The 137,163-nt window shown below is 32.2% G+C and overlaps 10 protein-coding genes and 1 long non-coding RNA gene across 14 annotated transcripts; 9 read left to right on the forward strand and 2 right to left on the reverse strand.

Moving 5' to 3' along the window:
- The first annotated feature begins 5,417 nt into the window (after window positions 1-5,417).
- Window positions 5,418-5,915, forward strand: LOC123905544. Its single transcript, XM_045955192.1, has one exon. It carries the CDS (start codon window positions 5,418-5,420, stop codon window positions 5,913-5,915), a length of 498 nt encoding a protein of 165 aa, XP_045811148.1.
- A 14,702-nt stretch (window positions 5,916-20,617) lies between these two features.
- On the reverse strand, window positions 20,618-26,841 carry LOC123905545 (calmodulin-binding protein 60 C-like). Its single transcript, XM_045955194.1, has 8 exons — window positions 26,446-26,841; window positions 25,445-25,520; window positions 24,789-24,847; window positions 23,711-24,213; window positions 23,467-23,627; window positions 23,124-23,327; window positions 22,367-22,610; window positions 20,618-21,722 (listed from the first exon to the last, which is right to left on the reverse strand). The coding sequence occupies exons 1-8, from the start codon at window positions 26,556-26,558 to the stop codon at window positions 21,169-21,171; spliced, it is 1,914 nt and encodes a 637-aa protein (XP_045811150.1). The 5' UTR covers window positions 26,559-26,841; the 3' UTR covers window positions 20,618-21,168.
- A 9,939-nt stretch (window positions 26,842-36,780) lies between these two features.
- LOC123905546 (sphingosine kinase 1) lies at window positions 36,781-41,880 on the forward strand. Of its 2 annotated transcripts, none has more exons than XM_045955195.1 (10): window positions 36,781-37,377; window positions 37,468-37,590; window positions 37,674-37,774; window positions 38,307-38,379; window positions 38,983-39,069; window positions 39,175-39,252; window positions 39,450-39,520; window positions 40,341-40,637; window positions 41,154-41,276; window positions 41,405-41,880. In XM_045955195.1, exons 1-10 carry the CDS (start codon window positions 37,053-37,055, stop codon window positions 41,594-41,596), a joined length of 1,470 nt encoding a protein of 489 aa, XP_045811151.1. In that variant the 5' UTR covers window positions 36,781-37,052; the 3' UTR covers window positions 41,597-41,880. The 2 variants fall into 2 exon arrangements, with proteins under 2 accessions (XP_045811151.1, XP_045811152.1); XM_045955196.1 differs by having other exon boundaries at window positions 36,807-37,377; window positions 41,154-41,299; window positions 41,405-41,531.
- A 19,600-nt stretch (window positions 41,881-61,480) lies between these two features.
- On the forward strand, window positions 61,481-71,034 carry LOC123905547 (B3 domain-containing protein Os07g0563300-like). The gene is made up of 14 exons (XM_045955197.1): window positions 61,481-61,850; window positions 62,969-63,050; window positions 63,183-63,281; window positions 64,058-64,385; window positions 64,506-64,845; window positions 64,975-65,071; window positions 65,837-66,011; window positions 67,289-67,371; window positions 67,861-67,905; window positions 67,994-68,257; window positions 68,831-68,880; window positions 69,301-69,414; window positions 69,691-69,761; window positions 69,893-71,034. Exons 1-14 carry the CDS (start codon window positions 61,681-61,683, stop codon window positions 70,669-70,671), a joined length of 2,697 nt encoding a protein of 898 aa, XP_045811153.1. The 5' UTR covers window positions 61,481-61,680; the 3' UTR covers window positions 70,672-71,034.
- Window positions 71,035-71,715: 681 nt separating this feature from the next.
- On the forward strand, window positions 71,716-73,201 carry LOC123905548 (syntaxin-124-like). Its single transcript, XM_045955198.1, has one exon. It carries the CDS (start codon window positions 71,986-71,988, stop codon window positions 72,898-72,900), a length of 915 nt encoding a protein of 304 aa, XP_045811154.1. The 5' UTR covers window positions 71,716-71,985; the 3' UTR covers window positions 72,901-73,201.
- Window positions 73,202-73,566: 365 nt separating this feature from the next.
- LOC123904503 (histone-lysine N-methyltransferase ATX3-like) lies at window positions 73,567-75,803 on the forward strand. Its single transcript, XM_045954162.1, has 3 exons — window positions 73,567-74,452; window positions 75,424-75,531; window positions 75,627-75,803. Exons 1-3 carry the CDS (start codon window positions 74,429-74,431, stop codon window positions 75,801-75,803), a joined length of 309 nt encoding a protein of 102 aa, XP_045810118.1. The 5' UTR covers window positions 73,567-74,428.
- A 3,367-nt stretch (window positions 75,804-79,170) lies between these two features.
- Window positions 79,171-82,736, forward strand: LOC123905549 (ribose-phosphate pyrophosphokinase 4-like). The gene is made up of 8 exons (XM_045955199.1): window positions 79,171-79,311; window positions 79,967-80,173; window positions 80,931-81,246; window positions 81,565-81,660; window positions 81,803-81,871; window positions 81,949-82,077; window positions 82,238-82,334; window positions 82,422-82,736. The coding sequence occupies exons 2-8, from the start codon at window positions 80,040-80,042 to the stop codon at window positions 82,553-82,555; spliced, it is 975 nt and encodes a 324-aa protein (XP_045811155.1). The 5' UTR covers window positions 79,171-79,311; window positions 79,967-80,039; the 3' UTR covers window positions 82,556-82,736.
- An 11,184-nt stretch (window positions 82,737-93,920) lies between these two features.
- LOC123905551 (pre-mRNA-splicing factor SYF1-like) lies at window positions 93,921-98,279 on the forward strand. The gene is made up of 5 exons (XM_045955200.1): window positions 93,921-95,550; window positions 95,668-95,852; window positions 95,955-96,125; window positions 96,963-97,415; window positions 97,507-98,279. The coding sequence occupies exons 1-5, from the start codon at window positions 94,053-94,055 to the stop codon at window positions 97,945-97,947; spliced, it is 2,748 nt and encodes a 915-aa protein (XP_045811156.1). The 5' UTR covers window positions 93,921-94,052; the 3' UTR covers window positions 97,948-98,279.
- A 2,121-nt stretch (window positions 98,280-100,400) lies between these two features.
- On the forward strand, window positions 100,401-102,423 carry LOC123905552. Its single transcript, XR_006808388.1, has 3 exons — window positions 100,401-100,671; window positions 100,776-100,821; window positions 101,829-102,423. It is a non-coding gene; the product is annotated as an uncharacterized LOC123905552 (long non-coding RNA).
- Window positions 102,424-109,089: 6,666 nt separating this feature from the next.
- On the forward strand, window positions 109,090-111,525 carry LOC123904504 (DNA-binding protein HEXBP-like). Its single transcript, XM_045954163.1, has 3 exons — window positions 109,090-109,629; window positions 111,067-111,132; window positions 111,460-111,525. The coding sequence occupies exons 1-3, from the start codon at window positions 109,090-109,092 to the stop codon at window positions 111,523-111,525; spliced, it is 672 nt and encodes a 223-aa protein (XP_045810119.1).
- A 1,730-nt stretch (window positions 111,526-113,255) lies between these two features.
- LOC123905553 lies at window positions 113,256-115,437 on the reverse strand. Of its 3 annotated transcripts, none has more exons than XM_045955205.1 (3): window positions 114,889-115,407; window positions 113,641-113,984; window positions 113,405-113,586 (listed from the first exon to the last, which is right to left on the reverse strand). In XM_045955205.1, exons 1-3 carry the CDS (start codon window positions 115,337-115,339, stop codon window positions 113,578-113,580), a joined length of 804 nt encoding a protein of 267 aa, XP_045811161.1. In that variant the 5' UTR covers window positions 115,340-115,407; the 3' UTR covers window positions 113,405-113,577. The 3 variants fall into 3 exon arrangements, with proteins under 3 accessions (XP_045811157.1, XP_045811161.1, XP_045811158.1); XM_045955202.1 differs by having other exon boundaries at window positions 113,406-113,571; window positions 113,626-113,984; XM_045955201.1 differs by having other exon boundaries at window positions 113,256-113,984; window positions 114,889-115,437.
- Between the last annotated feature and the right edge of the window lie 21,726 nt (window positions 115,438-137,163).

Consider the following 137,163-nt stretch of genomic DNA (forward strand, 5'->3'; position numbering starts at 1 on the left):
AAAATTTTTATAACTTCTTTACTCACTTGTATGATCAGAATGATGCAGGTTATAGGGCAATGACAGCTGTTCATGAGTCCATTTATCAGACGCATACAGGCCAGCCGGTAATGAACCCTGAGGATTTTCAATCCTATGTTCATTGGCCTGAGGTCAGGCCTACTTTCATTGGAGGAGGGATGGCACCAAATGCTGATGCTGGTGAAGAAGCTGGTATGGATGAGGATGATGATGATGAAGAAGATGATGGTGGTGAGGGTGATGCAAGCATGGCGGGAGAAGATGAAGAAGAAGCAGATTCAGATGATGACTGAAAGCTCACCAAAATGAGTGAAAATTTACAAGCTTTCAGTCATTTATTTCTTTTAATAGTTGGTTTATTTAGTTGTTTTTGTTGTGAACAAATTTAAATTGTGTTTTATGTGGTTGTGTTAAGCTTTTGTATTTTGAACATGTGGTGTGGTACCTGACAATGTTTGAGACAATGTCTTTTGGAAGTTTTTAAGTTTAATGTTTAAATATTTGGTGACAAGTTTTTAAGTAGTGTGAATATTGTGAATAGCTTTTTGCAAAACAAGCTCACATGATTAGAAAAAATCTGAAGTTAGGTTTGTGGTAAATCAATGATCAAGCATGTTGAATATGTTTTGTGAAACTTCATGTCAAAACTTCTTGATTAGTCCTTGAAATAAGCTTAGGAACCTAACATGGTTTTGAATTGTGTTGATTGTTCTAAGATGATTTTCTATGTTTTTGTTGAACATGATTGAAGCTTGTGTTATCAACCTAGCCGGGTGAGAATGTGTGAACTTTCCATTGTTTACATAAATTTTTGAGAGCCAGCAATGATGTGTGCTCATTTGATTTTAACTTAATCTTGCTGTCACTAATGTGTTTGATATTGTGGATATGATCAAGGCCCTGTTTCTTTTTTGAGTGATAACTACTTGGCCAAACTTAACCTACCTTGTGAGATAGTGATCTTTTGTGTCCCCTGTTGAGCCTTAAAATTTTGAAAATTGTTTGTTTTATAAACCCTGAAACCAAAAGAATGGAAAAACAACTACTCTACCCTTGTCTTAGGATAGGAGAGCAATTGTATTTCAATTAGGGTCATGTTAAGATTCAAGTTGGGGAGAAGTAGGTTACAAATGTCATAAAAATGATTTGGAAAAGTAGTGGATTGGGTGATTGAAAAGAAAAAAAAAAATGTTGAAAATAAAAGATTGACACAAAAAGAAAGAAAAAGAAAATTTTGTGAAGAAAGTGTCATTGTAAAGAAAGAAAAGAATCACCAATGAAATAGGGGAGAAAGGAAAGAAAGGGAGTAAATGAATGCGAAATTTTAGATAAATTTGAAGTTCTGTAAGTTTTGTTATTGCTCTCTTATCCTTGAGGCCTTTTGAAATCCAAAGAAAAACAATGATTTTTTGTAGCCCAGCCCCGTTACAAGCTTAAATAAAGTCCTTAGTGATCCACGATTGACGACATGTTTTGTGACATTGCTCTGATAAATGTTTGAATTGAATTGTTGCATACACTTTGTTTGGATTGAGTGAAACACTTACCCTTGAGTGATATATGGGTGAGAAATTTTTGATAACACTTGAGTCTTGATTGTTTGATAAAGATGTTGAGAATTTTGCTTAGACATAGCAATCAATTCATGATCATGCTTTGTTCTTTTGAATGTTTTAAGGAATAGTTTTGAGTAGGCATTGTTTTACTCATGCTTAGGAAAAGAAATTTCAAAAACTTTGATTGATTACAAACCTTTCCTGAGATTTAAAAATTTTGAGCTTGTTGAAATATTACCTTTTGTTTGAGGACAAACAAAGTCCTAAGTTGGGGAGATTTGATAAGTGCCCAATTTTAGTTATATTGTATCATGAATTATGAGCACTTACCAATACTTTTATGAAGAAATCTTGATTAAAACCCCTTTTGGTGTAAATATAACATTAAATCAAAGAGGAATTGATCCCAAGGCATTTTTGTTAGGAATGGCTAGAAAAGCAGGTTTTGAAGCCTTCGCTCAGCGAATCCATAGCGAGCTACAGCGAACTAAACCAGTGGGTTAAGGGTCCATGGCGAGCTTCAGCGAGATTCAGCGAGCAGGATAGCAAAATAAACGTTCGCTCAGCGAAAGATAGCGAGAGATGGCGAGCACAACCCGGGAGGAAGGGTCTGTTAGCGAGACATAGCGAGCATCGGCGAACAAAGTGATGAGTCAAGCCTTTTGCTACGTGTCAAGAAACCCCTTGCTTAAGTAACTAGTTCGCTCAGCGAACATCATTTCGCTTAGCGAACTCCACTGTCCTGAAAATCTATAAATAGAGCTCAGAAGCCATTTTCTTAGATATAGTTTTGTAATAACTGATAAACAGAAGTAATATTAGTTTCTAGAGTTCTTGAAGGTGGATTCATCATTTTACTTGAGAAATCAAGAGATGTTCTTCATCCCTTTTTCTTGTAAGTTTACTTTTATCATGTCTAGCTAAATTCCTTTGTTGTTGGGATTAGATGTAGTTATTTTGTGAACATGTAGTCAATTTAATCTTAATATATATGTTTTCTTTATCAATCATTATAAGTGTTATCTTGTTTTAATCGTCTATTTCTAAAAGATTTGAACGACATAGACATATATTGTTTGAATCAAGAGTAAAAGATAATCACTTATTAAACTTCAATGTTTAGACATAGATGTCGAGTTTAATAATCACGTCAAATATCAGATCTTAATGCTATTATGTCGATTAATGATTCGAGACATCGAACGTTGATAGATATAATAGATTTCACGGCGTAATCCGGACACGGATACGTTCGATGTGTGATATGTGATAATAATGATTGGTAAATGAAATATATATAGTGAGGTCGATTGATACATGCTAACGAGATAATGAATCTAGTTCCGACAACTTTTTGTTATCCGAAAGTTTAAAAATCCTTTTTAACCAATCGCACTTTTATGTTCTCAAAACAAATCTTACAAAACCCGCACTTAAAATCATGGAAATTGCAAATCAACTTTTGATATCACACTAGTCTCTGTGGATACGATATAACGAAAATACTTGCTAAAGTACATTTCAACACCTGCCAACCGAGTTAAGTTCACGGGACTATATATATGACAGTTTCTATTCGTAGAGAAACATAATACTCCCCTCGTTTTTTTATAAGTGTCCAGTTCTGTCATATTTAGTGTTTCTAATTAACTGTTTAGTTTGTGTTTTAAGAATTTGATTTGTCAATTATACCGTTTGTCAATTATTGTTATCTTTTTCAATATGTTTATATATATATATATATATATATATATATATATATATATATATATATATATATATATATATATATATATATATATATTTGAAAAACTAAAGTTTTTTTTTTAAAAAAAAAGAATGTTTGTTCCTTTTTTTTTTTCGATAGAAAAGTTTGTTGTTTCCTTTTTATATTCAGATTTAAATAGAATTTGTTACCTATAATAATGATTCATTGAATATTTAAATAAGATGAGTACTAGGTGCAAAAAAATAGGAATTTATTGGTGAATTAAGATGAGTGTATAATAGGAAGATAATGTGCAAAAATCCAATTTCTTAATTTGATGTTATCATTATAACTGGACATTTATAAGAAAACGGAGGGAGTACTAATGTTTATATTTTGTAATAATATATTATATATTAGGTTTAATTAGTCTGTTGGTCACTTAAAGATATTTTTGGTTTCACATTGGTCTCTTAAAGAAGAAAAAAAGTTTCGCTTAAATCCCTTAAAGATGCACCGTTTGCCACATTAGTTCTTTCCGTTAATTTATCAACCTCAAATTAGATAGACCAATTTTGTAGGTGATCCATCATATACGTCAATACCTTTTTTAATCTTAATCATTGGATTTGTTTGAAGAAAAATAAACCATAGTTAACGGTTTATGGAAAAAAAATGGACGGAAATTACTATTATGGGTAACGGTGATATCAATAACGGACAAATCCGGATTTTTTTTCTTTTTTAAGGGACCATTGTAAAACCTAAAATGTCTTTAAGGGACCATTGAACTAATTAAGCCTATATATTATTGTTGTATCTTTTTTGCAGCTGTAAAATTAGGATTTCATAATTTAAATCAAAACAAAAACGGAAATAAAGGAAGATATATTGTTGTATATTTGGTGTAAAATTCGAGACAAAATTATGATAGGGGTATATTCTTTTGCATCATATTATTTTTTTCTCTTGTATCTCAAAAAAAAAAATATTGTCGTATATTTTTGGTGTAAAATTCGAGACAAAATTATGATAGGGTGAAATTCTAACTCTTAGATTTTTATATTTTTTTTTTAAAAATATTTGATTTGACGATAAAAATTAAAAACGTGTCTTATGTTATTGTAAATTTGTTAATAAAAAAATTGTGTTGCCACTAAAAAAATAAGGGTATTATGAAAAGTCGACACCAAAATTTTTGTATAAAAAAATTATATTTTTTAAAAGGAAATTGCCTAATAGTCCGAAATTGATTTTCACAAAAAAAAATGCGAATCAGCTACCTGACCATATATTTTTCCTATTTTCCTCTTATTTGAAAAATAAAATTGTTAACTTTAATGTTAGATTTTCTACTTGGCTTTATAACCTTTCCTTTGTCTCTTCCTCCACCGCTCCATCAAACCAGTGAGTGTGTTAATGTGATCATCCGTACAAAACGCAATTTTACTGCCTGTCGTGAAAAAATATGTCGCACTGAATATAACCACTCTTTTTTAAAAGGACGTTTGATTTGACAATAAAAATTGGCAATATTTAACTCTTAGATTTTTAACTCATAGATTTTTATATTTTTTGAAATGGACATTGACAATTTTTTCTTTTTACACAAAAAAAATAATTTAACTTCTAGATTTTTATAATTTTTAAAAAGAACGTTTGATTTGTCAATAAAAATACATCACATTCAAAGGATAAAGATTTATTTTTTTTAAAAAAAAAAGATAAAAAATATATCAGATTCAAATATAATCTTTTTTTTTTAATAAAAGATTCAAATATAATCTCACAAAATCTTTTAAAATAACTTGGACACCAAGTTTTTAAAAAGAACGTTTGATTTGTCAATAAAAATACATCGCATTCAAAGGATAAAGATTTATTTTTTAAAAAAAAAATAAAGAATACATCATATTTAAATATAATCTTCTTTTTTTTTTAAATAAAAGATTCAAATATAATCTCACAAAATCTTTTAAAATAACTTGGACACCAAGTTTTTGTTCCAATAGAATTGAACGAGGTAATATTATATATATTTAATTAAATTCCCAAAGTAAGATGATCCACATTCACTATACTCTTCATATATACTCTAGTCCTTTTCTTCTTTCCCTTTCAATCTTCCAACAATGTCTTCTTCAACCAACCCCACAATCTTTCCTCAATCAAACTTCAACATCCCAAACAAAAATTATAGCCACACAATGACCACAGAAACCCTAGAAATTTCAACAAACAACATTGAAGAAAAAGTAGCAACAATAGAACTTTATGTTCAAGGATTCTATAAGCTTTTTGTTCAACCTTTTTATGGTTTTAAACCTTTAGCAACAGAAAGGGAATTTATTGTGTCACCAAAATATGAATACAAGTTAAAGTTTCCTCTTTTCTTGGTAAGTAAAAATCCTCACTTGTTTCCTTTTTGCGTGTCTCAAAAATTGGCAACATTACCCATAAGCACTGGTTTGGCTTCTTATATTGAACCATTTATTGTTCGCACTGCCATTCAAATGGGACAAAGGAATGAAGACAAGGAGTTTAAGATTGTTTTTGATGTTAAGGTTGTTGAGATTGATTTGGCAGATTATCATGAATGTGATGGTTACCGTAAACGTGGTCTTATTTAATTAGAAGGATTAAGGATCGAAGATAATATTATAGATTACCTTTTGTTGTCTTTGTGTGGTATTTTATTTTAGTTTATGTTATGAGATGTAAAAAGTTTAGTGTATGCTTGGTATGGTGGTGCTCGAAATTGTTAGGTCGAACGTCGTGATCCGAGTTCGAAACCGGAATCTCATAATTATGCGAGTTTAATTTCAATGGATTACCACTTCATTTATATTATCTCAATTAAATTTTACTGTTGATAATAGTGGTAATGTCCAAATAGACATTGATATTTCATTTGTATGTTTTTCTTTGTCTTTTATTTCTCTTGCTCTGTTGATAATAGTGGTAATGTGCAAATTTGATTGATCCCGTTGGTGGTTTTCGGCATCCATTCTTAAAAAATAAACCTCTCAGCTCATTTATTTCCATTCAAAATAAATTTGATTAATACGATGGGTGGTTTTCACCGTACACTTACCTTTTTCTTTTTTACAAAGTAGACGGTACGGGTCTAATTAGCATAATATGTACTAATATATGAGTTTCATTACACATTTGGTCTCTTACGTTTATTTTATGCTTCAATTTGATCCATTACGTTTAAAAAGTATCAATTTGGTCCGTTACATTTTTACCGGTTGCATTAGTTAGTGTTTTCCGTCAATTTTGTCACATGTGGCATCCAGTTTGCAATGTGGAGAGACACTTGGACACACTGACACGTGTATAGTCCAAGCGGTGTTAGTGACAAAATTAACGGAAATGACTAAATTGAAACTTATTGGTGAAGGAGAAAGAATAGCTTATAAAGACATATATTGTATGACAATGGTTGTTATTCGTTTCAATATATAATAGTATATATTATTTTTTACAGGAAAAAACAAAACCTTGATAATTTTTTAATGAAAATTTGGTTTAAATTAATACAATTTTTTACGATTTTTTTTTTTACTTGATTCGTTTGGTTAAAAAAGTCTAGGGTCTGGCGTATTAAATGACAACCGACGTATTAATTTAAAATACAAATGTGTCAATAATAGAAAGATACTAATTGAAATTAAAAGACAACCGAGGTATTAATTTAAAATACAAATGTGTCAATAATAGAAATATACTAATTGAAACGTGACAATAATTAACGTATTAATTAACTTCTGAAAATAAACGACATTAAATATATTAATTAAATTCCAATGTAGGAAATATGAAAATACAAATGTGTCAATAATAGAAAGATAGTAATTGAAACGTGACAATAATATTTTCGTAGCGAACAATTCAAAAAATAATTGGAATAGTTTAAATTATTTTGAATACAATATTCATTATATATTATACCTTAACGTATTCGTTTCATAATGTTCATTCTAAATTTTTTGCTAATATTTTGAACAATTCTAAATTATTTTGAATTATGTGAACATTGTTGTTGGTGGTTGGTGTTTGTTTTGAGTCTCGTCTTAATATGATAAGATGTGAAAATCAACACTAGACAAATAAATCAAAATAATTTAAAATGGAAAATATCCTAAATAAGTGATGTGAAAATCACTTAATTAAGTAAAAACGTAATTAAAAAAGGATAAGATGAGTGATTTTGGATCAAAATTGGTCATAAACCACCTCTCTCTCTAGTGGATGAACAAGAAAAAGAAACTATAAGAAAATTTTGAAACTGAAATGTTTAGGATATTTTCTTGCAATTTCATGGTTGTTCATTATTAGATCGTATTTCTCATAGTTCGAAAAATTATAGAACGAACCAAAGCCGATGGATTTTGTTAAGATAATAAGTTGTTAGGCTTTATATTATTGGGCCCGTTAGGCTTATAGTCCACTAGGTTTTGCTATATAATCTTTTGTAACTCTATTTTATTAAGCAAATGCAATTCTAATATTATGTAACCCTAGTTATCTCCTTTGTTATTCTCCTAGTTTGTATCTTTGATTCTAACATGGTATCGAGAGCTTGTTTCGATCCTCCTTAGATTGTGTATTGTTATCGGCTGCCGAGTTCCCAATAGTTTGGGAATGTGATTGTTCTATTGAGGTTGTGTTGCTGCGTTTTGAGTTCTCTTGGTTAATTTCTAGGTTGGTCAAAATTGGTTTCTATTGATGGTTTCTATTGAATCAAATGAATTTGGTTCGGCGGAGTGGAGATAATTTTCGTCTGCAAGGAATCAACCTTTTATGGCTTATTGGAGATTTAGAGGTACCGTCACTAATATCAAATTTGGAATTGGCAGTGCAAGGTACTTTGGTTATTGGAATATCTCTATTAGGCACATGATGTTCTACGGGTTGAAAGTGACTTTTTGATGGTGTCATACATTTGTATTTGTCTTCCATTTCCTTGGAATTAGTTGATTTTTGCTTTGATTGTTGAGAAAATTTATTGAGTCGTCATCATCCATAATGTCTAGTGTCCTTTTATGGTACTGTCTATTGGTTCCTATGTGTGATTTATGTTGGGTTTGTTTGTTTTCTTAGAGGAAATGACACCGTGTGGGTGTTTGAGTTAGTAAAAAAAAAAAACAAAAATTGGTTTGTTTGTTTTCTTTCAGTTCCACTTGAATTGGTTTCGTTTCCATATGTTTCAATTTGGTTATTTGGTGAGTCAAGCGCTCCCAATTTGGTTGTTTGGTGAGTCAAAGTGCTCACAATTTGATTATTTGGTGAGTTGAGTGCTCACAATTTGATTTCTTTTGATTGATTGTTGGTCTCTCTTGTTTGATTGTTTCTCTCCCCCTTTTTTGATTCTTCTTTGTTTGATTGTTTCTCTCTTATTAACTTCTTTTGTCTGATTACTTCCCTCTATTGGTTCTGTTTGATTGAGCTTATCTCCCTATTGGTTTCTCCTTATTAGTTCTTTTGTTTGATTGCACTTCTCTCTTCTAATTAATTACATTGCACTTCTCTCTGTCAATTCTTCTGTTTGATTGCTTCTCTCTAATGATTTCTTCCGTCTGATTGTTTCTTTCTAATGATTTCGCTTCTCATTGATGATGGTTTTGTTTGGATTCTGTCTGATTGCTTCTCCCTGCTGATTTTCTTATGTCTGATTGCTTCTGATGAATTCCCTTCTCTTCTGTTGGATTGCTCCCCTTTGTCTGTTCTTCTATTTTGGTTGCTTCTCTTTCTATTGACTGATTCTTCTGTTTGGTGATTTAGTTCACTTTGGATTGGAACAATTTGGTTTGGTAAAGTTTGGATTTGTCGGATTGTTTTGGATTTGGTTAGCTTGGACTGAATTGGATGAAATGGATGTTAGCTTGGTTTGATTTGATTCTCCTCTCTATCTCTGAAGGTTCCTCTTTTGGTACTATTTGTGGCTCTTGGTTATGATATTAGTTGATTTAGTTTAATTTTATGGGTTAATTTTGTAACAAGCTTAAAAGCTTAGTAAACTTTAGCTTGAGGGATAATATTAAGATAAAATGTTGAGTTTATATTATTAAGTATGTTTTGTTTGACAAACTCTCGATGCTTTTTATTGTTGCATCGTGAGTTTGAGGGTAAGTGTTAAGATAATAAGTTGTTAGGCTTTATATTATTGGGCCCGTTAGGCTTATAGTCCACTAGGTTTTGCTATATAATCTCTTGTAACTCTATTTTATTAAGCAAATGCAATTCTAATATTATGTAACCCTAGTTGTCTCTGAAATTCTGGTATCACTAGAATGATGTTACCGAAGATGTCCCAACAACTACTTTATGAATAATGTTTCTATTGTTGGCACATCTTATAACATATAAAAAAACTGACAGAAAATAAATAAATGACACAAGTAATTGTTAACCCAGTTCAGCCAACTGCCTACTCTGGGGGATACCAATCCAGGAAGGAAATCCACTAATAGCTCTAGTTACTAAGACCTCCAGCAAACCTTAGGATTTACGCCTTAAACTAAGACCTCCAGCAAACCCCTAGTTTACGCCTTATAACCTCGACACTACTCATGCAACTTCTGCCTAGGAACTCCTAGACATGAGATCCCATCTCACTTCCACTCACACAACACAACCTGTGTTGTTTAAACAATGTTAGGAATGATGTGGCGACAACTTGCCAAGACAACACTTCACTTTTGCTTAAAAGCTTCAAGTGAATCACACACGGTAAACTCCGTACTTCAAAGCTTAGGAGTCACCTTAAAATAATAAACTTACTTCTTAACTCGTGTTATAGAATCCACAAGCAAGAATTACAATCAAACAATAAAAGACTCAACAAAGACTCAATATGTGTAACTAATACTTTTTCAATGAGATACTTAGTCTTGAGCTTGGTCTTCGTATATATAATGATCTAGCACGCTCCTCTTACTTCATTACTAATAGGACGCTCCTTGTCAATCATAAAAGGTGATCTGATTCTCTTTTGATCTTCATCAAGAGTGTATAGAAACTTTCCAAAAGTGTTTAAGGGACTTTCTAGGATAAGTGTGATCATACCGTTGTACCATTAAGTCTTATCTTATCCTTAAAATTCCTGATCAGATCAAATCTCCATTAAGCGTGCTCTTTAAGTGGATTTCCATAAATAGCAGATGCTCTCATAAATGCGCAAGATTTCCTTGAATCAATATGATGTTGTAACATGTTTTCCAACATCTTGTTAGTATATTTGTTTTAGCAAAATTAAGCCAATTCAAATATCCAACAATCTCCCCCTTTGGCAATTTTTGGCTAAAACAATTTCAGGCCATTACCCTTGAGAGATTAAAAAGCGCAATCCTTCAAATCACCATGGTCACACAAAAGAAGGAATGTTAGAGCATCATTTAAACAAAATTTCACATAGGTGAAAAATATATGCATCAGAGGCAGCAGCAGCGGAGTTATCATCAAATAGCCTCGAGCAAAAATAAAACGTGGTTTTAGAGCAAATGATTACTCATATATCATATGTCATATGTCATCAAAGTTGTTGTGACATATGGGAGCACATCTTCTAGCACATGTTCGTCCAATCAGGGCAGCATCCATTCAGCAGCAAACTCCCCCTGAATTCATCAGCTTGTGCATCATCAGGGTAAAATTTTTACTCCTCCTGAATACTTGCTTACTGCTACTTAAAAACATGTCATCACAAAAGACACAACAACATGTAGCAGAAACAAACAAATCAAAGTACTACTCCCCCTTTTTAGCCACAAAATGTGCCAAAACAGGAAAGTAAAGTATCCAAAGTGCAGAATTTAAACAAAGTACAGACCATGCACTCAGAAGGTGCTAAAATCCAGGGCACAAAACACCCACAAACCAAATAACAAAGTACAGTAAAACATAAAAAAGATTACAAAATCATTCATCATCACTGCTATCAGAAGCTTCATCCTCATCTGTAGCAGTATCATATCCTTCATCCTCATCTGCATTGTTTTGTTCACCTGCAGCAGCCACATTTGCACTAGCTTTGACAGGTACTTCATCAGCTTCCAAGCCTTCAATCATTTTCATGAACACTTTCTTTCTTTCCTCAAGCTCAGCCTGCTGTTTATCAATGTCCTGACATTGATCTTTCAAACCAGCAATAATCTCTCTTTTGGTCATAACACAAGCTCCAGCAGCAGATGTCCCAACATGATCAGTAACATTGTGATTACCAAATAGCTTATGATGAAAAGTAAAACCAGATTCCCTCTTCTTAGGTGTGTCAGTCACAACCTTGATGTCTGGATATTGGGCCAAGATAATTCCACATAGCAAAGATGGAAATGCTATTGGCATCTTCACAGCAGTTGATCTAATATGCTTAATGGTTTGATCAAAAATAAAGGTTCCATAGTCATAATCAACCTTGGTTCCTACAGCATATATAAATCTACCCAGGTTGGTTGCAACATTGGTTGCATGCTTAGTTGGCACCCAATTGGTTGATCCTATCCTATTGAGGATGGCATACTTGACATTCAACTTACTAGTGGGTATCAGCTTCTTCTTGGGCCAGACCTTAACCTTACCAGCCGTTATTTCAGCACTCACAACATCATTTGCAACCTCTAATTCAGCCTTAGGTTCAACAGACCTACCTAAGTAATTATTTATGACAACAGGAGAAAAATTGATACATTTACCTCTGACAAAAACTTTGTGGTAGTCATTGCTCAGTGGGTTATCACATTCTTCAGGTATGTTCACAAGAAATTCTTTCACCAGCAGCTCATAGCAGGGACTGAAATCACAGACTGTCTTCATCAGACCAGCTTCCTTGATGTAGTCAAAGATGTCTTGACATTTCAGAACATCTTTGGTCAATTCCCTTTCAACAGCCAATCTCCTTTGGTAGATATAGTCCCATCTCAGTGCAAAAGCAGCACGATGAAAAGAGATGTTGTCACAGGGGGCTTCTTCAACACCTTGAGAGGCCTTCTTTGCAGTAGACTTCTTAGGGTTGGGAGATGAGATTATGGTGACATCTTCAGCAGCATCATAATCTGAGTCACTGGATGACTCCTTCTTCCTCTTCAGTGTATCCTTTTTCTTGCCAGGAGGGGATAGAACTTTACTCCAACCTTTTACAGGTCCGACACCTTTTGTTTTCACTCTTGGTGCAGGAGTCTTGCTTGCAGTGGCCACAGCCTTCCCTGAACAGCTTCTCAACCTTTTAGTTATACCACCAGTTGATTTTACAGCAGTCTTGGTGGTGACATAATCATCAACATCTACTACATCCTTTTCTTTTTCCTTCTCAGCTTCTGCAGATTTATCAGCTTCAATCTCTGGTTCTTCTGTGGGTATGGACTGGTTGCTTTCTTCAGACTGAGTGTCCCCTTCATTATCAGAAGTACCCTCATCAGCAGTTCCAGTTTCTTCATCTGTGGACTCAGATGTTGTGTCAGTTGTCTCAACATCTTTTTCAACAGCAGCTTCCTTCACAGGTTCTTCCTCAGCAGTTTCAACTTCCTCTTGCTCATTCAGAGATGTTTCAACATCTGTCATGACAACTTCTTCAGTAACAACAGGGGTTGATTTTTCAGCCACCATCTCAGCAATTGTTGGTGATTTATTAGCAGTTTCTGTTTCAACCTCTGTAGGAGTGTCTTCCATCTCAGTTTCAACAGGCATAGAATTAAGATCTCTCTTTTCAGCTTCAGATCCCAAATTTTCTTGACTAGGGTTACCAGCAGTTGAAATAATTGTTTCAACAACTTCAGACACAGGTTTAGGGTTTTGAGGTTCTACTTCAGTTGCTTTCTCAGATGTGTTAACATTTGATTCAAAAACCAAATCAGACATAGAAAGAGAAAACTTAGATTTATAATCCCTTCTATTCCTTTTAGAAGTTCCTTTCTCAGATTTATTACCAGATGGAGAGATAACATCACTTACTTTTGGAGTTTTCTTCTTTTCAACTGATTTTCCCTTCCCTTTCTTCTCAGCAACACTTGATTGAACTTTGGGTTTGGAAGCACGAACAGTTGTAACCGGTACAGCATCCTTGATGATTAGAGCAGATTCGATCTTTGCCTTTGATCGAGTAGAACGTGCAGACTTTGTTGTTTGCGATGATTCAGACATGTTTAGTTGAAGTTTTCTGAGGTTTGAGAAGATGAATAGATGGAGTTTGACGAGAGGAGTGTGAGAATAGGGTTCACGATCAAAAGTTAGAATTTGGAAGAAAAAGCATTGATTGCGTGTAATGACATATTTAAGGGAAGTGTGTAATGAGTTCCCTAAATTAGCGTGCATTGATGGATAGGAGAGAGAGCGGTTTCCTTTTGCACGCCACAACTGCAATAACTAATATGCTTCTTCATGCAGGCAAATTCCTAATTTGCCCCTTAAAAACTCAAACTGATTTGCGTCAAGTGCCTTTGTAAAAATGTCAGCTAGCTGTTCACTTGTACCAATATGCTTAAGTTCCACGCAATTTTCTTCCACAAGGTCTCTAATGAAATGATGCCTAATGTCTATATGTTTGGTTCTTGAGTGTTGAACTGGATTTTTTGATATATTGATTGCACTCAAGTTGTCACAATATAATGTCATGACATCTTGGTCGACATTATATTCTTTCAGCATCTGTTTCATCCACATCAGCTGGGAACACCTGCTTCCTGCAGCTATGTATTCAGCCTCTGCAGTAGATAGAGACACACAATTCTGCTTCTTGCTGAACCATGAGATTAAATTATCACCCAAAAAGAAGCATCCTCCTGAAGTACTCTTTCTGTCATCAGCACTTCCAGCCCAATCTGCATCACAATACCCTACCAAAGTTGAGTTCTTTGTCTGGGAATACAGAATCCCATAATCACTGGTGCCCTTTATATACTTCAGAATCCTTTTGACTTGTACAAGATGGCTCATTTTTGGCTTGGCTTGATATCTTGCACAAACACCAACAGCAAAGGTGATGTCTGGTCTACTAGCTGTAAGATACAAGAGACTGCCAATCATGCTCCTGTATAGGCTTTGGTCAACATCAATGCCATTCTCATCTTTGGTTAGCTTCAGATGAGTAGCAGCTGGAGTTCTCTTGTGTGCTGCAGTGTCCATTCCAAACTTCTTGATCATATTCTTCGCATACTTGCTTTGAGAAACAAATATGGTGTCTTCCATTTGTTTGACTTGCAGACCAAGGAAATATGTTAGCTCACCTACCAAACTCATTTCAAACTCTGATTGCATTTGTTGTACAAAATGTTGCACCATCTTTTCAGACATTCCACCAAATACTATGTCATCAACATAAATCTGGGCTATCATCAGCTTCTCTTCTTGTTCTTTAACAAACAAGGTTTTGTCATGGCCTCCTTTTCTGTATCCTTGACTAACAAGAAAATTTGTCAGCCTTTCATACCAGGCCCTTGGAGCCTGTTTCAGTCCATAAAGGGTCTTCTTCAGCTTGTACACATGATCAGGATTAGCAGGATCTACAAAACCTTTTGGCTGCTCCACATAAACTTCTTCATGTAGGTACCCATTAAGAAAGGCACTCTTGACATCCATTTAGTACAGCTTAAATTTGAAGATGCATGCTATACCAAGAAGTAGCCTAATAGATTCCAGTCTTGCAACTGGCGCAAATGTTTCATCAAAGTCAAGTCCTTCAACCTGAGTGTACCCTTGAGCCACTAACCTTGCCTTGTTTCTTGTTACAACACCATTTTCATCTGACTTGTTCTTGAACACCCATTTTGTGCCTATGACATTAACATCATTGGGTCTAGGAACAAGATCCCACACATCACTTCTTCTAAACTGAGTTAATTCATCTTGCATGGCTTCTATCCAAAACTCATCAGTGAGAGCCTCTTTTACATTTTTAGGCTCAACTTTTGAAACAAAACATGAATTAGTAACCACTTCATTTGTCCTTCTTGTAGCAATTCCCTGGTTAGGATTTCCTATGATGAGATCCTTGGGATGATTCTTCTGTATTCTTATTGAAGGAACTTTACTCACAGGACGAGGTGTAGGAATGGTTGATTCATCATCTGAATCTGATTCCTTTTCTGCTACAGCTTCTTCAGATGTTGGCAAAGTTGTTGCAACATCATCTTCAGTATCAGATGTTTTAGCAGATGTCAAATCATCTATCACAACATTGATAGATTCTACTATTACCTTAGTTCTCTGGTTGTAAACTCTGTAGGCCCTGCTGTTTGTTGAGTATCCAAGAAACAATCCTTCTTCACTTTTAGGATCCATTTTTCTTCTGTGCTCTCTATCAGATAGGATATAGCACTTACTTCCAAACACATGAAAGTGTTTGACAGTTGGTTTTCTGCCTTTCCACATTTCATATAGTGTAGTAGAAGTTCCAGTTCTGAGTGTGACACGATTGTGAATATAACAAGCAGTATGCATGGCCTCAGCCCAGAATTGATATGGAAGATGTTTTGCATGCAACATCACTCTGGCTGACTCTTGTATTGTCCTGTTCTTCCTCTCAACAACACCATTTTGTTGAGGTGTGATTGGAGCTGAGAATTCATGCTTGATTCCTTCAGAGATACAGAATTCAAGAAAGCTTGCATTCTCAAACTCTTTACCATGATCACTTCGTATCCTTACAATAGCAGAGTTCTTTTCTCTTTGGAGTTGAAGACAAAGTTCTTTGAATGCATCAAAACTTTCAGATTTGTCTTTTAGAAATTCAATCCATGTGAACCTTGAAAAATCATCTACCATGACGAACGCGTACCTTTTTCCTCCAAGGCTCTCCACTTGCATTGGCCCCATCAGGTCTATGTGCAGCAATTCTAGTACCCTTGTTGTGGTAAGATATTGTAACTTTGGATGCGACATCTTTGTCTGCTTCCCTATTTGACACTCTCCACATATACTTCCTTCCTCAATTTTGAGTTTTGGAAGACCTCTGATTGCCTCTTTAGCTATTGCCTTTTTCATGCCCTTGAGGTGCAGGTGACCAAGTTTTTGGTGCCACAACTTTACCTCATCTTCTTTGCTAATAAGACATGTGGATAAATCTTCTTCTTTAGGTATCCAAAGATAACAGTTGTCTCTTGACCTTACTCCTTTCATCAACAGCTCTCCTTGCTCATTTGTAACTAGGCATTCAGCTTTTGTGAAGTTAACTTTCATGCCTTGATCACAAAGTTGGCTTATGCTGATTAGATTTGCTTTAAGCCCTTTTACAAGCAGCACATTATCTAGCTTTGGTAAGCCATGGTTTGCAAGTTTACCAACTCCCTTGATCTCTCCTTTGGCTCCATCTCCAAAGGTCACAAAGCTTGTAGCATATGACTTCAAGTCTTCAAGATAGTGTTCAACACCTGTCATGTGTCTAGAACAGCCACTATCAAAGTACCAGGTTTCTCTTGAAGAAGCTCTCAAGGATGTATGAGCTATCAGACCTGTGATCTTCTTCTTTTATCTTCATTCCTGTCTCGTTGCAACATTAGGAAAGACAGGAGTGTAGAATTCTTGATGGATTCTCCTTGGATATCCGTGCAGCCTATAGCAGAAAGGCCTAATATGTCCTTTCCTTCCACAATGATGACATGTCCAGTTATAGAACCTGGGCATAGGATGTCCCATAGGATGTTGCGACAATCCTCCTGACACAAATGTGCTGTTGATTGGAGTATGTATAGTGGCATTGTTGAACTTCATCTGCTGCTTTACTCTTTCATGTTCAAAACCAATGGGCTTAGGTTTCCCGTAGTTTTGTTTTTGTAACATTTCTTCAAAGGCATCAGTACCTTTGGTCATCATTTTAGCCACTTTTGTGACTTGATCCAAGTCAGCTTTTAACTTGGTTACTTCTTCACCTTGTTCAGCAACTTTACACAGGAGGTTAGACTTCTCCATTTCCAACTGTCGAATTTGACTACTCTGATCTTTGACCTTAATGTTGAGATTATCAATGTTCATGAGTAAGTCATTTCTCTCAGCTTGCAGTTTGCCATTTATCTTCTTTTGTTTCTCCAATGCTTTGCAAACTTCTATACTTCTATTATGAAGATCTTTGTAAGTAGCAGCTAGTTCTTCATAGGTTACCTCCTCATCACATGATTCTGAGTCAGATACACAAACTCCTGTTAAAGCATTAACAAATTTGGCAGATTCTTCCTCCTCTGAATCTGTATCAGACCATGAAACCACAAGACTTTTCTTTTGCCTTTTTAGAAAGGTTGGACATTCAGGTCTGATATGGCCAAAACTTTCACATTCATGGCATTTCACTCCTCTTTCATCTTCATTTGTCTTTTTCTGAAAGTTGGACTGTTTGTTGTTGTTGAATCGACCATTTGGCTTGTGCCTTTGATCCACTTTCTTCATCAACTTGTTGAACTGTCTCCCAAGCATAGCCATAGACTCAGCTAAGCTTTCTTCACCTTCAGATTCAATTTGTAAATCATCAGCAGCACTTTTTGAAGCAAAGGCTAGATTCTTATCTTTCTTTTCATTCCTCCTGTTTAGGCCAATTTCATAGGTCTGAAGTGATCCTATGAGTTCATCTAAATTTAGACTTGAAAGATCATGAGCCTCCTCAATAGCTGTCACCTTCATATCAAATCTTTTAGGCAGAGATCTGAGAATTTTTCCAACTAGCTCCTCATCTGAGATAGGTTTTCCAAGTGCATCAAACGAATTTGCAAAGTCAAGCACATTCATTTGAAAGTCATGAATGGTTTCTTCCTCCTTCATTCTGAGATTCTCAAAATTTGTTTTGAGCATCTGAAGCTTAGATAGCTTCACTTTCGATGTTCCTTCATGAGCTTTTCTCAGAATCTCCCAGGCATGCTTAGCAGTAATACATCTTTTGACAAGCCTCAACATGTTAGCATCCACACCATTGAAAATTGCATACAAGGCTTTGGAGTTGCCAAGTGCCAAATCATCCTCATCTTTAGTCCATTCATCATGTGGCTTCTTAACATCAGTTTTATTGCCATCTTTGTCAAGAACCATTGGTGGTTCCCATCCACGTAACACAGCCTTCCATGTCCTGCTGTCAATTGATTTTATGAAAGCCTCCATACGAGATTTCCAATAATCATAGTTCTCAGGACCTGTCAGTAAAGGAGGTTTAGACACTGACCTTCCTTCTTTATCCATTGTACCAGAAAGTACTCTCCCTGGAGCTCACCCAAAATAACAGAACAGGGTGCCTGCTCTGATGCCAATTGAAATTCTGGTATCACTAGAATGATGTTACCGAAGATGTCCCAACAACTACTTTATGAATAATGTTGTTTCTATTGTTGGCACATCTTATAACATATAAAAAAACTGACAGAAAATAAATAAATGACACAAGTAATTGTTAACCCAGTTCAGCCAACTGCCTACTCTGGGGGATACCAATCCAGGAAGGAAATCCACTAATAGCTCTAGTTACTAAGACCTCCAGCAAACCTTAGGATTTACGCCTTAAAATAAGACCTCCAACAAACCCCTAGTTTACGCCTTATAACCTCGACACTACTCATGCAACTTCTGCCTAGGAACTCCTAGACATGAGATCCCATCTCACTTCCACTCACACAACACAACCTGTGTTGTTTAAACAATGTTAGGAATGATGTGGCGACAACTTGCCAAGACAACACTTCACTTTTGCTTAAAAGCTTCAAGTGAATCACACACGGTAAACTCCGTACTTCAAAGCTTAGGAGTCACCTTAAAATAATAAACTTACTTCTTAACTCGTGTTATAGAATCCACAAGCAAGAATTACAATCAAACAATAAAAGACTCAACAAAGACTCAATATGTGTAACTAATACTTTTTCAATGAGATACTTAGTCTTGAGCTTGGTCTTCGTATATATAATGATCTAGCACGCTCCTCTTACTTCATTATTGATAGGACGCTCCTTGTCAATCATAAAAGGTGATCTGATTCTCTTTTGATCTTCATCAAGAGTGTATAGAAACTTTCCAAAAGTGTTTAAGGGACTTTCTAGGATAAGTGTGATCATACCGTTGTACCATTAAGACTTATCTTATCCTTAAAATTCCTGATCAGATCAAATCTCCATTAAGCGTGCTCTTTAAGTGGATTTCCATAAATAGCAGATGCTCTCATAAATGCGCGAGATTTCCTTGAATCAATATGATGTTGTAACATGTTTTCCAACATCTTGTTAGTATATTTGTTTTAGCAAAATTAAGCCAATTCAAATATCCAACAGTCTCCTTTGTTATTCTCCTAGTTTGTATCTTTGATTCTAACAGATTTCAAATGAGAGGACCAATTTTGTAAGCAAGTGAAAGTAAAAGGATTTGTTTCAAAAAAGATGAAAGTTAAAAGACAAAAATTGTAAATAAATATTAAATTTATTTAAATATTCTTCTTCATAAAATAATTGGTTAATATAATTAATATATGATTTTGTGGTCGTAAAGTTGGTTATCCATTTTCTAGTTGGTGTTTAGATCCTTTCTCTTATATTCAAAACTCATGATTTTGTATGTTTTATTGTAAGGGTTTGAGTACCCCTTGTACTCCCTTATAATATATTTTGCTTATAAAAAATATATATAATTAATACATGAAGTCAAAAAGTATATATTTAATATTCCCTCCGGTCCTTTTTATAAGAAACACTTTCAAAAAAATTGGTCATTTTTATAAGAACGCTCTTTAAATTTATTTTTTATTAAATACACAAATTCATTTGTACCCTTATTAAATAAAATCAAATAATTCATTCCCCTGCTAATCCAAGGTTAATTTTTGGTAGATAGACGAAATGAAAAGTTATTGGAATAAAAAGTTATTGGTAACTCAGACATACAAGGTAGAGGGACCGGGGTTCGAGCTTCAATTATAACGTCTCACCTTACAATTTCAACATTTTTTCCAATTGAGTTAGATTTTGTGGACAAGTGTCGCCTTAACAATTGAAAAATGTAATAAATGTATAAATGGTGTATTTTCATTATCATAAACGCAAAGTGAAAAATAATAACTTTGAAGTAATGTTCATAGTATTAAAACTAATTAAAAACCCCAGGCAACTAATTCCTCGTGAGGCCGAACCCTAGGACTGTGTTTTAGTCTTTTAGACAAAAGCATATGCAAATGGTAGAAGGCTAGAAGACAAGCTCTCAGTCAACAGACTCGATATATTTTCACCATTACTGATCAAAGCTACCACCAATAACATTTCAAAGGCTCATACAGGAACATGCGTATCATAAGATTAGTAGCTCCTGACACGGCAACGGCATGCAGACTCACCAGTCTGCTAACAATAAATTCATAACTAAACAAGCAAACAGCACCTCCAAACCAAGCAATTTATTGTTAATCATAAATATTGTACAGCAAAAAAATTACAAAAACACACAAGTTAGGTTCAAGTGTTTAACTTCAACCTATGTAATGTAGCCTATATATAACACAAAATTCAGTACATCCTGCTAAATGTCTACAGCCAACCTAAGTTTTCCGAGTTTCCAGACCGAGACCCTAGGAATTTAAAGCCACTGTAGACTCTTCTGTTTAAACCAGGTGGTAAAAACTGTCAGGTTTTCGTATCAACCAGGATAGACTATAGTGTGGGAAAACATCACAAGTAAAACATATATGAGATGTTGTAGGGTCATATTCCTGTACAGCAGAGGTTGCTGCACAGCTGTTTATGAGGCCCAGTGGGAGCTTTAAGTTAAGGCTGCAAAAAATAATTCAATCAAGATATTTTGTCTACTCATGCTACAAAACTTCAGCATGATAGCAATTCTGAATGTCAGAAAAGGAGCGTTTGCTGTTTGCTGCTATAACCGCAAAATTTGTTGCTCAGATAATCACATATGAGATGGCTCCAATTTCATATTTTATGAGTCATCCAGCTCAACCAGCTGTGCCCGTCTTTCAGCAGCCTTCTTCCGAATAAAAATGCCCCATCTCAAAGCTGCCTTAAGCTTGAGCCATCCCACAACAGCCTTTCCTGAGGAACGGTTTCTCTCATCATCTATGTTGTAGTTCATGGAGGTTGAAGGCATGTAAGCAGATGAATAAGGATATCCATCTTCAGGAGTATTAAAGGAAGTCTGTGGTTGCCCTCCCATATTAAAAATACGGAGCAGATGCTGCATATCTTCATTTTCTAGCATCTCGTGACTTCTAATACGAATATCCTCTTCCGGGAAGAAGTCTTCAAATCCTCTATAAGTAGGATCTGAAAGGCCGACAGTCTGAAAGCCAGGGGTGGCTGATTGTGGGGGACCAAGTGACAACTCATTTTCATTGCTTGGAAGTTGAGATTGGTGTGAAGCACCCATCAACAGGTTTTGTAGAGGGAATGCAGTATTACCAAACTGAAGAGCAGAATTAAGATCAGCATTCTGTGGTTGCATTGAGAATCTGGTACTTGTACCATCGTGATAACCTGCACAAATATTATACATATGTACTCAGATATAAAAATGCTCATAGTCTGAAACCATTCTTTTAGCCACAAACATCAGCTGTGGGAAAAATATTATACACATTGATGCATATTAAATCAACTTAATATATTGGTCATGTGATTCCATCATTCTCTTCTATCAATATTAACCCCAATGAAATAATGCTTTCACAATGCGACACAGAACCAACCTATCATATGAAAGGAGTGATAAGTTGGCTTGGGGGAGAAACATAGGGGTTGGAGTGATAAGGAGGTCATGGGTTCGACTCCCCCCACAAGTAAAATAACAGCTAACATTTTATATTTCAAAAAAAAAAAAAAAAAAACTAAAGAACAAGCATACTAAAATAAATATTATTTGCCAAAATAAACAGCGAGTTGGTTGCTTGGGCAGGGTGTGAGTGTGAGTGTGTGTGAATAACTGCCCACTTAGTCAAGTTGAGAAGAGAAATGATGAGGGTGGTGTGGGTGCATCAACTGAGTAAAAAGGGAAAATAAATACACGAAGAGAAACATCAGGGAAAACAGATGGGAAGTAAAAGAGAAATAATGTTAAGTAAAATTGCAACAGCCTTTTAATTTTGTTGCTGATATAATAATATTTACTCAGAATTATATACCTCCAACTGCTACACCTGGATCCATTGAAGGCTGTCCTGTAGGTACATGGACTGGTAGACTTGGGATAGAGATCTGCTGATCGAGTGAGTTTGAAACAGAATAATCGTGGGAACCCACTGGAACCTGATGCTGGGACGTACCCAATGTCCTATTCTGATTGTAATTTAACAGAGACTTGCCATCATACTCAACAACATGCATCCAATTCTCATATGCCTTCTTCACCAATGTATCCACATAAACCTACAAGAACAGAGACTCGCATTGTTTAGAAATGTCACTTTTTCTTTTGTTGAAGTTTTAAACAACTATTTGTTTCCATTCCTAGAAGGGAAGAATGTACAGCATAACTAATAACACCTGTAAAAATAAATGATATATTCATATTAAGCAAACTGTGCATCTGATCTGTTCACAAAATTTTGAAAATCCACATCATGGATATATCCCTATGCCGATGATTTTAAAACTAGCAAAAAAGTTTTACACTGCAAGAGTTCCAAGAATAAAAACAAAGTAACTTGTACCCGAGCACAGGATCCAATTTAAGTGTGTAATTGTATATATTTCTATAGTTGGATGCCTTCAAGACAAAGAGCTACTTTTACAGTTTTACCCAACCAAAAAGCCAAAAGGATGGTCCACATATTCAGCAAGTGCAAAGAGAAACCAGATTTATCACACTGTGGAAGAAAAACAATGATAAAATCCTAAATTCAAACATAAATGAAAAAATTACTGCACTGGTTGACTTACCTTTTGACTATCAGAGAGAGAATCAGCAGAGTAATATTGGTCATTGGTGATTAAGCCACTCAACTCGTAGATATTATTGAAAACAACGCCAACATTCCTTGCATCATCAGGATAGTATACATAGAGTTTTCCACTGAGGACACAAGTCTTGGCATGTTCAACAAGAACCTCCCACATTTTATTTGACATGCCACTCCCAAGAATCTGCATAAAGATAGTGAACTTAAAAGAAACTTGAACTAATTAAATATTAAATCACTAAGTTAACCCTAAACCAGATAGATTTGAACATTTGATCAAACTTGAAACTCCTTCCCCTGACAAGAAGTGTCTAGATTCTTACATTCCGCAATCTTTGTGGGTCTCTAACCACAAGTTGAAGGACATCTTCAACGGAACATATGCCTGCTTTAGTTAGCCTTTTGTGAAAGGATCCATCCTTGCCAATCTTCTCCAATCTCCAGACCTCATCAGTCAAGGCAGGTGGATAGTGTTTCTTGTATACTACAATCAAGTATAAGTTTCATTATGATATGATCTGGAAAGAGAGATAAGATAGAACCAAAAAAAAAAAGTTATGTACTGACATTCTCCACGGTGATCCTTAACAGTGAAAGCCTCTGTTTTGGCTTCACGAATACGCATTCCCTCACAAAAACCTGAGGAAACTTTTAACCCCAGCCTGAACTTCCGACTTCTTATCCAGCTAGAGTTGTCTGTAAATGAAAGTTCCGCCAGTGTTCCTACACCCTCCTTCAGTGTCACTTGCAGATCACCACCAGTCAGAAGAGGTCGTTTTCCGTCTCGCTCTTTCACAACATGACTCTCAAATTCTTCTTGACTCCAAGTATCATCATCCTCATTATTGAAATCCCCTTCAAGTACAATAACATCTAGTTTGACACATGACGCTGGGCCGGACGTGACAACATGGCCTGTGTTTGCATCAATCAAGACAATATGAATGGCAGTGCCCTGCTCCCCCTCCACTTTCCCACCAGTAAAGAGGGGAAGGGATAACCTGGTCCTAAATTGTAACTGTAAATTTCCTCCACCCGGGCTTTCTATGCGCTTCGGAGAAGATCTAGATCTGTATTAATTTACTTTGAATATTAGAAGGGGGCAAAATTATAGATACAAATACATTATGAAAAGATCTACACAAACAACACAACAAACATATATGAGTGATTATATTTGAATTTTAAGTTACTACAGATCAAACATATATAGGTCATTAAATTTGATTTTAAGTGACAACAAGGTCGCCACTGAGCTTAGACCATCTGTCTTACCCCAATTTTAAGAAAACAAAACAAGTTGGTTGCAAGCGAGATCATGCCATGAAGGCAAAACATAAGAAATGAAAGATTTGAAGAACATATTTGGTGTATGATGACTTTGTAAGTTTAACTTTGATCCATTATCAGTTACGACATAGACCAATTATGTGTTGCCAATTTAATATACGTAGCATTATTTAAAGAATTCAATCTCTCAAATAGTTGTTATCATAGTCAAACTCTTTAATTATGTAGTAGCACTTAATTGGATAATAGTGTGAAGAAGTTTTACACTAATGGAGAATAAAAATAACTCCAGTTATGTTGTAGGGTTAAATCTTGTAAGTAACTATATTAAGGAGCTGGGGTGACAAAAAAATACCTCTCACTAAAATTGGCAGGGCCTAATTTTGCTAAAGCGCGCTCCACTTCTTCGCTAACCTGTTCAACAAGAAATAAAAATCCATGAATAAACATCATTCAAGCCAAGTAGCACACATATATCCATTCACTTAGCAATAGAGTTATTCCAAGGAATTATTTTTTACAACTCAAAGCATGTATACACCATAGGACAGAATGATCAACTTTATCACAACAACAACAACCAAGCTTTATCCCACTAAGTGGGGTCGGCTATATCACAATCTTAAAAATTAGCAGCTAAGTGAGGTAATTAGATATGTCATTTTATTCCAAAAAGCCCTTCTCACAAGGAGTGTAATGTGTGTGTATATATTTTAGCTATTTCAACTTGTTAAGGTTTAGAATGAATGAGATCTCTAATTCTCTACCCAGTTCAGCTTGTTAAGGTTTAGAATGAATGAAATCTCTAATTCTCTACCCAGTTTTGTCTAAGCCTCAGAGTATTGATATCTAGCCGAGGTCTACCAGCCTAAAGAACAATAAAAAAATCTTTTTCTTTCATAATGGGCCAGAAGCACAGGGTTTCTCTTTTACAGACTGATTGTTTGTGTGACACATGCAGGTGATAACTTTGATAATATAGCCCAACAGAAATCAACTTAATTTTCTTACAACTCTTCGTAGAATAGGCTCCAGTGATGAGCAAAGTTTCTGCAGACTGTCCACCTTCAGGGCCTCAACAATTACACTGAAAATTGACATAAATAGATGGAGGGAAACAAAATGAAAATGCATTCATCAGAAAATTAAAATTAATGTTTAGTAAGTGAACACAAAACTACTAATAATATGAGACACAAAAAATAAAAAAATAAACCATCAATTTAGTCCTTAAACTATATAAATATAATAAGTGGTCCCTAAAGTATACGAAAATCCGTTAATTTAGTCCCAACACTTAATAGCAACGAGTAAATGGATAAACTTTATATATTAGAGACTGCTTATTATATTTACATAGTTTAGGGACTAAATTGAAAATAAAGCAATAATTTAAGGACTGGATTGACGATTTATTCCAAAAAAATACATCATTGGTAATTCTAGATGCAGCCAATTTCCATTTTTTAGAAAAGCCTAACTCCAAGTACAGAAGATTTTATTTTCTCCCCCACAAAAGATGGTGCCTATTGATGCAAGCTGCATAGGATCCAATTCCAAACAAATCTATTCGATGAATATAATGGTCTAAAACATGACATAACTCAAATACTCTATGATGCAGGTATATACTTTCAAATACTCTTCATATCCTTGATATATACTTTCAATTAACCTACCAGGTATATCCTTGATGCAGCATAACTCAAATACTCTATGACATCGAATAGATACTCAAAATCAAAACTTTTTCATTTTTAAAACTCAAATAAATAACTATATTACTTTCAATTTCATTTTTCCTTTGAAAGGACAGAGTATAAACAAGAATCAAATCCGATAACTATAAATATTTCATTTTTACACCAACCATCAACTAAAAATAATCTTCTCTTACTCTATCATATTTTCATCCAAAACAGATTCAAGCATAAAATCAAATCAACACAAACTAAAAATTAGCAAAAATAAAACCCTAATCAATAATTGATTGAAATTGAAGTGATTTTTACCTAGCTAAAGCAGGTCGTTTCCTTTCAGGTTGATCTTCTTCATTAGAAGTTGAATCTAAGCTTCGTTTCTCTCTCGCCATACTATTCGATCTCTCCATATACCTAGTTTGCATTCTCAATTTCACACTCTAAAAACCCTGTTTGCTTGCTGAGAAAGTGAAAGAAAGGAAAAATAAATATACGAAAGAAAAAAGTGGGGGATTCGATTCGATTCGATTGAAGACGAGTGGATAAAAAAGCGAAAATCGAAAGAGAAAATGAAGAATCTGTGAGAAATTTCGACGAATTTTCACTTCAATTTCAACGCTTACTTTTCTTCTTCTTCTTCTCACACGAAATAAAAGTAAACCAGTTTTTTTTTTTTTTTTTTATAACGGTGTGAGTGATGGCTTTAACGGTTTACGAATCTAGATGTTGGAGGGGTTGTTAGGTTTGGACGGTTGGATTTTGATGGTGAGATATAGGCCGTTTGATTGAGAATCTTTGTCTATATTTTACATGTGTTTGCCACGTGGGGTGATTCAGCAAGTAGGGTTCAACAACCTCACTCACTCATCATCATCAGTGAAGGTGTCACTTGTTGATTTCTGAGTTTAATTTATTTTTTGGCCAGCATGTTGATGTGAATATAGTATATGAATATTATTTTTTAATTAACATGAAGTATGAAGTTTTTACCGGATATCAGTCATGATTAATCTTCGTTGCAAACATATGAGATATAAAGTGGAATATTTTTTTTTGGTGTGTTTGGTAAGTCCAATAAGCTAACTTATAGCTTATTGAAGTAGCTTATAAACTTGTTTGAAAATAGATTTTTTTAATATATATAAAATATTTTGACCGTCTACTTATTATCTCTAACCGATTTATTATTACGTATGAATATTTTTTTTTACGAAAGAATTATATGGATAGTATTAGTAGTGGCGGAGCCACAAATTATATTGAGTCTGATCCGTATAATATTTTGGTCTAACAAAAATTCTTATTTTTGTCCTAAATTAATTATTAAAATTTTTTGTTTATTTCAATGTTGGAACAAAAAATCTTAATTTTGTTCTAAACTAACCTTTAAAAATCTCAATTTTGCCTCAAGCTAATCTCTAAAAATACGAAAATTTTGGTAATAGCCTGGGCAATTGACAGGGCTTGCCCATGAGAAGAATCGCCCATATAATATGAATAATAATATCTTATGCCACCCCTACTTCTATATAGTCTATCAAATTAAGAATGTTCTTAGACAGATGTCTTCTTGGTCTGTTATCCATGTGCATTGGAAAGCTAATCAAGTGGTCGGCTATTTTGTCAAAAATGGTCTTAATATACATAGTGTTATGATATTCGATTATGTTCATGTATTTGCTTCTTTAGCTTTGACTGCAGATGCTTCATATGTAGCTTTTTCTAGAAGTTTTTAGTTGATTTTGTTTGGGGTTAGCCCCTTTATTTCCAAAAAAAAAAACTATGGATAATTATATTCTTTTATTTTCTAACTTGAAAAAGAGGATAATAAATTAAACTTTTTGTGAACATAAGAGCCAAATGCTGAAAAGAAACTAAAACTTATAGAAAAAAGGATGTCTCTCAAAAGGATGGAAAACTAAAAGATTTGAAACAATGTTAAGAACTTTAAAATGGCTTTTTAACATCTTAGACAAAATGGCAGCTTTTTTTTTAATCAAGAAAATAAAATTAGCAACTATATATTTAATTAATTAGTTTCTCGTAACACATATCTCCGCTCTCCACAGAACCTATATTTCAACAACAATATATAGTTGGGTGAGGCCTTTCTGACCTTCATAATTTGATATTTTTACTCATCAACTAATGAGACAAGTGTTGGGTTTCAAGTATGAGTGATTAAGTCCCACATCGACTATGTATGGGAAGAATGTTGGGTTTATAAGAGAGTTGACTCATTAACCTAATATCTTAAGGTTTTGGGTTGGGATGTGGCGTCTCCCTCTCTTGTGGTCCTGGAGCATTGGCCCATTGTTTCTCCCGAGCTCCACCGGACTCCTCAACAGTGGTATCAGAGCCTAGGTTCGGCTTGGTGGGGGAGCGGGAGGGGATCCTGATTTGGATGAACTATAGTATGTGGGGGAACTCACACTTGGGGGGAGAGTGTTGGGTTTCAAGTGTTAGTGATTAAGTCTCACATCGACTATGTATGGGAAGAATGTTGGATTTATAAGAGAGTTGACTCATTAACCTAATACCTTAAAGTTTTTGGTTGGGATGTGGCGGCGTCTCCCTCTCTTGTGGTCCTGGAGCATTGACCCATTATTTCTCCCGAGCTCCCCCGGACTCTCCAACAACAAGCCACGTAAGTAGATTTGTATGGTATCCACAAGATCACAACTAATTTGTAATCAACTTTTATTTCACATGCATATAATTTGTTCTCATTGGTTGATATAGGTAAAATATCTCTAAATTATGAAGAGATAGTTTAGAAAATCCTTATATATAGACATGTTTCAATGACAAGAGTAACGATGAAAAATACTATTTTATCACGTTAATGGTTGTCAATAAATCACTCTACAGTTAATTTAAAGAAATCTCTCTCTATGTATAGCAAGAAGAAAGTTATGTTCTTTTTCTTTTAAAGGAAAGAGATGTTCTTTTATACATCAACAAAAAAGAAGAAAAAGACACATCCGTGCAATGAAGGTCACGTATCTTTATCAATTTGGTGATAATATTTACTTTTTTAATGGGAATATTTTCCTTTATTCCTTTTTCGACTTTCTTTTGTTTTATTTTTGCTTACTTTTGTATCTTTTTTACTTCAAGGAACAAACTTTTTTTAGAGGATTTTTGAAATAAAAAAAATGGATAAGTTGTGGAGAATCCATTAAAAATATAGATGCATGCGATGCGAGCAATGCTATTTGTTGCAAAACAATTATACAGGAAATAGAAGAATTCATGAAAAAAGTTGAGGTTTTGAGTTTTGACCGCCTTGCAATATAATACACGACCTTAATCTTTTGTCCTTGCATAAAATATCTCATTGTAATATTTGTTTTAGTCCTCAAACTATATTTGATTATCTATTTTATAATGCACCAATATATCACGATTATTTATTTATAAGTCATCTAACAATATATAATGCGAAACGAACGTTAAATATTATACTTTCAATTGTTAAAATCTTTTTTATAACTTTTAATTCTTCAAATGAATTTTATTAACAAGATCATAAGTCTAAGTTTATTTTAAACACTAGTTTAATAATTATTTTATTTATTTATTTTAGCACACGGACGCACTCACGCACACACGATTGTCCACACGCACATAAAATAGTATGTCCCGTTGAGTGTTGATTGTAATCTTCGGTGTTCCTTTTTTTCTTAGAATTGAGTATTGAGTCTTACTCATCCTTACAAGATCGGCTTGTAAGGTGAGGATTGTCCTCACTTATAAATAGACATCCAGGTCATCTCGCAACCGATATCATGGGACTTCTTTAACACACCGATGGGCTTGATCCGTTTTGTCATCCCTAATAAGGCACTAAATTAGAGATTCCTATTTTCTTTTGCAATATGCATAAGAGACTCTCTTTTGGGTTCGTCTCTATAACGTCTAAGTTTGCTCGTTTCATCTCCCTAATGCAACCGAAGACTCTCGTTTCATCTCCCTCAAAGTCTCAAACAACTGTCGTCTCACTAACATCTCTCTTTCGTTTCACCTTCTTCAAATTATCGTTGCCTCCCTCAAACCCTATTCCATCTTCCCTCACTCTCATGACAGAGCTTTCTCTATTTAAGAATCAGTATGACAATTGTTGCTGAAAATGTGTCATTAGAGGGAGAATTCAGAGCAAAGATGATATGTTTTGTTCTTGAAGTCGGGTCTCTATTCCCATTAAACAGTATGTGGACAATGGGAGACTACTACCACCAAGTTTTCCCCGTAAGAATCTCATGATTTAATAATAATAATAATAATAATAATAATAATAATAATAATAATAATAGTAATATTATTATTATTATTATTATTATCATATATTCTTTCTTTTTTGTATATAATAATAATAATAATATATCTCATAAAATCCAACTATTTCTCTATTTAAAAAAACAAAAAAATATTAAAATATCTCATAAAATCCAACTATTTCTCTATTTAAAAAAACAAAAAATTAATAATATATCTCATAAAATCCAACTATTTCTCAGTTTCCTATTTTCATATTTTCCCTAACGGCAGAAGACTCTGTTTCCTATTTTCCCTAACGGCAGAAGACTATGTTCCCTCAAAGTCTCACTCACCTCTCTCTGTTTCGTTTCACCTCTCCCTAACGCGCAATATATATAAGACTCTGTTTCGTTTCATCTCTCCCTAATGCGCAACATAAGACTCTGTTTCATCTCCCTCAAAGTCTCACTCACATCTCTCTTTCCTTTCACCTCCTTCAAATCATCCTCCCTCAAACCCTATTCCCTCTTCCCTCAGTCTCACAACAGAGCTTTCTCTATTTAAGAATCAATATGACAATTGTTGCTGAAAATGTGTCATTAGAGGGAGAATTCAGAGCAAAGATGATATGTTTTGTTCTTGGAGTCGGGTCTATAATCCCATTAAACAGTACGTGGACAATGGGAGACTACTACTACCAAGTTTTTCTTACATATCATCCTATAAGAACATTCACAATAGCTTATCAACTATTTGCGCTTATAACGACATTGATATTGGCTCACTATGAGTCAAAGATCAATATAAGGCGGTGGAACTTAATTGTTTGGCTATGATCACTTTTCTTCGATTTGTCTTTACCAGTTGTTGTTTTGGATCTAGCAACAACTGGTAAAGGGGGAATTTGAACTTTTGTTGGTTTATGCTTACTTTTTGCGAGTTTTGGAATTACGCACGATGTTGTTCAAGGTGGCGTCTGTGGAGAGCTATCCTTTATGTCTCCTAAGTTCATCCAGTCCTTTGTTAGTGGTATAAATGCATGTGGAGTTGTAGCTTGTGGTCTGAGAGGGACAAAGTTTTGATAACTCTCTAAATTTATCGTTAGTCTTGGAAGTTTCATCGAACGGACACACCTTAATGTGAGTAGTGTTGTTTCTGATGAGGCTGGTTCTACTCCTATCATTGTCAGAGCCGTCCCTGAGATTTTGAGTGCCCTATACAAGTTATAATTTTGGTGTCCCATTTATTTATAAGTCATATAAAAATATATAAGAAAAGTTAAAGATTATACTTTCAATTGTTAAAATCTCTTTGATAACTTTTAATTCTTCAAATAAATTTTACTACCAAGATCATAAGAGTTTAAGTTTATTTTAAACTTTAGTTTAATAATTATTTAATTTATTTATTTTAACACGCGGACACACGCACGCACACACGATTGTACGCAGGCATACGATTGTCCACACACACGTAAACACACACTAAGTGGAAAAAAAAATTGTGCTCCTAAAATTGTGGTATATTGTGGGGCCGCTCCTCTCGAACACCCTCTGGAACCCTCCTGGTTATGCGTTTTAAAATTGCACATCGATCTCAAAACTACATTTAGGTCCCGTTTGGATTAACTTATTTTTGAGCTTATGCAAACAGCTTATGCAATAGAAATTAGGTTTTATGCTATTTTATAAGTTTATACTAGTGAAAATTGTATTTTTATTGGCTATTTATCATAAATTACCTTGACAAACTTATAATAATACATAAAATTTGCATAAGCTTCAAACGGTCATTACATGTATATATTATTTTGACTATGAAAGTGGAGAAACTAAAATTTCTAACTTCATGTAGATGCAGCAATGGATTCCTTATCGTGTTTTCAAAGTATAGTTGCCAAAAATCGTTTTTGTTTAATGTTAAAATTGAAGCTGTACAAACTCAATTTATCAAATGAAAAAAATAATTTTTATGATCACATTAACCAAGATTGTCCAACCATGTGAGGCTTAACGTAATTCTTATTTCTTTCTTTTTAAAAATAAAAATAAAATAATAAAAGAACTATCATTGTAACAAAAGAAACGACTCACATTAACTAGCTAGAACGACGAAAGCAAAGGGAGGATATAGACAACAACAACAGAAAGCATAAATGGATTGGAGTGTGTACAAAGGGTTTCCTCTTACTTTTGTCTCTTGCGTGCCCTTGATTTAAGCTCAATTTACTTATTTGCTTAATGAAATTGTGTTAACTTCTGAAAAGAGAAAAAAAGAAAAACACTAAAATTAAAATGTTCCGTGAGCTTAGTACAGCCAGTTGACGAAGATATTGTATTATTTATGCAGGTTTGAAATCCGGTTATCCACATATCCACTTTAAAGTTGAAATTTTTAGCCACTAGATTACTTGACAAAAAAACAAAATATAATAGCTAAGAACAAGAGCAGTCAATCCGATGATAGTATCTATCAGGTGTTACCCTTGAAGTGAAACACATTTAAGTATTTAATAGATATTGCTTCTTAATTATATAAGCACACTCTCTCTCCTAATTGGGACATATTTTTGTAGGATCTATTTATAAAAATGTAGAGTTGTTGATTGAATGTAGAGTTTTGTGTGGTCTATTTAAAAGATATTGGATTCGAGTAATTAATTATTTATTAGGTATTATTATTAAAAAAATATAAATAAATAATATATATATATATATATATATATATATATATATATATATATATATATATATATATATATATATATATATATATATATATATATATATATATATAGGGGGCTGCTAATTTAGACCCAGTTGGGTCTAAATTAGCAAGGTGCACCTTTTGAGTTGGACAAAAATACCCATTTTTTAATTTTTTGGAAGAATAGAGCAACAGGGGCATTTCTGTAATTTTCTGCAATTTTACACGGGCCCCCCACTTCTTTTTCCCCCCCCAGACACGTGGCAGCTTCTCATTTGACAAAAAACGCGCGCGTGCAGCACACGCGCCGACAGGCGCGCGTGGTGGAGAGGAACACGCGGAGAGAGAAAGCCTTTTTAAAAGGCAGGCCACGTGTCACATTTTAATTGGCTGCGTTAATTTTTTTTCATTTTATACTTTAAACTCGATTATTTCATCGTAAATTAATTTTTTATTTTTTAATTTTTATACCAAAATTCATAATTTTTTTTTCTCTACAAATAGAGACTTGGTTTGTTTGATTTGGACACCGAAAAAAAAACGCAATTTTTCACTACTTTAAACTCGATTATTTCGTCGTAAATTAATTTTTTATTTTTTATTTTTTATACCAAAATTCATAATTTTTTTTTCTCTACAAATAGAGACTTGGTTCGTTTGATTTGGACACAGAAAAAAAAACTCAATTTTTCACTACCTTAATCTCATCAAATAACTAATAATCAACTTACTGAAACCATTTTACCAGCAAAATGGTTTCAGTTTACAACTCTCTGAAACCATTCTACCAGATAAATGGTTTCAGAAGCAAACACAATTAATAAATTACTCACTGAAACCATTCTACCAGTAAAATGGTTTCAGAATACAACTATGTGCAACCATTCTACAAGGTAAATGGTTTGAGAAGCAAATAACTAATAATCTACTTACTGAAACCATTCTACCAGCAAAATGGTTTCAGATTACAACTCTCTGAAACCATTGTACCAGATAAATGGTTTCAGAAGCAAACACAATTAATAAATTACTCACTGAAACCATTCTACCAGTAAAATGGTTTCAGAATACAACTATGTGCAACCATTCTACAAGCTAAATGGTTTCAGAAGCAAATAACTAATAATCAACTTACTGAAACCATTCTACCAGCAAAATGGTTTCAGATTACAACTCTCTGAAACCATTGTACCAGATAAATGGTTTCAGAAGCAAACACAATTAATAAATTACTCACTGAAACCATTCTACCAGTAAAATGGTTTCAGAATACAACTATGTGCAACCATTCTACAAGCTAAATGGTTTCAGAAGCAAATAACTAATAATCAACTTACTGAAACCATTCTACCAGCAAAATGGTTTCAGATTACAACTCTCTGAAACCATTGTACCAGATAAATGGTTTCAGAAGCAAACATTAGTTTTTAATTATCGTTTTATCTCATTTAAGGTAGTGAAAAATTGCGTTTTTTTTTCGGTGTCCAAATCGAACGAACCAAATCTCTATTTGTAGGAAAAAAAAAAAATGAATTTTGGTATAAAAAATAAAAAAAAAAAAATTAATTTACGATGAAATAATCGAGTTTAAAGTAGTGAAAAATTGCGTTTTTTTTTTCGGTGTCCAAATCAAACAAACCAAGTCTCTATTTGTAGAGAAAAAAAAATTATGAATTTTGGTATAAAAATTAAAAAATAAAAAATTAATTTACGACGAAATAATCGAGTTTAAAGCATAAAATGGAAAAAATCACGCAGACCCATTCATATGCTGACACGTGGCTGCCTTTTTCAAAAGTAAAATATTCTCTCTCCAGCTTATAATCTAGTGTGGCGCAGACAAGATGGTAGGATGATCTGGGCTGTCTGATCAATCAGACAGCCTTAATGAGATCACATCTTGGCTGTCTGATGGAAATCAACGGTCTGTAACCATGGTCCTTCCGTACGCGCGCGACACTGGATCCACGTCTATTAATTTTTAAGAAGGTGGGGGCGCGTGTCAGTATTTTTTTTTTTATGTAAAATTACAGAAATGCCCCTGTTGCTCTATTCTTTCAAAAATTAAAAGAATGGGTATTTTGGTCCAATTGAAAAGGTGCACCTTGCTAACTTAGACCTAACTAGGGTCTAAGTTAGAAAACCCCATATATATATATATATATATATGAGACTCAATTAAATACTCAAAACTTTTTGTTGTTTCATTTCATATTGTGAATGAATACTAAGCTTTGACTAAAGAACAAAACATAATTGATGTTTGTGCTTACTGTGAGTTTTTTTTTTTTGTGAGGTCTCCACTCCTTAGTAATTTTGGGATATTTGTTAAACAATCAATGAGGATAAGTCACACACATATAACTTGTTTTTATTGATTGATTGATAATTACTCCCAATTATCAAGAAGTAAATTAGAAAAAAAAATGTTTTTTATTATTGATTATGAAAGACAATTTTAAAATTAAATTTTGTTTGGGTAAAGCGGAATTGAGTTGAATTTTTAATTTCAAAACAGATTTCTACTAAAAACTCAAAAAATAATAGTATATAATTATAATTTTTACTTTTGTTTTAAAGCTAATAACACATCGTTATTAATGGTCGTTGATCACTGTTCAACTATTATTTTGATAACTATCAATCGTCATTCCAACCACAATCAACCAACACTCCGACCACTATTCACCACCGATTATGACCACCTCAAACCACTACACTATCAACACATGATCCATGATCTAATCACCACTTATGATAACTGCTGATCACCACTTCAACCATCGCCGACCAAACTCTTATCATTGTTGATCACCACTCACCATCTTTGATCACCTATCTGACCACCACATATCAATCTTCAACTAAATACTAAAATAGAACAACACAAAATTCTAAATTATTAAGCAATTTATCGTCTTGTACTTAAAACAAAAAATCCTCATATAATTTAGACAAAAGATTCACTTCCTGGTCAAATTCTTCCCCTCAATTTTCCCAATCCATAAATAAACAAATAAACGGTTTTTCTATCATGTGCAATTTTGCACATGTTAAGAAGTTTAAAATGGTAAATTTGAATTGGAACTTATGAATTTTGTATTATATATATATTTTTTTAATAAATAATTATTATTTTTCAATAAAAAATTACTAAGTTGCTTTAACCTAAAGAATAAATAAACCCATAAATAAAAGAGAATTAAATCATTCATTTAATTTAAAAGATGAAACACACTTAAAAAATGTAAAACAAGAAAAATAGAAATTGGTACCTCTTGAACACTAGTTAAGGAACTAAATATAATAAATAAATCTAAGCCACTAGATTTGGTCTAGTGGTGAGGGATTTGGGTAGTATGTTATAGGTCCTGAGTTCGATCCCCAACTCATTGTAAACCAAAAAAAAAAATATAATAAATAAATCTTGAAATCAATATATTTTACTTTTTAAAGTATAAATAATAATAATTTTAATATAAAAATTATTTTTTTTAACTTTTTTAGTTAGCGACAGGACACTGGTTAACATGACTCAACGCGAATAAAAACAAAGGACCATAGTGATATAGACAAAGATTGTCCATATACAAAAAATAACATAGGAGTACTACTAGATGCAAATTGCAATTTGATAATGATAAGATGTTGTCATTATACATTTCATTAAACAATTGGCGTCAAAGTCAAGGCAGCTTGACAAATAAATAACTCAAAATTAGTAAACACATTCCAAACTTAACTTTAGATTTCTTCTTCATCTTCGTTTTGCATTTCTCAAATCATATCCTATAGTATTATTATTTACTAGTAATTATTATTAATATTTTCATTTATATTTAATTTGTACTAATTATATCTCCGAGACGTGAAAACCGGATTTCACGGGCGGTTTTGTTACCGAACCGGGTCTCCGGCTGATATTAGTGGGTCCAACTACCTGAACCGGAGAAATGGATCTAACCGCTCACCAGCGTCCTTTATTTTCGGACCGAGTAACTGTCAACGGCACCGTAACGCCACTTGCTCTTCTCGCCGACGGTAGACTCTGGTGGTCGGAAGGTATTCAACGCTGTCTCTCCGTCGAAAAAGATGTTATCGGATTCATCTCTACTGGTTCCAATATCAAAATCAAGACTCTCGTTGAAGCTCGTGACGGTTGTTGCACCACCGGTGCTCCAGCAAAACTTGTTCGTAACGACGTCGTTTTTAAACCTTCATCAGAGGAAACGCATAGGATTTGGTGCCAGAAGCTTCGCGAATTCATCGATTCTCTCGGTAAACCTAGATTGCGATTGTGATTGGTTACTGTGATATTGTGCTATGAATTGATTGAATTGAATTCTGATTTTGATTATGATTATGTAGGTCGACCTAAGAGATTGCTTGTTTTTGTGAATCCATTTGGTGGAAAGAAATCTGCTGTGAAGATTTTTGATGAACAAGTTAAACCTCTTTTTGAAGATGCTCAAATTCAACTCACTGTGCAAGGTGATTTCATTCTTCAACTCACCGTAACGACTTTCATTGCTTTTGCTATTTGTTTTTTTGTTGATTCAGTTTGTGTTGTTCAGAAACTGCACACCAGCTACATGCCAAAGAAGTTGCTCGATCGTTGGATATTACGGAGCACGATGGCATTGTTTGTGTTAGTGGAGATGGAATTTTGGTTGAGGTTAGTTTCATTGTCATTCTTATCATTATCATGTTCGTGACGCTCTTCTTAAGTTAACAAATTTTGATTGTAATTGAGGTTAATGAAGTTTTGGTATACACTTTAAACTCTTCCTTAATAATAAACTTGGTTTATATGGACAATGCATCTCCTTTAAACTCAAAACTACCTTTTATAGATGAATTAATGAAGTTTGTGTTTAGCGGTGTACACTTTTGAGGTATCCTACCAAGAGATACTAATTGAATACTGTTATTATACTGGATCGTGCTCGTGGACTTAATTTGAAAAATGTGAAACTTAATGGTCTTAGATGATGTTGTTTAATACCACTGAAGCTAGTAGAAGGATTGAATAGGAGTTGTAACATTCATGGGAAGTTAAATGACAATGTGGGTCACTTATAAATTTTGAGATGTAATCTAATCTGTGTATTCTATAGGTCACTTTTGTACTGACTGATTTTTGACATTGCTGTCTCTGTTTATTTATTACTTTTTTCCAATCTTACAAGCATCACACATTTTAGTAGGTTGTAAATGGGCTTCTTGAAAGAGAGGATTGGGATACAGCGATAAAGATTCCCCTTGGAGTAGTTCCTGCAGGTTTATTACTTGTTTTGTCTAATTTGACTTGATTACTTTAAACTTTTTATTGGGGATGGGAGGGACATGAAGCTATTGTGCATTGATTGTTTATCAGGAACGGTGAGATGAGTCTGGTGTTATAAAATAGAAATGGATCCGAATCAATAGGAAAAATAGGAATTTTATTCAAGACAAGCCCCAATCCTTAGCCTTGTATCATTTTTATACCAAGAATCGAGATGGTGAATTAAAAAACTGATTGCCCCTCCTGGCTCTCCTACCACTGAAATTGCAACTGAATCAGAATTATCTGACTGATTCTCCCCTCTTCCGTGTCTCTTCCATTCCCTATATCAATTATAATCAACTGTCTAATGGACAGTTACTAACTCTTCTTCTTCCGTATTTATTCTCACTTCCACTGCTACAATTAACTGTTTACTGGACATTGGTGCCTCCTATTTTTCCCACTGTAAACCCTCTTAATGGATTAACTGTCTACTAACGAATTTACTAATGCACTATCTGCTGGATTTTGTTTACATAGGTTCATCATTTGCTATTATCTATATAAATTTTAACATGCCAGCCAAGCTAATAAACTCTTCCATACTTTGTAAGGTACGGGAAATGGCATGGCAAAATCTTTGCTTGATTCAGTTGGTAATCCTTGTACAATAGCCAATGCCGTTCTTGCTATTATCCGAGGTTTCCATCCATTTATGTCATTCAAACATGTCATGACCTAGCTATTTTATTTTCCCCTTTTCCTGTGATGTTATAAAGAATAACACGTGTATTAAATATCAACAGGCCATAAGCGACAGCTTGATGTGGCTACCATCACACAGGGTGAAACCAGATTTTTCAGTATTTTGATGCTTGCATGGGGTAATTACTGTCACCATAAATTGGATTATGCCAGTGAAGTGATGGCAGATGTTCTAATCTAAGCTATTTGTTTCTTATTCTTTCCTTTTTGTTTATCAACCTAGAGTAGAATCTATATATGGCACCGACTCCGAATTTTGACAATGGCATTCACTTTGATGTAATAAAATATCACTGAATATGTTATTCTATTTCAGGTCTAGTTGCTGATATTGACATCGAGTCTGAAAAGTATCGGTGGATGGGAAGTGCTCGTCTAGATTTTTATGTTAGTAAGCCATTTTATAATGTTGATGTCTTGTTTATTTTTCATTTCACCGAATATATGTCCAAAATAGATTGTTGCTGCAACGATCTTCTTTTTTGTTAATGTTAATTAGTTGTTAGAAATGTTAGTTGGGGAATTGAACTCTCAATCCCTTATCTCTCCAAACCTTGTGTTTAAAACCACCTTATCACTCCTTTGTTGCAATTTTCTTCTAACACTTCAGTTTTTGGTGTTTTAAAATCCGATTTTGTTTGTGACTTTAAGTAAAATGCTTTGGATTACTTAGGGCGCAGGAAATGTACATTTGATTTCTTAGACTTGAATCAGATGTAAGTAAGTGGCAACACACAATTGAAAAAAGTGCCATTCTTGTGCAATGATATACTCTTTTACCTCTCCCTCTCTAATTTCAATGCACTTCTGTTCTCTCTCCTGCAGCTACTGTCTGCTGATTTTTTTCTTCGGATAATCTTACTTTTATGTATTCATCTCATAGAAACAGATCCAAAATATAATGGAAAAGAGAAACACGTCAGCGCTTTGTCATATGGACTCTTGCCTTTGATTTTCAGAGATATTTCTTACTGTTAAATCTCTCATTTGTGTAGTTCTATTTTAGTTTGATTTTGACATCTATTTGTCATTGTCTGATAAATGAACCGTTGGTGAGGAACTCAAGTGTAAGATGTAACATAACTATGCTATTCTGACTACACTTGTGACACAGTTTTGAATTCTTATGTTAAATGCGTTTTGCAATTATTTAAGAGATAGGAGTTGCTCATTAATATTTTCCTTATTTCCTGTTTTCCTGCTTTAGGGTCTCTGTCGACTCTTAAATTTGAGGCAATACAGTGGATCTGTTTCTTTTGTGCCTGCACCTGGGTTTGAGTCTTACGGGGAGTCCACTAGTTGCCCTGGCAAATCTACCATCAAAGGGAACAACAGTGATCCAAGTGAAGGGGAACATGTTAATTTGCAAACACTTTGTTATCAAGGACCTGAAGTAAACTTGGAAAATATGAACTGGAGAGTTATAAATGGACCCTTTATTAGTGTCTGGCTTCACAATGTACCTTGGGGTGCTGAAGATACGATGGCAGCACCTGATGCAAAGGTCAGTTTTGTGTGAATAAGAATTTAAGCATATATTTGCCGTTCAAAAAAAAAAAACTGTTTAGTTTGTGTTATACTGGGAAATGTTTCCAATTGCTTCCGTGGCAGTGGTGGCCCCATTATGAGGTCCAATTTTGTATCAATTGATTCCAAATGTGTCTCATGCTATTGCACAAATCGTGATGATTTTATTTTTTGGCGGACATATCGTGATGAATATATTGCTCTTAATTTGCTTGATTTTAATGCCTTCTGCTATTCAAATTATACTTTTATGAATTTGAGTGAACATGATATAACAATCAATATTGTAATTGACGATTAAAACGACCATAATTAAGAATACATGTATGTACTCTTTTAACTGCTGCCAGGTATTTGTAGTTTGTACACCTAATAAAATTCAGCCGAACACTTTTCATATATAAATACCAATGGTCTAAATATTTTAACACTTTTTTCCGTCTTGAGTGGGGCTAAAACTGATCATTATTCTATTATAATTTGGTAAATGCAGTTCTCTGATGGTTATCTTGACCTGATCATTACGAAGAATTGCCCAAAGTTACATTTGCTGTCAATGATGTCAGAGTTGAATAATGGAGGACATGTTAAATCTCCATATGTCACATATCTGAAGGTGTGATTTCCTGAATATATCATGTAATACTTTTTGTAGCAGTTACTTTGAGCATTGAACGAGTCTTAGCATTGGTTTATTTGCATAACAAAATTTTCCTAATTTATGTATCTTGCAATAAATTAAAGGTGAAAGCTTTCAGCTTGCAACCTGGTCCACGCATCAAGGACCGAGAGAAGGAAGGGATCATAGATTCAGATGGCGAGGTTTTGGCAAGAGGGAAAGGAACCTACAAGTGTGACCAGAAGTCTTTGATGGCCTATGATAAATTGCAGATAACAGTGGATAGAGGTTTAGCTACACTTTTTACCCCTATATAATAATCTGGTTTAATTATTTTCGTGTGCAAATTCCACTCCACGTAATATCGTTCACGTGTTGGTATTAACAGAACCTTCCATGAGTTATATATCTTGTACAGCACCAGATGTATTGGATAGAAAGTTTCCTTTGTAACACCAAATTGGTGGGGGTTAAATTTTGAATTATTAATACGGAAATTATATTATCACTCTTTTCTTGAGTTGAGTGAGAGGGTACCCTTCCAAAGATAAAGTGTAATGATAAATATTAATTGAAAAATCAACTAGAGATTGCAATAATATCAATATGTGCAGTTATATACATGTGTATAACAAATCATGAAGTTATTGAAAGTTTAGAAGTTGGTTTTATGATTCTGCACTTTGTGGCTCCTTGAATTTGGTCATGCGCGTGCATGGTATATTGTGACATGACATGCACAATTTGAATTGGTTTTTCTGTATTTGAACTGATTCTACGTGAGTAATCAGTCAATTTAGTCCCTAAACTATCACTCTCTCACCAACTTAGTCCCTAAACTATTAAAACCAACTAAAAGGTCCCTAAACTATATTCACATCCTTCAATTTAGTCCCTAAACTATTAAAACCAACTAAAATGTCCCTAAACTATATTCACATCCTTCAATTTAGTTCCTCGGTTAACTTTTCCGTTAAGTGACTGTTAGTAGTCCCTAAACTATAAAAAATACTTCAATTTAGTCCCTAAACTATCTTAAAAAACAACAAAATAGTAACAACACTGCTAAATCATTACTGCTAAATCAAATAACTATTAAAACAAATAGTCTCTAAACAAATAGTCTTTATTTTCGACATCAACTACAGCATATGCAATGACAAAAATGTGGTTGTTTGCATCTCCGCCGACAGCAGTCAACAATTGTCCTCCAAAATAACCCTTTAAAAAACAACCATCCAATCCAATTATAGGTCTGCAGCCTTCCTTGAACCCTCTTTTACTAGCATCAAAACATATATACAATCGGTGAAATATTGGCGGCCCTTCTTGTTGTGGTATAGTGCTCATTTTCACCGTTGAACCTGGATTCTGGGATAATAACTCATGGCAATAGTCCCATAGCTTAGCATACTGATCAATTTCAGATCCCTCGACATTTTGTTTTGCTTGTTTAAGTGATCTATAAATCATACTATCCCCCAAATGTAGATTATAATCCTCTTTCATCAAGTAATAAGCCTCACTATGGCTAAGAGATGGCTGTTGTCTCAATCTCAATTCCAACTTCTCAATAACCCACTTTCTATCAGCCTGACTATTCGTGAATGTTCCTGGGCATGAGTGAGTTGTATTTTCAAAAGTCTTGATTTGAAAGCTATTTGTTATACTACTACGCGAACAAAGTATCTCCCATTTGCAATGCTAAAACACACATTTTGCTCTTGCTCTTACCTTGTCATTCTTTATCCATTTGATTTGTCTTCCAATATGGATGGTATAGTCTTTCACAACTTTTTTAAATTCAGCCAAAGTTGCAAACTCCATCTCTACAGCCAACCTAACTTCCCCAAATTGAGCTTCAGCATTGAATTGTGGATATATAACTCTCACTGATTCATTCTCTTCATCAGATGAACTAATAGGCCCTCTAAGTTCTTCTGAGTGATAAGAGAACCTTCCTCCATCACTTGTATCATCATCACTTTCAGCCATCTAATATAATATAATGTATAGTATTAACAAGGAGTACAAATTGAGAAAACATTGAGGAGACAAAACAAGGATCAGAATAGGACCACTATAGAGAGGCAATTGCATAAAAAAGAAACAAATTAGGACCACTATAATACTTAAACAAATTAGGACCACAAAGCAACATAAACAATAATATAGATGGTAATAATATAAGAGATACAAAAGCTTCAAAATAGCAGCAACATGAATAAGCCAAAAAGGAAGCAACAACAACATGGTTCACGCTAAAACAAATTTGGTTCAAGCTAAAACAACATGGTTCATTGCACTAAAAAACACAAATTTCATTCCTGAAAATTAACAAGTGAGAATAAACCCTTACAAATTTATAAAAGTTAGAACGAAAAACAGTGAAAAACGTACCTTAAAACAACGACGACAACCGGAATTGGAGCGTATAGGTGGCTCTAGGGTTTTCAGATTGAGATGATTTGAGAGAGTTGGTCGAGAAGAGAGATATAAGAGTAAAAGTAGCTTTTGGATTTTAGGGTTTTAAAGAACAGTTAAAGGAAAATATAACGGAGGACTAAATTGATGGATGGAAAATAGTTTAGGGACTAAATTGAAGGATGTGAATATAGTTTAGGGACCTTTTAGTTGGTTTTAATAGTTTAGGGACTAAGTTGGTGAGAGAGTGATAGTTTAGGGACTAAATTGACTGATTACTCGATTCTACGTTATGATTTTGCAACCACAGGAAAATTAACGGTATCATAAACAACAAACACGTATTTTCCATTAGGTGGAGTTGGCTCGGGTATACTGACCAAATAATACTATACTCCTCCTCCCATAATGAGTGATTCAGATGACTGTTTAATGTATATCAATGCATAATTTTGACAATTAATATTTTTTATTGTATAATACTAAAAATTATAAAAATTTGATATTTTAAAAATATTTATCGAGACGAAATATAATCAAAAGATATATGAATGCCCCGGAGAGAGTAATGATAATGATAGACTACCTATATTTGTCTTATAATTTTCTTTCGTATTTCCTTATCTCTTACTTTGTTGACTATTCTGCATTCAGCCATCACCTTCTTTATTGGCATTTCTACGTGTCTTTTCCACACACACTCAAACAACGTAAGAGATTTTTTACCTTCTTTTCAGGATCAGGTGCTGACCCAACTTTTTACTTGATGACAACTCAAAGTTCAAACCTAATGACCCAACTATTATTTGTTTAATGACCCAGCTTTTTTACCTAATGATATTAGTTTTTCATTTTACAGAATATATAATATGACCAGATTATGTTAATTTTAAATTTTATTTGAAATCATAAAACTTGAGGTTTAGTTTACATTAAAACTTGGAGCAGTGAGGAACCCACTTATATGTGGAGCTGTAAAAAAAAAGGGCCGCATAGCCCACGGGCTTGGGCCAATCGGGCCTTAAAAAATCTAGCCCAAATAAAATCAAGGCTTTTTGGCCCAAGCCCTATAGCCCAAAAGGAAATTGAGTTGGGCCGAGCTAGCCCATCAGGCATCGGGCCGTCCCAGCATAAAAAAAATTATGTCATTTTTAAAAAAATAATAACAATTAAAAACATAAAAAAAATTATCATCTAATTGAGAAGATATTATAAAAAATATGGTTAAATGTGTAAGCATAATAAAAACGGTCATATTTACCTAAAACTTAAAAAAAAAAAAATTAAGTTTTTAATTTATTAATTTGATTTAATTTCTTTTATAAGAATGAAACTTGAGTTTAATTGATATTTAATGCTGATGTAAAAATTATTTACACTTGCATATTATTATATCTCAATAAAATTAATGAGGAATGCTAGTGTCACACTCTCAAACACACTCCTCTAACACACTCCTCTCGTATAAAGCCACGTCCTCCCCACGTTAAAGCACTTTCTCTTCTTTGCTTTGTTGCTTAACCATTCATCTTCTCCACGTTACGCTCTCACTTCAAATTGTCTCTAAAGATTCACCTTAATCTTTTGTCCAACTCCATTGGAACAAATCAACCAGCATACCAGTAAGAAAGATGAAAAACAACAAAACCCAAAATTGTCACATAGTTGTTTTAGAATGTTTAATCAATTTAGATTTTCTTTCCAATACAACATGCACCTTTCAACATAATACAAAAGCCCCAAATAGAGAAACAAGTTGATTGCATATTGCCCAATTTTAAAATTAAAAAAGAACGTGAAAATAGATAACTACTTAGAAAAAACTTGCAAAACAAATTGAATTTGTATCTAATAATAATTAATCCATCACAATACTCAGATCTATCTTCTTTTTTATTTTTAAGAACATAAAGCATAGAGAAGCTTTAAGGAAATTGTTATTTAGAATCCATTGCGACAGACCAGCAAAGACCACAAAATGAGGGAGGTAATGGAGCGACAGAAGAATGAATAAAAAATGAATAAAAAGAAAGGGTCTTTAAACCTGTAGAACCGGTTACCAGGTAAATGAATAAAAAATGAAGGTGACGTGGCTTTATATGATAGGAGTGTGTTAGAGGAATGTGTTTGAGAGTGTGATACTAAGCATTCCTCTAAAATTAATAATTATGAAGAACTAATCCATTTAAGTCGTGTAAAAAAATCAAATAAATAGGAAAAAATAAAATGAAATGGGTCGAGCCGGCCCATTAGTCTACATGGCTCATACAAGTTGGGCCGAACTCATAAATATGTAGCCCAATAATAAATGGGACAGGTCGGGCTAGCCCAAATACATAGTCTGACCCACCCGGACGGATCAGGCTAGATTGGGCAGCCCATTTAACCGCTCTACTTATACTTGGTTTTGAAAAAAGTAATACATTTTTAGTACTTGATTGATACCTAAAAAGCAAATGAGTTGGGTATATGTTTATGGTAGAATTTTTTTTCTATCTTAATATGTGAAGTGTAGTAAACGTAAACATGTCTCTTTTTTTCTTTTTGTCTTTAATTAGTGCGACAACAGTTGAAAGAGACATACGATGTTTAACTAATCAAAAAAGATTGTCAAAAAAAAAAAACTAATCAAATTTTTTTCTTCCATCTCTCTGACTTATAGAACTTATAGAAACCCAATCAATATCAAATAACGCTATTTTTTTTTGGACTTAAAATAACGCTATTTGTCATGTTATTATTATTATTATTATTATTATTATTATTATTATTATTATTATAACATATATAATCTAAATAAACAAAATTGTGAAACTAACATAGATTAGGATGACTCTGTTTATCGCAAAGTTAATATGTGTGTGGATATTCTTGCAAGCATGGAATGGGAAGGTGACAACATAATTTTTTTCAAACATCCTCCTTCAAAGATTATTCAGGTTTTAGTTGATGACCGTAAGATGTTTCTCTCTTCCCATTTAAATTTCACTGTAGTTTTTTTATCCTCTTGAGCTTTGACCCGTTTAATACCAAAAAAAAAAAAATAGAAAGCAAAATTGCCTATTCACATGTGTTTAGCTAATTATTCAAAATCTTAACAACAAAGGACGACGAAGAAAAGTAACACTTGCTTGCAGTTTCCTCAAGAAAATATGATTCTGCTGATATGATCCTTAGGGTCCCTTCGGACTCATGGGCCTCAACTTACCTATGATTTTATTCCATGGTGACGTTTATAATTTATGAACCAATTTTGTCATCTTGAGTCACTTTATTGTTGGAATATTTTACAATATTCCAATAATATTATGTGGGCAAATATCTTTATATAATTATATTAGCTATTTATCAATTAGGAGCCTTAATTGATTAAGTGATCAAATAAAGTTAAAAGGCTAATTAGATTTCTATTTAGAATTAATTAAGTAATTAATTAATTGGATATGGGCTCAATATGAGTGGATGTCAGGATGGCCCATTTCGGAATAATGGGAACCCTAATTGGCCATCACACTATATATAGGCTATGGTCCCCAATATACCGGATGCACCGCATATTGACTCTTCTCCCCATCTGAAGAGTCCTAAAGGCATAAGGAGTCCTGGTTGAGGAAGAACCACAAGCTAACGGATGCTCGTCGTCCGTCTCTCTCTCTTTGTGTTTCAGGATTACAACGGTTAGTTCATCTAATGGATTCGTCATCCAGGTATTCCTAACACTAATCTTTGATAAATCAACATGTCGTAGATCCTGTTTAAAGATACATGCTCATATATTTATTTGGCTTCCGCACTAAAGTAAGATTATGGTTTTAATCTTTGTTATTGAGAGCATGTTTTATGATTAATATTAAGTTAAATTCCAACAAGTGGTATCAGAGCGGGTCTTCGTGTTTGGTTTATTGGGATTGATTACGGTTTGTTTGTGTGTTTGTTCATAGCCAATTCTTAGTTCTTCGCCTTTTGCATGAATATTCTTTTAAATTATTTTAAGGGACTTCGGTTGTTATCCCCAAATCTTGAGAACCATAAATTAGTTTATTTATAAGTTAAAAAGAATATGATTTCATGTATTTAGTGTGTATGGCGTATGAAAAAATCTGAATTGCACTAAATTAGCAAATTATCTTGGTTGCAATTGTCCATTCCAGTATGATCTCAAGTTTTGTCCATTCATGTTTAATCGGGAATTGCAACGCATGCGTTATCTACTTTCATGGTATCCAGTTTTTTATATAATTTATATGTATATCTATAACAATAATAAAGGGAAAACATTTTTTTTGGTGTAGCCTTTTTTTAAAAATCCCAAAATACCCTTGAAAATTTTCATTTTAAATATTCAAAAATCAAATCTTATATCGGTATACCATTTCAAAAAAATTATGTTAACGGCTTATATTATCTTCCAACACTACACATCCTTTCATTCCACTACCATTTGAATACACCCCTTCTTCTCCTTTTGTTTTCTCCTTTTCACTTCATATAGTAGTCTTAATTAAAGGGCTTTTATTTGTCAAAAAAAAATTAAGGGTTTTTAAATCATAAAATGAGATTCAACCTTACAATTTCTAAGTGATGCCATGGTCAAAATCATGGAAATTTAAGTAAGAAAGGTTACACCTATCAACAAAAAATACAAGTAAGAAATATAACTATTTATTGTCATTTCTTCTAATTATTTTAAGGGTAGTCATGTGAGTGAGGCAATTCTACACACTCTCCTTAACTTTTCTTCTAATATTTGATTGATATATGTCTTTAATTTTTATCCAAATTTGTTAATGTTTAATTGCATAAGTCCATTCATTGAAATTGAAACGCAGTGACATCATCAATGCGACAAACAAATGTTTCACTACGATTTTTGTTTCACATCCATCTTTTCTGTTGATCTTTAACATTAAAAATACGCACAATGGAAGACCATGTCAGTGATGGTGCTTCAATTTCAAGACTCTTTCTCTCACTCCCTCCCTTTCTCTTTGGTTCTCCATCTATTGTTATTTTTTCTTTGTTAGTGTTCATCATTTGTGTTGTGCATTAATGTTTGTTCCATTTTTTTTCTCATTTGTGTTGTTCATTAATATTGGTTCGAATTTTTTTCTCTTTCTACAAAAGTGTTCAAATGGCTTCAAGCCTTCAACCATGTATATACTCAGTATTTGAAATATTTTATTATTAGTTAAAGTTTGAGAATGCTGGTAAAATATATATTCATTCTTTGTTTCAATTGTTACTACCATGCGATAATCACATTTCATGTTTGGTTGAGTCTTTGTTACATTGCTTCATTTATAATGTTTTTCTATTACGACGATTGAATGAACATCTCATGGAGTATCTCAATGAAATGGATTCTACTTTTTGATTGAATCTGCAAGTGTTTTAGAACAACCAAATATTTAATTATAAGTTTTATTTTTTACTCATGGTAGTTTTGTATTTAGAGTACAATATTTAAGCAGCAATTGAATACAAAGAAAATGAACATATTTTATCTTTTAATTTTTAGGAATTTAGAGCATCAATTTTTTTTTTTATCGTCATTTATATATTGTAGTACATATATATTTGGAATGTTTTCACTACAAATTCATGGATGTTAGGGACAACCTTCTTTGTTTTTTTTTTCAACTGTGCTTACATCATAGACATTAATATAAGGCTATGCTTTTTTTTCATTCAATTGATTTCATTTCTACTTTTCTATTTAATTTTTTACATCTTATTTCAGACCTAATTTCAAAATCGTTGCAAAAGATAAAAGTAAATGTCAGAGAGAAAAGAAAGATGGGAAATCATATTGACATTTTTTGAAAAGCATAAAAGGTTTGTCATGTATCAGGGGCTTCACACCTACAACGAGTATATGCTATAACATTGAAGGAAAAATCACACGCAAAAGGTATTTTTCTACTCTTTCTATTTTTCCAGTAATTATATCTTAATTTTTCCAAAAATTGTAATTTTTCCAAAAGATAAAAACCTCATTTTTCAATTTTGCTGATTGATGTCATTGTATCTTAGCATTAATTGTCTCTTTTGTACTTCCATTTTTTAACGAAACTTATTGTACGCTTTACAATCTCAATTTTCTATTTGGCATCTGTTCAAGGTTGACGAGGAGAGAAGACACTTCACACCATTAACAACAAAAAAATAGATATAGAAAAGAAGGGGAAAGAGTGGGAGAAGACTATAGCAAGGAAAAAAGTATGAAAACAGGTCATCCTTACGAAAGGCACACAAAATGATTAAAGAAGAAGTAGAAGATTAGAGAGGAGTTTGATTATTGTTTTAAGTCAAAAATCTATTTTTTATCTTCACAAAGACATGTATGATCATGAAATCAACAATTAACAAACATATAGTTTGTCTTATTTTTAACTATGGATGTATATCTCTCTCTATAAATACTTATCTTGACCGGAACATTGATAGTTATGAAAATGGATTGTCATTTTATGTTCAAAGTTTTTTTTTTCTATTGACAACCATCATGAACTTTCATTCTTATGTTCTACACATCGAATGGAGTCTTTTTGAAAATACTTTTCAAATATAAGATCACATTTTTTCAAATATAAGATCACATATTAACATATATTGGTAACAAGTTGTTTTTATGTCAATCAATTCACATAAAATATAACTTTTATTTAAATGAAAACTAAAAGTACGCAAAAATTGAATTGAATAAAAATTAAATTCTTAGTAAAATATTTACAGTTTATATATGATAGCAAAATAAAAAACGCGGACCACACAAACGGGCACAGAACTTGCCCGTTTGACCGCTAGATGCCAAAAGAAGCGGACACGTTCCGTGCCTGTTGTGTGATCCACTTTTTCTATTACGCTAACATGTACTTTAATTTTATTTCTTATTATTTTTTTTCAATCCAGTGGCCGTCTGTGTGTTCCGTTTTTTCTATTCTGCTAAGTTGGATAAAAATATTATATTATAGATTTTTCACATATATATAAATAGTTGGTTTTTGAAAAACAACAAATTAAGTCACATTAAAAATGAAAGACATTGTCAAACACTCTGTTCCATGATTTTGTTTTTTAAGTCTTTTTTTTATTTTTTATTTATGGTGCTGGATTTTTTTGTCTTATTTTTACTACAATGTGTGTATTTTTCAAGTTTTTTTTTTGTTGTTTTCACACATAATAGTCAAATATATACACGTTAGTGCAATAACAAAATAAAAAGAGCGGACAGACGGGCACGAGAGTGCCCGTCTGCACGCTAGTAGCCATAATTGGTATTTAAAACCTCAAGATTAGTCCCTTTTGGCAATATATTTGTTATACCTACGTGACTCTAAGGATAGTTTGGACATTGTAAGTGATATAAGTTTGTTTCTTGATTAACTTGAAACGTGGCTAATTTGGTGGATATATATATGGCGTTAATATTGTTTGGCAATTTGATCACAATTTTTTTTTTTTTGTATCTTGACAACTAGTATTGTGATTTATGTGGCCAATTTACGCCGAATTTGAAATTTTATAAGGATTCCATCAAAAAATTTGTGGGATTTTAATTATTTGATTTCAATTAAAATCTGTGATATATATGTAAAGTTTTGAAGAAATTCTGGATTTGAATGTGATTTATATCACTGTGAAATCAAAAATACAATTTTTAATTGGACTTTGGATGTTTTTCGATTTTGTTTTAAATCAAATCTTTCAGAATTGACTTAGTTACATAGTAAAATTTGATACATTTATAAAGTTTGGTATACTGATGTACTTATCCGGCCTATGCTATTAGCAACTAAGGATTTTTGGTTTGATTTATTTTGAATGATTTAAAAGTCAAAGATTTACAGTTTAATTTCTATTTGAAATTAAAATTGATTTGTATTAATTTTGGACTTAAAGTTTATTTTGAGAAATAAGGCATATAAAGATTTGGTATATATATTTGGTTATTATATATTTTTTTGTAGAAAATCAATTGCAGTTAAATAGCAATTAGTAAAGATTCTCAAAATACTTTGATCAAGTTTGGTATGTACAAAAGTTAAAGTTTTGATTCTTTGAACATTGGGAAAATATAGATTCTATAATTTTTTGTTTAACTACAAATATATAAAGTTTTGGTTTCCTTCGGTTTAAGAACATACGATTATAGAATTTTATTTATTCATTTAAAGAATTATTAAGTATATGTGAATCAACTGAAGCATGGAACTTTTTGGTATATATAAAGATTTAATTTTTATTTAAAATTAAATATTTGGTTTATAGCATGATTATGATGTTTGAGTTTATTGTTATAAGTTTCTACAATAATTTTCTTTTATCATGCTCTTTGGATATATTTCATGCTAATTTAGGTTGCTTGTAAGTTTGTTCTCACACTAAGGGATGTCTTTTAATCTTGTGATTATCAGGTGACATCATAAGGAAAATGCCTACATTTTGTGGGTAGTGCCTTGTAAATTTAAGATTTTTCCCATTTGATTTAATAAATTGTCAGGTGATTTTGACTGTCTTGGTTGAAACAACAAGTTGCAAAAGTAACCTCTGTTGTGTAGATTTGATTCAGTTAGAATCACATAAGGATGTATAAAATTATTCATGCAAACTAGTTTGGTCTACCAAAAGGTAGACACAGTTCGGCCGAATAATTACATACATATATATTCAATTTATTAAATTGTCTAGTAATTTTGATTGAGTTGGTTGAAACAAAAAAAAAAAAAAAAAAAGTTGCCTAAAGCAACCTCCGGTGCGTAGACTATATTCAATTGAAATTATGAAAGATTTAGTATGAGATTATTCATGCGAGCTGTTACAGTCGGCCAAAAGGAAGACGTGCAGTTTGGCCGAATAATATACATACTTGTGATGGTAAATGTGTAGTAATTATTAAGTTTATCCATGTGTGTAATGATTGGTGTCAAAGACGCACATTATCTGACAGGACTTATTACCAACATTTGATCATTACGTAGAGAGTACCGCTTGCAGTTAATTCTTACAATCAAAGATTGGGAATTGATGGTGCGCTTGGTATCTTGTTTGTCTTATAATTTACAAATAAAGAAGTGCACGCCTCTATATTAATTTATTGACGTGCCTAATAAAGTTGTGTTAGTGTAAATCCATACAAGTATTTAGTGGATTGCATTTACACTTATAATGGTAAACATGTGACGATTATAAGGATTTATTGTTTGTCATTATTGATCGTCAGTATTTGATCATTGTTACAAAGTACCACTAGCAATTGATGTTATTTATTAAGGGCTTGACATCAACGATGCACTAGGTATTTTGGAGAGCAATTTTGGTTCTCTATAAACTAATGTAGTTTATGTATCTGCAAATTCATGTTAGAATTTTAATTCTAGCGATTAGGAATAAAGGAAGAACATTGTGTTCTTGGATCTACACCTTAGATAAGGATGGAGAAACTCAAATTCTCTCACTATTAGGTAAATTTAAAGTGAGACTCAAGTATAAAAGGTGAGTATACTCCGAATGACATAGGTCATGATCATAAAGTTTTGAATTCCAGAGACATTTGAGGTATTATTTAAGATGACATAATTTTTGTCATGTTTTCTTTGCTTAAATTAAAGTGCTTCTAAAGCAATAAAGGGAAAAATAAGCTCTCGTCGAAGAGATAATATTTCATTCGGATTATTAAGCAAAGAAAATCTCAAGAGCACATTAGGTAACTATTTAATCTTGCTAAAGCGATATAATTTTGACAATCAAGTTACTTTGTCGAAAATTTAGCATATAGTGTTCTATTTGCACAATTAGTCTTATAACTATTAAAGTTAGAAATGATTCTTTAATAGATCATTTCATAAAGTGTGCCATGAAGAAAATATTGAAGCAAGAGAAAATAATACAGTGCTCATTATGTAAATACCTCAGAGGATAAAGGCAAATAAAGAACAATAAGAAATTATGATCTAAACTGACAAATTTCAATGATGTTGAAAGACACATCAATCTGGCGGGGAAATAAGTCGGTGAAGATTGATGGTTTTTCAACTATTTGTTAGATTTTTTGTTATTAAGTTATATTTGTATTTAAGAGACAATTTGGTGAATCATCATGTGAATTAAGTTTTGTTTTAATGTTATAAATTCTTTATTATTATTTTAAACTAGAGATTCAATTTGTTTTTTTTAAATACAAATATTATTATAGTCAATTTAGTTATGACTTGTGACAATCTAAAATTGTTGAAAATTTTGAGAAATATAAACTTTAGTCCCATGTTAATGAACATTATGAAACGAAAATTGCAAAGTCTCTTGAAGATATTGAGTTTGGGGGAGAGATATGGTAAAAGAACAAAATTGAGTGAGGAAGAATTGGTTCTAAATCAATTCATATAGTTACTATTTATATAGTGAATTTGGATCCTCATAAGGACATTAGTGTTCTTTCTCTCAATTAAGTTAAGAGATTAATTCATGAAGATCAAACTTAATACCTTCAAGAATTAAAGTATGAAGTGTCATAAAAGTATTGACTGCAAGAGAATTCATGTTCGTTTTGTTTTGAAAACTCTATTAAGACAGTCACGACACTTGTTACTTATTATAGTTTTTGGAACTAAATAAGATGGATATCAAGATAGTGTTTCTTAATGACAACATTAAGAAACACAATAAAGTGCAATCAGATGAAACTTTATGTCAATAGACACAAAGTAGATAATGTGCAAACAAAAGAAATCCATTAATTTGTTAAGAAAGTTGTCTCATTATTGATACCACAAAAGTCTCATAAGGTGATTGTCTCATTTGGTTTTTGAGATGTATATTATGGAGAGTTGTGGATTATACAGGTTCAGTGGGAGTATGTTTATATTCTAAATTTAATGTGTTGAATTTATTTTATTTAGTCAACAGTGATATATGATTGTTGTGCAAAATCAAGAAATCACTAACAAAAGTTTAGTGACAAAAGATCTTGGGCACATCTCTTTTGTATTGGGCATTTTGATACTTAGAATTCTCAATGTATCATTCGGTTATCACAAAAGAGTTATATCAATAAAGTTGAAAATAAATTCGACATGAAAGTCAATAAACTAAGGAATTGCCTTAATCATTAAGGGAGACTATTTAGTCTCAATTATTGATCAAAAGAAAATCTGGAAATTTAGAAAATAAAGTATTTTTTCATATGCTTTAGCATTGAGAAACTTATATACAGTCTTACTTATACACATTCGGAAATAGTGTATATAATAAGATCATTTGGCAGATACTTGAGCAATTCTAAATTTGAATTGTTGAAATGTGGCAACCATAAGGATTGTTATAGAGAACGATAATTTGTGCTCACATATCGGAGATCTAACAATTTGGAGATCATTAGGATGTTCGACTCCGATCCTTTTAGAATGTCTATATTTAATGGACATTCTACCTCAAGAAATGACTATTGGTATTTATGTCACTTGGTTGCATAAAGTAAAAGGTTTTGAAAGACAAATTAAGTTATATGGTGACATAAATTAGTCGGATAATGTTGTTGTTGAATGATAGAACATACAAAGATAAAATTTATGCTAGCTGACTCACTAATCAAAGACGTGACACCTAAGGTCTTTCATATTATTTTTGTCACTAAGGATGTCTTGGATTAGTGGGAGTCTTTAATTTGTTGTGTTCTAACTTTGGTTTTTGATACTGATACAGATTTTGTTAAGGTTTTCTGCAGAAATAAAGTTTGAGGTTATTATTGTTAATAATCGGTTCTGTATCATTGGTGCAAATATTGAATTTGCAAACTTCAGTTTGATCTCACTAAAGTTTTCAGTTGGACCAGTTGGAAATAGGCATGATATAGAGATCACATTGCATGAAATTTCCATGTCACTCATCCATATCAGATCTATGTCGTCAAGTACATTGATGTGGTGGTCGTCGGGGTTCCGTCACGTTATACGTCAGTGACGACAGCCGCGGTGGTCCCATTATTGGTGTATGAGATGAACCAGATTGTAAAGTTGAAATATAAAGATAAATAGCATTCGGATGCGCGCCTAAGGAACAATGATATAATTATAACGATATGTAGCCCAAGTGGGAGATTGTTGGAATATTTTACAATATTCCAATAATATTATGTGGGCAAATATCTTTATATAATTATATTAGCTATTTATCAATTAGGAGCCTTAATTGATTAAGTGATCAAATAAAGTTAAAAGGCTAATTAGATTTCTATTTAGAATTAATTAAGTAATTAATTAATTGGATATGGGCTCAATATGAGTGGATGTCAGGATGGCCCATTTCGGAATAATGGGAACCCTAATTGGCCATCACACTATATATAGGCTATGGTCCCCAATATACCGGATGCACCGCATATTGACTCTTCTCCCCATCTGAAGAGTCCTAAAGGCATAAGGAGTCCTGGTTGAGGAAGAACCACAAGCTAACGGATGCTCGTCGTCCGTCTCTCTCTCTTTGTGTTTCAGGATTACAACGGTTAGTTCATCTAATGGATTCGTCATCCAGGTATTCCTAACACTAATCTTTGATAAATCAACATGTCGTAGATCCTGTTTAAAGATACATGCTCATATATTTATTTGGCTTCCGCACTAAAGTAAGATTATGGTTTTAATCTTTGTTATTGAGAGCATGTTTTATGATTAATATTAAGTTAAATTCCAACATTTATTACATGCAATCATGCATGCGACATGAAAAAACAATCATATGTTATTCCGACTCACATTTTCTATCTTGTCTTACATATAAAGGTATCCCCACCCACTCATTTCTTTAAGAGGAAAAAATATTCTCAATGATCATATGAGTAATGTACCCATGTGACCGACTCAAATTGAAGATGTTATATAGTCACAAGTCTTGTTTTAAAATCAAGAATGCATGTCACCGGTCACGAGAAGACCTAAATTAAGGCATAGTATTTCTCATTCAAATGTTACATTTTATTAAAAAAAATAAAAATGAAAGTGATAATATTTTTATTTTTTGATAGAGAATGATAATATAGTATTAATTGTTTTGTTGTAGTACAGTATATTTTTCTTCTTCTTTCTATATGGTTGAAGAAATATTTATATGGGCACAACCTTAAATGATAATTATTTAAACACATTATATACCTAAGATCACTTAAATGAGATGACGCGAGTCTCTTCTAGTTTAACCAAGGTCCTGAGTTCGATCCATGGCTTGGGCATACAATAGTGTTAAAACTCTTAGTGAGAGTTTGTCACTCATTTAGGCCCCACAAGGCTCGAGGGATTAGTCTCTGCAATTACGCGCAGAGGATATCCTGTTTACACCAAAAAGACACATGCACTTATATAAACAATAAGACTAAAAGATAAAATGATTAAATAATGTGATTAATTTATTTTCTTTTTAATTATTTTCATTTGTGAGTGTGTCCAAATATTAATTATTTAGAGTTGCGTCCATATAAGTATTCGTTGTACAGTTGAAGTGATATCAGGGACGGAACCATGCATATAAGTATTCGTGTGTCCAAATATTAATACCAGTGAGGCCAAAATTAAAGACATTATGAATTAAATTATACTAAAAATAAAAAATAATATTGTTTAATTCAATATATTTACAATGAAAATCGTCTCCTATCAATTTTTTAAAATGAGCTAAAATAACATCATTAATAATTGTTCCAATAACATCTCTTTTTACAAAAGTTACAAGACTATCATTTAAATTGCTTAAGTTGCTTTTTGTGAGCCTAAATTGCCACATAGAACCCTAAGCAATTCATAAGCAATTTTAACCAATTATACTACAATGGAAATTTCAATAAGCAACTTATACCTAGTCCGCTAATTTATATATTTTTTTATTTTTCTCGTAATTGTTTTTATTTTCACTTAATTTTATTAAAATTTAAATATGAATTCAAGTTTCATTGAATATGGATTTAATCTTGAACACCATTTTTTATATAAAAAATAAAGAAAAGAAAAATTAATAAAAGGAAAATGCTAAACAAAGCTCTCGAAGCATTAGTTAAGCATACTAATATAAAAGTTTTATCTTAAAATTTGTGCATTTCATACCTTAAAAACATAAAAAAATTATCTTTCTGGCATTAACTAACTTTATTTTTAATTTCTTTTTTTAGTATGATTAACATGACACTTAATAAAAAATTAAAAAATCACCACTTTGGTGAAAGTTGAAACACTATGCACTCCACACATTTTTTTCTTCCAGACTCTCGATCTAGTGGTCTCTAGAAAATTCTTCGGTGAAACACCCCACACACAAAGATAACACTCTCTCATTTCAACTATTCTCTCTTCAACGCCAAACAGATAAACAACACTCTTATTCTTCAATAAAATTTTCAAACACTCGCCAAACAACCTCAATCTCTCCTCTATCTCCTTCAATCGATCTCTTTAAGAGTAAAATAAATACTCAAACTCTCTTTTCCCACTGAATTGGAGTTGTCTCACAACAAATTGATGTATGAAATTCCTGTATAGAGATTTTCATTTTTTTTGTTTCATTTTAGATCTGAAATCTCATCCTGTAGAAATTTTGAATAGGAAAACTTTGTTTCCTTTTAAGACAAGGAATAGGATGAAATCAAGTGGAGGTTGTGATAGTAGACTGGTGGTGGTGTTCGAGTGACAGACGAGAGAGTTAAAATATTTATAAAAAAAAATCCTGAAAATTTGGTGTGGCTAAAGCCACACCATGCCCCTACATGTGTCCGTCCCTGAGTGATATGTACAATATGTAAAATCAAGCACATAATTGTATAATTCTGAGTTTAAATATGAGTGAAAATGTTCAATCTAACAATAACGATATTGACGATTGAACTAAATTCCTATGATTGTTTTGTATTTTTTTTTTGTCAAGATTGTTTTGTATTTTTAAAATACAATAATTTCTTTTAAAATTTATCTTTACATTAATATTTAAGGTTGTGCACGCTATATTTAGGCTTTCAATTTATATTCATACATTTATGATAAATTGCAGCTAAATGAGTGAGATACAAAAAATTGTCTTACTCTTATATAGTATGTTGTTTTTGGAGTAAAATAAAATTCAAAAAAATTAATTAGATACAACAAAAAAGATGTTTTCCCGATCCATGCAAGTATTCAATTCTTCTTCTCCAAGTAGTTTAGTAGATAAGTGGGACTATCATGATTTAAACTTGAACTCTACATATTATATATGTAATGTTTCTATCATCTGAATTATCTTTATGGGGATCAAATATTCAAAATTATTCCTATATTTACTGCATGATTGTTTATATCTTTCAACACAATTAGAGAAATTAATATTCATTAAATTTTATGGGACTCAATTGAATAACAATGTCAATCTAAGATTAGTCAAATTTACAAATGGATACGATTAGTTATTTTTCCAATTTGAGTTTGTAACTGAAATGTCTCGTTTAGAAGAAAAATAAAGCGTGCTGTTAGAATCTGCGTCCGTAAGAATTCAAAGTTTACGTGATTGCGTTGCGTGAGTTAGAGGACCATGCAATATAATTGGGCCACGTTACCCAATAAATTCTGTCTACGCTATGCACCCACTTCCATTCACTTCATTCATTTCACGTGCATCGTAATCGTATCGTATAAATACTGGAGTACAGTACCACTCAAATTCGTACGTGTGGTGTGACTGTGTGTTGACACAAGTCAAACTCATCTATTTTTCCTAGTATTTGTTTGGCCACTCAACCTACATCTCCATGTTCACTTTTCTCCTACAAAATCTCATTGCCTCTGTGTGAGAACGACATGCATTTTAAGAGATGAGGGAGTTCTAGAAATCATTATTACTGGACTAAGAATACTAATAATACGAGTCAATTTGACTATTTTATATCTACAATACATACATCACTTTTTTAAATAAAATCTAAAACGTTATTTTTTCCTTATATATATATGAGATCGAAACTCGTGCACTAAGTTAAGTTAAGTATATTAATATGGAAGGTTTGTCTCAAAATTTGTGCATTTAACATATTAAAAATATATGTGCATTAAGGGCACATGCTAAAGAAGAAAAAATAGAAAATATTAAATGTTAATTTATGCATTTTAACTTTTAAAACATTAAATTTCTTGTATCATATTAAATGTTGAGTTTTTATATTGGGATATCTTAACATAAAACCAAAAAAAAAAATCATCTTTTGAGTATTAACTTTATCTTTTACTAGGGGTGGGATGGATAGCTCAACTAGTTAAACTAATTGAGCTAAGAGTTAAGGAGAAGCAGGTCCAGGTTCAAGTCCTGACAAGAAGAAAAAAACTAACATTGTAATACTAACAACTAGTATGCTTAACAAGGAACACGGGGACACTATTTAGTATGACCCGTAATTTATTTATGTGAGTAGCTTTTAAATTAATTACTACTCTAATGGGTTTTTCAAATTTTTGTCCAAAAACCGTGACTCAAAGAAGAGATATTATTGAAGCTCGAATTATAAATTCACTACTATTTATCTATACTTAAAAAGTGTGTGACTACTATTTTATGCATGTGTTCACATTTTTAATGTGTATAAATTCTAACTTCATAATTTTCTTCATAAATTTGAAGGACACATATTTGAGACGTGAGAATATTGACACTACTACGACCCACAAACCCAAACACTTGTCCTTTTGTTAGGGTAAGTAGGGTAAATTATTTCAGGCGATTGAAAAGATAGTTATCCTTAATCTTGTCCGTTTAATGTTGGTTTTGGTTAACATAGTGACGATGTCTTTAATTAATGATTTAAATTTTTTAAAAAAAAGAAAAATTACTGCAAGAAAGGAACAAAAGCAGAAAAACAAGTCAATGGAGCAATTGTTGGCGTGGAGTAAGATTAAAGTTTGGTTGTTTTTTGCACACACGAGATAGCAAACATACCATTAAATTAAATATTTTCTTTGTTGGTCTGTGCATCAAATTAAATATTTTCTTTGTTGGTCTGTGCATTAAATTAAATATTTAAATATATATCCATCAAATTTTTGTTTGATCTAGTAGTAAAAAATAGATATTGACACCAAATATGAATTATTTTAAGCGGTAAGATTCTTGATCTCCTTAAGCATGTGGTTAGGGGTTTGATTACTGACTCTGCGTAAGGAGAAAATTCGGTTGGGAGGGAAGAACCCATATTGTGTGTCCCTCCAATGGAGATTAGTCATCGCTAACGATCATGAACACTTTGTACCAATATCATAGTAACAAAAAAAAAATCTACTTTATTAATATGAGTATGAAAAAAATTCGATTGGGAGAAGAAAATCCACTTTATGTGTCATATATTTTTTTTAACGAAGATTAATCATTACTAACGAATATGAAAACTTGGTACTAATATCATGATTAAAAAAAATTTAAATTCAAGAAATCTCAGTTTGAATTTCATAAACATTTTATATAAACGGTTTTGTAAGCACTATCTCAACCATTAAAAATATCAACGTTATTAAGTTGGATTATCACGACCAAATTGAAACTCCAATCCTTATATACACGTGAGGTTTTTGATTTTTTTTTTTTTATTAATAGACAAAATGACAAAGTCATTGAAAATTCACACACAAAATAGAACGATCGAGATTCGAAACCCAATTATAATGTCCACATTAGTAATTTTAACATTTCTATCGGTTGAACTAGGATTTGTGTACAGATAATTTTTTTTTTATCTATCTAAAAAAAAGTATTTATTTCCATAATATTTGGGTGGAAAAGTGGGGAAAAAGTATAGAAAGAGAAACGACGACGCCGAACGTATAGTTACAATACAACCAACCAACTTACATAACTCTCTCTCTCTCTCTCTCTTGAATTCAATTCAATTCAACAAAAAAACACACACACACACACACACTACTATTCATCTCTCTCTCTCTCTACAAAACCCATTTCCTCTCTCTCTTCCCTTTCTTTGTTGCGTATGATTACAGATCAAGCACCACCAACCATGGCCTCTACTCCATCATCATCTTCTTCCTCTTCCAAACTATGCTTCAATTCTGACTGCAAAGACTTCAAGTCTGAAAATAGACCTAAGAAAGGATGGAGACTACGTTCTGGTGACCTAGCTCAACTCTGTGATCGATGCGGGTTAGCACCTTTTTTACACCCACTCTAACTTTTTATTTTTATTTTTTATTTATAGTACAAAATAAATAATTAATTTCCTTTTTTTTATTTTATTATTATTAAAAAATAAAAGCTTTTGTTTTTTCTTCACTGTTGTTTCTGTTTATTTTATTTTGGGGATTTTGATTTTTGAGCAAGTTACACGTGGGTGTTTTATTATTGGTTTTCATAGATTGGGTATTTTTTATTTCTGCATATTTGGATAATAAAGTTTATTGCTTTACTTTGTTGCGTTGAAAATTTTCTGTTTTTGAGTCTATTATTATTATTATTATTACTACATGCTTCTGCATTACTCAATAGACAAAACTGTGATTGGTGGTAATTGGTAATGTGAATGTACACTCAACACCTTTGAAGTTTATTGGATTATTAATTTTCTAGTTCCATAGTGTTTTGATTTAGAGTAGCTAAGTTGAGTAATGAGTAGTAGTGTATAGACTATAGACCAGGTTAGTGCTTCTCATGTTTTGTCTTGAGTGTAGGTGTAGGCATGTGGTGGCATAGTTGTTGAATAATGGCATGGGCAAGGTTCCTTTTTGCTACTTATTGTTGTAGTGTAGAAACTTTCTTAGTGTTTATATTTTGGATGCAATGTGCCAATTGTCATGCATATGCGCTATGTTTACCGTTGTTGCTATTCTAAACGTCCGCGTGTATTGGATAACCCAGAAAGGAAAAATAGTAGTTGAGATAAGAATACTTGATATAAAAGATATTCGTATTCAATGTTATGAAACTAACAAGAGGAAAGGTCTTCTTCAAAATGAATTTCTCACTGCACAGCTGTCAACTGAACATCTCGGTTTCTGACTATTCTCAGTGCCGTAAGAGGGTTTTTTAGGTTTTAATTATAGAGATTGGCCATATTGTTCGATTAACCATTTGTTTTCACCGTTTGTTAAATGATGGAAAGAAAACATAAATAAATACATTGTAGTTTGTTTTACTTGTACTACAACTTGATAGCAAATGTCTTGTCTTAATCAATATTTTGATTGGTCGTATGTATATATCTGTGTCTGTGATACATATGTCCTATTCCTTCAGTAAAAATTGATTGTTTCTGTGATACTTAGTTCTGCTTTTGAAGAAGGGAGATTCTGTGACATTTTTCACGCAAATACTTCTGGTTGGAGGAATTGTGAAACTTGTAGAAAGGTGAAATATCTATCTTTTAGTAGTTTAAAGTGCTTGTTGATGTTACCATTTTTTATACAAATAGTTTTAAATAGGCTCCCTAAGCGAATTCGTTGCAGTGAATTTTAGCTAACGGCCAATCATTTTTTGCAGCGAATTCATTGCGGGTGTATTGTTTCAAGTAACACCTTTGTATTGTTGGATCCAGGAGGAATTGAATGCTTTACATGTGCCCGCAAAAGTATTATTTTGGTAGGTTTCTCTATCGTTGTGAGGACTTGTGTTCCTCTCCCTCCCCTGTTTGGGTTTGAATCATCATGCAATTTATAGCATGAATGTCTTGTGGGTTATATATATGTCATCGTTGTTAACGGAAAATAAGGGGAAGATCATTCTCATGCGAAATAAAAGTTTCCTTGACAGTTAATCTGAATAGAACTAGTTTATGCAAGAAATATGCTAAAAAGTTGAAATATGTTGAGGCTAGAATTTTTCTTTTGTTTTGGCAATAATAAATAACTTTCTCAATAGCATTAATTATATTTAATATTGCATTTGCTACTGCTTCAGATTATTATTATTTTAATTTTCTTTCCCTGCTCTTTCAACTAAGTTAAGGCTAGACATGTCTGCTATGTTGAGATTTTGTTTTGATACTGTCTTACATTGAATTTATCCTTCTCTTTCCATTTTGGCTTCTTTTCTAGCCAATTTTTTATGGTGCCCTTCCTATTTGTTTTTTTTTTGTCGATGTCTAAGTTTCTTTTCTAACCAATGCAAATCCAGTCTGGATTTGCATTGGTTATATTGCGCAAGGTTTAAAAATCTCCTTTCCCTGTTAGTTGCTCTTTTAAATGCCCCTTTGTCATTTTTAGCTTATGTCTTCAAATCATAAACTCCGTGACATGCAAATGATTTGTAATTTCTGGTTGTGCCATGATTCTTGAATAATATCTTATTATCAAGTCCTCTTTGGATGCAACAATTTTGGCATTGTGACTGCTCTTTATTTGTTATCTGTATCTCAGCCATCTAACTTGGCGTGGCCACAATCTTTATCCTTTCAAAATCGTTTATCGGAGAGATATAGAGACATATCTGCCAAAAGTTGGAGTCAGTTAGCTGGATCAGGACCTGTACCCTGGAAGCAAGCACCCAGTTTGTTCAATTCAGCTTCTTCTTCTGACCAGCCTGCGGATGTGCACTCTTTAGGTGAATTATCAAATAATTTTGACAAAACTTATGGCAATGAAAGGTTACCCACCTCATCCTTGGAAAAGAAAAATGAGGATTTGTCTGGAATATCAGCTAATTGGAATGCCAAATTTGGTTCAAGGGAAATGGTGCTTATGAATGGTAATATAGGCTATGACGTTCTCTTACTGTTTGCTTTTATAGTTATAGGGTTTAGGAGGTAGATGAATCTATTAATAACATGGAGATGGCTACATAACCAGATTCTTTGTTTTATTGCAGGATTGAGGAGCGAGGACAAATCAGGCCCGTGTTTAAATATGTGCCAACAGCCTCATTCTCTGAAGGAAGAATCATCTTCTCAACCATTTGGTTTATCAGTACCTTATTCATCGCCGAATGAAAGAAATGGTCAAATTGGGGTAACCGGAATTCATCCACAACAAACTCCACCTCATCCAGGCAATCATTTTAGCGGCACTGTGCAATTAGCTCTTGACCCATCAGGTGAAGCTCAGGTTCGCAATGGGCGACCTCGAGCAGATGCCCGAGGAAGAAGTCAATTGTTGCCACGGTACTGGCCCAGGTGTACTGATCTGGAGTTACAACAAATATCTATTGAGTATCCTTCAAACCGCATAAATATTTCGTTGGTTTACATATAATTTAATATTTTAATTTTAATGCACTTTATTTTTCAATTATCTATAAACCCATATCGGAATGCAAACTATCTTAACTTCACCCCAAGTTCTAATTCTGTAATAACTCCCTTGTTCCAAAAAACACTGAGTGCTAGTGATGCTGGGAGAATTGGGCGTTTGGTACTACCCAAAAAGTGTGCTGAGGTTGGTCTTGAGATCCTCTCTTTGAGCTATTAATTGGAAAGTATTTTTAGATTAAGTATGTGTTGTGTGGATGCTTTATGCCCATAGTAAATTTAGTTTACCTTGATTAACAATTGGCTGTCTGCTTTTCGTAATGCCTGCATGTCATAAATCTCTTGTTTTGCCCTGCACTTTTTGTACACTGATATGCTCCTTGTTTAGAATGTAAATTAATGTATACTGTTCCGTGAGGTGATAGTTTTTGTGGCAAATTCTTATGGCATGAGAATATTATTCTTCTATCACTTGTACTTCTCTCGAAAGTGATGGCTTTCAATAGATTGTAGAAACCATGAAGGGTAAGATTGCATTGAAAAAATCAGGAAGATTGTCTTCCCTGGAGCAGCACAGAGTAGAAACCATGAAACATCAATGTTAGAATACATGTATTAGCTAATTCCACCTAGGTGATTGTGACAAAATAGTCTTCCTAGGAAAGTATTCTTATACTTTAAGAAAATAGAAAGTATTATTCTTCAGAAGCATGTTATAACTGTATCTTATTAACTATACTGATAATCTGGCTGTTTCCTTGAAATATAGTGCAATGCAATCTTTACAGACTCGTGTTATTTTGGTTTGTTCTGTGGATTTGTGGGATTACTTCTAGGTTTTAGCAGTAGTCTGCTGTATGTTTTTCATTCATGGCATGGCCACCTTATTTTTTCATGAATATATAATAAAAGGCTATACAATAATAATGTTATATTTTGTTCCATGAGACAGACCTACTTCCCACCAATTTCTCAGCCTGAAGGGGTGCCACTTAAAATCCTTGATGCAAAAGGAAAGGAATGGATATTTCAGTTCCGCTTCTGGCCGAATAACAACAGCAGAATGTATGTTTTAGAGGGTGTAACTCCATGCATACAATCCATGCAGTTGCAAGCAGGTGACACAGGTAAGGGACACTGCCATGAAGGAAATTTTTTGTAAGATTTTGAGCTTTCTTCTTGTTTCCTTCCTCCTAAGTATAACTTAAGCTTCAGGAGTCAGATTTGCATGAACCTTCCTTATGGCCCTCATTTAGAATTATAGGTTTAAGGTTGGAAATTAAATGGCAAACAATAGCATTGAATATGTTATAGGTGTGTAATTTCCGTAAAAAAAAATGTTATTGGTGTGCAATATGTTATAATTTGTTCGCCTGCAGTAGGAGTATATTTGTGCATTATATAATACCTGTCTTCTTGTGTTTTTCGTGCAGCAGAATGGGCATTGGGTTCTGAAGGGATTGTAGACTGGGCTTATAACCCGCTGTACTATCAATTAGAATGAGCTTTTTTTGAATCAAAACTATTAGGATGAGATTATTGTAGGTGTAACTAGGTTTTGTAGTAATAGGATCTGACAGTTGCAACTTGCAACTTTACAATTGTCAGCTACAGTTCTACCTGTAACTTAGTCTATAAATAACTACTCCCATAATCAATTGAATTCCAACACTTTAGAGTTCAGAATTAACAGTTTCAGATTCTCTCTAACTCCAATTTTCTCTCTCTTTCTATCATTTTCCCTCATTTGTTAGCAATTCAAATTCTAACAACCTAATACTCAAATATGTACTGATGTGGAAACTTATAGTACACTATTTGAACAAGCGCAAGCTCACTTGCAGTAAGACTGACTACTTTATTGAAAGTTCATTTGTTCATGCTTAAGAGATTTATTTTATGATATAAACGTTTTTCTAGAAGCTGTTATTTTGACTTCTGAGAGAAGCACTAAAATAGGTTTGTGAACTTTTTTTTGGAAAAACTTACATAATTATTATAAATTTTCTAGATAGATCTTTTAATTAAAAGCTTAGTATTTAAAAACAAACAGGCCCTTTGTAAAGAAACAAAACGATCGACATATTAGTTTGATAGTCTTAAGATATATCTCTAACAACCCTATCTACTTTGGAGTTGTTCAAAATCTCAACTTGATTCTATTTCTTCAATGATAATTTGCCTGATAAAACTAGCTATATTATTGATGTTTGCATTCAGGTCTTCTAGGTCATTCTGCTATGAAATATTGCCTCAAATAATCCCTGTTGGATCCTTTTGTCTTTCGTGTATTTATGTCTTCTTCCCTCCCATTTTATACTGTATTGCACCACCATCTTACTGCGATTAATTAGTTGTGAGTTAGTGTTCTTGTATTGTGGCTGACCTGAACTGATTTTCTCAGTAACGTTTAGCCGGTTGGAGCCCGAAGGGAGGTTGGTTATGGGATTTAGAAAGGCTACAAATGCTATGCCACCACCTGATCAGGTAAAATCTGCATTGTATAATTGTCTGGACTGTGTGCATAATTTGAGTGTAAATTGTGTGGTTGAAGAAAACCAACTTTAACCGGAACATGTGTGGGTAATTTATGCGTGAAATTAGTTAGAAATATGTACTGATTCTGTATTTGCTTTCATATAGTTTTTTTGGATATGATGTGACTGTTATTTTTGTTGCATGTAATTTATGCTTTCTAATATGTACTAATTTATGCATGAAATTTATGCTTTCTAATAAAGGATAGTTCATGATTTTAATAAATCTTTTCTTATTTTTGTTGCATGTTTTGTATATGTAATTTAATACATCCTATTCCTATATATATATATATATATATATATATATATATATATATATATATATATATATATATATATATATATATATATATATATATATATTTGTATATAGTTTGGTGAAATTTTGAATGTCTACTGAGAGAGTAAATCTGTTCGCATATTTTTCATTTTGCAGGATAATGAAGCTAGTAAGACTGGAAACGGACTTTCTGCACAAGACGTTAGTATCAAACAACCAATTGCATTGTAATTGCTAATTATTGTCATTCAAGTAGCTCACCTGGTTGCATTTTTCGTCTGTCACTTAGGTTGAATTGACTGATCCCAGTTCTTGGTCAAAAGTTGATAAGTCAGGATACATTGCAAAAGAAGCACCGGGGAGTAAATCTTTAATCTCTAGAAAGAGAAAGAGCAACATATTGGGTTCAAAAAGTAAACGTCTAAAAATGGGAAATGAGGATATAATAGAACTGAAGATTACATGGCAAGAAGCTCAAGGACTGCTCCGCCCCCCTCCTAACCATGTTCCAAGTATTGTGGTGATTGAAGGCTTTGAGTTTGAGGAATATGAGGTGCCTTTTATGTTGCTTCCTCTCAGAAATTGTTTTGACCTGCTAATGTTATTTAACTGTTAGTGATGCATCAATCTAAACCTAACCATGATTTCTTTAAGTATAACAAATTTTTTTTAACCAATTTATCATGCTTTCATCTTTGGAATAGTAGTACTTTGAATCCATTGGTTATATAAAAGAAAACTAACCAAATGATAATTACGACGTGTCCATGATGCACGTGATATAGTTCTTCCACTATGCAGCCATAGTTGAAATGTGTCAATCCTACATGTTGTTTTAAGACTTGTAACTAGAATTATAATGTTACTTGCAATCAATTGCCATTAATGATTTTCAACTGTTTTCAGTTGAGGATTGTGTATTCTAGATCTTCATATTCCAAAACTGTTCTTCATCCTGTAGCCTATGAACACATGTATTTTTAGTTGAAGTCACTTGACTTGTACTTTCAATATTGGATTGAAATTATTGTCTTTGTGGTAATCTTTCTTAGTGTTTTATTTGATTGAAAAACTTCTGAGAATTGCTATACATTGTGGAACCTTCATGCTGAAAATGCGTTTACAGGATTCTCCGGTGCTTGGGAAGCCAACTATTTTCACTACTGATAATATGGGGTAAATAACTCATCCTTATTTAGGTCTTGTGCAAATGGTGTTGGTTGATTTCGAATTTATCACATTTCTTTTTTATAATTTTCAGACCATGTTGAATGATTCTCTGTTGTATGTGTAACATGCCTATTGAATACCTAACCTTAATATTATGACCATCATTGCTGTTGTTAATTGATTATGATTATGACCATAATGTTTTGGATTTGATTGTGTTGCTCAACTAAGACTAGCATTGACTTTTGAGTGTTCATGAAGGGATGTTATGTATAATTTTTTTATTGCTGTCCATGTTTTATTGGGTAGTTTCTAAGAAAGACATGATTTTTACATATAATTCAATTAATTTCTGATTTAGACTGGTGATTTATTTTTTGTTATTAACCAAGCAAATAATTTTTAGCAATATACTTTATTTTTCAGTGAAAAGATTCAGTGGTCTCAATGCGAAGATTGTCTGAAGTGGCGTAAATTGCCAGCATCTGCACTTCTTCCATCAAAATGGACGTGTTCTGATAATTCATGGGATCCAGAAAGGTACGAGAGTGATCCATTCACTTGTTAACATATCCTTCCTTTTGCAAAACAGATTGGCTGGGAGAAAATATAAGAAGTGGAAGTAGTCTTTTAAAAATAGACAATATACCATACAAAGCATCATGTCAGAATACATTGTCAATATTCACACTCTTCCAATCTTTCTGTCAACTTTTTACATGCTTATTTGCACAAAAGAAAATCGTGAACCTAGGCAAATATGTAATCAATATATTAGTGCTTTATTTTGATTTGCAAAATCCTCTTTGCTGTCAGATCTTCTTGTTCAGCTGCACAAGAGCTTACAGCAGAGCAACTTGAGAATTTGTTACCTCCTTATAATTCAGGTTTGAATTTTTTATTCCTTCACTCGAAGAAATGTCTCAGATTCTTTGTCATGTACTATGTAATCTTTAATATAATAAATTGCTAAACAATGGTATGAAACTACTTGTTAATTGCATTTGTTTGGCAACAGTTTCCAAGAAAATGAAGGCTGCTAAGCAGGATCCTGATCATGCTGAAGCTTTGGAGGGACTAGATACACTTGCAAATCTAGCTATCCTAGGGGAAGGGGATGCTCTCCAGGCATCTTCCCAGGCCACAACTAAACACCCACGACATAGACCTGGCTGCTCTTGCATTGTTTGCATCCAGCCTCCAAGTGGAAAGGGCCCCAAACATAAGCAGACATGCACATGTAATGTCTGTCTAACGGTGAAACGTCGTTTCCGTACCCTTATGTTACGGCGTGAGAAGAAACAATCAGAAAGAGAAGCAGAGACAACACGTAAAAAGATTCTGCAACAGAATTCCCAGCAATTGCCTTCACCCGAAATTTTGCTTGATGATGATTCCTTGCATAATAGTAATACGGGTGATAGTAGCCCAAACATGAACAAGGAGGGTAATGACTGTTCTGATGATGATCCTCACCGGATAAAATCATCCATGTCTCCGTTCAAAGGCCAAATTGACCTTAATATCCAGCCGGAGCGAGAAGAAGAATTATCACCTGGTTCAGATTCTGGTGGTGTGATGAAGCTGCTCCATGATGCTACTGAGATGTATCTCAAGCAGCAGCAACAGCAGCAGCAGAAGACTGTGTTGAACTCTGGAACTGGAGATTCATCAGGTAGTCAGTCACAACAGGTAGATGTAGTGAGGGAAGAGAAGCTTAGCAATGGTGTTATTCATGGTAGCAGTAGTCATAATGCAGATAAGGAGCCTGTCCAGTCTTTATATATGAATGTGTAAAAATCATATCGGTGCTAGCCATAGTTTGACATGTTCTTGCAAAGCTTATTGAAATGGGCAAGATTTTGGTGTAATTCATCAACTTCGGCGTCTTATTATTCGTGTTTGTACATAAAGAGGGGGTAGGAAAAAGGGGAATTGGTGAAAAAACCAATATATTCTGGTAATATAAGTGGACATCATAGTGATTTATGTAGGAAAATTATGGAGTGGAGCTGAATGAGGTAGTGGGTTGAAGCTATTTAGTTTCTTTTTGTGAGCTCACCGTACCACCTGATTTCGACAACATCGAAAATGTAACTGCTTAATTTGTTCTCACAATTGATTTTTAACCCTTGAAATGTGTCTAGATAATTTAAGTTCTCTTGGCTGTTTCGCCTGGAAAAATAGTCATTAATCATTTTGTTTGATAATAACATTCTTTTCCCATTTCTTTTTAAAAAATAAATGAATTTTTTGGTCAAAAGTTCAAGTAATTTTCCTACCTATATATAATTGTATCGTTTTAATTCATTGCATATGAGATTTGAATAATAATAAAACCTTAAAATTTATCCAAGTTCTTTATTTGTTTGAGGTCATAAATAAATGACATATACATACCTATAATACTTGAAAGATTAAATTCATTTTCTAATTAATAAATTTAGTACCATTTTTATTTTTAAAATAAGATAAGTACCATTATTTCTATTGAAAACAAATATAAATATATTTTACAATAAATGACACGAGAACATTATCATAGATATTTTAATTTTAATATTCCTATTTATATAAATTTTAATTTGAGCTTAAAAGTACTCCTAAAAAAGACCAAGTTTGCTGAGAGGACAGAAAAAAATATGACCAAGTCATTTATTTATAGATTACAAGGAAAAAAAAAGGTAGTGCCACATGTTCATATAGTAACCTTTGATATATCCAACATCTAAACACCTTTCTTTGATTAGTATTATCTAGTTAATTTGTCTGGTTCCAATTTCACATTAACCATGAACCTCTAATACATTCACCCAAGAACAAAAAACTTTTTTTGCCTCTTACCCTTTTGTTGGTGACAATTGGTTTCTTTTGCCTTTTGTCACCTTCTTGTTTCCTCTCCATTAGAAAAAAATAAAATCTTGAGGAGACATTAAGGAACACATAGAATTGTGTTTCATAATCAATCCATTTATTATTCTCTTCTAATAAGGTTTCTGTTACTTGTGAATTCTTTCACCAAGTACATAAGAAATCAATCTAAAAGACAAAAAAACAAAAAATAAAAATAAAAAAAATTGTTGATCATTGTTCATTAAAAATTTTGCAAAAATGAATGACTTATTCTCAAGCTCCTTCAAGAAATATAGTGACTTGAAGGAGCAAACTACCACTGATGATGTTGAAGCAGGTAAAGAAAGTATCAACCTTGATAAATTCTTTGAAGATGTTGAGAATGTGAAAGAAGACATGAGAACAGTTGAGAAGCTATATAGAAAATTACAAGAGTCTAATGAAGAAAGCAAAATTGTCCACAATGCTAAAACAATGAAAGATCTTAGAGCAAAGATGGATAAAGATGTTGAACAGGTTCTTAAAAGAGTTAAAATCATAAAAGGTAAGCTCGAAGCATTAGAACGTTCTAATGCTGCGAATAGAAATATTCCGGGATGTGGTCCCGGTTCATCGGCAGATAGAACAAGAACTTCTGTGGTTAGTGGATTGGGAAAAAAACTTAAAGATCTGATGGATGATTTTCAAGGATTAAGAGCTAGAATGCAACAAGAATATAAGGAAACAATTGAAAGAAGGTATTTTACAATAACAGGTGAAAAAGCTGATGAAGATACTATTGAGAATTTGATATCAAGTGGTGAAAGTGAAACTTTTATGCAAAGAGCAATTCAAGAACAAGGTAGAGGTCAAATTATGGATACAATATCTGAGATACAAGAAAGACATGATGCTGTTAAAGAAATAGAGAAAAATTTGATTGAGTTACATCAAGTTTTTTTGGATATGGCAGCACTTGTTGAATCACAAGGACAACAATTGAATAATATCGAGTCTCATGTCGCGCATGCAAGTTCTTTTGTTAGACGAGGAACCGAACAACTTCAAGAAGCAAGAGAGCATCAAAAAGAATCAAGGAAATGGACATGTTATGCAATACTTCTCGGTATTGTTCTTATCATTGTGATCCTATTTCCATTCTTGATGTCAATTCTACCTCACTTGATACTTTAGAGTTTAAAGGTTCAAAGTTATCATCATTATCTTAAGCAAAGATTAATCTTAAAGAGTATTTTTTCAACCTCAACAACATCTAGAGATAGATTTTTTCTGCATTCTAAAATGTGCATGCTGCATGAGCTAGCAGCAGAAAATGGGAAAAGAGTGATTATTTCTGAAGCAAGAGAAACATGACAATGACAAAACATTGTAATAGCAAGTTGACACAAAATTTCTGTAATCTTGATCAGCTTTTCTTTTTTCTCTTTTTATTGTTCATGTCTGTTTAGTGACAATCAATGATAGAACAACTTTTGATTTTGATATTCCATATCTTAAAAGATAAATCACACTGTGCTGACAAATCAATCAATGGTAGGTACAATATTGTTCAATTCCACCTCAAGTGTGCCACATCACGTTTTAAGGCATTGTTTCATTTTAGGTGAGTGCTAGGTTGCCTTCCCATGTAGGTGTGCTAGTTGCCTTCTGCTGATGTGGCACCACTTAAAATTAACCATGTGGACTTATTAACTATTTTATGCATTAAGTTTTGTTTTACATATTTAAGCTTATAATTTTTGTTATTTGCATAATCTCTCCACTTTCAATTAATAATTAATAGTATCTCATATTTTCAAATAAAACTAAATCTTTTGTCAAAAAAAAAAATTAAATCTATTTATCTTTGAAAGAAAAACGAAAATCTCTTCAATAATATGAAATTAAGATTCTTCTTCTGCAATTAGGGTTCTTGTTCTTCATTGGATCCCAAAAATGCATCTACTGGATCTCATCTCAGTTCAATCAATACACCAATACATCTACACTGTTTCTCAACTCCCCACGCGAATTTCCCAAACCCAAATCCTTCCCGTTCTTCACGAATCCCTTTGACATAATCGAAGAAGATATCATCGTCTTCCCGGTCATCGACGACGACATTTACCATCACCATCGTTTTTCTCTTCACAATCACCCCTTCTTTCTCAGTTCCAATATTCTCCAATACGCAGAAGCCAAAACCCCCAATTTTTTTCATTGACAAAAATCAGAAACGATACACATATCCTATCTGATTATTCAGCTGAAGCTGGGACTAGTGCAAGTGAGAATTTTGATAGTGTTGTTGTTGATTATGTTGATCATAGAGAAGGAGGGTATTCTCCTAAGATAGAGATTGATCCGGTTCTCGGGGTTGCGAGGCCGAACCGGGATGATGAGACTGAACTAGATTTTGCGTCCAAGCATGGAGTTAGAAGGAGTGAGAAAGATAGGTTTTTGAGGTCAAACTATGCCTTGAATGGGATAGTAGGGAACGAAAATCAGAGGAGCAAAAATGGGGTTGAACCTGTTTTGGATTATGGTGATAAAAAAAATTGATTTAAGAGGGAATGGTGATACTAATGGAGTGGTGAATACTTGGACTTGGAGTCGCTGCGGTTGCTCCAATGCCAGAGAAAAAGAAGGAAGAGGAAGGTGTAAATAAAGGAGATGTTAAGGTGAATCTGTATGCAGAAGGGGAGGAGCCTGTTGATAAAGAATGGCAGAGACCATCTGGAATGAAGTATGGACTCACAGAAAATCCTGGTCTTGGTTAGTTTAAATTGATTTTACCTGTTTCTCACATTTAACTTGCAAAGCTAATTTTGGATAGTTATCAAAATAGTATGGTTGGTTTAACTTGTATTTGTATGACAAAATTGATGTCTTAACCTTTGACGCACTTACATAGACACAAACACTGAACTCAACATTGACACTTACTCGTCGACAGAGGTAATAATTTGAGAAAATGGATAATTAAATGGAACTGCATGTATTAGTGTCAGTTCGGTGTCACACAAATAGATGTTAACCTTTATGTTCTGCATGTATCAGTGTCAGTTCGGTGTCACGCAAATAGATGTTAACCAAGACTGTTCTGATATTGACGCATATTTGCAACTTGTCCTGCAAATTGCTACCACCAGAGAAGAAAAAAGTTGTGTTGTGGTAATCTGGTAATGCTGAACGTAACTCACTCACTGATACATTTGAAGTAAAACATTGTAATAGTTGAGAAATTCATTCTACTTCTTGTAATTCTCTAATAATAGTATATCACATGAAATGCTCGAGTTCATCAATAAGTGTCTTGATTTTGCAATTTCTTTATCAGTTTGAAAATTCATACAATTAGGCGTTCGTACCCTCTGGCCAATAAAGTTGGTTTCTTATATAGGCATCATGAAGAATTACATGATAAGTACATCAATGGATGCAACTAACGAATGAAACATCGAGAGTTTAAGTGATGCATGCCATATCATGATGATTTTTAAAAAAATCATGTCTCAGATTGTAAAATCAAACATTATGATCTGTGCATGAGTTTTTGGCCTGCTTTTGATCCTTTTTTGGTGCATGTGTTTTTAATTTGAAGTCTCTCATCTTTTTCAGTATATCTGTATGAGAAACGGCACTAATTTCTAATGAATTTCTCTTTTAAATCATATAGAGTATGGTTAAATCTGTAATTTTATCCAAATTATGCAGGATACAATATCTTGTTATGGCTGTGGTTTGACATTGCCATGCAAAACCATGAAGAAGGTTAAGGATTCAAGCTGTGCTCCTCAGTATTATTGTAAATCTTGTGCAAAGGTTCAACGAATGACTCATTTAAGATGTCTTTAGTTTCTTGACTAAATATATCTATTGCTGATATTTAATTAACACTCATGGTTCTGATCCTACAGTTACTTAAATCGAAACAATATTGTGGCATTTGCAAAAAGATTTGGCACCATTCAGATGCTGGTGATTGGGTTAGATTTTACTTCTCAATTTGGTGTCTGCTTGATTTAATTTATGCTTATTTCACAGACGAGGGGAATTACAAAAAGCACTCTATTATTTTTTCAACCATATTATAATTCCATCTGAAAAGCATTCCAAATTGTCTAAAGAAAAGACTCCATCTTGTGGATCTAGTTCTGATATCTGCTTTTGTCCTAGCTTTATCTTGCAGCACTTTGATAGCAATTGTGTTGAGATGGAGAAGGCTGAAGAAAGGGGTTCGCCCAACGTCACAGACATAAATTAAACCCTTTGATCTAAGTTCAGCTGAAACTAAGTTATGTAGTTCATCAAGTCATGAGTTTCAATAAGCTTTCTGAGAGCCCACATGGAAAATCATATATCTATTTACATGTAGTCATCACTCATCAAAGCACTCTTCTTCAAAGAGCATAGTTTGTTCATTCAACAGGGAAATTGTAGGCAATTATGCAGATTTTACTTAATCCTCTTTCCGAGATAATATTTGAAAAGTTACAATAAGAGAGCTTAGAATTCAAACTTAACCACATAAAACATGTATAAGTCATTATTTGCTACAACTTAATTAAGCATTATAATGCCTTTTGGTACAAAAAATCAGCCAACAATAATCATCATTTGGAGGTAGAATTGCTGCAATTTTTTTACAACAATCTGCAGGTATCCAACTGTCAAATAAACTCCAATTCCACTTACCATTATCATCCACCAGATCATGCACTGTCATTCGTTGTAAATGGACAGGAATAATGACATTCTGATCCAAAAACAAACCTTCCTCTATCCATGCTTCACTCCAAGCATCTATACTTCTCCCATCTCCTATACACCAGAAACTACATTTATCTAGCATAGGCTTTAAACCATCTAGCGCTTTACACAAACTGGAGTGTGTAACTCTACTAGTACTAGTGTTGCTGCCCATTGTGGTCTCACTTCCATATTTTCCACGTAAAACCTTACACCAAAGTTCATCACTACCATTTTGAACTTTCCATCCAAGTTTAAGCAAGCAAGCCTTGTTCATAACATCAAGTTTTCTTAGGCCTAAACCTCCCATCCATTTAGGGACTGTAATACGATCCCAACTTATAGCATGAAATCTCCTCTTTTGATCTGTATCACCCCATATAAACCGACGTTGCATCTTATGAATTTCCTCCAAACAAGCTTTTGCATAGTTTTGTAGCCACTAGCCATGTATGTTCTTTCGTCCTGTATTTATTATTTGCAGGGGCCTTATTGATACTAAATTTGTAAGTTTTAATAGCATATTGAAAACCTAACTAAAACACAGTCATTGGTAAAATCTATATACTTATCTACCTTAATGCTTTTCAACAAAACCAGCTATTGCTTATAAGAAGAAAAAAAAAAACCAGCTATTAACATTGATATGGCTGAGAGAACCAATCCAATTTCAATTCTTTGAAGGTATGAACTTTTTTTTTTTTTTTTGAAACAACAATAATTTTATTAGATAAACTTCAACAAAACACAAGGAGTGTTTGAAAAAGCAAGGATACAATCCACTATAAAAGTGGTAACCGAACAAGCACAAAACAAGGCACTCACAGTGCAAAATTCGGGAACAAAACAAAGGCAAGAGTTGGGTTTTGTTACAAGCACAAAACTAACCTAAAACTAAAACTCGGTATCAGAAGATAACAATTAAAATCACACAGACAGCTCCCTTAATTAACTATCAAGGTGTTTAACCGTCCCAGAGCAGAACATGAACATGTTAAATGTTGGATAAGCACCAGATAAAAGTTTCAACAAGAAATAAACACAATGTTTCAACAAATAATACCAAAACTTTAGATTTCACGACATGCAATTTTTTATAGAATGAGAGTTCCTCGTGCGATTATAAACGACTGAGTTTGTATGCAATACACAATGACTGAGTTAACAAAGAAATCAAAGCTAACCTCAATTACCCACGGTGCAAAATTCGGTAACAAATCAAAGCACCAAACACAAACAAAACTAACCTAAAACTAAAGGAAGTGAAAAACCCAAAAAATCAAGAGATAGAGTAACTTACTTGTAAATGTTGTGGTAGAGATAGAAAGATTGGTTGATTTGTGTAGGATGCTAATTCGATGAACACAAGTTTGATTCAAGTTTGATTCGTAAGATGATGAAGTGAAATTCAACTTGTACGAAACAAGAAAATGGGTATGGAGAAGAAGAATAGGAAACAAAGAAAAACCAGAGAAAGAAGATGAAGCGTGTTCTCTGTTCTCTAGGTGATAGAAACAATTTTTTTTTTTTTGTGAAAAAAAAAAGAAAAGTGACACTAACAATTTTCTTGAAAAGATTGAGAGTCATTAATGCAATGTGGTCAATTGTGAAAATAATAAAAGTTTATAAACCAAATCTGTAAATTAAAAAGAAAAATAAATAATACAGCTGGCTAATTTTAATTGGATCCACATCAGGTGTGCTCTTTACACACCTCTTTGTGAAGGTAACCAAGAAAAAACCTTCATTTTAAGTCTCGTGTGAGCCCCACAGTTTTTTCTTTTGTAAAAGGCGTCTCAGTAGATTGAGGAATTGTATATAAACTACTTTTAATCTTGATTGTCAAGTAATATGAGACATTTATATGTATCAGAACAAATATGTCACATTTTTTATGGTATTATATTAAGTGAGCGCCAAAAAATTACATTTATGATTCATTATCTTAATTTATCTTTTTTCACTTTAATCCTTAACATTTTTTTCTTTCAGATTAGTCAATTTAATTTTGTAAATGCTTATCCCGTTGAACCTAACTTCACATTTCATTCCATCCGCCGTATTCCCTCCGTCCAAAAATATAAGCAAAAGTTGGTCAACAAAAATGAATATATTTGGTTCAAATCTTTAATTAAATACATCAAAATTTTCTTGACTCATTTTTACTTATATTTTGGGACGGAGGGAGTATATAACTATTAAGTGACATATCTACTTTAGTCCTTTGTGTAATCTTTTTTTTTTTTTTAATATTAGAGTTGAGAGGAATTGAGCTTTGTTAATTTGGAGCTCGGTCAGAAGATAAATAAAAACGGTCAAGAATTTTTTTTTTGGAATTAATCTTTAATTCTCCTAAACAACTTCCTCTTAAGCAGGGCTCATTAACTCACTTGAGCAGATCACCTAATTACATAATATGGTTGAATGTTAAGGATTATATCTAAGAATTTTTATTTTTTTTTTGTATAGTAGTCTAGTGATTAGACTCTTACACTATAAATGTAGAGAAGTGGAGAATCCGAATTTAATAGCTACCAAATGAATTACCCTTTTAAGATATTATTATATTTAATAAAATTTATAGTTGCATATAATTAAATGACTAACATTGCAAAGGGATGAAATAAAACATAGCTTTCAAAATTATGTAACCGGACGAGTTGTGAAGAGATATTTTCGGGGGTGGGTAAGAAGTGTGGAGGTGAAAAAAGAAAGATGCAACTAAAAGCCCAGCCCAGCCCAGCTTATACTTTTTTCAAATAAAAACCCAACAAGAGTATGAAACTCGTTCCTGCAACGCACAAAAGCTGAGTCTGAGTCAGTGAACGAATCAATATCGAAGAAGAAGATCAGGTATTTATACTTTGTTTGAATCAACAGCTTAATCATGCACTTTTAGCATAAGCACTTATTTTCAGCTTATAGCACAATAAGTGCTTATGTATTTTACGAGCTATTTTCATTTTCATAAGGTATAGTATTAGAGAACTTATTAAAATAAGTTGAAAAAAACTCATGAAAATTGTCGTAAGTTGTTTTCATAAATTCTCCCAAACAGTCTCGCAAAACTTATATTACTAGATATGTTCAAATAAGTCAATCTAAACTAGCCAAAATAAAGTCAAGCTGTTTTAGTATAAGCTATAAGCTGTTTTCAAGAGCTATTCAAGAAGTTTATGAATTTGTTTCAAAAATGTGTTAGAATGACGAATAATAGCTACAAGGTTGATAGTGGTATTAGTTTGAAATTGTATTTTGACACTATTGATTTGAATATTGCTCTTTTTTATGTTATTTATAAGGATGATTACTTTTTATGTTATTTACGATTTAAGGATGATTGCATAGTAATGTTGTGTCGCCTAGGTCTTTGAATGTAGTTTTTCGAAGATTGAGTTTTGCTATACAGAAAGGTTTAGCGGCGCAGCTTGTTGTCCGTCTACCTTTTGTTTATGTGTAATTATCTTATATATAATATGTGTAGACATTTGACTTTTTTTTTTGTTAGGGACTCATTTTTAATATTAGAACGGGCCTCAAAATTGTTTGAGGCTCAAAATTGTTTGAGGCGCGACCAAATAATGGCCGAATCTATAGTGGTCAAGTCTCCAAAGAAACATGTTAATCTTTTCTACTCACTTGATTGTGAAGAACTTGCCAACAAAGTTGCTTCTCATTCGCAGAACAATATCACTCTCCAGAATATCAAATGGAGGTTAGTTAGGTTCCTCTCTATCTGCTTTAAATTATTTTTTCATTTGAAAACTGTCATTTTGTCCGGCACGATTTGGTTTGTTCTATAAGGTTTTGCATTGGATAATAATTTATTTGAGGGCTGTAGTTTAGGAGGAAACTCCGTGTTTCGGAGATTAAAAAAACGGATGTGTGAATACAAAACTTTTGAATTTTACTAAATGATGATTAGGCTTTGATATTTATGAAGAAGATCAAGCATCACAGTATGCACAATATTCTATTTACTTTTTAGTATATCTTTTGGAAGATTAAGTGTGCTTTTTTGTGATTGAAATACAAGGAAAGCAATAATCTCAGCAACTTCATGTCCGCCGAGTGGCTGTGTATGGAAATTTCCTGCTTTAGATTATCTAGGATTTGCAAACTGGATCTTTATAGTTTATAGTTCTAGGTTATCCTTTTTGTTTGTTTGGAAGAAATTATATTGTCTTCATCTAGCTGTGTTTAATTTTTTATGTTTTTCGTGACATTTGTTAGAAATCTTATATCTTCATGATATTTAGTTTAGCTAATTAGTTACTTTAGTACCAAGCTTAGTTATATTCTTGTTTGGTCATACCAATTACTTGAGTTATGCCATTTTTTCTCTCCATATCCTCCGCTGTTTGGGAATCTTGACTTCTCATATATAACATTACAAACTAGAAAACTACATCGTGAATGTAATTTTTCATTTTTGACGAAATTGAAAATGGATTAGTTTTATGCTTATCTAGGTCTTTTGCCGATGGATTTCCAAATATATTTATAAATAACGCAGAAGAGCTCCGAGGTCAACATGTTGCTTTTTTGGCTTCATTTAGCTCCCCAGCTCAAGTCTTTGAACAACTTTCTGTCATATATGCACTCCCTCGCCTATTTGTTTCTTCCTTCACATTGGTATTACCTTTCTTCCCAACTGGATCGTTTGAGCGAATGGAAGAAGAAGGTGATGTAGCAACTGCCTTCACCCTTGCAAGAATGTTGTCAAATATTCCAATTTCAAGAGGTGGCCCTACTAGTTTAGTCATATACGACATTCATGCATTGCAGGTTTGTGTTTTTTATGTATCAAAATGAAGTTCTATTATATGCTTTGCTTTGTGGTGTATAATTTAATATTTTCATGAATTTCTGTTGAATATATTTGTATTGCTTGCACTTAATTAATTTCAATTACTAAACATCATAATTAGGCTAAGAAACAGCATAATTTTCTCTTAATATTCTCTGTTAAACTTTTATGAGATCGTGGCTTCTTCACAGAAACTTATTGAGTTTTAGGAGCATGCTTAGGTAGGCTATGTACTTGATGTTGTAATAGTGTACTATAATTATAGTTTTTAGTAGTTATGATTTGAAATTACGCAGGAGAGGTTTTATTTCGGAGATGAGGTTTTGCCATTGTTTGAGACTGGTATTCCTCTCCTAAAGGAACGTCTGCAACAACTTCCTGATGCTGATAATGTGAGTATTCTACAATTTTTCAGCTACCTTTCTTTTATATTTAGGTCAAACTTAAAATAGCGTCTTTTCTTTATTTCATGGCAAATTCACATACTTGCAACTCTCATTTTTTTATATCCTAATTTTTTATCATTATTATCAGGTAGTTATTGCATTTCCAGATGATGGTGCTTGGAAGCGATTCCACAAGCAGTTCGACAATTATTCAGTGGTTGGTCTCCACTTAGGATCGCTGTATTTAATTTTTAGTTAATTTGTTTACAGTTGTCTGAATTTTTGGAGTGGCAGGTTGTATGTACAAAGGTACGTGAAGGTGACAAGAGGATAGTTCGGCTCAAGGAAGGACATGTTTCTGGTCATCATGTAGTGATTGTTGATGATTTGGTTCAATCTGGAGGCACCTTGATTGAGTGTCAGGTCAGCTATCAATTTCTGAATTATAAAAGATTATTTTTTCAAGAAATTTAACAAACCAAATAGAACCTTATTCTTTATATACGTGTATATGCATATCAGTTTATGTGTATTTTCAATGCAACATAACAATTCTCTTTTTCTTCCTATTGGTTTTCCTCAGAAAGTTTTAGCAGCCAATGGTGCAGCAAAAGTGAGCGCCTATGTTACTCACGGCGTGTTCCCTAACCAATCATGGTTGCGATTCACTCATAAAGATGGTTAGTCTTGGCGCAATAATACCTACTTTTACATTTCTATATTTTCGTATATTTAAATGTTATTGAGATTTTATCTGTAACTTGCAGAAGCTTCAGAGAAAGCATTTGCTTACTTTTGGATCACAGATTCTTGCCCAGTTACTGTCAAAGCTCTAGCAAATAAAGCACCTTTTGAAGTATTGAGTCTAGCAGGGTCAATTGCTAATGCCCTTCAAATTTGAAGCCAAAAATTGAGCTTTATGAATAAAGGGGTTCTCTTGTACAATTTTTTCTGAGTTTAACTTATTACCATAATATCCTTTCACTTATTATGTGCATTGCTATGAGCTAAGCACGTTGAAACATGTGGATTTAGTTTCTAACATTTTGAGTGTTAACTCTGATAAAAATGTTGAGTTTTAACTCTGGTGCAAGACATTTGAATGCAAAATCATGCCTAAGAAATTGGGTGCAGTCGACATCCATGACTGCATGCAATCAACCGTTAATATTTTAAGATCAAAACTATTATATTTTGATCCGACATCTACCAATTGTTGAATGCAGCTTGATTGCACTATAAATGAATTCACTTAATCCATTTTCAAATTTTGCAACACATTTCTCATACATAACCAGTATGTCAGTTTAACAAACTTAGCTTTGCAATGATGTCACTAACTTACCACTTCAGCAATTATAAGAAAAATGTAGTAAATATTAAAAAAAAAAAAACATCAATAACAAAGCACTGTGATGCACAACCTCAAAATTCCAAAAAGAAAAACAATTTAGAGCCTTTTTTAATTTCCACAATAAGTTCATGATGACTATTATAGATTAGATAATTGATCTTTCCATGACTAAATTTAGGAAAAATCGCAAGAAATCAACTTAACTCCAATTTACTTTGAACAGGTTTTTGTCTTAAAATTGACTTTTAAAATAAAAAAACAGACAACCACTCTTAATGGACCCTTAGAAATAAGTTGGTAAGTTGATAATTCACACGTACGTAATTTGGATGAGTTGTTAAGCATTATTTTATGAAAATATGAAGTATTTATTCCAATTCAAAAGTTGCATGTGAATGTGAACTATAAAATGTGTGGTTCACCTAATGTTGATGTTAGGCTTTAGGTGTCTCATTCACAAATGTGAACTAAATTACACTTAAAATTTACATATTTATAAGGTGTGATTTGTACGAGAATATGTTTCTAATCTCCATTATCACAAATGTGAATTGAAATTACATATTTCTAATGCTAATTGTAATTTTATTACTAAGGTACACTTAAACTACTAGCTACTTTGATATTTTTTTAAAGCAAAAATCTTATTCCTTCCGTCCGAAATCTTTCGTCCTTTTAACTTTTTTGTTTTGTCTCAAAACTTTAGATATGATCAATTCCCTATTCCTCTTGCCCTCTCGGTACTAATAATCTTTCTTTTTGTTTGTGAAACCTAGTTCTCTTAGAAAAAAATACTTTGATTGACACAAGAGCTTGATCACAAGATTTGGTCACACTCAAATGAAAATATATATTTTTTAATTATTTAAAAAATATATTTTATTTAATTCTTTTCTCTCTACATTTTTTTCAATTTTATGTGAGTGATCAAATCTTATTACCAAAGAGTTTCTCCTAATCTTATTATTACTACTCCGTCCACAGTAATATATGAAGCCAATCATTGCATAACTAATGAGTTAAGAGACTTTGGTAATTTCCACACTAAATTCATGATGACAATTATTATCCTCCCTCCGGTCCTTTTTATAAGGAACAATTTGGAAAAAAAATTTGGTCCTTTTTATAAGAAACAATCATTAAATTTATTCTTACAATTCCATTTTTACCCTTATTAAATTGTATCCATTCCAAAGTTATGCATTAATTAGAGTGATATATTCCCTAAGGATAAATTAATACAGCAAGGTTACTTTTGGAATAGATTGTAAAATTTTAGAATTTTTATTAAGAAAGATAAAGTTTCTTGGTATGTGTGTTTTTTCCAAATTGTTCCTTATAATAAGGACCGGAGGGAGTAGATTAGATCATTGATGATCTTTCTATGTCACACACACAACACAAGTTGGGAATGATGAAACCTACTGAGTAAATTAAGGAAAGAAAAAGACAAACAAGTACAAACTCCAGTTTAAGTAAAAATTCACCCATGCCAAAAAAGTACATAGAAACTCAACCAAAACAACTACTCCACAAAAGAAACCCAGATAGATCAAATTCAAAACCTTAGTTTCCATTGCTACAAACTAAAAGCATCAATAATCAATAACCAAAAAAACATAGTAATTAATTAATATTCTCCCTTAAAAATATACAAACTAGTATCATCAAATAAACCAATTCATCTCCAACAACATTAAAAATAAAATAAACCACCAAAAAAACATAAACAAATTTATGTATTACAATTTCATACCCTCACTCACTCACTCACTCACTCAATCATGTATCTTGGCAAACCATGCAATCCATTCCACCATTTTTGGTTTTCTCTTCAAAATCTTTGAACAAAACTATCAACCATTTCTCTTTGGCGCTTGTCATTGCAAAGATTAACCTCCATGTTTGATGATAGTTACTTACATTACTTAGTATTGTGAGTGAGGATTGGAGAAGATTATGGGACACGCGCATAGAGAAAAGGTTCCTTCTTCCTTCTTGTCTCCTTGATAGAACAGAACAAGAACAGAACAAAGATATCACACTCTCACATGATGATGTTTCAGTGAGACAAAGAAAATGGATCTAACTTATAACATCATTAAATAAAACAAACAACATTGAAAGATACTAAAATGTTGTTGGTTACATTATTTAATGACCCATAATAACAAAACGTGTAAAAATGCAAACTTTTTCTCACATAAATCACAATAATAAGGATTGACCATTCTGGGTCTTTCTTTTTTTCAACATGGAAAGAAAAACAAGAAATAAATGAATGAAGAAGAAATTTAAAGAGTAGAGTAGTAGTAGTAGTAATAGTAGTAGTAGTTAGATATGTTAAGATAGTAGATGGAATGGAATGAAATGAGAGAGAGAATGGAAAGATGGATTTGATGTGAGTTGAGTGGCGTGGTTCAATTTGCAGAGAGAGAGAGAGAGAGAGAGAGAGAGGGAAGAAGAGAAGAGGGGGTTGCGTGTGGCCGTCTTGAAAATATTATTGCTGCTTACGGCATCGACGTGTAGCAGTTGAAAAAGCTACCATTTTCTTCCTTCTATACTCTGTTTTTTTATTATTATCTGCTGTCATTCCCACACCCTCTTCTCAAAATAAGTTAGAACATCTCCAATGGTGTAGTACCTATTAGGTACTCATGGTACTTATTAGGTACTACCATTGGAGCACAACACATTTTAGTACTTAATAGGTACCAATTCTAATATAAGAACTCTCTCTCTTCTTTTTATGGGACCCACTTTATTTAATATATTCAAAAAATAAAAAAATCACAACTTTTAAATTGGCATAAAAATTTAATGTCAACCATATATAGACGTTAGTAGTCATTGTTTGTTTCTTTTTACCGTTGGAAAAAAAATAAATACTCCTATCATATAAATCAAAACCAAATTGAAGGATTCTACTCCTCTCAAAATTATCATTTTATTAATTATTTTAAATTATTTTTTAATTATGTAATTCTTAAAATTTAGCAATATTATTTTAAATTAAATTTCGAATTTTAATTATTTTTTCGAATTATAAAAAAATAGTCCATACTAATTTTTAAATTTTATCATTAATTCAATCAATTTATATTATAAAATAGATAATTAAATATATTGTAATGATGTGAAGTTATTGATGGGACCCATTTTAGAACATTTTAAGAAATGCTCCATTGGAGGGGTTGAGTACCTATCAGGTACTATTATTAAAAAAATAATAAATTGATGATGTGTCCATGTGGAACCATTTAAGTACTAAAAAATGGAGTGCTCCATTGTGAATGCTCTTACTAACCAATGCTCATAAAAATAACTTAAAGCAATTTATTTTAGAATAGTCAAATGCATTTTTAGTGTATGTTTGGTTTTGCGGAGGGAAAAATTGATTTTATTAATTTTGGTCAAAATTGATTTGAAGATAAAATAATTTTATGTGGGAAAATATATTCATGCAAAGTGAGTTGAACAAATAATTTGAGCGTAAAAATCAATTTTAAAATTAGAAGCTACGATTTCTAGCTTTGAGTAGAATTAATTCTATTTTGAAAAATGAAATAAGAGAGAATCAATTCTACACATCTAGAATTACTTCTGACTGTTGCAGAACTAAAACCAAACATACACGGTCATTCTTTTATTAAAAATATTAGTTAGTTACAATAGTTTTCACTTTTCATGGTGTCATATGTTGTAAATTGCCTTGAAAATGTGGAAAAACAGCAAAAGCTGTTGTTTTGGTGCCCCGAGCGAAATTATGGTGCCCCGGGCGAAATTGTGCAGCAGGAAAGGGGCTGCTTTCTGTTTTTGCGCCTCAGGCGGAAATCTGCGCCCAGGCGGAAAAGTTGGCGCCCCGGGCGAAAATTGCTGCAGGGTATTTAAAGGGTCACGTTTTCTGTTTTTTGACAGCAAGTTTTAAGGGTTTCTTTCACCAAAACGGCGGCTAGGGTTAAGAGGGTTACTCTTGGTTCATCTCTAGGTTTTGGGTGTTGATTCTTTCATCTTGTAATCACTTATCATTGAAATCTCTTGGTCACGGGAAGAGATTTGGGAAAAGGGTAGAATTAGGGTTGAAGTCTAATTCTTGTAACTCTTTTGTATTGAATCTCGTTGTAATCAAGCTTTTCATTGATAGTGGAACTGAGAGTGGCTCTCTCCCCAGAGTAGGTCGGTTTTGACTTAACTAGGTAAACAATTGTTTCGTGTTCTTTACAGTTTTATCGCTTATCTTTTGTTTGTGATTATTATTGCTATTTCCACGTTTTGATTGCTTATTCGATTTGCTTCACACATCAAGATTATTGGTGTGATTCAATCCGAATTCACAACAATTGGCGCCCACCGTGGGGCAAAGGATCAAACGAATTAAGTATCATGGGTTCTAAGTGGGAGATTGAGAAGTTCATCAGTAAAAATGACTTCGGTTTGTGGAAGGTGGAGGTACGAGCAATACTGACAGAACAAAAGTGTGCTGAAGCATTGTTGGGCATAACGAATATGCCAAATACTCTCTCGAATGCAAAAAAGAGCGAGATGAATGATAAGTCTTTGAGCGTTATTATCTTGTGCCTCGCGGATAATGTGTTGAGGGAAGTAGCTAAAGAAAAAACTGTGGCGGCTATGTGGACCAAGCTGGATGCGTTGTACATGACGAAGTCTTTGGCACATAAGCAGTGTTTGAAAGAACGATTGTTTTTCTTTCGAATGGTGGAGAACAAGCCTATGGTGGAGCAACTTTCAGAGTTCAACAAGATCATTGACGACTTGGCGAACATTGATGTGAATTTGGAAGACGAGGACAAGGCCTTTCATTTGTTGTGTGCTTTACCCAAGTCACTTGAAAATCTTGAGGATGCGTTGCTTTATGGCAAAGAAGGTACTATCATCTTGGATGAAGTTCAATCGGCTTTGAGGACCAAGGAGTTGACAAAGTTGAGAGACTTGAGGGTTGGTGATAGTGCGGAAGGGTTGAATGTGACGATGGATAGATGTGAGATCGAAGGTAGAGGAAAGGGGAAGAAAAATGGGTCCAAGTCGAGGCCAAAAGGTGATAATGGTGGCAGGTTCATATGCTTCTATTGTCAGGATCCGGGTCACTTCAAGAAGGACTGTCCTCAGAGAAGGGGCAATAGTTCGTCAACTCATGTTGTCGTTGATGAGGAGGAAGGCTATGAGAGTGTGGGAGCACTCATAGTCATTAGTTGACAACCATAGTTTGCTGATCAGCCTGGAGAGGCGGTGGAATAATACTCGACATCAGCCTAGAGAGGCGGTGGTAAGAATACTCGACATTAGTCTAGAGAGGCGGTGATGATAATACTCAGTTACAAGGTGGAAGACATAGTGGATATACCGATTTGAGGCTTTGGTGGATGAAACTCGGTTTTGAGGTGGAGGTACACCAAAGTAGTATGGCTATGGGGACCTTGTGTGGAAGCAACGGTGATCAGGCTTGGTAACTTGTTAGACTGCTGGAGGTAGTTGGACACAAGAAGAGTTTGAGGTTGCAGCTTGTGAAATCACCTAAATTTTCCAAGGTTGGTTGGAGGCAACCATATCTTCAAGAGTACAAAAAGCTACAATCCGGGGTTTGAAGATGGCACGGTGTAGCTTGTGGATTGTCCTAAAAATCCAAGGGCAATTGGAAGCAAGCAATTTTCCGGGAGTACGGAGAGGTAGACTCCGGGGTCTGAAGAGGAGTGGTGAAATCTTGCGTGGAAGCATGATGGTTGGTGGGAAGTTAGCATCACCATCGTTTTAAAGGCAATGTGGAGATTTGGTGTAAATTGCCTTGAAAACGTGAAAAAACTGCAAAAGCTGCTGTTTTGGTGCCCCGGGCGAAATTTTGCAGCAGGAAAGGGGTTGCTTTCTGTTTTTGCGCCTCAGGCGGAAAAGTCTGCGCCCCGGGCGGAAAAGTTGGCGCCCCGGGCGAAAATTGCTGCAGGGTATTTAAATGGTCATGTTTTCTGTTTTTTGACAGCAAGTTTTGAGGGTTTCTTTCACCAAAACGGTGGTTAGGGTTAAGAGGGTTACTCTTGGTTCATCTCTAGGTTTTGGGTGTTGATTCTTTCATCTTGTCATCACTTATCATTGAAATTTCTTGGTCACGGGAAGAGATTTGGGAAAAGGGTAGAATTAGGGTTGAAGTCTAATTTTTGCAACTCTTTTGTATTGAATCTCGTTGTAATCAAGTTTTTCATTGATAGTGGAACGGAGAGTGGCTCTCTCCCCAGAGTAGGTCGGTTTTGACTGAACTGATTAAACAATTGCTTCGTGTTCTTTACAGTTTTATCGCTTATCTTTTGTTCGTGATTATTATTGCTATTTCCACGTTTTGATTGCTTATTCAATTTGCTCCACACATCAAGATTATTGGTGTGATTCAATCCGAATTCACAATATCCTCTAATCTCATATTCAGATTGCATGAGGTTAAAACTGCATACAGATATATAGGAGATATTTAGTCGACCGATTAAAATTAGATGGTTCAAATTAAAAACATTTTTTTCCTTATTATTTAAGCTATTTTAAATCTAGACAATCTGATCTTTATCGAACAGTAATATATATTTTTCTAATTGCATATAACTGCACGCAATTCAAATCTTCAAATGTCATATATATTGAAGAGACCTTCTAAGACTTGGAGGTTGTTAGCCTCTTCGGATTCGTTTTTTTGTTCTTGTTCATTTTCATCGATGTTAGTCTTTAGTTGAGATTGAGAAGGCCAGATGGGTGGTGTTTGATGAGTTCTTAACTCTTGAATCTGTGTTGAGAACGAACTACTAACACCTTGAATTTAGTCAAGTGCTTGATTCGATAGATTTTATTAATGGACGAGAAGGATCAGACATTATCGTTATAGTACATATTATCAATTGATTCAGAAATTCTATATTGTGTACCAAATAAATTATAAATTAAATATTCATTGCTCGATGCAAGAGAGGAAACAATTTAACAACTAAACAAATTTGGGGCACTGTTTAAGGAACCAAATATAGTAATATCATATTGAAGTTTGTGCAGTTAACGCATCAAAAGTGTAAACAATGTTATTTTTAATTTTAAAATTTCCTTTTTTAGTTTTCTTAACCAATACCTCGGGGGCACCAGTTAGCATGACTCAACAAATTTTAGTTCTTTATTTTTATTGGTTTAATATAAGTTTTTCCTTTTTTGATAGGTGGTTTAATACATAAGTTTTTTTTTTTGTTTACAATGATCGGAGATCGAACCCAGGACCTATAACATACTACCCAAACCTCTCATCACTAGACCAAACCTAGTGACTTTTTTAACGATGATAAGTCTCTTTTTTTAATCAAATAGTTTAGTGAATAAGTAGAAAATTTTAGATTTAGACCTTTATACATATTGCAATATTCTTGTCAACTGAGTTATTTTTTTTTACAGTTCTGTCAACTGAGTTATGTTCACAGAAATCACGGTTATAAGTTTTTACTGTTAACTTCTATCAATTGTATGATGGAAGAGTATAAGCCATGGGTTCAGCAGCAAATGGATGGACCAGTGCAGTGAGAAATACCCAAAATATTGGATGGCCTTCATTTTACTTTGTAATCCCATCTGAGACCTAAGTGAGGAAATTTTCTCGTCCCACCAATTCACTTTCTCGCCCACTCCCCTAGCACGCAAACAAATTCAGAAAATACGTTCCGAACTGTTTTTCTAGTGTAAAATTTACACTATAAAAAATTCGAAAAATGTTTTCCGAATTGCTAGGGGTAGGGGAGAAAGTGAGTGGGTGGGATGAGAAAATTTCCTAAGTAAGAACCGCAATGGACTTTGGGCCTGTGACCCAACACAAATAAAGATATTCTTCTGTCACTCTATCTCTTTCTCGCGATCATTACATGTTTTCATTTATACTATTTTGTTACTTAAGTATGGGACATTATAAAAATGAAAAAAATTTGAAAAATATTGCCCGGTACTTAGGTAACAGACATTATAAAAAAAAGTTGGTATGGTGTCCCCCTACCTAAATAGCAGACAGTGATATTTTTGTAAATTCGTAGGACCGCACGAGAAAATAAGTAAGTTGACAAAATAAAATCCCACACAAATAAATCCTGGAAGTTAATCTCGTTAATTTTCGTAGTAGATACATTAAATCTAAAAATTGTAGGATTTATGTCAATTTAGGTACATAGTGTTTGGCCTAATTTTTATTTGATTTCAAGTATATTATATGATATATAAAATATAAAATAAATATACTTTTTCTTGATTTTGATCTTTGAGTCAAATTTCCTGTAATAATATTTCAGAAGTTGTAAATTAAAACAATTTTGATATTTATATGTTGCCAAATTTCAACCCAAATTTGATATTTATATGCTGTCAAATTTCAACTCAAATTTTACAAAGACTTTAGTTTACATGTTATTTTTGATGTGAGAATTACGTTGGTGAGTAATATGTAGGTAAGTATCTCAATCAATAATTTTTAAGTCTTATAGTTTTTTCTGGTATTTGCAAGCCTTCAAGATTAAAACTATTATCGATACAAGCTAAGTCATGGGTATCATTCAAACTTTTGAATAATTGTTTTGCATTTATATACTCCCTCCGGTCCTTATTATAAGGAACAGTTTGACAAAAACACACAGACCAAGGAAACCTATTTTTTTTATTAAAAATTCTAAAATGTTATGTTTAATTCCAAAAATAACCTTGGTCTTAATTGATTGTTGTCTCTTGTAATTATCAATATACTAAACCACTATTCTTAATTCCAATGTAACTCCTTCTATACATGGTGGTAGACTATTTATGTGACTCTTTGTTTACTAAAATTTGCCTCCAATTTTTTTGTATAGGAAATGTGTGTGTAATTAATGTTAAGCATTGGAATAGGTTATATTGGAGTATACAATTCAATTCAATAAGGGTATAAAAGGAATTACTTATTTAATAAAGCATAGATTTAAGGAGTGTTCCTTATATAAAGGACCAAAAAAAAAATCCAAACTGTTCCTTATAATAAGGACCGGAGGGAGTATTTAGGTTTAATTAGTATCTTGGTCTCTTAAAGATATTTTTGATTTATTTATCGAAAAAAAGAAGATATTTTTGATTTCATATTGATCTCTTACAAAAAAGAAGTTTTATTTTAGTCATTTAACTATATGATCGTTGATCATAATGACATTTCTGTTAGTTTTAACTTTTAACACCAAATGTATTAGGTTGACCAATAGTCATAATAGTCTCAATAAATCTTTTAATTTAAGCTGTTTGATCTTATTGAAAGAAAAAAAGGTAGTAATTAAATTTTGAATGTTCTATATCTAATAGTGCATCATTATCAACTAATTTTTTTCTCTATTTCTTCAACTTCTTCCCTGACTTATTTTTCACCTTCATCTTCATAAAACCTAACTTTTTTACAGATTCATCCTTTTGTACCAAAAATTCAAATAAAGTTACAACATTCGAGTTAATAACATAAAACGACCTAACAACAAAACCTACAATTTATTTGATAAAATTTAATCTACAACAATAAAGACACTAAAATCATTAAATCTATACTGATTTTGAAACAATTTGTTTAGGCTTAACTATACATTTGGTCCCTTACGTTTATTTTAGGTTTCAATTTGGTCCCTTACGTTTAAAAAGTATCAATTTGGTCCCTTACGTTTATTTTAGGTTTCAAGTTGGTCCTTTCCGTCAATTTTGTCACATGTGGCAGTCAATTTGCATACGTGGACTGACATGTGGCACTTGGACACGCTGACACATGTACTGTTCAAACGGTGTTAGTGACAAAACTAACGGAAATGACTAACTTGAAACTTAAAATAAACGTAAGGGACAAAATTGATACTTTTTAAACGTAAGGGACCAAATTGAAACCTAAAATAAACGTAAGGGACCAAATGTGTAGTTAAGCCATTTGTTTATTATAAATCTGAATAATACAACCACTAGCTACTTTTTTTTATATGATACATAATAGAAATAATATTATTTTTTTTTTTAAAAAAAGAGATGGTTTGAATGAACTCATTTTTAAGCTTATGCGAAATAACTTTATACCGACGGTGCACAACAATTAAACTCTTTTGCTATGAATTTAATTTATATGCACCGTCGGTATAAAGTTATTTTGCACATGCGTCTAATAATATACCGACACATCATGTATGGTAATTAAAAACACATGATGTGTCACATTCATTAAATGATGTGGCAAAGTGTTATTGGATGCATGTGTAAAAAAAATTTGCACCGACGGTGCACAACAATTAAACTCTTTTGCTATGAATTTAATTTATATGCACCGTCGGTATAAAGTTATTTTGCACATGCGTCTAATAATATACCGACACATCATGTATGATAATTAAAAACACATGATGTGTCACATTCATTAAATGATGTGGCAAAGTGTTATTGGATGCATGTGTAAAAAAAATTTGCACCGACGGTGCACAACAATTAAACTCTTTTGCTATGAATTTAATTTATATGCACCGTCGGTATAAAGTTATTTTGCACATGCGTCTAATAATATACCGACACATCATGTATGGTAATTAAAAACACATGATGTGTCACATTCATTAAATGATGTGGCAAAGTGTTATTGGATGCATGTGTAAAAAAAATTTGCACCGACGGTGCACAACAATTAAACTTTTTTGCTATAAAGATAAAAAAAAATAGATTATAAAGATATAATTTTTGCTAATAAAAATATAAATTAAAATAAAATTTTATTTATTTACATAAACTATCTTTATAAGTTAAAAAATAAGTCAAATCTCAATAGATAGAAAGAAAGATTTTTTGTGAAAAGAAAAGATATATTAAATAAATTGAAAGAAAATTCTTTTGTAAAAAGAAAAATATACTATGCTAAAACAGAAAAAGATAAGTGGAGTAATCTTGTGAAAGAAATAAATTGAAAAAAGTTATTGTTTATTTGAAAGAAAAAGACCCACAGACACAGTGTTCTTTCTTCCAATTGTGTGATTCATTCTCATTCTTTGTTCCGATGGCGGCGATTCCATCAGAATTATATCCATCAGAAAACGACTTAGTTTACGAAGAAGAGTTACTTCGTAATACTTTCAATCTCAAACTATGGTGGCGATACCTTATCGCAAGATCAGATTCGCCGTTCAAAAAGCGTTTCGTTATCTACGAACGTGCCCTCAAAGCTCTTCCTGGAAGCTACAAACTCTGGTACGCTTATCTCCGTGAACGTCTCGAAATTGTTCGGAGTCTCCCCGTTACTCATTCAATGTTTGAAACCCTAAATAATACTTTTGAACGTGCACTTGTTACAATGCATAAAATGCCACGAATTTGGATCTTGTATCTTGAAACCCTAACAAAGCAGAAATTAGTTACAAGAACTAGGAGAACTTTTGATAGAGCTCTCTGTGCTCTTCCGGTTACTCAGCATGATAGAATTTGGGAGCATTATTTGTATTTTGTTAGCCAAAAGGGGATTCCTATAGAAACCTCTTTTAGGGTTTATCGTAGGTACCTGCAATATGATCCTAATCACATTGAGGATTTTATTGAATTTTTGATTAATTCTGAAAAGTGGCAAGAGGCTGCTGAGAGGTTGGCTTCCGTTATGAATGACGATAAATTTTATTCGATAAAGGGGAAGACTAAGCATAGGCTTTGGCTAGAGTTGTGTGATTTGTTGACTAGGCATGCCAATGATGTTTCTGGGTTGAATGTTGATGCGATTATTAGGGGTGGGATTAGGAAGTTTTCTGATGAGGTTGGTCGATTATGGACTTCGCTTGCGGAGTATTACATTAGGAGGGGGTTGCATGAGAAGGCTAGGGATGTCTTTGAGGAGGGGATGTCTACAGTTGTTACTGTGAGGGATTTTAGTGTGATATTTGATTCCTACTCGCAATTTGAAGAGAGTATGCTTGCTTATAAGATGGAAGATATGGGTATGAGTGATGAAGAAGATGAAGAAGGTGAAGATGGAGTGAAGGAGGAAGAGGAGGAGGAGGATGAAGATATTCGTTTCAAATACGAGGACTTCGATAAGAAGATTTTACGTGGGTTTTGGCTGAATGACAAAAAGGACATTGACTTGAGATTGGCTAGGTTTGATTATCTCATGGAGAGGAGGCCTGAATTGGCTAATAGTGTGCTTTTACGTCAAAATCCTCATAATGTGGAACAATGGCACAGGAGGGTGAAGCTTTTTGAGGGTAACCCCACTAAGCAGATACTTACTTACACAGAGGCTGTGAGGACTATTGATCCTATGAAGGCCGTGGGAAAACCTCATACGTTGTGGGTGGCTTTCGCAAAGCTTTACGAGCAGCATAAAGATCTTGCCAATGCTCGGGTCATTTTTGACAGGGCAGTGCAGGTGAACTACAAAACTGTGGATAATCTGGCCAGTGTCTGGTGTGAGTGGGCTGAATTAGAGTTGAAACATAAGAATTTCAAAGGAGCACTTGAGCTTATGAGACGGGCTACGGCAGAGCCATCAGTTGAGGTCAAACGAAAAGGTATTCTTAAGTCTGACTTGTTCACATTTTTTTTACAATGTTATACTTTTTAGTTTTTTTTGTGTTTGTCTTGGAGAGTTAACTAACTATTGCATTTATATTCTGCTTTACTTTTAGTGGCGGCTGATGGGAATCAACCGGTGCAGATGAAACTTCATAAATCTTTGAGACTGTGGACTTTTTATGTTGATTTGGAGGAAAGTCTAGGTAATTTGGAGTCTACTCGGGAAGTTTATGAACGGATTTTGGATTTACGAATTGCCACGCCACAAGTAATAATCAATTATGCATACTTCCTTGAGGTATAGAGCAACATTTGTGTTTTAGTACATTATCTCTTTTGGATTTTACTTCTGCTGGTTGAGGCTCATTGACATAATATTAATTGATTTTGATTTATGTAGGAACACAAATACTTTGAAGATGCTTTTAAGGTTTATGAAAGAGGAGTCAAGATATTTAAGTACCCACATGTTAAAGATATTTGGGTTACATATCTGTCTAAATTTGTGAAGAGATATGGAAGGACAAAGTTGGAGAGAGCAAGAGAGCTGTTTGAGAATGCGGTTGAAACGGTATGTGCTTTTATTTTCCTTTTGTTTCACATCTCTAAGCATTCTTGAAGTATTATTTCTTTTTAATTTTTACGTTGAATTGATGATCTGAGAGCTGGATTATGTTTAAAGCATGTCAAATATTGTCGAATCTTATTCCTGCGATATTTTCCAAATGACTCACCATCAATTTTCTACATTATATCTGTAATTTTTAACTTTTGTATGGTTGTTATTTGCTCTATTAAAGTTGAACTTGTAAAATATTAGTGATTTTGACATAAAACATTGTATTAGATTGAATGAGTTGATGTGGATTACATTAGAGGAGTTGGTATAGATTAATGCTGATATAATTTCTTCTTTACTCTTGTTCATAAATTTCAACAGAATATTTTAAACGTGTTAGGCAGCATCGAGACAGTTCAATGCATGATATCCTATTTCCTTCAACCCTGCTGCGTGATTTCAATCTCGCACCTAATTTCTTATATTTGAGCTTGAATTCTAGTGACACGCATTGCAACCGAACCGAGCTCTAGTATTGATGTGTCAGTATTTTGCAGCACAAGCTCATTTGCCTTAGCCATCACATTCTGTTAGAATAATTCCATTTTGATAGACTTTGCAATTTTACATTATTTTATAGATTCTCAATTCTGTTTTAGGACTTCATCTATGCCCACTTGGCATATGATTCTTAAGATTGGGGAATGGAGGCTTCTATAAAGCCAACATTGCAGTATATGATGTTCAACTGTTTGATAATGTGTTTGTCTTATAAACTTCAATTTTAATGCTGATAATGTACTATGTGCTAACCTAATATTTTTTTTTGGGTATTGCTTGCCAAAACAGGCCCCTGCTGATCAAGTGAAACCTCTATATCTGCAATATGCTAAGCTGGAGGAGGATTATGGACTAGCAAAGCGAGCTATGAAGGTCTATGATCAAGCAACCAAAGCTGTTCCCAACAATGAGAAGTTAAGCATGTATGAAATATATATTGCTCGTGCAGCTGAGATATTTGGTGTACCCAAAACACGAGAGATCTACGAGCAGGCAATTGAATCTGGTCTTCCAGATAAGGATGTCAAAACTATGTGTTTGAAGTATGCTGAGCTGGAAAGAAGCTTGGGAGAAATTGAACGTGCCCGTGGAATATATGTATTTGCCTCTAAGTTTGCTGATCCACGTTCTGATCCAGACTTTTGGAATAAGTGGCATGAATTTGAGGTTCAGCATGGAAATGAGGATACCTTTAGAGAAATGCTACGAATTAAACGGAGTGTCTCTGCTAGCTACAGCCAGGTTACTTAATGTTTCAATTTTTGCTTTCCGGAGTCTTATTCTTGATTTTTTTTTTTGCATTTATTCTGACCTTAGTTTTGTTGTTTTACAGACACATTTTATACTGCCCGAGTATCTGATGCAGAAAGATCAAACTGTGAATCTTGATGAAGCCAAAGACAAGCTAAAAGAGGCTGGGATCCCTGAGGACGAAATGGCTGCTTTGGAAAGGCAATTAGCCCCTGCAGCTGACAAGGCGAAAGAGAGAAAAGTTGGGTTTGTTAGTGCTGGAGTTGAATCACAGTCCGATGGAGGGATAAAAACTAATGCAAATCACGAGGAAATTGAGTTACCAGAAGAAAATGACTCTGATGAGGACGATGGTGATAATATCGAGATTGCACAAAAAGATGTCCCTTCTGCTGTTTTTGGTGGTTTGATTAGAAAGAGAGACGAGCTTGAAACTAATGAAGTAGAAGGTGGTGCAAAAGAAAAGGATGATGAAAATCGGCTTGGTGCCCTTGAGAGAATTAAGAAACTTAGACGAAACTAGATGTACAGGCAGTATTCCAGTTAATTTTTTTGATAGCCTGGAACTAGTTTTGATGATTTGTATTATGTACTGTCAATCTAACAGTGGTTTAAGTTATTTTAACCTGTACATGTTACAGTAAGTTGTACAGTAGTTTTTAAGTTGCTTAAGTTGCATGTCTATTCCTTTAAATCATAGTTAAATTCACAGCTTTGGGCTACGAAGTTGCAGCAAAATGCTGGTGCTTATTAAGTTACAGCAAGCTGAGTATATGTACTGTTATTGTTAATGTGACTCGATTTTAGTTTAATGTTAGTTTGTTGAGGTTGTCAGCAAACAAGCACAAAATAATAGTTGATGTCTCTGTTATTCATTTTTCTGCATTTTGAAATTTATGAAAATCATATTATGAAATTGTTGAGAATTGTTTTGAGCACTTGTCATAAATGTGTATGAATGATATATTAGGATATAGGAGAGAATATAAATTAGGAGTTGGATATTTTCTTGCACATTTTTTGTTCAGCCCTCTTTTCTTTTCTTAATCTAGCAGTTGATTGACGCAAATAACGAAAAAGAAGAGCAGTGTAAAAAAGAGAAAAAAAATGAGTGAATGATTGAGACGGCTAGACGAGACCAACAACTTGAAGATGTGTTGCATGCCTTTTGAATTACTATATGCAAAAAATTTAATAGTTGGATAAGTTATTTGTCAAAAAATCTTGAGATCAATTTTTCCAAAACTCTAAACTCACAAATTGTTGATCTCTGAAGTTTGAACATTATAAAAAATTGTTTGACCCTCTATTTTTATCTCAAGACTAATACACATGATATATTATCACTCACAAATCTCAGTACATTCTAAATCAAAATCCTGAAAAACAAAAAGGTTTTATTGTTCACAACGTAGTTTTTTTTTAAAGATTAACTAATAGTAATAGGGAAATTTGTTGCAGGGTACGTAATAAACTTTATTTGTTTTAGTGTTTTACAATATTTTGAAAAAATTAAACAATTTTTTTCAAAGTAATTTGTACTTTATTGTTTTAGATAGACATTTTCAATTACTACAGAAAGAATAAACATTTCTAATTAAGACTACCAAGTATTATGGAAGATGACAAATCAGACTTGAACACATCTCTTCAAGAAGCACTTGTAAGTCATAGTTAGTGGTTAATCATTATGGATGCACTCAAGAAGACATTAGCACATGAATTGTCAAATTAATCATCATATTCATCCATTCATAATTCAATTAATTAGAGACAAATACGAACAACAAACAACAATAATCCTAAGATACTCAAAAGGCCAAGAGTTTCATGATGAGATATGTTTCTTGATCTACGTTTATCACACGCGGACCATAGGAGAAAAAAACACATATAATCCCTTCGTTCTTAAATTGGCAAAAGTTAGAATGTTTTATATTAACTTTTGCTTATATTTAAGATAGTTTTTATTTTTTTATACAATAGATGACTAAAGCTCATGAAAAAAATTAAGAAACTAAACGAATGTTTTTGGGCATATAAGCTCCGAAAACATTGTGAAACAAAATATCTCTAGAGTTTTTTATGAAGAGACTGAAGTAAATGCACATTAGAAGAGTTCAACATAAGATTAGAATAAAATTTCACATAATGTATTTGTTACCCTGACGTCAAATATGCTAGATCTCAAAATGTTGATAAACTTAGGAATACGACGAACCAACCTCCAAAGTACGGGGCACCATGGGAGGTGCTCCTCCGAACACCATATCAACGAAGATTATAAAGTCATTTTCTACAATAAGATAAGGGTCTTGCTAACGAGTGCCCCCGGGGCACTCTTTAAGCATTCCATTAAAAGAAACTTTTTATTCAAAAAATTAAACACTCAAATTTCCAATGCGTTGACTTTACGCATTTCCATAAAAATTCTATAAAAAACTTACTATTTAAGGGCTTAAAGAGTGCCCCGGGGGCACTATTTAGCATTTGCCATAAGATAATTACTCTCTCCGATCCTTTTTATAAGGAACACTTTGAAAAAATCACACAGACCAATGAAACACATTTAACCTAGTTATTTTCATTTAATACTCTTATAAATTTAAATTTATTCCATGTATACCCTTATTTAATTCCTCTTTATTCAACTAACTTACTTATTTTTAAATTCTCTCTCATAATAAATAAGGGCATAAGTGAAATTGAACATTTAAAACATTTGAAAATTGGTCAAAGTTTCTTATAAAAAAGACCAAATTTTTTGCCCTAAGTATCTACTTCTATCCAACAAAGAAATATCCATCTAAATTACCTATATATCCCTTACCTTCCATATTCTCAAAAAAAATACATGTGGCACTTGCATTAAATGCACAACCACTTTCTTTTTGGAGGCAAAATTTCAATTTCAAATTTCAAATTAAATAGTTTTTCTATATATCAATTAATAACATATACTACTTTTCAACCAATCTCTCATTTCTCTCTTCTTTCTCTCACTTTTTTCTATCTAAAGTTTATTATCTTCTTTATTTTCTAATCTCAATTTTATATTCATGTCATTTTGCAGGAAAGTTATGTTTTTTTGTTAAGAACAACAACATAGCAACACAGGTATTTTCTTCTTGATCAAACTAATTTTTTCTTTGTTGATTTACTATTTGCATGTTTTATTATCTTCATATAATCTTCAATCACTTTCAATGTTTGCTTCAGATGCATCATCTTCATCTAATCGCAAGCGGTATCCTTTATATTCATTCTTTCAATTTTTCTTTATTGCTCTCATATATCTTTCTAATCTTCGACTTCATTACTTAACAAACCAGTTTTTTTTCTTATTTGCAGAAAAGTTTAAAGCTCACCATAACAAGTGGATCTGGATAAATAAGTGGTAATATTATTTTTTTATGCCTTTACTCATTTGCCTCCATTTATTTTCATTGATATATCGTCAAAAATTATCTTCAAAAATAAAAACAGAAGCATATATAAAAAAAAACTTCTTAAACCCAAAATAAAAATTAACAAAGCCAAATCAATTGTATAGTGTGAGAAACAGATAAATTTAAAAATATATTCAAGTCCAAACAACATAAATAGTAGTTTTTTTTAGATCTACTGTATTAATTTTTTTTTTTACGAAAAAAAGAAAAAATAAAATTAGATGGATGAGCTTAAAAAAAACGGTGACAACTAATGAAGAAAAGAAAATTTCGTCAAAAAAAAGAAAAAACTAATGAAGAAAAGAAAAATCAAAATAAAGGGAAGTATTGATAACACAATCATTTACATTAATTCAAACAATCTTATTATTTCTAAAAAAAAAAATATATATATATTTTGGTTATAGCTGTGACAAAACTAATAAAAGAAATATAAATTTTTTTTGTTTTTTGTTTTAGTTCATCAATTGTAGTAGATCTAAAAAATAATAGTGAAAGTAGAGAACTTTGCAGAGAAATAATGAATTAGAAAACAATATCAAATCTAAAATAAATGAATTATTTTTTCAACCTAATCTTTTAGATCTTATTATAAAAAAGGTACAATAAAACATAATTACCGTTTAACACATATGAAAATAAAAACAGAAGAGGATTCTGTGATTTTCGATGTGATGGTTTCCGGTGCGGTGCTCTCCAGAACTGTGGTATCCGGCGAATGTATTTTGATCTTAATTTTTTGTGGGTTTTGTAGATCAGATGGAGGAGAGTGATTTTATTGCGATGATTTTTCAAAAAGCTCTTTTAACTGAAAATACTTTTGATCGATACAAAGAAAGAGGATGAAAAATAAATTTGCACTAAAAATACAAAAAAAAAAAAAATTACAGTTTGTGAAACATGAAGGGTTGAAATCGAAAGATTAAATTTTTATATTTGTTGTTGTTGCATGTAGATGGAAGTGGAGAAGAAGTTGAGCACTTTGGTGCCAAGATCTTGAAATAAAAAGGTCCAAAAAGAGCTTACATGATCACTGTTACAGATCTGACCATAAATTCCATGGATGAGCTTGAAGATGACCAAAAGTGATATATTTTTCGGCGGAAGTCTGACATCAACTTCACAATTTTGAAAAACTAAACACATGTAAAGAGGAAAAAAGAAAGATGAGAGGAAGATATTGATAGTATTAGTGTAGCCATTTGAGACACCAAAGATACGGCTAGGGTTTGGATTGTGGATGCAAAGTTAACAAAAATTATAGAAAGTGAAAATTGAGAAGTTAGAGAAAGAGAATTAATTGAAAAGGAAAGAGACAATGAAATCATACGGATTTCAATGTGATAACTCATGGACTTCAAACCAAAATTAAATTAAGTTAATTTTAATTTTTTAATAAATATATATATGGGTGGTGGTGGTGTGGGTTACGGATTCCATACCTAAAGAGTAGAAAATCTTAAACAAAATTTATAATTTTCTATGCATGTGGGCCATCACTTTTGAAGTTTAAATTTACTTTGGTTATAAAAAAAATTAAATTTACTTTTTGTTGCTTTCTCAAATGAAGTGTTTATTACTATCTCCAGTCTTAAAAATAAGAGAAAGTTTAGTTTTTAGATTCACTGAAAATTTAGGGTCCGTTTGGTGCGCATGATAGGATAAAGATAGATATGATAAAAAGCTGGATAATAATATGATAGAATAGTGATAGGATAAACACATATCTTATCATGTGTTTGATGCATACATGATAAGAAAAAGGATAGCATTATTTTTTTCTATCTTGTGTTTAGTGTACACTTGATATTGACATGATAAGATACATGTTATATTTAAATGACAATTATTCTTGCAAAGCAAATACACTTTTTTTATAAACATAATTTAATTATCAAAAAACAATTATAATTTTAACATTAAATAAAGTAAAGTTCATTCATCTATAAAAATAATTGTTGCAATATTTTATATAGCTTCGAATTTTGTTGTCTGTGTGAGTCAAGAAGTAAATTACATATATTGAGATAGCAATTAAAAAAAATTGAACGATGATGAATGCAATTGATTTTTCCACCCAACATATTAACAAGCAATTGATACAATAGGCAAATCGATGAGTTAAATTGATCATGAATAAGAAGCAACCGACAACAATTGAATAATAATATTAATAATAGGCAAATCGGATGAATCAAGTAGAAAACTCAGAAGCAATAGAATTTTGTGAGATAAACAAATCGATGGATTATTAAAAAGAATGGGAAGTGTTGAGATGTAGGAGAAGAAGAGAACAGGAAGCAACAAGAGTTAACAGAGCGTGGTACTACAAAATCCTATCATGTTGCTAACCCACCAAAAAATAAGGATTAGAATAACAAAGAGTCAACAGGATAGAATTAGTGATAGGTTTAATTTATCCTTTCTTATTGGTGCACCAAACAAAGGATTTAAATATGATATGATAACTTTATCATATCCTGTCTCCTTATCCTGCCCACCAAACGAGCCCTTAATGTATTCCCTCCAGTTTTATATATATAAGAAACATTTCATTTTTTAAATTCATTGTAGAATGAATGTGTTTAGACTATATTATTGTTTAGATACATGAATTCTAGAATGAATCTAAAAAGTCAACTTTTTCTTATATATAGGACCGGAGAAAGTATCTGGTCAATAATCAAGTGTCTAATCCGCGCGCCTTTATTTGAATTAATCAATTCACCAAACAACAAGAAGTGATTCCAAGCTTCTACATCTGTTGGTAAACTCTTTTCTAGCCCCGAACCAGATTAAACTGTTGGTGAAAACAAAAAAACTCTTTTCTAGCCCTCAATTTTTTTCAAAAAAAACTATTATAGATAAATAAACGTTTATGAGTGCATCTATTAAAGTAATTTTTTTACTGAAAATAGTATAGTAGAAGATTTTCGATAATTACTTTTACGAAGAAAAATATGTCGTCAATATATATGACAATAACATGGACTTTCATATTTTTTTAACAATATACGAGTTATGTCAGACATGTCATGAAGTTTAAGCTTGACCAAGGATATCCTGAACATGTCTTATAGATGAATATTTAAAAATAACCATTATAGACAAAAACCATTATGAGTGCACTTATTATACATAGTCATTTTTTTAATTAAAAATAGTATAGTAAAGATTTTTGTTAATTACTTTTATGAGGAAAATATGTCGTCAATATATATATGATTAATAATATGGACTTTCATATTTTATCAACAATATACGAGATATGTCAGACAAGTCTTGAAATTGGCACGGGATATCCTGAACATGTCTTAAAGATGAATATTTAAAAATAACTATTATAGGCAAAAATCATTATGAGTGCACCTATTAAAGTAAAGTTTTAATTGAAAATAATATAGGTGAATATTTTCATTACTTTTATGAAGAATTTATGTCTTCTATAAATATGACTAATAATACGAACTTTCATATTTTACTAACCAATATACGAGATAAGTTAGACATGCATATCTTAAAGTTTATTTTTGTCGCGAGACAGGATATCCTGAACATGTCTTAAAAATGAATATTTAAAATAACTATTTTATAGATAAAAATCATTATGAGTGCACCTATTATAGTAAAGTTTTAATTAAAAATAATATAGGTGAATATTTTCATTACTTTTATGAAGAATTTATGTCTTTTATATATATGGCTAATAATACAGACTTTCATATTTTACTAACCAATATACGAGATACGTTACACATATCTTAAAGTTTAAGTTTAAAGTTCTTTCATATTTTAAAATAATCATTATGAGTGCACCTATTAAAGTAATTTCTTAATTGAAAATAGTATAGTAGAAGATATTCGTTAATTTTATGAAGAAAATATGTCTTTAATATATATGATTAATAATATGGAATTTCATAATTTACTAAATAATATACGAGATACGTTAGACATGTCTTAAAGTTTAAGTTTGTCACGGGATAACATGAATATGTCTTAAACATGAATATTTAAAAATAACTATATTATAGACAAAAATCATTAGGAGTGCACCTGATATAGTCATTTTTAATTGAAAATTGTATAGTGAAAGATTTTTGTTACTTTTATGAAGAATTTATGTCGTCTATATATTTGGCTAATAATATGGACTTTCATATTTTATCAACAATATACGATATACGTCAGACTGCATGTCTTAAAGTTTAAGTTTGTCATAGGATATCCTGAACATATCTTAAAGATTAATATTTAAAAATAACTATTATAGACAAATTAAAACCATTATGAGTGCACCTATTATAGTAATTTATTAATTGAAAATAGTATAGTAGAAGATTTTCGTTAATTTTATGAAGAAATATGTCTTCAATATATATGATTAATAGTATGGACTTTCATAATTTAATAAATAATATACGAGTACGTTAGACATGTCTTAAAGTTTAAGTTTGTCACGGGATAACATGAATATGTCTTAAACATGAATATTATTTTTTTTGACTTAATGTTTTAAACATGAATATTTAAAAATAACTATATTATAGACAAAAATCATTAGGAGTGCACCTGTTATAGTCATTTTTAATTGAAAATTGTATAGTAGAAGATTTTCGTTACTTTTATGAAGAATTTATGTCGTCTATATATTTGACTAATAATATGGACTTTCATATTTTATCAATAATATACGATATACGTCAGACTGACATACTTTAAAGTTTAAGTTTGTCACGGGAAGGGATATCTTGAACATGTCTTGAAAATGAATATTTAAAATAACTATTATAGACAAATTAAAACCATTATGAGTGCACCTGTTATAGTAATTTCTTAATTGAAAATAGTATAGTAGAAAATTTTCGTTAATTTTATGAAGAAAATATGTCTTCAATATATATATGATTAATAATATGGACTTTCATAATTTACTAAATAATATACGAGATACGTTAGACATGTCTTAAAGTTTATGTTTGTCACGGGATAACATGAATATGTCTTAAACATGAATATTATTTTTTTTGACTTAATGTCTTAAACATGAATATTTAAAAATAATTATATTATAGACAAAAATCATTAGGAGTGCACCTGTTATAGTCATTTTTAATTGAAAATTGTATAGTAGAAGATTTTCGTTACTTTTATGAAGAATTTATGTCGTCTATATATTTGACTAATAATATGGACTTTCATATTTTATCAACAATATACGATATACGTCAGACTGACATACTTTAAAGTTTAAGTTTGTCACGAGAAGGGATATCTTGAACATGTCTTGAAAATGAATATTTAAAATAATTATTATAGACAAATTAAAACCATTATGAGTGCACCTGTTATAGTAATTTCTTAATTGAAAATAGTGTAGTAGGAAATTTTCGTTAATTTTATGAAGAAAATATGTCTTCAATATATATATGATTAATAATATGGACTTTCATAATTTACTAAATAATATACGAGATACGTTAGACATGTCTTAAAGTTTATGTTTGTCACGGGATAACATGAATATGTCTTAAACATGAATATTATTTTTTTTTGACTTAATGTCTTAAACATGAATATTTAAAAATAACTATATTATAGACAAAAATCATTAGGAGGGTACCTGTTATAGTCATTTTTAATTGAAAATTGTATAGTAGAAGATTTTTGTTACTTTTATGAAGAATTTATGTCGCCTATATATTTGACTAATAATATGGACTTTCATATTTTATCAACAATATACGATATACGTCAGACTGACATACTTTAAAGTTTAAGTTTGTCACGTGAAGGGATATCTTGAACATGTCTTGAAAATGAATATTTAAAATAACTATTATAGACAAATTAAAACCATTATGAGTGCACCTGTTATAGTAATTTCTTAACTGAAAATAGTATAGTAGAAAATTTTCGTTAATTTTATGAAGAAAATATGTCTTCAATATATATATGATTAATAATATGGACATTCATAATTTACTAAATAATATACGAGATACGTTAGACATGTTGTAACGACCCGATTTTTAGTAAATCGATATTTTATATATTTGCTTATATTTTGGGTTAGTGTTAAATATTTATTTACGCGACCTATTATTATTTATCGCGAACATAAGTTTGTGAGCGAAACCTTTGTCGTGTTAGTGGGCTTGGGCGTGTGATAGAAGCTTAGTGGGCTTAGGCAAGTTGGGCTTGAACCAAGAGAATTGGAGAGTAGTATATATAGCAAGTCAAACTAAGGAATAGTCTCATAATTCATTTTTCATGAGAAGTTGAGGTTGTAAGCTTAGAAGCAAAGCAAGAACCCTAGGAGAGCTAGAAGAACACAAGCAAGGAGAAGAGGTTTAGAGGCAAGAATCATCATTCAATCCAAGGTGAGAGTGGTTAAGCATAAGCTTGGGTGATCCAAGAGAGGGGAGGTGTCTAGCCTCCATTCCTAAACTCTCTCATCCAATTTCTTTGGGGTTTGGGTGAAGTTTCTTTATCATAAACATGTCTTTTCATCTTAGTATGCTTAATGAACATCTAGGAGGGAATTTGTATGTGTTTGATGATGGTTTTGCATGTTTGTGCAACTTTGCTTATTTTGCAAGAAATTGACATGATTTTGTATGTGTGATGTGTTTTGGTGTTTTTGATTGTTGATTCATGTATATATGTATGGTATATACATGATTGATCACTTGTTATGCATTTATAACATGTCTAGATGTATTTTTGATGGATTTGAGTGTTAAACCGCCTTATTGAAACTCAAGAACAGATATTTTTCTGGTGTTGTTCGCTTAGCGAACAGTAGTTCGCTGCAGCGAATATGTTCGCTACGAGTTCGCTACCTGTTCGCCATGTACCTGTGATCCTCTGTTGTAGTTCGCTACAGCGAACTGAGATTCGCTTAGCGAATGAGTTCGCTACCTGTTCGCTATGGCTTCGCTCAGCGAACAGTACTGAACCTGCAACTTTTGCTTTTGTTTGTAAGTGTGATTAGGCACTTGTATCATGGTTTAAGGGTATCCTTACATGATTGTTAATACATGTTTGATGTTTGTAAAGTGTGTGTATCCATGTATTTGGTTTCGTTTTGGTTTGGAATTATTATATGTTTAATAATTGTGTTGTATAATGGCATTTATATAAAATGTCAAAGAAGAATATTAAGGTTTGTATACTTTAATAAAGAGGGATATCAGCTTGTCTGATAAAGAAGTAAGTTGGATTAGGTTATCCATTTGTGAGTTTACCATATGTTTGGTATTTGCATGACATTCATACATTCATGCATTATTTAGGGATTTCAGACTTGTCTGATAAAGAGGATATTGGGCTTGCCCAATAAAGAGGATATCAAAGGTCAGGTTCTTTGATAAAGAAGATGGTACCACATGCATTAGTCGTGTCTAGGTTGGCATGACATTGAATGTTTGGCATTAGTCGCATTTGAGTAAATGTGCAATTATGTGTTATGTGTTATGTGAGTTCTTTGTGTTGTCCGAGACGACGTGAAACTATCTGGTTGTGTATTTGTGAGTATGTGTTATTTGGTGTATTGCTTATGGAAGCATGTGTGTGAGTTAGTAATACGTGATAGGTTGAATATAGGTGCGTTTCTATATTCGTATGTATGTGATTATGTTTACTAACTCTCTACCTATTTGTTATGTGCTGGACCTTTGGGGGTTCAGGTATTCAGGTCGAGGTTTTCGACGAGTTTAGCTGCCGATCGTTTTGGTGAGGAGCACTTTTGGTGAGGAGCTAGTGTAGGCTACCTTTGTATAGTTTTGTTAAGTTAGTTTGGTTGAGATGTATATTAGTGCTCTGGTAATTGTAACATCGAGTCGGGGGATCGTTTGTATTCCGTCGTATATCGATGCGAACATCTTAACTTATGTTTTATGTTAATGAATTACCTTTTGAACTATTTTGTTCATTGCTTTGAAAATCCTTTATGTTATGTTTTCCGCTGCGACGTTTCGTGTCGTGTGCACGATCGTTTTAGAAAAATGTTTTCCGTAGCGCTCCGGCTACTTATCTTTAAAGAGTTTTTAAGATCACGTTTTTAAGGGTAGTTAGCTGAGGGTGTTACAATAGTTGGTATCAGAGCAGGTCGGTTCATGTGAGCCATTAGGATTTTCTTTCTCTTGTATGAAGCATGTGTTGGGTACACTGTTAATACATTCTAACGTCGAGTTGTGATTCGTTCAGGAATCATGGCTGCTGCTAGGACCAACGCGTGGATCGCAGAAGCTTTAGCTACGTTGACTACTTTAGTGGCACGGGATAATGACCCTGGAAGGAATCAAGAATATGTGTATTGCTATAAGTGTGGCGAGCGAGGTCATAAGCCTTTTGAGTGTCCGAAGGAGCTGGACAAGTGTCTCAGGTGTGGAAGGATGGGCCACAAAACGGAAGCGTGCAGGGGGAAGTTGACTTGTTACGACTGTGGTGAAGATGGCCACAAGAGTGTTGAATGCAAGAAGCCCAAACAGGTCGTCGGAAAGGTGTTTGCATTGGGTGATGAAGATGGCAAGGCCAAGTCCAGTTATTACAAGGCCATGAAGGACAGGAAAGGTAAAGGACTGGAGCGCAGTAAGCCCTACGACATCGTGGAAAGAGGTAGTAGTAGTGGTAGGAAGAAGCAAGGAAATGGTCAATGCTACAAGTGTGGTGCGAGGGGTCATATTTCTTACGGCTGTCCGCTTAAGGATGACAAGTGCTTTAACTGTGGAAAGTTAGGGCACAAGGCTGAGGTTTGTCGTGCAACGAAGGTTGTTTGTTTCAATTGTGGCGAAGAAGGTCACAAGAGTCCGGCGTGCAAGAAACCGAAGATGCCGCGTTGAGGTTCGTTCTCCGCTTTATCTCTTAGGTAATTTCGAGGGCGAAATTCTTTTAAGGGGGGTAGAGTTGTAACGACCCGATTTTTAGTAAATCGATATTTTATATATTTGCTTATATTTTGGGTTAGTGTTAAATATTTATTTACGCGACCTATTATTATTTATCGCGAACATAAGTTTGTGAGCGAAACCTTTGTCGTGTTAGTGGGCTTGGGCGTGTGATAGAAGCTTAGTGGGCTTAGGCAAGTTGGGCTTGAACCAAGAGAATTGGAGAGTAGTATATATAGCAAGTCAAACTAAGGAATAGTCTCATAATTCATTTTTCATGAGAAGTTGAGGTTGTAAGCTTAGAAGCAAAGCAAGAACCCTAGGAGAGCTAGAAGAACACAAGCAAGGAGAAGAGGTTTAGAGGCAAGAATCATCATTCAATCCAAGGTGAGAGTGGTTAAGCATAAGCTTGGGTGATCCAAGAGAGGGGAGGTGTCTAGCCTCCATTCCTAAACTCTCTCATCCAATTTCTTTGGGGTTTGGGTGAAGTTTCTTTATCATAAACATGTCTTTTCATCTTAGTATGCTTAATGAACATCTAGGAGGGAATTTGTATGTGTTTGATGATGGTTTTGCATGTTTGTGCAACTTTGCTTATTTTGCAAGAAATTGACATGATTTTGTATGTGTGATGTGTTTTGGTGTTTTTGATTGTTGATTCATGTATATATGTATGGTATATACATGATTGATCACTTGTTATGCATTTATAACATGTCTAGATGTATTTTTGATGGATTTGAGTGTTAAACCGCCTTATTGAAACTCAAGAACAGATATTTTTCTGGTGTTGTTCGCTTAGCGAACAGTAGTTCGCTGCAGCGAATATGTTCGCTACGAGTTCGCTACCTGTTCGCCATGTACCTGTGATCCTCTGTTGTAGTTCGCTACAGCGAACTGAGATTCGCTTAGCGAATGAGTTCGCTACCTGTTCGCTATGGCTTCGCTCAGCGAACAGTACTGAACCTGCAACTTTTGCTTTTGTTTGTAAGTGTGATTAGGCACTTGTATCATGGTTTAAGGGTATCCTTACATGATTGTTAATACATGTTTGATGTTTGTAAAGTGTGTGTATCCATGTATTTGGTTTCGTTTTGGTTTGGAATTATTATATGTTTAATAATTGTGTTGTATAATGGCATTTATATAAAATGTCAAAGAAGAATATTAAGGTTTGTATACTTTAATAAAGAGGGATATCAGCTTGTCTGATAAAGAAGTAAGTTGGATTAGGTTATCCATTTGTGAGTTTACCATATGTTTGGTATTTGCATGACATTCATACATTCATGCATTATTTAGGGATTTCAGACTTGTCTGATAAAGAGGATATTGGGCTTGCCCAATAAAGAGGATATCAAAGGTCAGGTTCTTTGATAAAGAAGATGGTACCACATGCATTAGTCGTGTCTAGGTTGGCATGACATTGAATGTTTGGCATTAGTCGCATTTGAGTAAATGTGCAATTATGTGTTATGTGTTATGTGAGTTCTTTGTGTTATCCGAGACGACGTGAAACTATCTGGTTGTGTATTTGTGAGTATGTGTTATTTGGTGTATTGCTTATGGAAGCATGTGTGTGAGTTAGTAATACGTGATAGGTTGAATATAGGTGCGTTTCTATATTCGTATGTATGTGATTATGTTTACTAACTCTCTACCTATTTGTTATGTGCTGGACCTTTGGGGGTTCAGGTATTCAGGTCGAGGTTTTCGACGAGTTTAGCTGCCGATCGTTTTGGTGAGGAGCACTTTTGGTGAGGAGCTAGTGTAGGCTACCTTTGTATAGTTTTGTTAAGTTAGTTTGGTTGAGATGTATATTAGTGCTCTGGTAATTGTAACATCGAGTCGGGGGATCGTTTGTATTCCGTCGTATATCGATGCGAACATCTTAACTTATGTTTTATGTTAATGAATTACCTTTTGAACTATTTTGTTCATTGCTTTGAAAATCCTTTATGTTATGTTTTCCGCTGCGACGTTTCGTGTCGTGTGCACGATCGTTTTAGAAAAATGTTTTCCGTAGCGCTCCGGCTACTTATCTTTAAAGAGTTTTTAAGATCACGTTTTTAAGGGTAGTTAGCTGAGGGTGTTACACATGTCTTAAAGTTTAAGTTTGTCACGGGATAACATGAATATGTCTTAAACATGAATATTTAAAAATAACTATATTATAGACAAAAATCATTAGGAGTGCGCCTGTTATAGTCATTTTTAATTGAAAATTGTATAGTAGAAGATTTTCGTTACTTTTATGAAGAATTTATGTCGTCTATATATTTGGCTAATAATATGGACTTTCACATTTTATCAACAATATACGATATTTTAAAGTTTAAGTTTGTCATAGGATATCCTGAACATTTCTTAAAGATGAATATTTAAAAATAACTATTATAGACAAAAATCATTATGAGTGCACCTATTATAGTAAAGTTTTAATTGAAAATAATATAGGTGAATATTTTCATTACTTTTATGAAGAATTTATGTCTTCTATATATATGACTTATAATACAGACTTTCATATTTTACTAACCAATATACGAGATACGTTATACATATCTTAAAGTTTTAGTTTGTCACGGGACTGGATATCCTGAACATGTCTGAAAAATTAATATTTAAAATAACTATATTATATACAAAAAGAACTATGAGTGCACCTGTTATAGTCATTTTTAATTGAAAAATGAATGAGTCTACTATATATACTACTAATAATATGGACTTTCATATTTTATCAACAATATACAATATATCTCTAAGTTTGTCACGGGATATTCTAAACATGTTTTAAATATGAATATTTAAAAATAACTATTATAGACAAAAATCATTATGAGTGCATGTATTATAGTAATTTTTAATTGAAAAATAATATTGTACAAGACTTTTGTTACTTCTATGTAGAATTTATGTCGTCTATATGTATGACTAATAATATGGACTTTCATATTTTATTTACAATATATGAAATACGTAAGACATGTCTTAAAGTTTTAGTTTGTCACGGGATAACCTGAACATGTGTTAAAGATGAACATTTAAAAATAACTATTGTAGACAAAAACCATTATGCTTGCACTTATTATAATTATTTTTTAATTGAAATATAGTACGCCCTCCGTCCCAAAATATAAGGGAAAATTGTTCAAAAAAATGATGTATTTAGTCCAAATTTTTAACAAAATACATCAACTTTATTTGACCAATTTTCCCTTATATTTTGGGACGGAGGGAGTATTGTAGAAGATTTTCAATACTTTTTTTTTGACACAAAGATTTTCAATACTTTTATGAAGAATTTATGTCAACAATATATACGAATAATAATATGGACTTTCATATTTTATCAACAATATACAATATATGTTTAAAGTTGTCGCGGGATATTTTGAACATGTCTTAAATATAAATATTTATAAATTTATTTCAATTTTATATATGGTTTATAATTTTTCAAAGTTATCAAGTAATGTTCGCACGGGTTCATAACTAGTTTCTTATAAAAAAGACCGGAGGGAGTATTTCCTACAATAATCTACCTTAATTAACTTACATGGCCGACAAAAATATACTGATAAAAATACCTATATATATAAATGGAGGACACGCTAAATGGAGGGAACCTGCACTCCATATATATATTTTTTGACTAAAAAAAAATTTACACAATTTTGTAAATATTAAATGTCCCTAGAAACTACATAAGTTTCATCTCTTTTTTTTCTTTCTTTTTTCACATAAGTTTCTACTCTAAGTCTCTAACCATGAGATATACTACTATTTTTTTATATACGGGTTTAATTACTAGCTAGCTAACACCCAGAATTATACATTTAAAACACCCAGAAAAAATAATTACTAGCTAGCACCATGATTAATCATTTGCATGTAATGATTTAAGGATTCTTCTCTTTGCAACCGCATTTGCTGGTTAAACTTTCTTATGAACGCTTCAACGCGTTTATTCAACTCGTCTTGACTCAACGACGGTTCTTTTCTCAGCTTCCATGTTTTGTTGAAGTTGAAGTCACTGACGGTGACGGCGGAATCTTGTGGTTCATGTGGGCCCGCATCATAACGGTTTTGCCACGTGTCACATTTCTTCATGTGTCTAGTTAACGGCATTGACCGACCTTCCGTTATCATCTTCCACGTGTTCTCTAAAGTCTCGTGCCGTTTTTGTTTCGCAGCCACCTTCAACGATTTCCCACCTATATATAACAAAGTAACGCCATGCAAGGTTAACAAAACGACAACATCCATTTAATGGGAAAAAACACAATAGTAGTAGTAAACTAGTTGTGTGTATTCTTATGATTTTTTTTTTGTTAACCGTATTCTTATGAAATTATTTACAAGTAAAAACGCGTTAAATGTATTTTGTCTAATTTTTAAACAAAATACATCAATAAATATGGTATCAGGTTTTCTGGGGTGTTCTATCTGATCTCGGCCGTCCAATCTTTGGTCGGCAGCTGAGATCATTTTACATTTGTAAAAATATATTTTAAATTTGAACTGTTTGATCTTAAATCAATGGTTAGGATTGATTATAATGTGAAACTGCATCAATAATTAACAGTAAATCCAAATTCCAATAAACATAGTCTTTTTTTTTCTTCTTATTTTTATAATTGATAAATACATGCTTAAAAAAATTTGATAAATACATATTTTACCCATGTTAATAATACTATTTTATGTTTTTAAGCTCTCAAAAATTTCTTAACACCATGGTTCCTAGAATAAGTTAGACGTGACATTGTACAAATGGATTAAAAATGAAAAATGATATATTTAATAGAGATAACAAATATCATTTTTTGATTTTAATCTCTTAATATAGTGATTCATGTATATTTACTACTGGAAAATATTTGAAGACCATTGTTTAAAAGATTTTTTTTTTTAATATATAATACTATGGGATGTGAGCTAAATTCACATGACTATTCAAAAGAAAATTTTAAAGGACTAAATAAAAAAAATATTGTATTTATTATAGGAGAAAAAAAAAATTAATCCTTTTATAAAAATATTTTTTTAAAAAAAAGTTTGAGAGAATTTTGATACTTATTAAAAAAAAAAACAGAGAATTTTGATACAATACGTTACCTTCTGGACTGAATTTAAGAGGTTTCCGGTGAGTGAACCTAGTAGAAAGAAGTGGTTTATCAATCAGCGGTAGATTTTCCGGCGAGTCCATCCTCTTCAACTTCAAAATTCCAAGGTCAATTTGTTTTGTCTCTTCTTCTGGTTCTTCTTCTTCTTCTTCTTGTTTGGGAGAGGGTGTAGGGACGTCGACGTGGACGGTGTTGACGATGACAATAGGGGGAGGAGTGGGGTCCACAATTGGGTGGTTGTAGGATTGATGAAATCTAGAGGAAGCAAGTATGGAGATGATGATGGCGTTGACAGTAAAAATAAGGTATGGAGGAGTGAAGCACAAGAGAAAAAAATTCCATAGGAGAGTGAGGTGGGTTGTGGCTAATGGAAGAGAAGATTTCAATCCCAACGCCGTGAAAATAACGGCGGTGGAAATGAGGAAGAGTTTGAGAGAAAGCATGAATTGTTGTTAAGATTTTTGAAGAAGTTGCAGAAAACAGAGCACAGTGATGAATGAATTGAGTAAGGTTGGGATTGGAACAGGATTTATAGGGAAGGAGTGTAAGGACTAAAGTCTTTGTTCAATGTTAGCCATTGGATTGCGCGTGGGTCCCACTACTTCTCACTTCTGTCATTAACTTCTTGCTGAGGTGGTCATTGGTGACCAATATACTTTTGTTTATTCAAGGACAAGTGTCATTTAATATGTCTTGGAAAATTTTCTACTCACATAAATTTGGTGTTTATGTCAACATATTTTACCTCAATGGATAGAAATATGAAAATTATTAGTGTTGAATGTCTTCAATGATTTCTCATTTCGTTTATGTACAAAAAAAAATTTGGTGTTTCTAATTCTCAGTAAGTTAGTTCAGTTGACAAGGATATTATATTATATAATTAGGAGGCTGAAGTTTGATTCCCGACTATCCCTTTTATTCATTGTATGAGTGAAATTTCTAACTACTACACTACTTGATAAAAAAAAAAATTGGTGTTCCGAATAGAAATAAAGTTTGATAAAAATTACTTTATTCTATGTAAAATTTATCAATCACTTGAGTTTGATTAATTTAGAGGAATAAAAAGATGAATTCAAATGTGACCATAAATTATTTTCATAAGTTCAAAAGTAAGATGAACTCAAACGTGGCCTTAATTTTATTTCTTCAAATTGGCCTCTCATCATTTTTTGTTCATGTGGCTAAAAATCAACCCAATAAATAAATAAGTCAAAATTTTCAAGTTTGTATTGTTATTTCTTCTATCCGTAATTTTTGGTTTTCTTTTTTACGATAATATCCTAAGAGTGTCGGTTAGTATTTTTTAAAGAGTTTTCACGATCATCTAATAAACAACTGTCATTTTTCTATGTCATATTAAAAAAAATGAAGTAAGGTGATGTGGTAGAAAACATAATTGGCATTGCTTGATAGTATAAAATTATTTTAGACATCCAGAGAATATTCCTTTTTCTTTTTTTTTGATGGAAGCTAAAACTCAAAAAAAAATCTAACTCAAATTTAGATAAATAGGTTTGACTTTTGTATTTAACTATTTATACATTTTAGAGATGGAAACTGGAAAGGAATTGCGTGAGTAATTTTGAGGTTTATGATGACGGTGGAACCTCACCACTTATCCACTAACACATCCAAATTTCTTAAATGCTGTAACTGATAGAGATTAGGGAAAAGCAAAATTGTTTTCATTTTGTTCTTCCTTTTTTAGGATTCATGTGTTCTATTATATTTTGAAAGCTTATAAATTCATTCAATGTAGTTTGTCAAAAACAAAAAATCATTCAATGTATATGTTTAGTTTCGTTGTTTAAGAGCAGAAATTGATGTTAGAGATGTAGAATTGAATTTAGGAGAACGTTAACATGTGCCCTTAAGGCAAAGACACATGTTAAGAAGATAAATATGAAAAATATTTATTGAATTTGTGGTGTATTTAATTATCTAAATATTAAATTTTTTGTTTAATTAAATGCTATATTTATATTTTTAGATAGTTTAACATAATCAATCTTCATTTTCTTTCTTTATGTTGGATTAAAATCAAATTTCATTTTTGTTTCATACTAAATTTAAACTTTTTCTTGATATACATAAAGTGACAAATATAATTAATCTTACCTATATATTATGAGATTTCAAGTTTATATTATGTGTCTTTGTGACAATATATTTATATGGTGACCAGATGATGAAACATTCATGAAGTCATATTGTCTCCCTTTTCTTTTCTTGCAAAAATAAATTTAAAAGGACTTTTTTGGAATTGGAATCTGATCGAGTCTGATCAGAAGATGCGACCGCGCCGACGTTGAGTTCTTGGTTGCCCCTGTTGAAGCGGAGGGGGGTTGTGTACCTGCAGGCACTCCGACGCTCAAGTCAGTTCAAGTGTGGAGTGAGATTTTCTGTGCTAAGATTATACGTACCTTGTGAAGGGATTGAGATCACGTATATATAGCCCCCAGCGCAGGGCCAAGGCCCTTGATGACATTTATGGCCATCAAGTGACTGCTGGAAAACGGCTGAGGGCTTTGATGAGCAGTTAATGCTCATCATTCCGGTGAACTTAGATGTTACGAGAATGCCAAGAAAGTGACCGTTGGAGTGTCGACCATCTAACCTATGCTCGGGTATCATAGGCTACCTTGGCTTATCCAATCCTCGCAGGCCTAAGTACCCGAGATGGAAGCTCGGTCCAGAACAGAATCATTTTTATATACGAAGAAAATATAAACATGTTAATCCACATGTGTCTCGTTTATAGAAATCGAGAGATAAAATATTAGGATTGTATGATGAGAGTATTTTGATGAGAAGATCAGCCACAAAAAAAGAAAAGAATGAAAGAAATTTTGTTTTCTCAAACCTAAAATAGTAAAGGCTAACCATAATTGTGAGAAGAAAATAAAAAACGAAAAGCAAGAATAAATCTAACCCGTTAATTTTATACACTTCCACCATATTATTTTCGTAACACGTGGAGATAAAAGTTTCAAGCTCTTTACAATGATCCACATTGCATGTTCTTGTCTTTCGTCGCCAACTTCCTTCATAATATTTAGCAGCGTTCAATAGTAAAACTGTGACTGTAAATTTGTTTACCGTTAAATCAGACTTATTTTTGGACAACAAGTTTGAGATATGTGACTTATTTTTCAACGATAAGTATAATCGCGTTCGTACTATAATTGCAATTTTTGAAACTTTTTAACATGCCACAATCATGTACTATCTTTTAGGAACTGCCATACTTTAAACTTAATTGTGTCTGTGATCTCCGACAAGGGAGTATTTCTCCCCGCCATTGTCCTGGATGTCTACGACTATGGAATATGGGAGTACTTTTCGTTAGCATAAAATTTACTAGTAGTAACAAAGTTTACATCCAAAATGTTATGTCATAAATATTATTTATTTATATATCAAATTAAATAATAGTATAAATTTATTCCCCATAAACTTAGCTCAATTGGTAAAAACATCGCATTTTCCATGCAGGGGTAGCCATTAAACTATCTTAAAAAAAAAATACAAATTTGTTTAAACTAAGATACAAATGAAGTTAATTGGTATTGTATAATACAATATTAATAAAATACAATGATCGACAAATTGTTTTTTTATCTATAAAATAATCGTTAATTTATTAATTAGTCGATCTAATATACTGGTACATTAAATTTTTTCATATACATCGTAGAAGCTCCCTAGTAGTACCTATTAATATACCGGTGAGTATTTTTATAATATTCTTTAGGACACAAACCTCACTTGTCAAGGACTATGATCGTCATCCTCACTTGAATGGGGCACTCCCTACGGGGTAGTCCCACGTGTACAGGTGAAAGTCGATAACCTATAAAATATCTTTGTATTTGTTAATTTTTACACTCTTACTACATATTAAATTCATTCAAAAAGATCTTTTTAATTGTTTATTTTGAAGGCTTGGTCAACCATTTGAAGTGCAAGTGCATGCATGTATCTCCATGTATTGCATCAACACGGTTGTGAAGTTCAGATATTAGTTATAGCTATATATGATCATATCAAAGAAAAAAAAATCAATTCCGTCTATACCGTGCAATTGATTCACTATATATGCATACTTAATATGAAATTTGATGTTATTACACAAGCCAAAAAAAAAAATCTATAATTTAAAAGTGATTAAGGGACACGATTTCTAACTTGGACATGCAACAAATGCAACAATAATAAAACTCTTAGCGAAAGTTTATTGTTCATTTAAATCTCAAAAGACTAAGAGATTGATCTTTGTATTTGCATGCTGAGAGAATACTGGATTTTAAAAAAAAATTATATACTAACATTTTCCTATTCTTAATTATGGTACACGTAACTAACTTAATCATGGTTAGATTAATTAATATTCTTAATTATAGTAACTATCTTAGTCATGGTAGGATATATGGGTGACATGTGGACCATCTTTTACAACATCGTCGAAAAGTAAAAGTGAAAAATTAACAAAAGATCCTAACATAATATTTTAGTCTAGATATGAGAAAGAAAAGTAACTACTATAGTATAAAGCGCATGAATTTTCCAAATCTTAGCAAAGAAGATAAAGATAATTAATAAAGTATTTTTTAAGGTTAATTGTGTAGGTAACATCTATGAGAAAATGACATTTTAACTGGTTTATATATAGTATGAGGCCTATATAAAATTCAATCTCTTTATATTTTGGACTTTTCAAACCGTAAATTTAGGAGTTTCTGGATGAAATATAGACACCACAAGAAGATCAATTTAGTTTTATTTTTTTGAAGGAAAGATCAATTTAGTTATACCCTACCCACTTGTAAAGTCACATATTCTAAACTCTACCATTTTGGTCTCTGTAAGAGATAAAATTGTCGGTTCGATTAAAAACAAAAAGCTACTCTACAATGTTGATAGCTTTCTTAACATTATCTTATAAAATTGACAAATTTTGTAGTCTAAAGGACGAAATCGCCATGCATTTGCTTCAAAAAGTCGAGACAAAAATTGAAATGTGAATGGAAGAAATTATAGCTATTTTGGTAAGGAAAATGATACTTTCTTCAAGTATTTATCAACCACATAAGATGTTTGAAATTCCAAATATTATAAATGATATTTCATTTTCATATTAAAATGATAATATACTTTTATTTTATATTAAAAGTTATGTGGTACTCATATATTTTTTTTCAATATATACACATGTGTCAAATTTTCTGAAAGGTGAGAGAATGACGTCGCAATATAAGATATGAAAGACCTTAGATTTACATAACACTTACAAAGATTTTTGTTTGGTCAATTACTTACAAAGATATTTATATGTACCTTATTCCAAAAACACTAATAAGGCTCAAATTCAATTAAACTTCAAAGAACACTTAAAAAAAAAAATTACATTTATATTTCTCTAAAAACATTAGAGGAACTCGAATTTAAGACCTCTCAATTATTTTATTTTTTTGTCAAATGATATAGTAGCTAGAAATTTTACCGGGTGGATATATGGGATGTCCGGAGTTTGAGTCCCAACCTTTACATATTTTATCAACTGAACTAAGTTATATTTCACTAATTATATCCATTTTTTTAATAAGACATTGGTGGGAATTAGGTGAAATACAAACGGTTATGTGTCGGCAATCAACCAAGTCACTCTCAATTAACCGTATCCTGTGAATGCTTGATTGTTCTAAAGTCTAACCTATTTTATTTTAATTCACACTCTTTGGTTATTAATATTATTAGTGTTTAGAGTTTAGACACTTTTTGGTTCAGTATACATATATTATAAGAGTGTCAATTCAATATATTCATAAAATGAAACAGATGTAGGCATTATTGAACGTTCACGAATAATTAATTTTATTCGACCATACATCCGTGTTCAAAGGATAAAGATAAGAAGTCAAACTTTCAAGAAGTTCATAGTGAAATATGAAAGTATATATATATATATATATATATATATATATATATATATATATATATATATATATATATATATATATATATATGGTGGATAATATAAAATGTACAGACCCCATGCATTTTTATTAGTCTAACTCTAATTTTATCTGGCTGGTAAATAGATTAATTGTACTTATCAATTGTTAGTTGATTTAGTGGTGATTGACGCTGAACTTGGTAGGAAGGATTAAGGTTCGATTTTCTACAACTGCAATAGATGAAATTGAAACCACTTGATGCCAGAACTGACATCTGAATCAGATTAAACTGATGGTGAAAATCAGAAGAAAAAAAATAAAAAAAATAATTGTATTTAATAACGTTGTCGTTAATTTATATCACAAACTATATCATAAATTCATAGTGATAATGTTAAGGGAATAGTCATATATCACAGACTATATCATAAGTCTGAGTGTCTGTATCCAATTTTTTTTTAAGGGAATAGTCATATCCACAATATATATAGAACTCTCAATAAAGTGTTTGATTATTAAATTAATAGGTAATAATAGTATATTGTAGAGTGTTTTTTTATTTTTTTTATAAGATATATTGTAGAGTGATAAGGAAGTTTAACGGTATTAACCGTTATAGTTGAACACGAAGTCAAAATAGGATAGTTACTATGTAAACCGTTAGTTTTGTTGTATGCACCGCCCATTGAAAAGGTGAAACACAAATGTCAGGCTTCTTAACACTAGTTGAATTCAATTGATAAAATTTGAATTAATATGACGAAAATTTATATTTAAACCTTAAAATAATTTTAGAGATATCGGGTCATCTTCATTCTTTCATTTAAGCATGGGTACCTGTTATTGTTAGGTATCCTAATTGGAGGGAGAGAACAAATTGAGTGGGAGAGGATTGTCTCCCGTCACTTTTTTATAAAGTGGAATCTGAACCCTTAATTTTATATGTCAATTGTACTTCTAATTTTTTAATAATAAAATAAAGGGTGGATATAGCAACTGGACTTCCTCCAATGAAATCTTCACCGGAGAGGATCCATTCCCAAATTGAGTACATGTATCATTTTAAATACAAACAATTTCTCTCTCCTATTAATTATCATTATCATTGATACTCCCTCCGTCCCAAATTATAAGGGAAAATAAAAAAATCACACTTATTAAGAAAAAGTAAAACATGAGAATTTGAAGTATGTTTTTGTGGGTTTTCCTTGGAATAAGTTGTATAGGAAGATGTAAAAATAATTTTTATTGGTAGTTGTTTATTGAGAAAATGAGAGAGAGAAGAAATTAAATGCAATTTGCATTTAATTTTATGAAAATAAGGAAAAAAACATTCTTGAAAATGATTTTTTGCTCTTATATAATTTGGGACAAAAAATGAGATTTTTTCCCTTATAATTTGGGACGGAGGAAGTATATATTTTCACGAGATTCAATTTGAATGGTGTAGAGTTATCGGTAGAATTCGTTTAAAACTTTTTAAAAGATGTTAAATTGAATAAATTGAGTGTTTATTAAATACAATTATGTGTGACAATAAAACTCATACTCTTAAGATATTTAACCATCAAACCTTATTTAGTATAATTATTTAAGAGTAAATTATTGGAACAACTCAAATTGACAACTTCTTGAACAACTCTTTCTCTTGTACTCTCATTATATTTGTACTCTCTCCTCTAAATTTATTATTTTTGTTGCAAAAGTAGAAGAAGAAAAAAAAACTTGTCCTAAAAAATTATCAATTTGAGTTATTCTAATAATATTACTCTTAAAATTAACATTAATTAAAGATAATATTTCAATTATTTCATAAAAAGTAATCAAAATTGAACTCCAACCTCTTCTGCAAGAGGTAATCTCTCTTCTCCACCATTCTGGATGGAGAACTTTGAGTAATCTGTGTATCGTGAGGCTAATCGATGTGCTGACATGTTAGCAAATCTCATGTACTTTTCTTTAGATTTTAATTGCAATTTTTTTTATGTTTCTCCTTGTGCTGACATATTAGTACAAGTTCTTCTCTTGTGTTTTCCATAGACAAAATATCCACAAGAGTAGGCGAAACTAAAACGCTGATAGGAGGTTGCAGTTGGAAGTAAAGCTTTGACGGTACTGTGTAGTTGAAAGTGTGAAAACTGAAGATAAACTCCATAGCTATAAGCTTGGAACTGACTTATGCAGAGAAAAGAAGAAAAAATCATAAGCAGAGAAGAAAGTAAATTTTCTATATTCACAAATCTAATGAGTTTATGATACAATCATCTCTTATATACAAACTATGATTACACATATGCTCTAACAACTAACTAACTAACTATATCCTAACAAACTTAGTTAGTTACAAGCAGTTGTTGACAGTTAGAATCTAACAGACTTGTGATGCAAGCAACTGAATTTCCTTCTATGTCCTTATCATTAACAGAAAGCTCAAAGGTGGAAAGTGAAGGCTCAAAGATTTGAATTTACTACACAGTACCTGAAATTGAAAACAAAAATTTGAAATGGTTCGGTTGTAATTAAGTATACCAGATGCAACTTCTACCTTTCATTTCTATGTTGTGATTTGTTGGCAAAAGCATCAATAGCTATAAGCAGTGAAAAGTGAAACAGATAGTGGATCTTTCATATATTCCTATGCTTCCAAATATAAATTGAGGTACCTAATTTAAATTTATAGAACTGTTGTGAGTCTAATGACAGTTCGGCTCCTATGCTTCCAAAACTAATGCTGATCTTTTCAATTTTCCACTATTTTCGGTTTCCCAGTTTTCCACAGTCAACATAACATTAGTTCAATTTTTCAGTTTTGGTTCGGTTCGGAAGTAGTTAACCGGCTAACTAAAATGTTATAACAGTTCTGTTTGGTTCATGACAACTTATTGACAGTTCAGTTCAGTTATATAAAACTGTCGCGACAGTTCAGTTCGGTTCAGTTTTCTCTGAAAACCGAACCATGAACCGTCCTACCAAAGAGTATGCAATGCTGCCAATGAGGGTTGCAATAAGTAACGACGCAGAATCTTATTTCTTTCATTTCAGGGTAATTTCTTGAACAGAGCAGACATGAAGGAAAAATGTCATACCTTCAGTTCAGGGTAATCATTCTGTGCCGAGAACTACCACAATTGTTCGACAATATTTGGTACTTTCAGGACTTCATCGATAAAATCATGCGATCCCATTGACAATACCGTAGCAAACTTGGTCACAGCGTCTAGCTGTGCAACAGGGTCATCATCAAAAAATAACGGTTTAGCCGATGAGTGGATGATTTTCACCTGTTAAAAAAATCACACACATTAAATATTATTTAATAATTTTAAATAACTAAGTATTTAACTAAGAAAGGTAGAAAAATGCTGATTTCATCACTTTGTGCCTTTTTTTAAGAAGATTATTATTATAACACTCGAGTGATTCATGTGTAGTTGTGTACATATTTACAAAAAAATATGTTGGGATATTTTTATGAGTAATGCTATTTGTCGCGACACTATGTTCACGAATAGCTCCCGAATTTGCCTTTAACCAATGAAATTAATTCTTGACCGAAAATCAAGGGCGTTGAATAATACAGTGCAACAAACTGTATCATTAACCGTCTCTAGCATTTTTTCACTTCACTTTGTCTATTCTCTTCCATAGCATTAAGTCATTAACCGATTACATTGTCACGTTCAGGTAAATAATTTTATTCTTCATAATTACTACAAAAGGGGGCTTCTACGGTACATTCGAATAATTTGAATGTACCGGTACATCACGTCAGTAAATTGTTAAATTAGCGATTATTTTTATGCATTAAATAACTATTAGTCGATTATTGTATTTTAGAAATAATAATATCACAAGAAAAAACACAATTTTATTGTTTATAAGCATTATACTAATTTTTCTAATATTTTTTTTTTAAATTCAATATTGACTATTATGATGAATAAAAATCCAAAAAATATCGAATTTTATATTTTTGACGGTTTTGATGAATAATATGTAGTTACTATAATTATTTTAATGATAAGAAAAATGGTTTACTTTAGAAAATAATCATTTATCTATTAATTTAATTATATAATGTTCCGGTGCATTAGAAATTAACATATGTACCATAGAATTTGCCAAAACTTATTTTACTTTTTTAGTTGATTTTATTTTATAAACCGTTGGATAAATCTAACAACCGAGAACATAGTTGTACAAGGCGTTGAAAATATTTAAGGAATTCGTGATATCTTCGTGACAAATTCTGTCGCGACAAGTAGCATTTCCCTATTTTTATATCTTCAAATTGCAAAATAAGGCCGGAGAGAATATATTTAAAGGTACTCTATTTTTTTTTTTTTTTTTTGGTACATATTTAAAGGTACTCTATATTTTGCAGAAATAATGACTAACACACTTTCCAATTGAAGGGGACAACAAAATCAAAATCAGAGGGTATAATTCAATGAAGACTGCTTACTTCTTAATGTTTTTTATTTTCGGAAAATACTACTCCTTAAATTAAGAGACAACAAAATCAAAATCAGAGGGTATATAATTCAATTAAGAAGATTACTCACTACCTTCAACAAAATCAAAACGGAGACATAGCAATTCAATGAAGATTACTTACCACTACCATATTATGTACCACACACTTCTTATTTTTTATTTTTTTAACAATACACACTTTTTTTTTTATAATAATACACACTTCTTATTTAATTATAGTAGTATTTAGTAACAACTTCGGTAAAATCATTATAATATTTATTAACAACTTCATTTAACAATTTCATTTAAAAGCAAAATCGATCATATAGTGAAAATATCAATAATAAAATTCAATAATAATAATAATAAAAAAGAATGGATGAAGTTAGTTACGACATCGAAATCAGGAGGAGGATGTAGTGGTTGCGCATGAGGATTACGAAGATCGTAACAGAATTTCTGGTACGTTCTGGTTACGTAACCATCATCAACGAAATCATCACTGGAATCCTCATCGGAATCATCATCATCATCGGCGGAATCATCATTATCATCGTCATTAGCGGAATCATTATCATCATCAGCGGAATTAACAGCATCGAGCTCGGAAACATGTAACAAGGTGGTGGAAGTAGCGGAAGTACCGACGGTGGTGAGAGTAGTGTCGGAAGTTCCGACGGTACCGGTGGTGAGAGTAGGGTTGGAAACATGTACAATTAGAAAAATGGAAATCAACACGTGATCTCTCTTTCTCTCTCCTTATTTTCACTTTGAGACACATGGAATGCAAACCATTTCACTCCCTCACTACTCTTCTCTCTCAAATCAAACGATGACTCCACTACACACAGTTAAAAGTTTAACCATAGTTAAAAGTTTGGAAACAACTATAGAAATTGTTAGTTAGAACCATGGTTAAATGTTAAAAAATTAGAGAATTTGGAAAAAAAAACTTCGTTTACTCATATTTTTTCCATTTCTATTCTCCACTTCTTTCTATAACGAAATCAACATGTCTGAATCTGTTTCCAACCCTACTCTCACCACCGGTACCGTCGGAACTTCCGACACTACTCTCACCACCGTCGGTACTTCCGCTACTTCCACCTCCTTGTTACATGTTTCCGAGCTTGATGCTGTTAATTCCGCTGATGACGATGATAATGATGATTCCGCCGATGATGATGATTCCGATGAGGATTCCAGTGATGATTCCGTTGATGATGGTTATTAACCTCAACACAAATGATAGTTTCTCAAATTCGCATACTATGCATAACTGTTTAGCATTAACCTTCAATTGATATTTAATTTTTTTTTTTTCAATAAAAATAATAAGACTTATAAAACGTTTTAGACTATAAACTCAAATGCTATTTGTTTATAAAAAATGCTATAAACTGAGTTTATGACAACTACCAAAAGAGGCTAATATGTTATAAGCTCAATTTTGGATCCTCCCCAGACATAGCACCGCCACTTCACTCTAAAAATTTTATACTATAAAAAAAATAGTTCTAAGTCTTTTACATTAGGGGTTGAGAAAAGATTCTTATTTAGTTGCAGTATTTTTCTTAAAAATCATACTTAGTTATCTTTAAATTTAAAATTCTTGAACGATTTTTTCTCTCTTTCCAGCAATTAAAAATGAAGGACCAACAATGAGCAACGAATTGGTCTAACTGACAATATTTTTGGGCCTTTTAAGCAAGTAATCAGGGATTCAATCTTTAACTTTTGTGTATAAAAAAAACGGTTAGAGAGAACCCATTTTATGTATCCTACGTATTTCCCTGACGACAATTAGTCCCTATTAAACATAAACAATGATAAAAACTTTATACTGATAACATTTTTTTTACGATAACTTTAAACTAATAACTTGATAACCAAAAAAAAAGATTTATTTCTAGTAACACCCCAAAAAAAAAATTGTGAATGTGGTTATTAATAATGAAGATAATAAAGTGATTAGGCCGGTTAATACTGAGTTTGCTGAAAGTTTTGTGAATGTGCCTCATTCTTCTCATCATAAACATAAAAAGAAGAATACTAAGGGTCCGTTTGGTGCGCATGATAGGATTGAGATAGGATAGGATAAGAAGCTGGATAAGGATATGATAGGATAGGATAGTGACAGGATAAACATGTTTCCTATCATGTGTTTGGTGCACACATGATAAGAAAGATGATATCATTATTTTATCATATCCTGTGTTTGGTGCACACTTGATATTGACATGATAAGATACATGTTTATTTAAATGAAAATATTATTCTTGTTAAACAAATACATTTTTTATAAAAAAAAACAATTTTATATTTTCAATTATCATAAAATAAAATAATTAATGACAAAATTATCATTGTTGTTATGAACTATTCCTAGATAATGACAAGAATAGAGAAGAAGAGATGAAGGAGAGAAAGAGAAGAGAGAATAGACTCTTGTTATTATTCTATTCACAAGTGTGCTTTACATTGTAACAAATGAGTCTTATTTATAAGACACAATTAGGGGACAAGAAAACCTACACAATAATGGACATTCATTACATATTATTCATAACACTCCCCCTTGAATGTCCATGAAGGATATTCTTTCTCTAAAAAAAACCTAGTGAAGGAAAAAAGAGTACATCATCATTTGTGTGTGAACTGCCTCATTAAAAACCTTACCAGGAAAACCCAGTGGGATAAAACCATGGCGAAGGGAAAAAGAGTGCAGTGCATATTTGTGTCTCCCCCTCATAAAGACAATAGAGATGAAAAACCAAATAATCTTCAGTACTAGCTGCTCCAAAGTTTTACTAAAAGTTGACTCTGTAGAAAAATCTGTCATATCTTCTTTATTATACTCTTCTCTAAATTAGCACTGCGTCTGATATTATCTTCATGTTGAGTTGTTGCAGGAACCTTCATTTTGTAATAAAACAACGAATTTCTTGTATGTGTTGAATTACAATCCTCAACAAAAACATCTTCTCAACTTGCTTGATGTAGTGCTAAAATCTTCACATGATTGGATGATATTGTTGTTTCTTTAAAGTATAAATAATTGTATGTTTTGCTTTACTTCAATATTTGGGTTGGATGAATAGGCAAAAATAAAATACTACGAAATTATAGCAAATATATTAGTGAGTTTAATTGAATTAAGATATGGTACTTCAGGACCAATTCAAATTGTTCATCATTTTCTTGATGCATGACACATCAAATGACATTGCAACCATTTTTAGTATACAACAAATTAGATTTGTCAATGTCAAACTATTTTAACACTTTTGCTATATAATCTTATTTAAATTATAAATTTAAATGAAAATATCTCATAAGCTCTTCGGGAGTCTAGATGATATTTTATCATTAATATAAGCCTCAGGTATAAATAATTCATTGCCAAATATAACTAAATCCTTCAGGGATCATCATTATCAAGTGAGCCAGTCAAATACGTTATAACACATATTTCACATGAATTGAGTATTTCAGATGCTACTCAACTTAATTAATTTTTGAATTCACTTCAGGTGAATATGCTTCTTGAAAATCAATGATTGACATTTATCAATATACTTGAATAACAATTCAAACTCTAAACATTTTGTTTTTATTATTTTTCTCTTGAAAACTTATTTATATCGTTTTATCTCCATCTGCAGATGAAATGGACTACTGGTCCAAAAACATTTCGCTTTGCAAAGCCAGTTTAATTTTGTATCAATTGCGTCTATCTATTTAGTCAATCATTTCATTGTCTATAATCCTTAATAGACTTTGATTTATGATCCTCATTGTCATTTATCACATATATATAGCGCTTTATTATGTGCAAAAATATTGTCAACGTTGACTTCATCTCGGTTCCATCGTATTTATTGAGATCTCTTTATTTTCATATCTTTCAGGTACCTGATAAGTTCTTCTGGAACTCGGAAAATCAATTATTCATATCCTCACTTGGGTCATCTTTCTTTTTAGCTCCTTTTCTTATTTGAGGATTTTTATCTTTGGAACCGACTGTCCTACCACGCTATAGGGTGGTTAAAATTCATTTGCAATATAAGATTGTCCAACAGGGACATTCATTTTGATTGGAGCATTAGCAGCTGATAGTTGATTTCATAGACTTTGCAAATGATATATCTTTTGAACATCTGGTTCAATCTATTTTATATGAGGATCAAGATGAGATAATAATAATTATTTATTTCAAGTGATTCATTTGAACTTCTGGTTCATATTTTTCAGCTGCTTATTCCCTCCCCCTAATATTGGGAAAACTAATTCATCATCACTTGAAAATTATCCTTCTGGGCTATAAACAAGTCCCTAATTATTGGCTCAATATAATTTATAAGGGATGAAGAGTCATATCAAATATAGTTTCCCAATATTCTTTAATAATTCATCATATTGCATTATATTGGAGCAATCGGAACATACCAACACATCCAAAAATGCTTATATGAAAAATATTAGATTATAAAACTAAACTTAATTGCAAGTTAAGGGGAAGACTTTTGTATAATAACATATTGGCTTTAGCGAATCAATATCTCAACATATATATTTAAATGTTCCCAAAATATAAAATAGAACTTGAAGTATTGATCTCATAAGTATCGATCATGTAATTAACTTTAGACGTCTAGAGAATGGATCGTCAATTCCATTTTTTTTTCTTCTTGTATTATCATATTCTACAAGATGTTCTATATTATTTTAATTGACATTCGATACTTATCAATACTTTCTAGAAAATTAAATATTAAATGAGCTCTTAACCAAATTAGTAAAAAATAATCTCACAAACTTCTGGTTGTGAGTTGACAACAAACACACATGTGACCATTTCGTTGTTGCATAAATTAAAATTATAAAGTTCTAATTGGTTCACATCATGATCGGTGTATTGATTTATAAATATCACCTTTCGTATATTCTAAAAATAAAAGATGCTCATTTACTTAATTTATCAACTTCTTTCGGGAAGTAGTAACACATAAAAATTATTAGATTGAAGAAACTTCAGGCCCTTCAATACATATAGAATTATTTTATATTTCGCATTATAATAGATTCGGGATGACCCATCCGATCTTGCCAATTACAAACTTAATATATATGATTTAAATTGTAAACTTCTGGTTTACTTGAACATGTGCTTGAGTTGCACAAATATTATAAGTATTTCCCAAACTAGAGACAAAAGGTTGGTACTTTCTTTAAAAAAAACATGTCTCGTAATATTGAGATACAAGGTCTCCTTCGTTTTAATAAATTTCTTGGAGACTTGAAAAATATAATGTATTCTCAACGCGTTCTTGTTTTTCCTTCATATGTAAAAATATATTAGCTCTTCCGAAGCCATATTTTTGCATTGTGCAACATTAATTTCTTCAATTTATTTAATGGGTATAAAAATAGAAGACTAACAATTAAATGATTGAATAAAAATAATAGACAACAAACGGTTTCTTATGTTCCAATGGCTTATCATTTTATTTAATTATGGAGAATTAAAATATTTAAAATCAATAAAGGTCATGTTATGAGTATAAGTTAAACTGTAACTGAAACATATAAATCTTACACTAATTATGTAACCGATCTTACACTAATTACACTAACATTACAAATAAAAATTATGAAATTTTAATAGGTACTCATAGTAGCTATAAAAAGTTATGGCAATGTGGAATTTATTTTGTAACCGAACTTACTCAAAGCCAATTCATACAAATTAATGATTAAATAGAACTAATTAATAATTAATATAAATAAACTCACTCAAAATTGTTTTTAGTCTTTACAAAAACTCAATCATCCAATATTATAATAATAAATTAAAATATACAATAAATTGAGGCACAAAAAAAAATTAAATTAAATTCTGATATAAAAGTGAAACGTACACCAGAATAAGATAAAGTGAAGTAATCAATTTGCATAGAATTGTTTTTCTAAATATATCAATTAAAAAAATAGTAACCGTTGCTATAAAATAATTGAGGGAATTTAAAAGCAATATACACCTTTCACAATCCTATTATTTTAAATCAGTTGTATAATTATTATTTTTTTTAAAAAAATCAATTGTATAATAATGCATAATATATCGAAAAAATATATATAGAATATGCATCGAAGGTATATGCAAGCAATATGTGATTAATCTTTCAACATACTCTTAAAATTATTTCTCAAATTTGTCACTTCAGGAGCATAATAGAGAACCATATATACCATTTAATATTTATAGATAACGATTATGAAAAATCATTTCAAGATGCTTCAGAGCAAATTTTTCTAAGATGCTCTAATATTAAACTTTTGGTTTTTCTGGAACTATATTACAATTTATCTTTATAGTGTTTAAGAGTAATTAATTCCTTGAGCAATCCTTATGGGATGCGCAACTCTTTAGTTCTCCAAGAACTATGTCCCAAATCTTCAAAACAATAATATAAAATTTCATATTTTTAGAGCAATCCTTCAGGGATGCTTCAATATCAAGGTCTGCTTTTTCTTCTTTAGTTCTTCGGGAACTATATCAAAATTGATATTTACTAACAACAAAAATCCTATTATTTGAGCAATCCTTCGAGGATGCTTTAATGTTAAATTCTTCTGGAATTCAACAAGATTATCATAATCTCATCAACATGTAACAATATAAATAAAAAAAACGTGATCATGAACATGAATTAACAACAACAACAATAATAATAATAATAAAATAATAATGAATACAAAGAAATAAATTTCATTTTAAAGTTCTTCAGGAACTATATAACATATTTATAATGTACAAATAATCATTTGTACAATCCTTTAGGATGCATATATATATATATATATATATATTGAATCATTCATAAGTTCTTCAAAACCTCTATAATAGATCTTATCAATATATTATTTTTTACATCCTTCAGGGATGTGTCACAATTGAATTCATCAAGATTTCATGGAGGACAAAATTTGAATTTTTAAGTTCTTTGAGAACTATATAATAGATCTAATTGTACGATCCTTCATAGATGTATCCGTAACGAATTCTTCAAGAATTCGTCGAGAATAAAAATTGATTCTTAAATTGTTCAAGAACTGTATAACAGATCAAATCAGTTATTTATCCAATCCTTCAGGGATTGATGTTTTTGAATTCTTCTAAAAGATTAACATGATATTGATTTTACTTATATCTATGAATCTTCGGGATTCATATTTTAAAAGATATTTTACGGTACTTTTATAAGTGTATGCTTATGAATCTTCAGGATTCATATTTTAAAATTTGATCATACTATGAATCTTCAGGATTCATATTTTAAAATTTCATCACACTATGAATCTTCAGGATTCATATCAACACGATACTTCTGGATCGTAGGTTTGTGAATCAATATAAAAAAAACGAGAAGAACAAAATTATCTGAAAAAATAGAATATAAAAAATTCATATATAAAATAAAATTGTCACTTCCCATTGTTGTTATACCTTTCTTGAAAGAGGAGAGACTATCGTGCTGCTAACGTGTTATGAACTATTCCTAGATAATGACAAGAATAGAGAAGAAGAGATGAAGGAGAGAAAGAGAAGAGAGAATAGACTCTTGTTATTATTCTATTCACAAGTGTGCTTTACATTGTAACAAATGAGTCTTATTTATAAGACACAATTAGGGGACAAGAAAACTTACACAATAATGGACATTCATTACATATTATTCATAACAATTGTGACATAATTTCATATAATTGTAAAAAATACATTGATAAAATTAAAATTGTCATACACAAGTAACACTAAAATAACATAGTAAAAACAACATAAACAAATATATTGTCAAAAGGGTTCCGCTAACATGTGCCCTAAGGGCACATTTTAAGATGCAATTAATGAACTAATATCTCACTTAATGTGTTTCAAAATTAGTAATAATCAAGTTTATTAATTAAAAGATATGGTCCACGATATTTATTAATTATTTATATCAATTACAAAGGCAAATCGTGATCTAATTTTTTGTCAACCATCATCATGATTACATGCGCCTGGCATTATATGCATCCTTAATAATCTAATTTTTTTCGTTTCGGTGAATAAGACTGAGTATTATAGTATTATGTTGTGATGGTAACGATTGTTAGTGCTATTTTGGATTTTGAATTGATAATATGTTTTTGAATTTTATAATACTAATATATTAATTTTTTTTAAGTAAAAAAAAAAATTTAATTTTTGTTTTCAACTTAAAAAAAAAGATTTGACCAAAAAAAAAAAAATTCTTTTGTACCAAAATAATTTAGCTGCGCATGTAATCATATGATGATGGTTGGCAAGTATCACAATTTGTCTTTGTAATTGATTTAAATAATTAATAAATATTGTGGACCATATCTTTTAATTAATAAACTTGATTATTACTATTTTTGAAACACATTAAATGGGATAGTAGTTTATTAATTACATCTTAAAATGTGCCCTTAGGGCATAGGTTAGCATTTGCCTTGTCAAAATTTAAATTGTATCAAATTAAAACTTACACACACATAAGTAGCAAGGAATCAACGAAACAACAAAACAACGATAAAGCAACAATATATTGTCAAATAATTTTATCGAACCGTATTTAAATTACATTATAAAGACTTAACAAATTTAAGACGAGTAGCATCAGGGCAACCTATAAGTATTAGGGGTGTGCATGGTCGGATATTTTTAAAAACCAAACCATATCCAGACCAAAACCACTTATATGGATGTGGATTCTTAACCATAACCATATATTTTTATAAACCGGTTATAAAACTGGTTATAAATGTGGTTATGGATATATAACTGGTTATTTTTATAGAACCGGTTTAAAAGTGGTTATTTTCTTAAATCCAATTTTTAACCGGTTATTTTTTAATCCAGATTAAAAATTGTTTTTTTTCTTCTTAAATTCAATTTAAAAATATAAATGATTTCTCGGTTTAAAAATTGGTTATTCTCAAAATTCAACTTTTGAGACCAACTTTAAAGAAAAAATTAAGTTTTTTCAATATTATATAATTACAATTTAATATTATTCTAATATCCTTTTCCAAAAACAATATTATTATAAAATAGAAATTAGTTAGTAAAAAAAATAGAAAATAGAGATATAAATTAATAACTAAAAAACCTGAGCAAAATTCACCAAAAATGTTTAGCAAGATCTTATAGATCTGTGCACCTTCTCCTCGGATATGCATCAATGAGAGGAGAAAGAATACCCAAATTGATAGTATACGAGAGAAAGAGAATGGGTAAATTGATGTTGCAGATATAATAAATAAAAAATTGGTATACGTCAATTTGGTTATCAACAGTTATCTCTCACATAGTTACTAATCGGTGCCTTACACAAGCAGTTCTATGATTTGGGAAAAATTGGCCAAAGAAAGTGAGCAATTTGGTTACAAGTAAGATTGAGACTAGAGTAAAGCTAGAGTTGGTTTTTAACCGGATAACAACCAGTTTTGGGAAAATCATTTGGACGGATATCCAACCATTTGGAATGGATCTGGTTGATAACCATATACTTGGAAATTTTTTTTTCTACCCCTACATTTATCCCTTTACCCCTACAAACTATTCAATATTCCTATTTTATCCCTTGTATCATTTAACATTACCCTACAAAACTATTCCGGTACATAAAAAAATTATCCAATGTTCCGGTATGTGTAACTTTGGTTTGTTCCGGTATGTACCAAAACAATTCGAGTTCAAGATCCAAGTCTCCTCAGTTAAATCCAAGTCTCCATCTTCAACCAAGTCTCCAAAATAAATATTAATGGCCCTTCTCATATTAAATCCAAGTCTCCATCTTCAACCACAAAATATTTTTCCAAGTCTTCGTCTCTGTAAAAAGTAAACCATTCTTTTCATATAAATTATAATCTTGTAAATACAAATCAATCCATTCATCTTCTCCAATATGATTAAAAACATAATCCAAGTAAAGTCCAAATCAATCCATTCCACTTCTCTGGTAAAGGATCGAGATCGATAAACGACGTCGTCGAGGGAGTAGGTTTGGTAGAAATCGATTGGCTTATTTGACGGAGAAAAGATGTTAGAAGATGTTTTTGCGGCGAGCTTCGTCATCGATGCTTTTGTTATGACTGTGCTTTAAGGGTGGTGGTGGATTGGTGGGAGAAGGTTGTTGTTGTTTTGAGTGAAGGGTTGAGGCAGATGAGATTGAGGAGGAGAGAATAAGTTGTGAGGTGACACAAAGCTATTGTTGAAGAAACAACAAACCGGGACTAAATTTTTAAGTTGTCCGGTAAAATTGCACATATGATTTCTGTATACCGGAAAACTTCAGAAATTTTTATGAACAAACCAAAGTTACCGGAACATTGAATAATTATGTACCGGAATACTTTTGTAAGGTAAAGTTAAATGATACAAGGGATAAAATAGGAATATTGAATAGTTTGTAGGGGTAGAGGGATAAATATAGGGGTAGAAAAACAAAATTTCCATATACTTTTATCCGGATTTTTATAACGAATTTGGATCTGGTTATGGATTTGGGCCTCCTAACCAGATATTTTGCACAGCCCTAATAAGTATGTGCAAACTGCAAACGATATGACGCAAATAATATTTTATCGGCACTGATAATATTTTGTCGACAACAATAAAATGTACTTAAAATTGTTGTAACTATAATATCAATTTTTTTGGTACAAATAATAATAAAAATCCAGCAATAATAATGAATATTCATTATCAATTAAAATTAAAATAAAATAGTTAGATAAAGATTAGTATGTGGTGAGCAAATAAAAATTCAGATCAATATTATGATATATTAAACGCAGAAAGAAGAACTTTCCAATTTTCCAGATCAATAGGAGTAATATATTAGTAAGATATTGCTTCAAAAGAAATATTAGTAAGATACTAGTATATTAATAATTATATACGCAGCACCCAAAAAGAAAAGAATAAATAAAATCACGAAAATGGTTTCAACAGGAATCGAAGTGAGGAACAGTATTAGTAAATATATCTTATCATGTTGCTAACCTAGCTTAAAGTAAGGATTAAAATAACAAAGGCTAAGTAGAATAGGATAAGTAATAGGTTTATTTTATCATTTCCAATTAATGCACCAAACAAGAGATTTGAATAGGATAGGATTGTGTTAACATATCCTGTCTCTCTATCCTGCGCACCAAACGGGCCCTAATAGTTGTTTAAGAGTTGGATTAACGGATTTGTTGGAAGATTTGGGAGTTGAAGATGTTGATAGTGTTGTGGTTACTTTGGTTCCTAAGTATGGGAAATGACTTGTCAATTATTAAATAAATCTATAAAGTAATATTTTCTTTGTTTATAATAGAGATCAAATGGTATACTTCTTCTATTCTCAAATATAAGTAAAAGCTGGTTAACAATGTTAATGAATTTAGTTTAAGATTTGGACTAAATTCATCAATTTTATTTATATTTGAGACCGAAGTATTACTAGTTATCATTTATTTTTCTTTCTTATTTATGTTGAAGATATTTTCGGTCATGTAATATTATTCTTTTTGTTTCATAAAATTGTCATATTTTAGTTGTATAGCTTTTAAAAAAATGACTAGTGCTGATTTTAATGATAAAATTGATACCATGTATTAGAACACCTTATTAATTATAGTTAGATGAGCAATTAAGTTAAATAGAGTGAAAATTAATAAATAAAAGTATATAAGTGAAAAAATAATAAATATTGTATCAGTATTCCAATTATTTTAAGACATAAAAAGTAAATTAAACGTATTTT

This window comes from Trifolium pratense, linkage group LG2 (assembly GCF_020283565.1).
Source record: "Trifolium pratense cultivar HEN17-A07 linkage group LG2, ARS_RC_1.1, whole genome shotgun sequence".
NCBI lineage: Eukaryota > Viridiplantae > Streptophyta > Magnoliopsida > Fabales > Fabaceae > Trifolium > Trifolium pratense.

Excerpts from the sequence above, each read along its gene's own strand:
- LOC123905546 (XM_045955195.1), top strand. The coding sequence starts at position 37,053 with ATGGATCTAACCGCTCACCAGCGTCCTTTATTTTCGGACCGAGTAACT. Across the intron at positions 39,253-39,449 it reads TATTTTGATGCTTGCATGGG|GTCTAGTTGCTGATATTGAC; the intron begins GTAATTACTGTC and ends ATTCTATTTCAG. Across the intron at positions 40,638-41,153 it reads TGGCAGCACCTGATGCAAAG|TTCTCTGATGGTTATCTTGA; the intron begins GTCAGTTTTGTG and ends TGGTAAATGCAG.
- LOC123904503 (XM_045954162.1), top strand. The coding sequence starts at position 74,429 with ATGGCAGAGACCATCTGGAATGAA. Across the intron at positions 74,453-75,423 it reads CAGAGACCATCTGGAATGAA|GATACAATATCTTGTTATGG; the intron begins GTATGGACTCAC and ends CAAATTATGCAG. Across the intron at positions 75,532-75,626 it reads ATTGTAAATCTTGTGCAAAG|TTACTTAAATCGAAACAATA; the intron begins GTTCAACGAATG and ends CTGATCCTACAG.
- LOC123905547 (XM_045955197.1), top strand. The coding sequence starts at position 61,681 with ATGATTACAGATCAAGCACCACCAACCATGGCCTCTACTCCATCATCA. Across the intron at positions 61,851-62,968 it reads CAACTCTGTGATCGATGCGG|TTCTGCTTTTGAAGAAGGGA; the intron begins GTTAGCACCTTT and ends TGTGATACTTAG. Across the intron at positions 64,846-64,974 it reads TTACAACAAATATCTATTGA|TTCTAATTCTGTAATAACTC; the intron begins GTATCCTTCAAA and ends CTTCACCCCAAG.
- LOC123905549 (XM_045955199.1), top strand. The coding sequence starts at position 80,040 with ATGGCCGAATCTATAGTGGTCAAGTCTCCAAAGAAACATGTTAATCTT. Across the intron at positions 81,661-81,802 it reads AACTTCCTGATGCTGATAAT|GTAGTTATTGCATTTCCAGA; the intron begins GTGAGTATTCTA and ends CATTATTATCAG. Across the intron at positions 82,078-82,237 it reads GCACCTTGATTGAGTGTCAG|AAAGTTTTAGCAGCCAATGG; the intron begins GTCAGCTATCAA and ends GGTTTTCCTCAG.
- LOC123905544 (XM_045955192.1), top strand. The coding sequence starts at position 5,418 with ATGTCTTCTTCAACCAACCCCACAATCTTTCCTCAATCAAACTTCAAC.
- LOC123905545 (XM_045955194.1), bottom strand. The coding sequence starts at position 26,558 with ATGCAAACTAGGTATATGGAGAGATCGAATAGTATGGCGAGAGAGAAA. Across the intron at positions 23,628-23,710 it reads TAAGGATCACCGTGGAGAAT|TATACAAGAAACACTATCCA; the intron begins GTCAGTACATAA and ends ACTTGATTGTAG. Across the intron at positions 21,723-22,366 it reads TCCAGGTGTAGCAGTTGGAG|GTTATCACGATGGTACAAGT; the intron begins GTATATAATTCT and ends ATATTTGTGCAG.
- LOC123905548 (XM_045955198.1), top strand. The coding sequence starts at position 71,986 with ATGAATGACTTATTCTCAAGCTCCTTCAAGAAATATAGTGACTTGAAG.
- LOC123905551 (XM_045955200.1), top strand. The coding sequence starts at position 94,053 with ATGGCGGCGATTCCATCAGAATTATATCCATCAGAAAACGACTTAGTT. Across the intron at positions 95,853-95,954 it reads ATTATGCATACTTCCTTGAG|GAACACAAATACTTTGAAGA; the intron begins GTATAGAGCAAC and ends TGATTTATGTAG. Across the intron at positions 97,416-97,506 it reads TCTCTGCTAGCTACAGCCAG|ACACATTTTATACTGCCCGA; the intron begins GTTACTTAATGT and ends GTTGTTTTACAG.
- LOC123905553 (XM_045955201.1), bottom strand. The coding sequence starts at position 115,339 with ATGCTTTCTCTCAAACTCTTCCTCATTTCCACCGCCGTTATTTTCACG. Across the intron at positions 113,985-114,888 it reads TCTTAAATTCAGTCCAGAAG|GTGGGAAATCGTTGAAGGTG; the intron begins GTAACGTATTGT and ends TGTTATATATAG.
- LOC123904504 (XM_045954163.1), top strand. The coding sequence starts at position 109,090 with ATGGCTGCTGCTAGGACCAACGCGTGGATCGCAGAAGCTTTAGCTACG. Across the intron at positions 109,630-111,066 it reads AGTTAGGGCACAAGGCTGAG|GGATTTCAGACTTGTCTGAT; the intron begins GTTTGTCGTGCA and ends TGCATTATTTAG. Across the intron at positions 111,133-111,459 it reads AAGAGGATATCAAAGGTCAG|GTATTCAGGTCGAGGTTTTC; the intron begins GTTCTTTGATAA and ends TTGGGGGTTCAG.